The following is a 124,963-nucleotide window of genomic DNA, read 5'->3' as shown; positions in this document are numbered from 1 at the left end:
TTTTGTTACTTTTAGATGCATGAGTTTTACTTTCATTTGTTGACAAGTAAGTAACGGAGTAACTTATAGATGAGTATACTTATATAAAGAATAGATCTAGCTTCATCAGGCTATTTTTGTAATCTTTCTAAATGTCTCTGCTTGTTTTGCATCTCCCTTATCTGTTCCCTTCCACAACGCCACAGATCCGAGTGGCGAAAGTGTTCCGTAGCTCCCTTTATGACGGCGTCGAGAAGCCAGGATCCAGGAACTCCATCCATGAATTCATGGCGCCTCCAGAATTCCTCATCAATGACTTGGTCCACAGCATTCCCTTGATCGACGAGACGGACATCGACGACGACTCGGCGAGATCCGACCACAACAACCACGTTGACAACCCTGCATCCGTTTGTCAAAGCCCTCCCGCCTCCCCGCGGCCCGACCCTCCACCCCGCCCTCGTCGCAATTCTCGACCCAACCGCCGCCAGCAGAGCCTCCCGGTGGCGGCCACCCTCAACTGCAACAACAACGCGGTTGACAGCGGAGTTCACCTCCTGTTTTCAAAAGACACATCTCCTACGCGCAGTTCCAGCCCATTGCACAGCTTCGAGACATGTTTATAATAACTACATGTACATTTTAGAGGAAGCAGGCAATATGCACCGATGGCTTTGTGGGAAATAATCTGTATAGGCTAATCCAATAGAAAAGGGACCAATATGACATCCATACTCACCGAGGAACAAAGTATTACCGTGAACAACTTTGCTGGGATGGGTCATTTAGAGATCGCTTTACTAGCTAATCCCCCCCCCCCCCTGCTTTTAACCTATGATGTCTGCTTGAGAATACATTCATTCCCTCTCAAAAAGTTTCCCCGGAAAAACATTATAACCCCACAAGACAGTTTTAAATGTATATCTAGGCATGCAATATAGTAGATTGCTGAGTGTGGTGGCTGAGTGACGAACAAAGCCTAATTTATACTTCGTCGTACGATGGATTTGTGTGCCAAAAAGAGACTGTCAAGCTCATAAACGCATTGTGTTTGTGAGACGTTGGGGAGCTTGTAGAGCTGCTGTTTTCAGCACGCAACTCCATTGTATGATGGAGTATAAATTAAGCACAAGCTGTAATAAATTATTGCCACTGGAGTCGAAACACTTTCGTGTGGAACTGTTATGGGGTTCAATCATTTTGCTTTTTAACAATATATTGTTCCAATTATTACTGTTATTACTACATTTACTACCACAAATATTATATTCCGGTTAATGATGCTTCATTAATTAGCTTTATCTATTCATGTATGTATGATTGTATGTATGTATGTACGTATGTATTTATGTATGTTTGTATGTATACCGTCTGTCCGTCCGTTCACCAAGATGCTGTGTCTCTTTGTCTGTTTTTATATACTTCCTCTGGTCATGTCCCCAATTTTCCATTTCCGTGTTTACATGTGTTGTGTCTTTAAAAGTAAAAAAAAAAGAAAAAGAAAAAAAAGAAGAATTAACTCTACAAAGGAGATTATAAACACATATGGAAACGTCAAAGACAAAATATTAACAAAATAGTACATATGAAAAGTGACTAAAATGCTCAAGCTTTGAATCGTCATGTAGATAGGTCCTTGAATTCAGTGATTCCTTTTGGTGGGGGAATCAACCCAGCTGAATATTCAAAATATTAAGTTGTGTGTAAAGATTAAAGAATTTATTTAAATACGTTTTTTAATCGCTGTGTATTCTCTTCTTTTTTAGTTGAATTCTTAATATATACTGTAGTTCAGGTAGGGTAGTCCTGAATAATAAATAAACAGACCTATCTGTAAACCATTTCAAACGGAACGTGTGAAGGCTCGTTCATGAGGTGGGATTCTGTTAAATTGATTATAGAATCTTGACACACAGTAAAAATCACCCACTTCCACTTAATGCATTTCAGCAGGTACTTTCAGCATTACTAGTTATTTTTCACGTGAAGATTTGACAATGAATATACCGGTACGTAACATGTATGGAAGTAACCGTTGTAATGATTCACTCAACCTATTCAATCCGGTTTATGATACTGGGTTCATGATACGATTTTCTTATATATTTATGTATTTTTAAATGAGATTCCATACAAATTAATTTAATTATTCCTCAGACAAAAATGAGAAAACACTTTTATTTATATCAAAGTAATGAATGGTTTACTGTAGTTAAATGCAGTTAATGCATACTATCCTAGTAGTAGATCTACAACCTCAGTTGTGAGTTTGTAGATCTGTTATTTCCAGACTTGGTCAGGTCATGCATGATGTAACATCCATTTTTGTAGTCTTTTTGGAGAAACCAGTCCCGACTCCCCCCCCCCCCCACACACACACACACACACACGGCTCCGTCTTATGAGCTAATTTAAAACATCCGGTTGCCTTCAGAATAAAATAAGGATATTTAATTCGTTAATTAAATAATTATTACATTACATTATTAGTATTATTATTACAATACAGTTATTGTAAAGACACACATTATGTTTCTGTGTAAAAATAAGTAATTAAATAACTTTAAAAAGTTATCTAAATGGATAAATGCTATTCACTGGAGTGCATGGACTTTATAAAGTGGACACTGGACAAAAGACGGCTCCGCGAGGCAACTATATCTGGACATACCCACGCGTTCGGGGAGATGTCTTCTACCACCCCACAGTCTCCGCTAAGCGGGAGAGGTGTAAAATTCACAGCAGCAGAGCTTCTACTGGGGTCAATGCAAAAAAATGTACCGTTTCCGGACCCAGAATGGACACTGGACAAAAGACGGCTCCGCGAGGCAACTATCTGGACATACCCACGCGTTCGGGGAGATGTCCTCTACCACCCCACAGTCTCCGCTAAGCGGGAGAGGTGTAAAATTCACAGCAGCAGCCCTTCTACTTTTTTTCAATACTCTAGAGGGTACTCTTATTTTGAAGAGATCGTCCACTGGAAGTCTTAAATTAGCTCACTAGATTAGCTCACTAGACAGTGCCCACACAGGCTACACACACCTGTGGCAAACAAGCAGAGACTAGAGACAAGCTGTAGCCTAGGGTTAGGGTTGACACTGACACAAGGCAAACTGTTATATTTGTAAGTAAAGTAGCAGCAAATAAACTTGTAATGCAATTATGCCACATTCTATCACATGGGAGTTGAGTATAGAGTTGCCGCCTGACAAGCAGCTGAAAGAGAACTTAATTTATCTTCATGACTGGCTGTCTTGGTCATTCCAATTAACTGATTGGATTCTCCCGGTGATTTTGTTACATACAAGGATATGCCTATTTATTAGCTGCTTTACTAGTAGTCCAACAGAGCATACAGTTAATTAGCCTATATGTAGCCTAATTTCACTTTTTATAGCCTATCCTATTTTACATAGCCTAATATAAAAACAAAAAGGAGGAAAATGAGCATGGGGTCACTTCTACACCGGGAGGAATTAAGTGCATAGGAACCTATGGAGACGTCGCTGGAGCCTGGAGGAATCGTGATGATCGAGTTCCAAAGTTTGACACTATCACGGTAGAAGACTGCTCAAGGTAAAATAAATAAATAACCCTATGATAGTCTGGTTTGCCAATGCAGTGACGGTTTTTGATTATGGAATTGAATGCTGATGAGTGATGATGTGAATCTATACAGTCTTATGTTGTGTTGTTTCTGCTGTTGTGTTGCTGAGGCAGAGAGAGCTTTGGCATAATAGCCACCATTGAAGACTGATGTTATTCCACAATAATATGTGTGTTGTGTTTTGTCAGCTGGTTGTGAGTTGTGTGGCTGTATTGGTTTATTTCATGAGGCTTGGTAGCAAAACCAATTTATATGTAGGCCTCTGTCTCTGTCTCTGTCTCTGTCTCTGTCTCTGTCTCTGTCTCTGTCTCTGTCTCTGTCTCTCTCTCTCTCTCTCACTCTCTCTCACTCTCTCTCTCTCTCATGGCTATTGTATTGTTGTTGATGATGAAGGTAGAGTTGCATGTGACAGGGTACAATTATTAATTGGCTCTTGATCATTTCAATTAGCCAGGAGCCTAGTGTGAGTTTGTTATTTCCTTTCTCCTGTCACATAGCCAGCAAAACAAGGAAGTGTGGCTCGCTCTGGTGGGCGCAAAGCATAGCTACTTTTGTGAATTTACTAGTTTTATTAGGTTAATATTGCTATATGTTTGTAACTGTTTTAGAAAAGCAATAAGCCACGCAAGGTCCCAGCTTACCGTGGATTTTATAATGGCTGAGAGGCGTAGGTAGATGGAAACCCCCCCCAGACCTCATCAAACCCTGTACACTCATCCATGCAGTACAGAATTAATTTCATATGTTGATCTGACCCCCATGCCAAAGCACCAGCGCTCGCCCAGCAGTCTACCGCCACCCAATGCGTGCACATGACCTCGCCCTTTGGTGACAGAGATATGGGTCCATAGTTTGTGCATAGAAGGTTTTGTGTAAGTATATTGCTAAAAAATGTCAGGTGTTTGGATTTAACCGTTTTTCATAAAATTCAAAATAGCAGAAAATCTAAGGGTCAGAGAGGTTATATTACAGTAGGTCACAGTGGCAACGTTATTCCTCAGGAGATGCATATGTGTAATGAGGTTTCATGGCTGTAGGAGTGTAGGTCAAACAGGACAGGAGTTATTGGAGCAGACTGAGTCTGCTCTACTGCCTGCCTTCTACCTCATACCAGTGATGCTCCTGAAATGCAACGGACCGGCGCGGTGGTAGTGGAACCCCCTTGTGCAGGACATATGCGTTATACCTGTTCAAAGTTGGTATTTTCAATTTCCAATTGTTGTGAGTTTCGTAGTTTTGTCAAAAGTGACTGACAACTAACAAATACATTAGGGTGCTTGGCCCATATGTACATAAGACCAAGTGAGATGGCTTTCAGTTCCTTATCAGACATCAACAGAGCCATAAACAGAGTAGTAGTACTGTCCCCCGTGTCTAACATAATGAATGATAGTTCTGTGTGGAATAGTGATTGACTTATTGTCAAAGTAGTTGATGTATCATCATGCATGCATTACTTTAATACTTTAAGTATATTTTGCTGCTAATACTTATGCACATTTCTTTAAGTAAGATATTTTTCATGCAGGACCTTTAATTGTAATTGAGGTTTTATTTCTATATAGCTATCTTGGTACTTTTACTTAAGTAAAGGATGAGCCTAATTCATTCTTCCACCTCTGCAGTGCACATATAGGCCTTGCAATAGGACAGGGTAGCATCAAACCAGTTTATTTTTGCCACATGTTGAGATTTATTGTTAGGAAATGCAAATGGCTGTCATCTTGTATTCCAATCACACAAAGTCCTTTAAAGCCCCCGATAAACAACTTCAAAATTCCATTGATTTCAAAATGTTGATTTTATTACAGCATTTATTTATTTTATTTTTTACAAGTTCTCAAGCTTTACACATAACTTTAGCTCCTGTCCCAATCACAATACTGTAAGCAATGCTCATATAATATACACAGGAAAAGAAAATACAAAGCAAACCGAAATAAAAAAATAACACATCAACTCCATATGTACACTCTTCAGTACAATACATAGAGTATCTGACAATCCTTAACATCATTTGGAGAGATTGCAAATGTACAATTAGCTATAGAACTATAATACACTCCCCCCTCATAATATGCATTTATTTTTTGTGAAATTAGAAAAATAAGACCATGAAATAGCATTATTGTGATTTTGTCTTCATGAAATGCAAGAGTAGCATTCAACTATATTTCCAGGACATACTACAGTGAAAGGCTTAATGTGGGAAAATCTTAATGAGGCAAAAAAAAAAAACACTGGTGAAAAATAGATCATCTGAAATGTTTCTTGTGAGTAGTTATGAGTATATTAACTGTGACAGAGAGGAAATAATATGAAAACGTTGTCAATTATTAAACTAATGGAAGATGGCACCAGAGAAGAAATATCATGCAAAAGTATTTTAAAAATAAATAATTAAATAAAGCAGTTGCTTAAGGGCCATTACAATTGGTTGTACGCCGGTGTTGCACGCTGAAAATAGAAGTACTTAAAACTCATCGCCTACAAGCTCGTTGTGCTCGTCGGCTATAGGTTGGGTGCACGACACCGCCGTGCAACTAATAAATCACCCTTTAGTGTAGTTTAAATTACGAAAAATATAACATGGTCGCCTAATATAAACGGAAACAAATTCAGAACCCAGCATTGTCCCATATGCTCCTATATAATAGCTTCAGCAAATCAAGTAAAGTTGTGTGTCCTCAGCAAGACTTTTCAGCTGCCTTATAAGCTTAATTACTGTCACACAGACAGTGTCACTCGGCGTCTGACGATGGAGTCAGCCTTTAGCTAGTGAGTGGCTTAACGTGTAGCTATAGTTCAAGAGAGATGATCGTCAATGGCATGACTTGCCTCATGTCATCATCAGTGCTATTTCTACTGTAAGTGTACATGCCTTGACTGTACCTCACCAGACGGATGGTGAGTTATACCTAAAGGGTGATTTGAGAAATGCATCATGCTGCAATCACACCACCATTCTTAATATAAAAGGGGAGGGATATGACTATATGGCGCCGACACACGTCACCTGACGCTACCTCATGTCACATGATCAAAGCCCATCAAGCAAGTCAAACGAAAGGGACAACACATGTTAAAATAATTGTTCTTCTTCTTAAAGTTAACAATGAGACGTATTAGATGCTGATTATTTTCATATCATTTAGTTTCCATGCGAAAGTGATCTAGGACTCAATATAGAGGCCTCTGTTTTGAACTACTGGATTAAGCTAGTATCCTGAAAGCGCATTCACCATTATATGTTCAGTGTCAATTTGATCTATTTGTGGCTGGTAGTTGATGAGGATTCATGGAACTATATACTGTACGCTTACACAAATGTATAATATAAGGATTTACTATAATATTTACTAAATATAAATTTATTCTCTGGCAAGTTTTCAGTAAAGAAAATACTTATGGATCATCTTGTGCACTGCTCTCATGAAAAAGATGAAAAGAGGACGGAAAGCGAAGAAATATCTTTCACTGAAAATAGTCTGGCATAATATTCTATTTTCAGAGAAGCAGGGAGACATTTTGGAACCTTATCATCAGACACCCTCAACTGCCTCTGAATATCATACTATATGCTACCGGTCTTTATAAAACCGTGAAGTAAAGCAGATATAGTCCTCTTGATACAAATTATATTCCGGTAGGATATCAACGTAACGCAACGTCATGACAAACTGGCAATTTACATACAGTATAGGCTATAGTGGAACTGAATGATTTCATGCATTTCTCTGTAACTTATCCTGAAGAGGGCACTAAAACATCAGAAAAAGAGCCACAGATGGAGACTTTTTCCACTGTATGCAATTCTGGTAAGCCACCCTCTATAGCTCAGAAGTCAGAATACCAGAAGCCTAATATCCCAGTTTGGGTGGCTACACGTTTTGGGGGCTCATCCAGGGGTCAATTGTCCTGGTGGGAGAAGGTCAAAGGGGAGGTGAATGGGGCACACACACCAAGATGAGTCCACCACCATATTAGATCTCCTAGGCACACTTTAACTGCATGGGAGGATGAAGGTGAGCACTGAGCAGATGCCAGATGATGTTTCAGGTAATCACATTTCACCAAGGGATCTCATGAAGTACACATGCAAACGGCCTCACAGCTCATTATGCTTGGTGTAGCCTCTTTAAAATGAGCTCAGAAGCTAAACTCAGTGCCTTTATGTTATGCATTTACTGTAAGCACGTCAGCACATCTTTGGCTTTGATGGAAACAAATTTGACTCTTTTTAAACAACAGTGCAGTGTCACTGGAGCACATGCTCTCTCATACTCTCTCTCTCTCTGTCACACACACACACACACACACACACACACACACACACACACACACACACACACACACACACACCATATGACAAGATGTGAGCTCTATTATGTCTCATACAGTATATGTTCTGCATAGACCTAAATGTACTGTATAGGGAAATTAATTGTATCTGCATTTAGCCAGCAGATGGCTTGTCAAATTTCAATAGGGAACCAGTCCGTCACGACATTGATCATTCATATTTTTTATATGAAATCCAAAGGAAAAGTGCATGTACTGTATAACCTCCACCTATGATACGTACAACTACAGTTTGGAAAGATTTACTGTATACATAGTGCTGAGAGAGGCAACAGCAACACAACACTGTGTCCATTTGTATAACATAACTGCAGAGCTAGTGCTTCACTTTGATTAAACTGCATGAGCGATCACAAAACCCTGTCTTGTGGAATAACACACAGGGAAGGAAAAATAAGCACTCAGGTTAACATCGCTTGTATTGGAGGAGACAAGAGGAAGGTGGTTCATAGGCCTGTGTGTGGATAAGTGCTTTGCAGACTCCATTAGCCCCTACTTAGGTTATGGTTATGCTCATATTCTCTATCGTACGACCGTGTCGTGTGTCGAAAATAGCTCATGTACAAGCTCACAACGTGTCTCATTGTGATGGGTTGTGAGCTTGGATATCAGCTTTTCTTTTTAGCACGGAAGATGACTAAGTAATTAATAAATCAGAGTTTACTGGCAACTATTGAGGACACAAGTTATAGTGCACCATTTGCGAAACCCTTGAAGATTAAATTGAGAAAGGGGCAATTTGGGGGATTCTCGGATGTCAAATGGATTCTTTGTGAATTGCAATTTGGGGTTGATTAATGAGACAGAAAAATACTGCTTTATGCCATAGGTTGTGCAGAGCCCAACTGAAACATTTTTATGTGCTAAAACAATTGGCAAAGAAATCGAAAAACCAGCCATCACTCAATGCGCGCACTTAAAGGGAGACTGAGCTCACCAAGTTAAAGAGGAAATGCTGTTCCGTATTCCAGTATTACTTTGCAATGTTTTATTCATTTGCGTGATACAGTATAATTAACACAATTTAAACCGGTATCTCCAAAGCTTTTTGTTGTTGTCTTCATTGTCTACAGACTGCCGTCCATGCTGTACTGTACATGTATCTTACAGCTTTGGTTTGCCCAGGAACTGCTCAAGGATTACAATAGTTTATTTATAAAGTGCATGAGTGATTTAGACAATGGACAGAAAAGCTTATCAGTATTTTCCTCTATATTCCTCTATACTTCTTTTTCTTTTTTCTTTGAATGTCGGAGTAGGGTGTTCAAACGAATGGGATTTTTTAATGCATTTTCTAAACCATACACTTATCAAGGTCTTTAGAAGACCTGGAAACACTAAAATGTTCAGTTGGTTGATTTCTACACAATAAAACCCTCCGTTATTTCATCCGTTCATTACTATGAGAGTTAATGAACACGCAAGATTTTACTGTGTGTATTCTGCCAACTGTCCCAACTCTGTTTCATTAAAATGGCTTATATGTTTCCTATGTGCCTTGGTGGGTCTCAATCATAAGCAGCTGAATCGCAGATGGTCCCCCGCTGGGATCTGTAGTCTTCTAGGTTCTGTAGTCCTTTTTACTATAGGGCTTGTTCCCCAGAATGCTGTCTACCTCGTGCGTAATGGAGGAAGATAACTTTGGAATAACCTGTGAAAGAAATGGCGCATAGAAAACAAAATATTGAATTATTAGTTACTTATGCATATTCCATAATAGCGCAGTGATAGAAAGATACCACCTGGGCCAAAGCTAATGGAGTGGTTCTCAAAGTGGGCATTTTTTAAACATTTTTACCATGGCAGAAATTATTTGGTCTGTGACCACTGAACTAATGGACCCAACATTTTCATTTCATTGTAGAATTGTGCAGAATTTGCATGCATTTGAGAGAGTTACATTTTTATGTTCTTTTAAAAAGAAAAATCCTCTCACTCCCACTTATGCCTTCACTGTGCCAATGTTGGCACCCGTGCCTAAGGTTGCCTACCCCTGCTCTAGGGTACAGTATACTTACAGCTCAGCTGAAATAGATCTCAAATGACACCGGTGCCTTTGAACCGCTGGGTTTCAGTCAGATCATGTGGGCTCAAAGTCCCTTTCAGAGTCTGTTTTATCTTAAACCTAAATTCTCTTCAGGTACAGTACCTGTTACTTTATTTTATTCATAAGACTCAAGAGTGTACATAGATTTGTTCAGTCAGAGCAAAATCTAGTGACAGAATCTTTATATTGAGAATGGCGGTGTGATTGCAGCATGATCATTATTTTGTTTTTATTTCATGTGTTTCATTCATAGTCAAAATGGCAACAAAAAAGACCTACAAAATGTGTGCAAACATACAATAGACAAAGCTAATGTATACTGTACTGTATACCTCTCATTCCTATAATAATCACACACACATTATGTAAACAACAAAATGGATGGGAGGAGGACATGATGCTGAACAAATGAGCTCTGTGCCCGAGCGAGGAGATTTCCCCATCTGGCTATAAATAGCTTTAGGGTCCAACAATGTTGGGAGAAAAAAAGCACACTGAGTGAATCTCCCAGAAATCAAATTAGACCCAAGACAGTTGTTGCTGCTGACAGCCATGACACTTGATGCTAAATCGGTATAATCTTTTCCCTTTGACCATATAGATTCAGCATGACCTTATTAGCTTCTCAAGTGAAAGCGATAGCATCAGCTTGCTTTTGCTAAAGGAAAGAATGTCGGGTGGAAACCTTGTGGCCTAAATCGGGAAAACAACATGTGTTCAAAATGTAATTATTATTCAGTCACAATACTTTGGTTGAATATTTATAAAACCCACAGTCCACACACATACTTAACCCCTTTTACTCAAAATGTATTTCCTATTTTTAGCTTAAATTGATGATCTGCGTCGCATGAATAGTTTTATTTTTTAGTTTAGTTTTGCTGCATTTTGGCCAAAGTCATTAAAACGTTACGGAACTCGTCTGAAGATGAGAGGAAAGATAAGATTGATCCCTCTGAGGAAATTCAGACACGAAAGACTTTTAATGTTGGCTAAACTGCATGGTTAAGGAGTCATGGATGTCAGTTTGACTTTTGTTTGTAAAACAGCCTTTTCTCCAGTAACTATTTTAGATGAGAACATCCAAGTAATTTTTGTTGTTGGATTAGCTATCTCAACATATTTCAGTAAATTAACTGGAAATCAATGGAAATGATTGGTTTCCTCAAACAAACGGTATGATTTGGAACATGGTCAGCATTAATAATCATGCAGTCATAGTCAATGGGATAAACTTATTGCGCTCCTCTCTCGGGTGCATAGCTAATTTCTTCAACATCTCCTCCTCCTCCTCCTATCCGTTTTGTGTGTACATAATGTGTGTGTGATTATTATGGTACTGTATGTGGTGCTTTAATGACGAGGGTGATTATTAGGTCCTTTAATGAAGAAACATTGCATTATCTAACTAACAGAGTGGTTCTCAACCCTTTCTGGAGCACACTTGAAAATCTCAAACGCGTTCATGGCCCACCCATCTGATCACTTAACACTATACCGTACATCGGCTATTTGAACGTGAATTTGTCATTTTGTAGGATTTTTTATTTATTTTTAAGATATGTTTTGGACGTTTTTTGCCTTCATTGATAGGGTACAGTAAATAGACAGGTAAGGGGGGGGGGGGGGGGGTCTGCGGGAGTGTCTGCGGCCAAATGCATATACATTTGGGGGCCGCAATGCTCTATAAGGTTCATTCATTGCAGTGACAGATTGCCCTCTCCCGTGCCGGCTTCCCACCAGTGAACACAGCCATTTGTTCATAAGGTCAAGCCGGATGCACCATGGAGCAATGGAACCCCAGTGAGCCTCACCACAGATGGTGGGCAGATAGGCTTACCTTTACCCCTGGGCCCCTGCATGGGGCGGCCTCTAATGAATGGTGACTTCAAATGCATGAATCCATGACTGTCATAATGGTCCCTAACTCTGTGTGTGCGTGTGTCTGTGTGTGTGTGTGTGCGTGTGTGCGTGCGTGCTGCCTCACCTGTATCGCTCCGATATTTTCCATCAGTTGGTCGGTGGTGGAGGCTCCCAGTAGAACAGAGCTTACGCCCTCATTTCGTAGGCACCAAGCTACAATCACAACAAAGAACAGCATTATGAAAGAAACTCCTGGTTGAAGGTGCACATGTGCACGTGTCTGGTTGTTCTGTGTGTATATTTGTTGTTGTTGTTGTTGTGGGAAGCGATATAGAGGGGGAGACGCTAGATCAGTTTTCACCAGAGATGAGAAGTGAAGCCATCTGTTCAGAGCACCACAGGGATGTGTGTGTGTGTGTGTGTGTGTGTGTGTGTGTGTGTGTGTGTGTGTGCGCATAGTGATGTACTAGTGTGTATAAAAGCAACGTTTTTATCTAGCCTGTGACAAAGCAATAGACTTTAAACGACTGACAGGGACAGCCTGTTAACACGCATTGAATTCCATCACCAAAGACACAATAAAATCGTACTATAGACGAATAACAGTTTAAGTCCAATTTTTATTCTGACCCCTCCACAAAAAGGCCTAGTTGTCCTGACGGATAATGAGTGTGGACTTAAACTGTTATTCGTCTATAGTACTAATGAAAAACAAGACAAGAACACAAAAAAAAAGGAGTATACACTTTCAAACGACTGGACGGAATAAAGGGGGCGGCTGTACTGTACATACGTACAGTACGCACAGGATCGGGACGGACAGACAGAGAGAAAAAGAGAGAGCGGCAGGGTGTTTTTGGTTACCGATAGCGAGCTGGGGCAGAGTGCAGCCCAGCCGCTCGGCGATGGCCTGCAGCTCTTTCAGCTTCGCCTGCTGACGGCGCCCCTCCTCACTCAGGATCTTGTCCTTCATCCACTGGTAGCCCTGTTGTTGCAGACGGCACAGCACACAGAGCTCAGGACAGAGACACAGTTCCTCTGACAGTCCCCCCCCCCCCCCCCCCCCCCGTTCACACACAGGTTCTGGATTTGCTTCCGTATGCTACGGCTCTATCCTTCAAATAAGGTTCTTACAACCGTAAATGTTTTTGCTTTCAGATGACACTTTACAGAATTATTTTAAATGGTGAAAATCTACTAGCTCACAACATATGAAGTCAAACCCCACACACATGCACAACACGGTGAATCAACCAGGAGGCTGCACAGTGAATGGTAAATGGAACCTGTAAAACGGTGTCATTAAATGGACCCATAAGGGTCCATTGGGACCCATAAAGGTCCATTTTAGGTCCATTTACACTGTGTGGCCTGACTCTGTTATCTACATGGGTTTGAACGTTACCTTTAGCGAGGCCCGTGAGTATGGCGGTACCCCGCTGTCATACTTCCCTGAGATGATGCCACACGCCAGCGGGGACCATGTCATGGCTCCGACACCTGGCACACACAAACGGGGCACATTGACGCAAACCCTTGTTTAATTTTTCATACTGTGACAGCTAACCTAACAACACGTTTGATGATGTGGACATTCCGTCCACGTCCGACCTCTGCAGCAGATAGATACGCTCACCTATCTTGTGGAAGAGCTCTGGGAGCTGAACCTCGACCTTCTCCCTCTGGAACATGTGGTACTCTGCCTGCTCGCAGATGGGTGGAATCAGGTTGAATTGACGAGCCACGGAATACGCCTCCTGAATGACAAATTGGCATAATGTTGATGAGTTGTGCACGTGTGCGGTGTGTGTGTGTGTGCGTGTGTGCGTGCGTGCGTGCGTGCGTCTCATCCAATGACAATAATTTGGTCCACAGTACTCTTATTTGTCACTTTATATTTGCATACTGTATCTCAGGAAATGAAGAAAACCTCATTTTGAAAACGATGCAATACTGCCTCATCAAAGTTGGTGTTGTGACTTTATATTATTGTCAATGACTTAAATGGTCTTAAGAGTGACGATATGTGGGTATTGTGTCTGACAGTATCTCTGTGAGAGAAACTGTTAATGTGGGAGGAATAGAACCCCAACTTCAATGCCTTCAACAAACGCCTCTTGAGGGCTCAACAGTGGTGGAAAAAATACTCATATTCTTTACTTTAAAAAAAAAGTAGCAATACTGCATTATAGAAATACTCTGTTACAAGTAAAAGTCCGGAATTCAAAATTTACTTGAGTAAATGTACAAAAGTATTGGTATCAAAATGTACTTAATGTACCAAAAGTAGAAAGTACTCATTGTGCAGAACTACATTTTCAAATAAATGTAGTGGAGTAAAAGTACAATATTTGCCTCTGAGATGTAGTGGAATAGAAGTAAAAGTATTGGAATTTGGAAATGCTCAAGTAAACTACAAATTCCTCAAAACTGTACTTAATTATAGTACTTAAGTAGATGTACTTAGTTACTTTCCACCACTGAGCAGATTACAATGTTTCCAAAGCGACATAGCTGTGGGAAGATGGTTTGACTAGCAAGTCCAGAGACCACAGAGTCATGGACCTTCAGCACCATGGACAGCTACACTGTCACAAAAACATGCAATCTAAGTTTTAAAGCCTGATGAATTACTAGGCTGTTGTTTTATTCTAATACAATTCTGGCTTTTTAATAAGACAGGCAATAAGGATATAATATTCTTTCCCATGCCGTAGGCAGTGAAAAACAAGACTCTTCCATTAAAAACCTTTAATAGACTGATACACAAAATAGACTATATAATTAACTATCATGCTTAGCACATTACAGAGGATTTTAACCCATTTTGGGCGGGAACCCCTTTTGGTGTTTGCTATTGAAAAATAGCAGATCTACAAGCTCGAGCTTGTAGGTCTGCTATCTTTGAAAAATCGAAGAACGATTGACATAGAAATATAGCTTTTTCAGAAAACTGTCAGGATGTAGAAGACATTTTTAGAATCTGATCGCAGGTCAAAATGGGTTAATGACACTTTAATGACACACTATTTAGACTTAAATGTCAGGATGTGGATATTATGAGAATGGGGTCTTCATGCATCGTTGTACATGCGTTACAAAATTGCATAAACACAACAGTATTGGTGCACGGCAGCCCATCAGAACATAAACACAGGACACAGTCACAGATGGACAATTATAGCAAAAAAAAGTTGTAGGTTAAAAATATTTAATATCTATTATTTCCTCTACCTCAGTTTCATTATTATTAGAATGTTGTGACAGATTTCTTTTGCATCAATATGAAGTTAATTCTCAAACTCCTGGGGGTGGGGCTGCGAGGGGTACGCCACCCGGTGGTGGGGGTCAGGCCGCACCCTCAGCACTCCGAGTTCCCGCAGTTAAGCCATGCAGAGATATCACATCCACCTTCAAGTCTTGCTTCATAAGCATTCTGCTGCAAAGGCAATCATGTAGTCCTTTCTAACCAAACGTGCTGCAATATCATCTGACTGCTGGTGCACACCATTTGACAGCTAGCCTTCAGGTGTAAACATTTAGTTCTTATATTTGGCTGACTCGTGTGCACAATTTAGTTGTGAACTTGTGAGGGGCGTTCATATTCAGATGGCTGGGCTCTTGGCCCTCGGGCCAACCAGTTAGCAAAACATTATTCCGTATCAGCCATCAGTGGTAGCCGACCAATAAGGAGGAAGCATTGTTTTTGAGGGGCGCAATAGCTCCTTCTATGCCCAGCTTTTGAGTGTTTGTGTAAACACAAACACTGAGGAGGTGGACCTAAATGCAGGGACCTAGCACGGGTCACAGACGAGGTCAGAGAGGTCGATTCAGGAGTCCCGAGGCGGCGTGAGCTACTGCACTGCATCACATCATCATCATCATTTATATGGACATAAATAAATTATTCAAACGTGAACTCACCATGATCTCCATGGAGCTCCACCTCGACGTGCCCCAGTACATGGCCATGCCTTGGTTGATCACATGGGTCATTGCTCTAACCGTCTCTATGAAGCAAAACAACCCAAAACAATGAGGTTATATAGGTGACATTTATTTACAATAGATAGATAGATAGCAAGCAGAAATATCTCAGTAAATAAGGAGTACAAAGTTGTCAGCTTCTTGCAGTTCTGTTACTGTTGTGATGTTTTATTTTCACACCAATCTATGACAAATTATTTTGTTTCCAGTAGAAAAAGCGTTCTAAGGCAAGTGTGTCGCCCCTCATTCTCACCAATAAATCCCTCACTGGTCTCACAATGGTGTTACGATAATGAATTCACCTTACCTTCAAAAGGTAAATGGATAATCAGAATGGGTTGACTAGACGTACAGTACATAATTAGTTAGTCATGACAGGGATCACTCTTGCAAAACCAGAACCCAGCTGTCAATATGCTTTGTAACCCTCATTTACCAGTCTCTCAAGATAGCCCATCTCTTCCACAATCATCAATTGCTTCATAGACAGTGTAACTCCACCCAGTAAATGTAAAAGAGAAGAGGAATCTGACATCTGCTCTTCAGACTGGAACGATATTGGACCAACCACGACAGTTTTCACAAATGTATTTTAAAATACATTTTCGAATATTTTAGAACTTTCATTTCTGGTAAGCAGCAAGCTAGCTAGGCTTTGTCAAAATTGGTTTTCCGGTAGTAGTTATTTATGTGACTGCACGGGCGATACTGAAGTGGAGAAATTACATGACATCCTATTTATGTTCTATTAATTTTCATAGCTTCCAAAGTACGGATGGGCATGAGGCAACATTTGAAAATTGTGGCAGACAACGTGTCTGTCTTGAGAGACTACTCATTTGCTGAGGTGTTTGTGTTATTGCGTTTACCTGTAGCTACTGCACACAAACAGAAATAACAGTTAGACTAGACAGAAACAGAGGGAGAACTGGAGGGAGAAAGAGGGATGGAGGCGGTACGTGTTCAAACCGGGCATAGCAAAAATAAAATAACTTAAATGGTGAGGTATATCTATCGGATCTCAAAACTTTCACTCAGCCGACTACTCAGCCGAGGACGGAAGCAAACACAAGGGGCAACAAAGAACTCTATGGGCCCTGCGCTATAGTACACCATTATGGTAGCACATGCAGACAAACTGGTTTGTCTCTAAAGGTGAGAGTGACCCTTAGGAATAAAAGGCTTGATGAAGATTGGCCTTACGCAATATTAAAAAGAACTTCAGTTAAACACAGAGAAAGGGGGTCAATACATTAGCTTTGCAGTCAGACATGCTCTGCATGAAAGGACATGCAATTGTGTTTGTTAGCAAGTGAGTGAGTGTACTGTATGGGCATTTTTTGTATTGGCAAAGAAAGGGGTCATTTTGCAAAAAAACTATAGTAGCGTGAAAGGCCTCTGTACGTCCTGACAATGACCTTTGGACTACTACACAGAAACATCTTCAGTATTTACTGTGTGTAGATTGTCAGTCAGGCCTTCCTTACCTTAGCCCCACCCACAGCTCGCCTTTTGAGGTTTTGAGCCCACACCCGCACACACACATACTTTGGAAGACATCAGTCTATGCCCATGTATGTACATTTCAGTTTCATATCATCTAAATGATCTATAGTGTGTCTGTATAATGAATCATAATGTAAATCTACAGTATGGATGTGTATATAGAAGGAGGTAGCTTTGTCAAATCTTAGATTTGAGATGCCCAGTTGATAAAGGAAATCTAAATAGTGTGATTGTGACTAGCCAGCTGGTTCTCAACAATTTTTTCCCCTTCCAAATCTCATGAATCACATGAATTGCTTTAAATTCGAGGATTATATTTTAGCTTGGTCAGTGTTTAGTATTAGTATTATAATGTATCAATGCCATGAGGACTACTATTCACCACCCAGTATTTTATACCACATCAAGAATGATATATATTTAATGATAACTATCACTACAGTATGTTGATTTAATTAAACCGCATCCTAACACAACGATGATGATGACAGCAATATGGTTTTGATCACTGTTAGAGTGAATTGAGTGAATGATAGAAACACCAATGACAGCCAATGAAAATCTGTCCCAATTGACAGGGTGTCACGTTCAACACGTCACTCACATTCCCTCACATTCCACATGTTTACAGAGTGTCGTCGCAATAGCTCACACCATTGTCATTATACTGTAGTTATGTGTGGGTGTTATGTGTGGATGGCCCATTGCTGAATCCAATGCAGTGACATTATATCTATCAGATCAAACTGGAGGCAAGAGCATTAGCATGGTGGCCAATCAAAACACAAAGGGAACATGACCCCTCAGATATGTTAACGTTTTTAAATCCCTCAGATGTCAAGGCCATTTCATCTATTGTTGCTAGTAGCTATATGTGAAAGTCCCTGTCAACAAGGGCTCAACGCAAATTGAAAACAATGTTAACTGGCAATAAAGGATGGCTAATGATATGGATATTTCTGTAAGCTCGCAACTATAACTTTACGTTTTCAGAAAGGTTAGAACGTTAAGGGCATACATACAGTCTATAGAAGTTAATACTTTTCAATTTCTATGGTTCAAGGGAACTGTGCTATTGTTTACACCCTGAAACTCTTATCATTAATGTTTCATTTGTATAATTTACATTAGCCATGGTGATAATCTTTAAATTTCCATCAGCTCCTTCCAGCATTCTAATAATTCTCTTTCTTATCTCATTCTATTATCTATGGCCTACATTAATGTGCATTATATTAAAAAAATATCTTTGCTCTGCTTATCTTCCCCCTCAAAGGGAGATGATCTACAAACCCACAACACGTATCAATGTGACATGTTTGAAGCTTGTAGATCTGCTTATTTTCAGCACGACACACACAACTAATGGTGCGTTCACACGGGCAGACACAAAGATACATTCATTGTCAATGGAAGCCAGCGATGTGGCGATGCAAAGATAGTCTACCATTCATTGTCAATGGAAGCCAGCGATGTGGCGATGCAATGATGCATGCATAGCTGCTCCACACTTGTGATCTTTGCATCTGGAGAAGGAGAAGTAGTCCGCACACTGTTTCGTAGCTCCCACAGGAAATGTATTTATTTAACCCATACAGTATACTGCATCCTGCTGGACACGGAGCCAACTGCAGACTGCCGAGCCTATTTCAATGCAGCACACGCTGGACTGACATCCTGTCTGGAGCTTCCATCTAAAATGAAGCCATCCTTGCTCTAGAAAGCGCCAATGTTTCCATCTAAACCACCAGATAATCATCAAAGACCTCCGAACATTTTATCCAAACAATGGAGAGCTCCGTAGATTTTGAGTTATTCAGTCAGCCTGTATAAAGGGAGGTGGACGACAGTGCAGTTGCGCAATCCGGTCTAGGATTGCGCAAACAAGGAAAGTCCAAGCCAAAAAAAAGGGGGGAAAAAAAAATCAGCGATCCGGTTTGATATCAATAACAAAGCTTATCAGACGGAACATTACGCCAGAAGCAGTTGCTGGTTGGATTCCTTATGACGGAACGTTCCGCCAGGAGCAGTAAATCTGTTAAGGACGTTTCGGCCCCTTATGAGTCTTCGTCAGGTATGATACCTGATACCTGACGAAGACCCATAAGGGGTTGAAACGTTGTCATCCTTAAATAAATCCATTTCCCGTGGGAGCTATGGAACGGTGTGCAGACTACATCTCCTTCTCTGTATACGTATCTTTTTGTTCAGCACCTGAAAGTTCTTTCGAGGTGTGAGTACTTTCCTTTGGATTCCGGACCTTTGCGTCTGCCCATGTGAACGCAGCATTAGAATAAATCCCATGTGAACGCAGCATTAGAATAAATCCCATGTGAACGCAGCATTAGAATAAATCCCATGTGAACGCAGCATTAGAATAAACCGGGCATAATCCTGAGTTCAACACATTTCTTACATCAAAGGTTGTAGCATTCTCAATATCTTAGGCACTACTGCCAACCCAGACATTTATTTGAAATACAACTGCTGTATGAGTAACGATAACAAATTCCTAAAGATAAGAAATGAGGTTCTACTGTGACCTCTGTCCAATAACACTGGCTTATTATAATAACTATTAACAGTGTGGTGGGCTTTTTCCATGAGTTATGTTGACATTGACCTTCAACAGGTGCAACACACACACACACACACACACACACACACACACACACACACACACACAGGGTGTAACGATATAATAACTGCATCGAAAAATCTATTTTAATTTCAAGAATCGAAGTATATCGAAATGTAAACGGCAACATATTGAATCGTTGTTAAAATGTATCGTTACACCCCTAATACATGCATACAGTACACTCGAGCTACCTCATGCAACATATCAATGTATATCAAAGTATGTAGACCTTAATATAATAATAAGTAATAAAACATAGGATATCTGTACAAATCAAGCACAACCAGAGAATATGGAGGGGGAGAATGACAGTTTTGAAATAAAAAATGAGAACACGGGGGGGGGGAAGAAAAAAAAGTAAATGAACAGAAATAAATGGTCATGAGAGACCCCTTTCAGTGGATGAACTCCAAAATGTGCTGCTGCTGTTGTTGTTTGTAAAGATCCATTATTAAAATATATCAATCTCTACCATTCTACTGCATTCCACCTACTGCTAATACTAGTCGGGGGGGGAAAGGTCCAGCATTTTATGGATTTGAGGAGGGTTTTGAAAAAGGAAAAGCGGCACATGGCTGCAGTAATTATAGGAAATCACTGCCATAAAATGCTGTTGTTTTTTTGGAGAGAACACTATTCACTGAGGGTACCATGTACCTTCTATGATGAATGTTCTGGACTTTGTGGAGTGAAATGGGTCTCCTGGTGACAAAAACAAAACAAGATTGTGAAGAAATCTCTGAATGAGAAGACAAAAAAAAACCCTCGGATGTTTCCCCACCATGCATGGCAACGCACATAATGTTATTTCAGTGGATTATGGGAATTAAAGGCAGGCAGCGACCAATTTTAAACCCCTAATCAACATATGCACATTTCTGGCGCCTGCTTAGCAACTACTGTACCATCACGGTCTAATAATAATACGAATAAGGGCAAAGTCAATATTTCTCATAAAGCTTTTAATGCATGCAAACATGAAGCCATGCATGCATGATGAAGTACATCACATGGCATACTGCACAACAAACTAATTAAACAAAGTGAATACAGTAGCTGATGTCCTATTGTTTCCGTGTGATATACCCACAGTATCTAACTGGAGGTACAGGGCTACACGGCCCGCCCCCGCCTGCCTCTGATTGGCCCCCCTACTCTACTACTAGTAGAAAGTAGTAGGGACAGGCATTCTCGCATTCTCTAATGAATCTTGAATCAAATTTATTGTCACATCACATTACAAGTAACAACTTCTTGTTTGTGCAGGCTCATCATTGCAGTTAAAAGAAAAACATAAAATGCATAGTACATGACTAATCTACAAGGTACAATAAAATTTCAACCGGACCGCAATTTTGAACCACGCCAGCTTAGTGGAACTTCTTGTAGCCCTGTACTTTAAAGTTGTTCAAGTTAGACACTCTTGTCCAGTCTAGATCCCTTGCAAGTACTTCAGCCGTTACTTTAGCTTTCCTTCTGCGTGCATGGATTTTCATCTACAGCCAAACGAGCCATGTTCTGTAGCTATAGCTTCAGCCGTGGTTACCCTGTCACTCACATACTGCACTTATGCCCACAGCTAATAATCTGTCTGGAGTGAAAGCAAACATGACATTCGCAAGACATGACTGCGGCATCTTGTCTCCTCGCGTGTCCCTGAGCACTTCAAAGTGGCTGCCAAGAAATGCAGAGCTTTGCCTGAATGCTGAGTCATTGCAGAGGTGAGATACAGGACACGGTGGCCTGTGGTGGTAATTATCTCTATAGAGTAGACAACATCAGGGTGACAATATAGTCTACAGCTGTCCACAAGGTCACTTTAACGACGCCCATCTGCTCTGTGTTTGGTTACCCATAATAAATAGAACTCTGTGCACCACAGAATATCAAGTATATATATATATATATTATTTTTTTTAAATATAGGCTACTAATGATTTTTCTTTTTGCAGCCTGAAATGCACAGACTATTAAACAACTACTATAGTATCTTATAGCTAGATGTACACTTTGTCGCAAAGCGGTGTTACAAGCTCACACTGTCGCATGATCAATGTCACAAATAACACACAGCATGCAAACACTACATGATATCCTCTACATACTGTTCGGCACTACTCCTTTTGAAAACTAGTAGGAGTAGGGCATATGGACCCATTTGTACACTCTCTGAGATACAACTACTCTACGGGGTTAAACATTTTATAGAAAGGAATGGTCTAATATTCTGTGTGTGTGTGTGTGTGTGTGTGTTTGTTTGAGTAAAGGCCTTTTCACACGAGAAGCGTTCAAGCGACTAATGTGCCTTGCTAATAAATGTTCAATGAGAGGCAGGCGATTTTGGACACGCGGAGAGGTTGATGGGCGTTCCTGGCAGGTGAGTCAGTAGGCTACGACAGCAGTGACCACACAGAGGTGTGTGTGTGGGGAGGAATTATTTGGCATAACGACTAAATTGGGGGAGAAAAGGCGGGTAAAGAATATGCAGATATACAGTATAAGCTTGCGTGTGTCGTGCCGTGCTGCCGCAGTGTGAGAACTACTGATACTGTAGTATAGAAGGCATTTGTAGAATTGACCTTAGGTCTTAGAATGTATTCTGTTTCATCCGCAAGGCCATGCTTTTGAGCATCAGATAATGACCTCATCATGATGGCTGTGCCTTGTACCGTGGACAAAATACAACCCCTATCTGGACCGGCAACTGAAGATTTAAGATTTAGATCTTTCTATGTTAACATGATGGGTGTGCCTAGTACCTTCCATGGGTGTGTTGTTAACATGATGGGTGTGCATACCTTCCATGGGTGTGTTGTTAACATGATGGGTGTGCATACCTTCCATGGGTGTGTTGGGGTCTGGGCGATTTGCAAACACCACATCCACGTATTCCAGCTGAAGTCTCTCCAGCGACGCTCTAAGACCTGTTACCATGACAACAACACTGTTTTTAACGGGTTTTTTGTTCATTTGAAGGACGCCCAGTTTGATATGCATCAAACCACTGACACCCTTTTATCTCTTGGACCCACATATGGTGTGTGTGTGTGTGTGTGTGTGTGTGTGTGTGTGTGTGTGTGTGTGTGTGTGTGTGTGTGTGTGCGCACGCACGACATGTGTACATGCAGTCATTTATTGTAAAATACATAGAATAGTATCTATAAATGCATGTCTCTGTACGTCTGTTTGTACATAAGTGTGTATGGCTGTAATCCACGTAACTCGAGAACCGTTCGCCCCACCGACTTCAAATTTGACATACGTGTTCCACACCCCCGCAGGGAGTGCAGTGCCCGGGCTCTGTACAGGGCTCGTGTCCAGAACTTCATATACTGTATAGGAATATACAGGCATACAAGGGACACAGAGAGATGGGTGGAACGAGTACTCTGACACGGGTACAACGGGTATTGCATAGCCGGGTGGGGCGTGGATCTCCAACTTCCATCGTTACCGACTCGGTGCTCTACGGCCGGGCACCGGTCTAGTCTAGTGTAATAAATTGCTGGTAACTACTGGCGATTATATCTCACCTTCAATGATATGTTTTCTGGACAATCCTCTTTCTGTTTCTGCTCTGGAAAGCAAACAAGTAAGAAACCAAGTCAGCATGATTATATTGATTGGAATTTTACTTTATTAACGTCTTGTGTGTGAGAGAGAGCGAGAGAGAGAGAGAGAGGGAGCGAGAGAGGGAGAGAGAGAGAGAGAGAGAGATAGAGATAGAGATAGAGAGATAGAGATAGAGAGGGAGAGAGAGAGGCTACTTACTTTCCTCCCCAGAAGATCTTTGTGGTGATGACCAAACTGGAACGCCTGTATGACATAACGCATCAAATAGCTTAAACTCATTCATTCAACGACCAAGTACAGTCCACATACATACTGTACAGTGTACACTATTATGTTATACATACAGTACGTACATACTACTACTACTATACTATAATCTTACAGTCAGTATCCATAGTAATTAGCCCGTTCAGATGGACTAGGTCATACCACCATTCATACAGATCCCATACAGCAGATCAGGTTCTCTCTATAGTGGTCTACGAAGCATCACAAGTCCTCCCTCCTGGACTGGTTAATACTACTTAGGCTACTGTATGTACCCAGAAAATGCATCATTGTTAATCTATCCATTTGTAACTCAAGAATCCCAGAGGATTTGACTGCATGTGTACTATAGTGCGGCGGGTTGTGCTGTAATGTGTGTCAAACACACTTATATATAGCAATACTAAGAATATATTGCTTTATAGCAATAGATTATTAACACAGTGCATATGAAGTATTAATATTAAGTGGCCTATTCTGGTAATAGTGTACAAGCTAAAAATAAAAGCAAACATAGTATTTTTATATATTTTACACTAATATCTACAGTAGTAGACTAGCATTTCTGCAATACTGCTGCTGCTATTACAGTATAAGCAATGTCTACTAATATCGCTACTAGAGTTTAAAATTGTTAGGTAGTTTTTTAACAAATACATAATACACTACAGAATGCTGAATCACATAAGAGACTGTCCATCGTTCCTAAATGTTATCCCCAGTGAGTGAAGGTCTTGAGGCTTATGTTAATGTGAAATAACTATTCTGTGTTCAGCATCTACATGTAACTAGACTAGCAGTATTTATAAGACTCCTTTAATACTGACACCTATTCAGATAAAGTAAAGCTAATCCTTGAGTCAGTGGAATAAAGTCATAACATTTATCCACTTCCCAGTATTGACTGCCCTTTATTTAATTCCTTTGAATATTTCACTAATTAACATCCATAATGTATTGGATTTGGATCCCCATAAGCCAGAGCAGAGTCTAATGTCTTCAGACAGGTCTTGACTATATCGATGATCGATGGTCCGGAGACTGACTGACCTTTCAGAGATTTAATGTGGACGGCAAATCAGTGTGATCTTCAAAAATCACCTGAACAAATTCATCGTTCACTGCTATATTTTTTTATTATTATTGTCTTGTTAATATAATTACAAGATGATGAGGCTTCACTCACAAATACACGCACGCACACACGCACACACGCACGCACGCACGCACGCACACACGCACACAAACAAGTAAACGAGTACTCTACCTCCATCCCTTCTTCTTAATAATATTTCCTAATACAGTCTCGGCCCTGCGAGAGAGAGAGAGAGAGAGAGACACCAGACATAAATCACCATGAGACTATCGTATAACAATTAGCATGAGAGATGCAGCCATCAGGATGAGGACAATAAGCAAAACAATGCAACAAATCATAATATACAACACAAGGACTCATGTCGTTGCCGTCAGGGTGGACACAGTGTATGTTCAGAACCTTTTGTATTATGTTATTTGGTGTAATAGAAATATTGTATCTACAAGCAGGGGCGTCTGGGAGAAATGCGAGGCCCTGTGCGAGATGTCGGGGGAAAGCACGCGCAAATGTTTTGAATTAATTAATTAATTAATACTTACTTTTGCCTTCACTTTCCTACAGATATTATATGCCAGGTTCTCATCTCCAATGAGTAAGAAATTGACATGCACTGCCTAATTTAGCAGCTTAACAGTGTGAATGCAGAGATTGTGGTCCTCCACATTATGTTATTTTATTTGTTGTAAGGAAGCTATAGTTAACAATTAACATGACATGAGTCATGTCAAGCAAGCTGTCACGGGAGGGGTCTCTGGGGCTGACACTGTCTGATGATCTATATGAGCAATTTAACTTGTCTATGTATTACTCTACTCTACAACGAATACCAATGGAACACAAACCTGTTGCCCTGATCATAAACTGATATAAAACCACCACCCAACCAGTCTGCCCTGCAATGCAGCTCAACTTACTGGTTATACAAGTAAAATGAACAGCTGCTTGCTTGTGTTGCTGTTATTTGTTATAAATATTAAGTATCACATTTGCTTGATTGCCTGCAGACAGTTTGTGATCGATCAAAATTCAATTTGAAAATTGTGAAATCATGACACTGACTGACTGGACTGACAGAGAGAGACTGAAAGAGAGAGTGAGAGAGAGAGAGAGAGAGAGAGAGAGAGAGAGAGAGAGGGGTCGTCGGTCCATGCGTGACAAATTATTTGAAATAAAACTTTTTTTTGTCCACACACAGTCCTACATGACATGACAGCATACCTTTTCACTTCACTCGAGTGACGAGTCGTTTTGATTGTGAGCGGAGCCGTTGTACACTCAATTAGCCTACATGTGTTCAGTTGTTTTTGTTTCGATTCCATTGTGTGTATAATTCGACTGCATGCGTTGCGCGGTGGTGCGGCCGATCTACAAGCTCACAACGCGTCGCGCTTCAACGCATTGTGAGCTTGTAGATCTGCTCTAATTCTGCAGCGCAAGCCGGCACGGCGCAGCGCAGAGGGGGACAACAGGGGGGCCCACGACCGGACAGCCGGGTGTCGCTTAACGGTAGGATGAAGAAGTGACGGCGGTTGAATGGAGGAGGCGACGCGAAGCCGTCGGAGGCCCCCCAACCGACCGCAGATTAAATAGGTGAAAAATCAACTGCGACGGAACGGGCTGCGAACTGCGATGCAGGGAGAACTCTCGGGGCCTCTAGCCGCCGTGCGTAGCTGCCTTTATTTTAGCTCTGACTCTGAGATGGAAAGTGTTTCTAAAAAAAAAAGAAAAAAACGCTGCCTAGCGCGAGGCCTCGCATGCGCGAGGCCTAGTGCGGCGGCACCATTCGATCTACCCTAAAAGCGGCCCTGTCTACAAGCTCATAGCACGTCTCACCTCTTGCATGACGAATAAGTAGGGCATTTATTTACAAACAAGAAATGATCACATAGTGATATTTGTCAGGTGAAAGAAGCGATGGTTTCTTTATTTAGTAAGGAACGCTCCTCTCAACCGGCCGGTCTCAATCATAACATTACGTTACATAACATTGGGTGTCTCTAAAGATTTCTGTCACCTGCTTCCTGATACCTGTTTCCTGGTCATGTGACCTGAGTAACCAATACATGACAGCAGCGTGTGTGGCAGCCAATCAGGACTAGGTCATCAGTATGACTAGGTCTTCTACATATCCTGAGCTTTCACTAGTCTGGTTTCACCTGACAAAACCTGTGAACTGAGCGGTGCAACTATACATTTATTGTTATAGTTACTGTACTGTACTGTGCTCTTAACTGTATTGTAGTGTACTGTGCTCTGTACTGTACTTTAATTATTTTTGGAAAAGATCTTCGAGAAATGTCTGAGGGGATCCCAGGGTCCCCGGAACATCCAGACCACCAGGAACGCGCCTAGGGGGCCAGCCCAATTCCGGCGAGCCTTCCCGTGTCCGTGCTCGGAGACAGGGACAGACACGTATACGGGGACACACATAGCTGCGTATAATGGAGCGGGTGCACAGCATAAAAAGGTGTCATATGGAGAAACAAGATTTCTGCCCTGACAGCGACTAATCTTTTAACCTTTGTTTACTATCATGTCAGAAAATGTCAGAGGGCTGTGGAAAGAGGTGGGGGGGGGGGCTGAAACAGATGTTTCATGTCTGCCTAAAGGCCCAATGTGTTCTTCATGAATGGCTCACACACACGCCTACAGTATACTACATACACAGCACATCTGATTGCCGCTGACAGCTCCTGCTCTGCCTCTGTGTGCGTGCGTGGGTGTGTGTGTGACAAAGCGAGAGAGAAAGATACACACAGAAAGAGAGCGAGAGAGAGATCATGTTGAGATGTCAGGTACACTGACTGTGTACAGATGCATGTACGCGCTGTACACTGTACAGCGTGAGTATTTTGCTTCTTCGTATAAATTATGGCTAAGGCAGTTCTCAACTCACGATGAGCACACAAGGGTTAATAAACACATGGCATTATTCACTGATCAGTCTATTTGGCTGTTTTCCGGAGAATGGCAACTCCAGGTCCTTATGGAGCTGGAGAATGGCAACTCCAGGTCCTTATGGAGATGGAGAATGGCCGCCCCAGGTCATACTATAGGAATTGTTGCTCTTAAGTGATCAACCTGGTTAAATAAAGGTTAAATAAAGGTTACCCGTGACAAGCTGTCCATGCAGTGCCCGCTGGGTAAACAGGGTGCACACGCATCTCCCCATAGCAGAGGAGAACAAGCCAGTGCAAAGATTTTACTTTACTTTATTTGTAAGGGACCATGCACAACATTAAACATGTTGATTCAGATAATTTCTTTCATCTACGATAAAATAATAGAGTAGTAGTAAAATTATACAGTATTTAGTGCGTCAATAATCCTCATCCAAGCAGCTGATCTTCAAGCTAATCAGTGCCTCTTAGATGTTCAATCTAGTCCTGTTTCATAAAAATAAATTTGATGTGGTGTTAATCAAGCATACTTTTTTTTTTACTACTAGCATAATCATTTATAATAATATGTAAAACAGGAACATCATACATTTACAAACACCATACCAACAAACGATACAGTACACTCTCTTGCGCTCTCTCTCACACGCACGCACGCACGTGCGCGTGCATACACGTACACAATTAGCACCACCTTAATATATTATTCACAACAAATATTCCCAGCTGGATTTCACTGGGGATTAATCTAATGTGGAGTGGCAGCAGCCAATTCAAATCTAATGGCCTGCTCTGTCATTTCCCCACTATGTCAATTTCACAGCTGTCCTGATCGAAGAGGATGAATAAATCATCACCATCCTTTGAGCGCCCTCGAGATCTGAGACTCAACGCTGCTCCCGCTAGTTTACGTTGCTCATTGTCACACCAACTTCTTTCAAAAGTCTCTAGTCAGAACATCTGGAAATGTCACGCATGATTTTTGCTCGGCGTCATGCACAGAAAAATATGATAAAGCAGATCTAGAAGCTAACAACTGTTGGCTTTCAAGGCGTTGTGAGTTTCTTGACATCTATTGTCAGTGTGCAACACCCTCGTGCAACTAAGTACAACCAGGTGCAGAACTACAGGTAGGCAAATTGAGAGATTTCCCCCGCAATACATTATGTATGAGATCCATAAAAACGTTGGATTCCATGGTAGCATCGCGTTCTTGCGTGAAACGGCAGTTGCACCTGAGCTGCTTCAGAAACACGACAGCTGCACCTGACTGCTTCAGAAACACAGCAGCTGCACATGACTGCTTCAGAAACACAGCAGCTGCACATGACTGCTTCAGAAACGTCCCATAGCCCCAGAAGCGGCAAACGTGCGCTGCGCTAGAAAATATGCTCCTGTTGCTGTATGCTCCATTATGATTATGAAAACTCAGGCGCTGACAGATTCTGTTCCAGGCCCAGTCAGACTCATTAGACACGTTCTGTATCCACCACTGTGCATAACTCAGGCTTGAGTGGCATGCTTCCTCCTGACTTCCCTCGCCAATAAAAATGTACAGCAAGGCAGACTCTTCTTTGTGCCACTACATTGTATTTGGTGTACATGACCAACAATATACAATGTTTGAGGTCAAACCACACTGCTGTGACATGTAAAAGCAGATGTCAGAGGATGTTACAAAGTGTTCTATACTATAGGCCGGTGTCCTGACAGACATGGCAGGCTTTAGAGGAAAGAATAAAGTCACCGTGACCTCAAAGACTCATGGGACTTTGGACTCCCCTTCTGAACATCAGAAGGGGAGGGGAGAGTGGAAGTGTGCACATGCACGAGTGTGTGTGTGTGTGTGTGTGTGTGTGTGTGTGTGTGTGTGTGTGTGAGAGAGAGAGAGAGAGAGAGAGCGCGTGCATGCATGCGTGCGTGCACATCATACTCACTTCCCAGCAGCATAGACCTCGGCCGTGTCAAAGAGATTGATTCCATTCTCGTAGGCTAATGTCATCACTTCTTCTGCCACCTACAACATAGAGAGATGGAATATAAAGAGACAGCGAGAGGGGAACGGGTCAAATGATAGGATGCACGTTGTAATTATTATGAATTAATTAATAATTATCACAGTGACATTGCTTGAATAATTTCATACATGGAATACTTAAAGGACGACTTCGCCCATTTTCAATGGTTGCATATAATGGGTCCTCAGTAATGCTCATTATAAGATGACACCATTTTTGTCTACCCCTTCTGTGTCTCAGAGGAGGTCTGCAGAAACCCCCCCTACCAGTGACATCATCGTTGGGCAATCCAAGCTAATAAAAAACCGAAGGCTTTCTATTCCTGGAAAGTTAGCATGCTATAATTGAAGCCATTGTTCTCACATTCATAATAATAATAAAAAAGCAATTATATTAAGATAGGTTAAAAATGGGGAAAGTTGTCCTTTAAGTATATTACATTCCGAAGGAATGTTTCATTACTGTTCATATCAGTATTGTACGGTTAGTTTTTCTGGAAAGTTCCATAACAAGTTCCATAACAATTCATAAACATGTAGCTATCCAATAGTTCACTGTGGGGATGGGGTTGCATGCGTGTGGACATAGCTCACCTGTCCACTGTACTACTCAGCACCATGGACAGAGCTCACCTGTCCACTGTACTGCTCAGCACCATGGACAGAGCTCACCTGTCCACTGTACTGCTCAGCACCATGGACAGAGCTCACCTGTCCACTGTACTGCTCAGCACCATGGACAGAGCTCACCTGTCCACTGTACTGCTCAGCACCATGGACAGAGCTCACCTGTCCACGGTACTGCTCAGCACCATGGACAGAGCTCACCTGTCCACTGTACTGCTCGGCACCATGGACAGAGCTCACCTGTCCACTGTACTGCTCAGCACCATGGACAGCTCACAGTTCATGTGGTTTATATATTACAGTGGTTCCCAAACGTTTTTTTTTCAGGGGACCCATTTATATTGATGATAATAGTTGATAAATAACCCAATGCAGATTGAAGATTGCATGTAGCCTTCATTCGATGTCTTTGTTTTGTCTTTACTTGTATATCCTAATTCACACTTTTACTTTATGTGGTTGTAAAAATGTAAAAAGAACCACCACTCATCTGCTGAAAAGAGAGGCGCTGGAGAGGTGCTGGAGCCACAAAGGCAACATGATAAAAATAAAGGGAAGCTCCGCACACTCAGATCTGTGCACAATCAATGTATTTATTTAGAAAGCTTTCGGTCTACTGACCTGAGGAAGGTCAGTGGACCGAAAGCTTGCTAAATAAATACATTGATTGTGCACAGATCTGAGTGTGCGGAGCTTCCCTTCACTGTATGTGGTTGTAAAAAAGAAAACTATTAGGTAGCAAAATGCTTGCTTTAGCTGAGGATATTCAGATGATATAGGTCTTTACTGGTAGACTTCAACACCCAATTGAAACCTCCCCAGTCTTTGGGAAACGACTGGTGAAGCTCACCTGTCCACTGTACTACTCAGCACCATGGACAGCTCCACACTGCCCAAACCTATAGCATTGTGACCCACAGCTTACTGTACGGTACTGTTTGTGCGCGAGCGTGCGTGCGTGTGTGTTGGCTGTTTCTTTTTATTTTGTGAATAGTTTGTTAGTAAAAGTTACTTATAAATGGCCATTGATTTATTGTTCACACTATTGGCTGTTAGATATTAAAAGTGAAATGTAGTGTACAAGAGGTTGCTGCAGGCAGCTCTTCTGTGTCTGTCACGGTCACACAAACTCAAGTGGCCACAACATGCCCTGATTTGGATTCAGATGTACTGTATGCACAACACCAAACAGTTCAATGGAATTAATTTACAGATTAATTAATTGCATGGAAAGGACCTTCAAAGTTCAGTTATGAGCAAAACATTATGTCAGACCCTGAAAACATTATCACAACCGAATGCACTGTATTTAACTTTCCCAAAACTGAACAGACTTTGATTGATCGATTGATCACTTTATTGAAAATACATTCAAAAAGATGCAAGAAAGCTGTTTCTGTTGTGGTCCTCTTACTTCAGCAGTTCATGTATTGTCTGATACACGGCAACAGCATCCGTTTTTTATTCATCCATTTGTAACACAAATGTTACCAAATGGACCCAGAGATAGACTATTTGGGTCCATGTATACACACTCTTGAATGAGCACAGAGTACTTTACTGTGTGTATGAACCTGTGATGCTCCTTCTGTGACCTCAGGTTCAGACTAAGCTGCCATTTCAGAGTAACATTAAGTGAAGGCATCGTTGTTGATTTATTCTCACTTACCTCATCTGTTATCTGGCCCCCGAAGGTAACCCATGTTCCTATGTGGAGAACAATGAGAGGACAATTATAATGAAGGTAACAATTATAATGAAGGTAACCCATGTTCCTATGTGGAGAACAATGAGAGGACAATTATAATGAAGGTAACAATTATAATGAAGGTAACCCATGTTCCTATGTGGAGAACAATGAGAGGACAATTATAATGAAGGTAACCCATGTTCCTATGTGGAGAACAATGAGAGGACAATTATAATGAAGGTAACCCATGTTCCTATGTGGAGAACAATGAGAGGACAATTATAATGAAGGTAACCCATGTTCCTATGTGGAGAACAATGAGAGGACAATTATAATGAAGGTAACAATTATAATGAAGGTAACCCATGTTCCTATGTGGAGAACAATGAGAGGACAATTATAATGAAGGTAACCCATGTTCCTATGTGGAGAACAATGAGAGGACAATTATAATGAAGGTAACCCATGTTCCTATTTGGAGAACAATGAGAGGACAATTATAATGAGTCCTTTCTACATACACATAACACCAGACTGGTGTCACCAGTGTTTTCTGTCGACTAAAACTAAGATGAAAAATGTTCGTCGACTACCTTTTTCCAAACTAAATATACTGACTTAACATTTCGTCAACAAATAAAAACTAGACTAAAATGTTGCGTGCTGAAAATAGCAGATCTACAAGCTCACAATGTGTCGCGTTGCAATTTTCAGCAAATGATAAAAACAGTCATTACGGCGGCATCGAGGCGCGCCAAAACACATTTTGTTTGACTAAATCAACTGTAGATTTAGTCTACTAAAATCTTATGATATTTAGTCGACTAAAACTAAAACATTCCAGATGACTAAAATGTGACTAAAACTAAATGAAAACTAAGAGACTATGGGGACATTTACACCAGAAAGCTTTAGTGCGATTAAAACGAATCCTGCTGCGCTTCGTTTGGCAGATGTGAAGGCTCATTCGAATCCTAATGCGCATCAACGAACCGCATTCTACTTCGACCAAAAACAGGGGTTTCACTTCGCACTTGATTTCGATTCGGTGCAGGTGGAAATGCAATCCGCAGCAAATAAAGGAAATTAAGCAAACGATGTGGCGGTTGAGGAGAAGGCATATTTTAAGCAAGGGAAAGATGTCCCGTAACCGTTACCGTGGATAGACGTGGTCGAATGAGGAGACTGAAGCCCTGATCCAAATTAGGACGAGTACATTAATCAATTGCTTAAGGAAACGCATAAAAACACGGCAGTGTATAGCCTACAGAATATTCTGTCTGTCTGTCTGTGTGTGCTGTAAACGTGGTGTGCTGTCACTGTGTGGCGACTGGGGAGTAGGGACTTTCATCTCGATAAACTTGTAAACATTTTTGCGCTGCTGTCTGTTATATCAGTGTGCTCAGAGTCAGCGCTGTGTCTCCATGCCCAAAAGAACAGTGCGTGGCTGCGTGCGGAGAGAGAGCGGCTGCGTGCGTATAGTGAGAGAGAGAGAATATAACCAAAGTATTAGGTGGGAATGTCACCTATGACTAAAACTAGAATAAATAAATTCTGCCAAAAACAACACTGCATAACACTGTACTGTATATTATATAAGTGCAGCACAGAGGTTTTGTGCATACTGTATATTCATCCCATATCTCCTTAACCTAAACTGAATATATGCTAGGAGATATTTGTCTATATAACCCTAATTGTTATTTTTAAATAAATATATATGCATACACACACACGGATGCATGCACGGAAAGCACATCACTTGTACTCACCTAATCCGAGACAGGACACCCTCAATCCAGATTTCCCAAGATTCCTGTTGACAAAATGAAAGGTTGTCCAGTGAGGAGAAGTTGACAGCTCATGTTTTATAAAACACTGGCAGTGCAGTGAGAAGAAACCCATAATAGTATCTGAGCTCTAACTGGACAGAGAGATCGATAAAGCCCTGGCCTGGACACATGTGACCCAGAGTCCCAGACAAAACAATATCTGTATTGATGATACCCGGAAGGCAGTAGCCATATCCTAACACACTTTGATGTCTGAAGGGAAAGAAAAGAAAGAAATAAAGAACCTGTATTATCCATTATTAGTCAATTCAAGTCACCTTTATTTATATAGCAAGCTGAAAGAACAATAGGAGTTGATCCAAAGTGGGTCCACACAGAACATAAAAACATGACATTCGACATGAATGACATTACAGGACATACATTACAGGACATATACAGGATATATAAATTAAATTAAATAATTTGAACACCTGCAAGCCAATCCTGGTGGGAACATTCTGCAAAAATAGCCGATGTACAAGTGTACAAACACGTTGCAACATGTTGTGAGCTTGTAGATCAGCTATTTTTGGCAAAGAGTTGTGGTGTAGACAGAAAAAAGCAGTCTTAAGTACAGTTGTATCTCACGTCCGTTTCACTAACACTAGAGGGTTTAAGTGGGTAGTAGTCTAGTAATGTGGCGATACATGTAAATCTATTGCAATACTGAACACAAAACTAAACATATCCTGGATCAGAAGTCATTATACATCTTGTACCGTTCACTCATAAATTTCAGTCAGTCAGATATACCCGAGGGGTTTCATGCTGTGCTCAAGGGCGCATTCATATGCTCGAGGGGTTAATATGCTGATGTGGCAGTCAGCTGACCAATTGGGCGGGGTATTTAAGCTCACTAGACTGCATGCATTCTTCCTGCCTTCCTTCTGCTTATGGTTCCTGGTTGTTGTTATGTGATGTTTTCTCCCACCCCAGCACCACCGGTGGGCTCTGTTATTTCTGAAGTCTGGGGAAACACCTATACAACTAGCACAAACTGTATCGCTCTACTGCAAAAAAAGCCATAAGGATTGTAAATGGAGTTGAATATAATCACCCTACCAATCTACTATTTGTAAACCGTCGTGCCTTGAAATTTAGCGATTTAGTTGACTTAAAAACATTAGAGATACTGTTTAGAGCTAAATGTAAATCACTTCCAGACTGCATTCAAGGGCTCTTCCCAATGGGAGAGAGCCATTATCTACTTAGAGGAAGTTTAAAGTTTAAACAAAAAAAAGGAAAGGATCAATGTGAGAAGTAGATGTGTAACGATTAAGGGTGTCAAGTTGTGGAACAAATGTGATAATGAATTAAAAGAATGTACAGATATGGGTGAACTTAAGAAAGTTATAAAAAAAAACAAAGTAATACACATAGCTATACAGAGTAATAAGGACGATCAAGTTTTATTGGGATTCCGGTCATTATTTTAAAATTCAATTAAAATGATTATTACTGTTGCTATTATTGCATTATAATAATAATAATAATAATAATGTGACCAAATTTGACTGGGAGACTGCCATTGGATTTTTTTGAATTTTTGTTTTTTCATATCAAAGCAGGGAATCATAGCTTCAAATTGACATATTGGTTGTTCAGTTTGACCCACCAGTTTTGGAGATATGGCTTATAGAGTGATGTCTTGCAGAAAACAGCGAGTTGAGAAAACAGGCTTGAAAGGTTCACTTCTGTGGTCTCTAACATTACAATAGCTACATGTTTAAGCATTTTTTATGTCAATTTCAGCTTTGACACTTATTTCAGACATGCTCTAGTATGTGAAGAGTCTGCCTGTGCTATTAACTCATTAAAAAAAAACAAAAAAAACAATCTCCTCTGGTGAAAAGGTGGAATGTGCGTGATGGCAGTCTCTCAGTCAAATCTGGTCACTATTGTTTATATAAAAAGCATACAAACACTTTTATTTATTTTATTTGAACATTACATTGTTGATTAGAAATAAGATGCATGAACTGATGTGTTGGAATACTTGAAAAAGATGTGTATATATATTTCTTTAATTTATTTTGATTTGTTTAAGTTAAATAACAAAAGGGTAGACGTAATAAGCTTAGGCTTCAGTCTATACCTTTTTTTCCCAGACAGAAGTGATGAAATGTGATGATTTATGAATGTTTTTGTATGGAAAAACAAACAAACTAATAAACTAAACTAAACATGTGTATTTAGTGCTGTACTAAGAATGAGTATATATATAGAGAGGCAAAGCTGGACTAAAAGCAGTTCAGTCAGACAACTCAAGGAGGATGTAATATATATATTTATTGAATATAAAATAATCAATGCAATATATTTATTATGGTTTGGCGATGTATTGGATCTGCTTTTTAGGTACTCAGGTCAAGCGCATCAGTCCCGACCATAGGGACTCCGACTCCCCCCGTACCTAAAACAGTAGATCCAAAACGACAGGTGGTAGCTGGGGTGGAGGTGGGTGAGCACTTTGTATACAGCAGCGCACAGTATACAATAAGCTGCAGCAAGCAAGCAAGCAGAATTGAGCGCAGGTTGTATGACAGCAGCACGCTGATACAGCAGCAGTGGGCAAGCAAGAAGGCAGAGGAATGCAAACCTCTGGTTCAAGTAGCCGGTATGAGAGATGGGGTGAGCTGTGATTGGCTGAGTGAATCATGTGGATGATGCTGCGGTGGCCCAATTAACGGCCCGCGCGCTGACTGAGGTTCCCTGACTGAACTTGCTCTGCGCATGTCTACGACAGGCGCAAATGCTCATTAGTATAGTGTGAAGTACTAGTACTGTACTAAAGTACATTTTGGAGGTATTCTTTTTTACATTATTGGAGTATTTCCAGTATTCAATATTTTTACTTCTACTCCACTATACATCCCAGAGGCAAATGTTGTACATTTACTCCACTGCAATGATTTGAAAACGTTTGTTATTAGTTACTTTGAGGATTTTGATTATTATATTAGAAAACATATACATTTTAACCAAGCAAGCTGGACTGACGTCCCTCTGAGCCTCGGCTAATCACAAGAAAGGAGGCAGGGACCTTCTCCTTCCACTGAAGCCAAACGTGTTCTCCACTCACTGCATGATTAGTTCCATTCCTCAGGGCTGAAGGACACGTTTCCAGAACTCTTTTCATGACAGCCGCAATGTGCAAGACCTCTCCCCTCTCTCCCCATCCTTATGCTTTAGTGATGCTTTCCTCGCTCTCTTTCATTCGCATTGAACGTTCAACCCTGAATCTGCACAGCTTGAACGACCCAGTGCATCTGCGAGATGCTGCCCCCGCCGCACACGTACAAAAGAAAGAACACCACTTAAGTGAAGCCATGAAAACAACAATTGTGTCGGCTGCCTTGGAAAGTGAATGATGCTCGCTCGGTAGCAAGGTTTATATTGTTATTTATTTGAAAGCAAAGAGAAAGTAACATTGCTTGCCCACGCTGGATGGTTGGCGGTGCTGTAAACAAGGTGAAAAGTATGAGGGTGCGCCTATATCTCTGTAGGTATTGATTTGATTTCAAAAGGCCGACCTTGTGCTCAAAACAAAACCTCTACGCATGTGCACAGGCACGCCAAACAAGCACGTGCACCTGACACGCTAATCATGCTCGCTTTAAACTTTGTTGACAAGTTTATGTTTAACCTGGCATTTCAACCTGGCAGCCCTATTTTGAGGTACAGTATGTCGTTATGGCTTGTAGATTGACTCTTTCCTCTATCCGTCTTACTGTATAGAGCTTAAGTGGTTAACCAATTGAACCTTAGCATTACTATTCTGGGGGGGGGGGGGCATTTGCCAAAAATAGCAGATCTACGCAGCTTACAAGGCATCGCAGCGCAATGTGGGGGACGGGATGTTAACTATTAGGCTTTAGCCAATTCAACGAAAATGAAGGTCACGGCTGTCACTGTATACAGTGTGTTGTGGGACAGGCTTTTTATTAGGTGCTAACAGCGTGGCTCCCCGTGGAGTTTCATACTGTTCAGCACAGCAGCTGACACGACACTGTCTCCCTGGAAAATAGGGCACCGCAATATTGATTTATTTAATAGTAATAAGGGAATTAATAATAATAATAATTTAAAATAATAATAATTACCTTTCACAAGCTTTTCACACACATGTGTCCTTATATTTGTTGGTCATGTTTATGAAAATTGTTCACATTTTGTTATATCGGGCTTAAAGGGTTAGTTCAGATTTTCTTTTTAATATAGTGGTTGCAAAGGCATTCATTGATTGCCTGAGTCCCATGGTGGGAGTTCTGCCCTTGTTTTGGTGAATATTAACCCGTACAGCGCTAGCATTTATTGAAAAAAAATTGATCTAATTCACGCCAGCATTTGTTTCATTTGAGCTCTCATTTTGAAAAGCCACATTTCCAGACTTCCGGTAGGGAGCTTATCCTTGGAAGTTTAACAGGTCCCGTTCAACTGTTGTTTACAATATGGGTCCATGCCAGTGCACTTGGGGGCTCCTCATCGCCGGCTCTGTGCCGTCAAAGAAACACTGTTTAATCAAAATGCCATCTGGGACAAGGAGGAGATGCAGGCGATTGAAAGAAACGGATAGAATGGATTATTATGGCGACGACAATCTAAGATGGACGATCCAGTGTACTGCTAGCAACATAGCTAGCTAACCGGCTAACATAAGTAGCATTATGGCTCGATCGATCGAATGCACTATAAAAGCGCAATTGTCAGTATCAAAATTAGGCTTCAATTCACTTTAATCAACGGCAATGGTGCTGAAATTATTAAGTAGTTCCGGGTCATTTGGTGGGGGTCTGGGGGCCACTCTTTAAAATAAGTTAATCCACAATCTAGCGTCATTTGTATTGTTGACCTATTTCTACCATAATATGGTAGTCAAAGTCGAACGGAAGTTGCGCTATATTATACGTACTGTAGCGTCACACGGAACAATTTTTTGTGCTTCTGATGGCGTAGTGATACTCGACACAAAAAGATTGTTCCGTGTACTTACTTACCCAATATATTACATTAAAGACACCTTGACCTTGATACTGAGTTCACATCCTACAGAACCATGCCATAAAGAAAATGCCAATTCAAATCTCTAGCCATGCATTTCAGAAGATTGGGTTTTGAAAGGGCTAGTGTGATAAGAGTGAAGGACGAACACGTGAATGATGTTACATCTTACGAGATGAACATGAATTGTACACAATCAATAAATGTAACAAAATGCTGCACACGTGTGTGCACGCATGCATGCATGCATGCATGCATGCATGCAACACAGATCACATAACTCGCCAGAGTCACCTACTGTCCAATGACCCGGTCATCACATTATTGGCTCAGGAATGCGAAAAAAAAAAATCTCCACAAATTCAAGGCCTCACGGGGTGTGTAATTGATAGAAAATAAGTAATTATTTGGTGTGAACAACTCCTTTAACCACACTGGTATGATGATATCAGGAGGTCAGGACATCATTCATTTGCAATGACAATCTAGGCATTCATTGCAGGCACACTCATCCAGATGGATTTACACAGTGCTAGACTGGAGTAAGTGGCATGCATCCAATCATTGAAGGACATGATGGACCTTGTGTGTGTTGGACAAAGTCCACTCAGGGCCAAGAACGTTTGGTGATCCCTTTTAGCCCTGAGATGGTCCCCCCAGCGTACGCAGAGCCTATTAGCCCTGAGATGGTCCCCCCAGCGTACGCAGAGCCTATTAGCAGCGCAGTGACTGTGAAGTGATAGGAGAGACCATGATCTTCGGGTCACTTTGGCCTGCCGGCCACGCAGTAATGCGGTTAATTAAGACGTTTCACCCCAACGTTTCGCCCCTTAGTGCATTTACCCGGCACACGACTTCTGTCATGCAGAAACCTTGTATCTCTTACATTTCGACTTTTTATGTTCATACTTCATCATCGTACAAGGAGAGCGTCGCACCAATACATGCCGTTCTACCAGCTCACAACACGTCGCATTCAATATTTCTTAAATAATAATAAATAATCACACCCGTGTGAACTGTGAAGTGAGGGGCGCTCTTGTCATCGTACAAAGTTACGTCATATTTGTAAGGAAATATATAAGGAAAGACCATGAGCGAGAGAACTAGGCGTGAGTGTTGTTTTACAGAATGTTCTGGTGGATGCATGGAGTGGAACAGAGCAATATGAGTCATGTGAGAGAGGAGATACAATAGAATAGATGCAGACATAGCAGTGTTGTTTTCGTCGACTAAAACTAAGACGAATTTTTTTTGTCGACTACCTTTTTTCACTGACGAAAAAACTAAGCTATATATGATGACTAAAACTAAGACTAATGTATTGACAATTTCGTCAACAGCTAAAAAACTAGACTAAAATGCTAGGAAGGGGACAAAGAGATCCAGTATGAGTCATTTTACACTTGGTTACATGCTGAAAATAGCAGATCTACAAGAGCAAGTGATTACAACAACATCAAGGCCCACCAAAATACATACCAGAATGCGTTTCAGAAGTTGCGAGTGACGTCATGTTGTAGTTGTACCGGAGCTTTCAGACGAAAAGTTCGATGGTCGGAGACAGTATGGACTGCCCTTAAGTCTGCCCGCTCCTTAGAGGCTTTTAAGTCTTTACTTAAAACACATCTCTTCTCCCTGGCTTTCAATGTTTGACCTAATTAACCTGTCAAAATACTTGTGTTGCTTCGATGTTGTTTTTACTATGCTATTTGTGTTGATATGCTTGTTTTATGATCGTGTACAGCACTTTGGTTGACCTTCTGGTCTTTGTAAAGTGAACAATAAGACAGAGGATAGAAGGAGTGAGAGAGTGAACAATAAGACAGCAGAGGAGAGAAGGAGTGAGAGAGTGAACAATAAGACAGCAGAGGAGAGAAGGAGTGAGAGAGTGAAGGGAGATACATAACAGACCCTGACTGACAAAGATAAAAATATCCTCTTTGTCAGGGTCCGTTTTGTTCTGTCGCTGTTGGGAGGAGGTTTTTGATTATTTCTTCAACTATTGAACACCCTTTACGTCTGTGTGTTGGTTAAACAAATATTGAACCAATGAAAAGTATTAAAAAGCGCCTCGGACAAAACCTCTTAACTCAAAGAATGACTTGGCCATACTTACTAATATCACACTCCGCCAAGGGCTTTTTATTTTCTTTTTTTGTTACCGGCATATTCGTGTCTGGCCACTGCGAGGCTACCTCAAACTGTCTGATAAAGCAGCTAACTCCACCATCTCTCCTCCCTCATGCAAGTAATTGACAATATATAAAGTCACAACACCAACTTTGATGAGGCAGTATTGCATTGTTTCAAACATATTAGGCTTTCTTCATTTCCTGAAAAATGAACAATTTGGAGTTTCTCCCCGGCGACAGCAGAGATATGAATGATGTGATGTGAAGGACTGATGAATTCTCATATGATTTCTTATTTTCGAGATGAAAGATAGAAGATGCCAGGTACAAAAGGTAGCGGATATTGGCTTTGTGTTTGCGTGAGTGACACACACACACACACACGCACGCGCGCGCGCGCACATACACATACACATACACATACACATACACATACACATACACACGCATGCACATACACGCACGCACACACGCATGCATGCGCACACACAGATTCCATCTGTGTTTTCTGGGGAAGCTTTTAAAAGAGTCAACAAGTTGGAACATTTTAAAATAAAAATACTACATTCAAGCTGTTTATGTTGGGATATGGGCCAACATTTCAATGACTGTGTATCCCTGTAGTTTTGGAATAGAAAGGCATTGCTTTTTCAGAATACCGGTAGACCAAATTATTATCCTTTTTTATTATACAGAATGAAATAATTTCGATATCGGTTTACTTTATATCAGTTAGCGGTCATAACAGCAATAAATTATATCGGATATCGATATCGGACATAAATTTCACATGACCCATCATCCCTAGTGAGAACTAGCCTGCTGATTCAGAAGGCATTTGTACAATCAGCCTCTTAATGAATGGGTCAAATGGCTCAGATTCACCATGTAAATGTCGTGATGGAGAATCCATCGGTATGAGGTGACCGTCGAAGCACACAATGATGCAAAGCACAACTTTTAGCAGCTGGGAGTAATAAGAGACATGAGAAAAGGTTAGACAGGACGTGACATTTAAAGACCCTTCAGGGGCTGGGCCGAGAAGCACATTTAATACTGAAACAAAGGCTGTGAAGGAACTGGTGTCCCAGAAGGCATATGAGGGATTTTGTTTCTGCCATCATGCTGTTACGCATTAATTTGTTTAGTTTAAGCAAGAGGCAGAGTAACAAAAATCCAATATATATAATTATATATATTATATATATATACATTAAACACGCACACACCCACACACGCATATATACATAGGCCTACAAACTTATTATAGTCTACAGAAGATGCTGAAAGTAATCTCTCTCTGTCGCTTTTCTGTACTGAAGCCTCACCGTCCTACAGTATATGAAAACATCGGTTACTGGGGAAAAACGCTCCATTTCCATAAAGGAATGTTTAATCAATCTACAGCCATAAACTGACCGTTCACAGTGACAACATTGCATAGTAATGCAATGTGGTCACGACCACTACTACACTGTCTGAGTCTCGCTAAGCTTCTGCTATGAATACTGGAGAACATTATGAGAGAGAGAGAGAGAGAGAGAGAGAGAGAGAGAGCAAAATGACCAAATAGCCTTGTGTAATTGTGTAATCACTCTTGTCACAGGGCAGCAGAGGGAGAGTGTCTGCCTTTCTCTTCAGTCTTTTGTTCCAGCTCGTACCTACGTGCATTCCCTGGACCTTGACAGAGCTGTCATGACTGAATTTCTTCTCTATTGAACAGTCCAGGGGAAAAGGACTATGGCAGAGAGAGAGAGAAAGAGAGAGAGAGACAGACCTCTAACTTACGGAAAGAGAGGGAGAGGACGAAAGTAGGTGGTGTGTGACACAGAAGTCTGGTTGAGCGAGCCACCGGGTCAACACAAAATGTCGTAGATTATTGGTTCTTGTTTACGCCTTCCTTTCACCCACCCTGGCCCTGCCATAGATCACCGTCTTTTCTTGTCGCAGTATCTCAAGGTGCTTTCACGCTTGGTTCCTTTCTGCCTCTGAAGTGGACTCAGACCGTGCCGTGACTCGGCAAAATAAAAATGTACACATAATGTGAACACTCCAACAGAACTCGGGGTGTTTTCACACACTTGGTTCCATTCAGTCCTTGAAATGGACTCTGACCATGACTCAGCAATTTTTGGCGCATTGGGTGAAAACGAATTGTACTCACACTCAGGTGGTCTGAGTTCATTTCAAGTCTGCATTGCAGTTTGCTTAACCTGTGTATTGTGGACACAATGCACTCGAGCCATTTGTATTTTAACCATCTAGTCTTGCTGTAAACAGATCACACGCTATTGCACTGGGACAATGCATAGTTTGGTCTAAGGAAGAAACTACTGCATGTCTGCATTTCTCTTCTCCAAAGAGTACACATACACCAAACAGCATGTCTACACGTTGCTTTATACAAAGCAATTTGCTTGTGAGGTAACGCAATGATTTGAATGACCACTATACACTTGTACTTTACACTGTGTCCAATGTGTAGGCGGCAATCTTGGGACATCATTCGTCCGAGCCTCTGGGTTTACTTTAACACTAACAGAATGAACTTATGGAAGACAATGAGTCGCCATGAGACATGGCAATTTCATTCATTAAATATGTGAGACTCAATTACTTGGATCATTTGTGAATTAAGCCCCGCGGCATATAGAGTATGAGACAAAAAGCCTTTGTTATTCTTAATTGTCGTATGGGTTAAAATAACACAGCATTTTGCTGCATATTATATTGTGCTGTGCAGCCTTGTATACAGTATGTGTGTTTACTAACTATGCTGGAGATTTTCTTCTCGTGCCCTCCTAGTGCGACAATGTTAATCTGAGCAACTGGTTTCTCTCTCTCGCCCCATTCTCTCACTGCATGGGCACCATTTGAGAGGAATCCACTTTGACATGAAGACATTATTAACACCCTCCACTCAGTCAACCAGCCATATAGGCTCTGGCCAACTTGCCTTGATGAACGCAGACTGTACCTATTATAGCACAACGCCTCAAACTGCATCACGCATTCACTGGAACAGGCATCACTACAGTATGTATATAACTTATGCAGCGCTATTCCCACATGTGCCAATCTGCATCTTGATCCAGGAAAAAGTGTTAAGCACGCGGATCTTATACATGAAAGCGTCTCACTTGCAAGCCCACACATAAAAGTGAAAGGAGACATTGAAAATGATCCTAACCATGTAGGCTACAGTACGTCTAGATATAGTTTACTGAAGGAGTCGAAAGAAACTGGGTGCGTTGTTTTTTTTGTGTCAAAATAACTCTCGATTGTACCTTTTATTCAATACAACAACATTACAACAACAACGTTATCCTTGCTTGTTAGTGAGGATTTGTCTCGCTAATTGTGCATTTATTCACTCGAGGGAAGATCTATTAAAAGTTGGTATGTTATTATATCTCAAGTATTTTGTGTATGCTTGGGGCTGCGAGAGGGATCACAGCAGCACAGCCAATCAGGGACCGCTGGGGAGGGGGGGGGGGGCAGCAATGTGGCATCTTTGAATAATTTACGAGTGGATGCTTAATCAAAGATGTTTGTAAAGTGGCCATGATTGGGGAGGCACTGCATGCCCAATCATGCCCCATATGAATTATACATAGAAAAGATAGACCCACAGTCAAGTGTTCATTTAATTTTAAATTGAACATTTCTGCACTCTCAAATACTGAGGATTTTACAGTAATTCATATCTAATCGTGCTATCTTGCAGAACATGAGATACAGTATCAATGCTATTAACATATATGTTCATACGTGTTTGCAGCAGTTACAGAGAATTAACTATAATAAGGCTCAGAGTGGATATACTACAGTCTGGCCTGATAGAGGCTATATATTCTGGCCCGGTGGAGTCGACAGTCTAACCTGGAAGCTACATTCTGGCAGTTGGGAGACAACAGTCTGGCCCAGTAGAGGCTACATTCTGGTTACTGGTCAGGGTGACTGGTCAGGTGGACAGGAGGAGGTGGAGGCTATAGTCTGGCCCAGTAGAGGCTACAGTCTGGTGACTGGTCAGGTGGACAGGAGGAGGTGGAGGCTATAGTCTGGCCCAGTAGAGGCTACAGTCTGGTGACTGGTCAGGTGGACAGGAGGAGGTGGAGGCTATAGTCTGGCCCAGTAGAGGCTCCAGTCTGGTGACTGGTCAGGTGGACAGGAGGAGGTGGAGGCTATAGTCTGGCCCAGTAGAGGCTACAGTCTGGTGACTGGTCAGGTGGACTGGAGGAGGTGGAGGCTAGTCTGGCCCAGTGGGAGTCTCTACTTGGAGAGGGAAAGGTGGAATGCTTTTGGATAAGGCTGTATCAGTTCAGTTGCTGCGTGAGTGAGGTCTAGCCAACACCAACTCGGGATTCCTGGATTGCTGCCCTCCACAATTTCCTATCCAACATCAGGTTCTTGAGCTCTGCAGTGTTGTTAGCCAAGCTGTCGCGCCGCAGCACGTCTACATAGGTGGCATGCTTCAATCTCCTCCTGGCTTTGCCCTGGGCCGGCTCCCATAGGGTCAATTTACTGGCTGTATAGTGGCTGTATAGTGGTTACACAATACAGATAGCCTTTGAAGTGTAATTACAGACATGGCATGTTGAAGAGAATGAGCATAATATATGGCTTAGGAGAAAGAACAAGTGATATTCTTTTTTTTGGACGGCAGGGAGTGGTGCCAGAAATCATCAAGAGTTTGGATTAAATGTAAAATCACGAAAGAAGGTATTATTTTAACAGGTCTAACAGTCTCTGCCTTCAGAAATACTTTTTGAATGGCACTCTATTTCCACTTCAAAGTAATACATGGGATTTATTCATTCCATTTGATAACATGTGCAGCACTCTTTGCATGTTAATGTCATCACAATGTGCAGAAGATGGTAGTGGAAGTACTGGATTATTAAAAACGGTAGCCCTTTTGCATAAAGCTACAAGCTTGAACCTTGGACAAAATAGTTTTGCTTTAAACCTTTGTGGGCAGTTATTGTAGTTAATTTGTGAAATGACTGAAAACAAAATCCCAGCTGAGTACATAAATAGCTGCTGCTTCACCAAAAATGTTCCCACAGTGATCCTGTACACTACAGTATGCAAATAGTTGTCTGACAAGAAAACAACGTTTTACTGTTGATCCATTCAACCTTGAACTTTTGTGGCAAAAAACAAACATCCTGTAAGCACAAGTCTCATTTTACCAACGTTATACAAAAATAGAATCACTGGCCATTGTGGCCAAATACGCTGCTTTCCATCAGTTGCAAAACGGCACAATCTTACAAGAATCTTGTCTCGCTGACTGATTCTTACTCTCGTTTTAAGTGTTCACTAATAACAAAAGACAATCAAAATAGAACAATGCAAATAAATATTGGATATAAATAGGAATCAAATAAAGGTGTAAGCAGAGCTGTTACCTTTGGGTGATACTATCTTGTGAAACTATAAAATCAAAGGTTCTCTCCCTCTCTCCCTCTCTCTCTCTCTCTCTCTCCTACCTGTACTTCATGCCCGTCCGTATGCTCTGGTCGCTGGACGACGGCAGGTTCTGCACCGAGAGGTGGCCCAGGCTGCGCGCCACCATGGCCACGGCGCGGAACTTGGTCTTGGTGCTGGGGCTGTTGTTGGCATTGTGCCGGTTGAGCCGGTCCTCGGTGCTGCGGCCGCCTCGGTGCTGGTCGCTGCAGACGAAGGACACCTGCATGGTGTGGGTGCAGGTGAGGCACAGGGGTCCCGCTGACGAGGACGAGGTGCAGGTGGTGGTGGGGCCCTGCTGACGAGGTGCAGGTGGTGGTGGGGTCCCGCTGACGAGGACGAGGTGTGTCCGCTGAAGACTTGGAGATGAGTCAGCAGCACCTGGGATGCCTCCCAACAACCGCGCTCCCTCAGTCCTCAATGGAATGACGAGTGTAGAGGGAGGGAGGGAGGACCGGGGGGGTGAAAGAGTCTGTGGGCTGTTTGGGCTCAGTGCATCTGCTGCTGCTGCTCGCTGAGCGCACGGAGACTGAATGCTCTCCGTGCAGCACACACACACACACCCGGTGCCTCAATGCTTTCCGCTGACGGATGCGACTTGACCAATCAAATCGACACGCAGCAATCACGCTGTGACACTCGAGGGGAAGCCTCTCTCTCTCTCTCTCTCTTTTTCAACCCCTGTAAAAACCCCACCCCTGCCCTTGCCCCCCCCCCCCCGCCCCTCCATGCAAAAAGTCTTTGTCCGTCATCAGAGATATGTAATGCACAGTAATGTTGTCATCCTGTTAGCACATGGGAGAATAATAAGAGAGGAGCGGCAGAGAGGGAGGGGAAACGTGCCAGGGAGTTGAGTTGAGGTGTGTGTGTGTGTGTGTGTCTGTGTCTGTGTGTCTGTTCGTGCGTGCGACTGCGTGCGTGCGTGCGTGAAAATGAACAGGGGGGGAAGCAACAGCAGGGTTGCGTAGTGTAGTATTGGTGTGAGAAATCTATACGCTCAAAACGTGAGCTTGAAGATCGGCTATTTTCAATGTATTTGACTTAAAAGAGAAGGTGAGAGAGAGAGAGAGACTCATTCCAACGCATGGCCATTCCGACTCGCCTCATTACTAACCCTGTCCCTAAACGCACATGGAAGCTACATAGTCGGAATGGCGGTGCGTCAGAATGTCACTCTGTTCCAGAGAGAGAGAGAGAGAGAGAGAGAGAGATGGGGGGGGGGGGAGATAGAGAGAGTGCGAGAGAGAAATGGAAGCGCCACTGCATAGCTTCTCACCTGAGATAATTTATTCATTGCAGCAGGAGCATGAAGCCTAATCTACAGTTTGTTGCACGGCCGGGTCGCTTGATGAAAACCGCTTATTTTTAGAAACCACTTCCTCGAGTGCCACTGCCATGCGAGGAAGTATAAATCTGGGTCAAGAGTCCACTAGGCACAGAGAGAGAGAGGTTGGCACATGATTGAGTAGCAGGTAGAGACACATCTAAATGGTTTAATTTACCTTTGATTCCAATTGGCCTTGTGAATTATTTCAGTCAATTAGAGTATGTATTAGAGTACGTGTTGATGTTTGACAATTAGATAACGGTATATTTTTCATCTTTCGCGCAGACGAAATGAAAGCCTGGGACAGGAAAAAGAAAGGAGCTGAGGTGGTGGTGTTTTTTTAAATCCACACTTACTGTAAATATTTTATTAATGAATCGTCTATTCCAGATCGCCGATCTGGTGAAATATATATACTGTATGGGCTGGGCATACAGTATGGGCTGGGCTGTACAAACGTTACACTTGTATTCACCCTCCAAATGCTCTTCCAAGTGCTATAAAAAGATTGGACAAACACAGCATTTTCTGTGATCACATTGATTCAGAATCATTTCAACATTTTCTATTTGCTATTGCAGCCCTCAAGCAACTTTTACGGAGGCATGCAACAGCCTGAATTTCACTCAGTTAATTACAGAGCCGCCCTACACAACCAAACTTTAAAAAACATGCCACTTCCATTGACGTGATATTGACAAATAGACCAACATAAATTATACGCTTTGATTTTGGAAAATTGTCTCTCGAATCTCGATGATGGTCTTTGATCATCACTGCACTCTATCCAGTGCTGCTGTAATGGTCCCATTACTGGGACAGCTGGTTATTATACTCCACACTCTCAACCTGTTCTGGATCACGTCCCACATGAACATCTCAAAGCTTGGCTGCCATGTTAAGTGGTCAGATGGGTGGACTGCGTGTATTTTCAGAGAATGTTAATTTGTGTTCTGGCTTGGATCAGTGGAACTAACATTAATTAAGTTCCTATTTATTGGTATCACAAGTGGTAAAGAAAACCAGATGGAATTATTACATTTACTACATATTGGCCTACTTAGAATTATTAGCACTGAGCACCAAAGCATCTTCTTTTGTTGCATTACTTTTTTTTTAATCCCACAATTTTGTCTAATGTACCCTCTGCCAACCTGGGGAGTGCAACAGACTGACCTCATTCAATGCATGAGGAGTTTATCCGGCTGGACGTAGCGTGTGGAAGGAACACGTTATTCCAACCAGTTCCTTTCCCCTCCATCAGGCGCCCCGGCTGGCCAGGGGGAGGCAGTATAGAGACCAGGATTACTGCATGCTTTTTGTGAGGTTACCTACCCTATCAACTTTCCTTGCATTACTGCATGGTAACAAGGAATATTTCACAGCAGCAGACAACATTCAAAGTCAAAGTCAAAGTCCCACGATTAGTCCCACAAGTTACCACAGTGAAATGTGTTCTCCGCATTTGACCCATCTCTTGGAGCGGTGAGCCACAGCGTGAGCCACGCTCGGGAATCATTAGTTGATTTGACCCCCAATCCAACCCATTAATGCTGAGTGCCAAGCAGGGAGGCATTGGGTGCCATTTTTACAGTCTTTGGTATGACCCGGCCAGGGATAGAACCCCTGACCTCCCGGTTTCAGGGCGGACACTCTAACCACAAGGCCACTGGCACCGTCTGCTCAGTTGTTCTATGTCCACACTCATGAGATAATGTGGTACTGGAGTCTCAACTAGAGAGAAATGTTTTTAAGTAATGTTTTTAATATGATGTATTCTATGTAGATGGTGTGTATATATAAGTTTTTTTTGTATACTACAATTCTGGCTCCTCAGGAGTAATGGGACTCACCTGTGTTTTGTGGGGGTGGCACATAACGGGGGGAGGGACTCAATCTGAGGTAACTGGATACCTGACGAAGATCTGACAAGATTGAAACGTTGTCGATTCAATAAAGTAATTATTTACCAAAAGAATGGTGTGCAGGCCCTATACCTCCCTCCATAATTGCCTTATTGGCCCTGCACCCACTGTCGAGGTGCGTGTAAATAAGTATGCTCTGAAACTGTCTGGTCGATGCACATGCAGCAGACAAAATCAATAACAATATTTGTCCTATCCATGTACTGTATGATTTCCTGACAGAGTGCTGTGCTGTACGGTACCGTAACACAGTTACAGTACATGCAGTATATTACCTATCCACATACAGAGCTTGTGTCAAATGGTTCAAATGGATTACTGTGTTAGTTGGACACAGTGGATATCCATACAGCTGTGTGTACGGCCTGTGTGTACTTTACTCTAGATAGCAATTATTCTCTCTCTGTCTCTCTCTCTCTCTCTCTTGCACACGTACGCACGCACTCACGTCACACACACGCACGCACCGACACACACACACACACACACACACACACACACACACACACACACACACACACACGCACACACATACACACACACACACACACACACACACACACACACACACACACACACACACAGTATAGCCTACATGGCTATATATACTGTAATGGCATGTCCAAAACAGGGACACCTGGTCGACAGTGGTTATTCACCCACTTTCAATATACAGTAATCTTCAAAATTGTATTCGTAATTGGTCCTCACTAACGCTCATTATGGGATGGCGCCATTTCTGTTCCTCTGCGTCTCGTTGTTCAGGAAGCTGCCTACCAGATGCAAATAGATACTACAGCATTTCTGTTCCTCTGCGTCTCGTTCAGGAAGCTGCCTACCAGATGCAAATAGATACTACAGTATTTCTGTTCCTCTGCGTCTCGTTGTTCAGGAAGCTGCCTACCAGATGCAAATAGAAACTACAGTATTTCTGTTCCTCTGCGTCTCGTTGTTCAGGAAGCTGCCTACCAGATGCAAATAGAAACTACAGTATTTCTGTTCCTGGAAAGTTAGCATGCTGAAATAGGAACCCGTTATTCATGCATTCATTCAAATAAAAACTCCTCTGAGACACAGCGAGATTAGACAGGAATGATAATGGTACCATCTTACAATGAGCATAAATGAGGACCAATTATATGAAGATGTGTGATTTACAGTAAACAGCATAGTGTGTGTGTGTGTGTGTGTGTGTGTGTGTGTGTGTGTGTGTGTGTGTGTGTGTGTGTGTGGCCGACCAGCCGCACATACAGTACAGCAAACTGTCCACTTAGAGGCCCATTTAGCCAGCCATAATTGCGCCGCCAATCAAGCGCTTGCGGAAACTTGACCCTGCTCACATGCACACGTGCACTCTCTCAGGCACACACATACAGACAGCACAGAGCTTCTGTTTGACATTGAGGTGTGTGGAATGGGAGCAGGTGCCAAGGGGTGTGTGTGTGTGTGTGTGTGTGTGTGTGTGTGTGTGTGTGGGGGGGGGGGTGTGTGTGTGTGTGTGTGTGTGTGTGTGTGGACTGTGGAACAGCTGCCAGGTTCAGAGAAGAGATGGATGCAGCTCTGGACCAACGTTTCTCTACCAGTGGGTTGGGACATAAAGGTGGGCCTTGAGCCCTCGACATGTTGTGACACAGACCACCTTACAGTAGATATAAAGGAATGTGGCAATATTATCTTTGTCATTTAATAAGTTGTATGTTTGCTCCTGACTTTGGGGTCAATGCAAGCTTTTTGGCAGAAGCCAGGCAGTATCAAATTGTCATTTATGCGAACCATGTCATATATTTGGGTCTCAAGACAAAATATGGATACATTCATTCTGTCATTACTTGTGTAGGAGCTAGCATGCACTGGCTTCTTAAAGGCTGCTTGAACTTCTATAGCCTACATTCCACAATACTAGACAGAAGCTGTAGCATAAAGACATGGAGAATATTAGAGAGAACAATATTATGTATTATCATTGGACCACTGTGCGCGCGCGCTCGCTCTCTCTCTCTCTCTCTCTCTCTCTCTCTCTCTCTCTCTCTCTCTCTCTCTCTCTCTCTCTCTCTCTCTCTCTCTCTCTCTCTCTCTCTCTCTCTCTCTCTCTCTCTCTCTCTCTCTCTCTCTCTCTCTCTCTCTCTCTCTCTCTCTCTCCCAGCTGATATTAGCATACAGACACCAGTATGAAACAACTTCTGATAAGGACTGAGCAGTAGGCCAATTCTGCACTCGAAAGATTTCTCACTGACAGTTTGGAGAAGCTTTTGGATGTCTGTGAATCACTGAATCCCAGATGAGTGTCTCCTTTTCGCCTCACGTCACTTCAAAACACTGGTGTGAGATTTCATCTGATAAGCCCATGGCTCACCACATTGATATTCAACCCACCCATGAAAGAACTTCAACCACTGTCCGGTAAGCCAGGAGCCTCATCCCCACATCCCTCTCAGATGTAGGGTTGCAACATTCTGGTACATTTCCAGAAATCTTCCACGGAAGTAAATTTAGAAAATGATGTTCAATTTCTATGAAATAATGTAATAGTCGAATGAAAACTTCATGTCCAAAACTTGTAACTTTTTAGGATTGAAATGAAAAAGTAGCAAAATGAGCTTGTGGATTGGCTACAATTTAGGCATTTGGCAGACACTCTTAATCCAGAGTGATTTGTGTATGAAGTAAGCAAGAACAACACAAGGCATCAAGAATCATAAGCAAGCTAAGAACCTAATATCGGTCTAACAGTAGATTATCTGTACAGTGAAGCCAGTATATACAGTATATAGACTATATAAAGTGCTACATCTACATAAAATGCTAAATTATAAATCTAATAAAATGCTAAATTATAAATCTAATAAAATGCTAAATTATAAATGTAAATTACATAAGTTTAGCCTTTGCATACGCCTGTAAGGTTGTCAAGGCGAGTGCTACGGCAAGGGCCAAGATGGAGTCTGAAGAGGTGAGTTTTCAGACTACGGGGGAAGATTAGGACTGGAGTGAGTCTGCAGTTCTGATTGCAATGGGAAGTTCATTCAATAGTTTTGGAGCCAGAAGGGACTAGGGAGAATAGTCTCAGACATGTGGAGCGTTGTGGAAGTGACAAACCTTTGGTTGCTTTGAAGGCCATGCAGTATCGGGAGCCAATGGAGGGAGCGGATAAGGGGGCTATTTTGCTACTTTTGTGTTGCACTGTAGTATGAAGAAGCAGTTCATCAACATGTTGAAATATGGAGATGAGATGTTTCTGCCCGATAGCATTAATAATGCTACATTAAGGATGAATTCTACTGATTTTGGTGACCCCAAAGGTTTTCCTTCGTGAGTTTATCTGTGGAACAGGCTGAAATTTTCCTTCCTTGGGATACATGTTAAAGAGAGAGCTGATAGCCTAGTAGTTAGACCTACATACGGAAAAGCCCTTTATTATATAAATGAAGGCCATGGAGAAAAGATGATATGAGACTTGCCCAGGCCCGATGTTTCCAAGGCCAGCCCGCCGGCCTCTCTCTACCCTAATGTTAAAACGCCAGAGTAGCATAGCGTGCACGTGATTTGTCAGCAGGCTCACTGCCAAATGCTACCAGTTACTGAAGCGTTTCTCCACCCTGTTAAATTAATGATGATCATTGTGAATGCAGAGCTCTTGGAAAGGCACTAGAGATCATGCACCAGTGGAGAAGTTGCGAACCAGTATGCCCCAACATCTTTCTATAGTATATCTCTGTCTGTCTGACCAAGTCATTCTTAAGAAACTGCTATCATTTAAATACCTTGATTAATTATAGACACACCACAGTCTCTCTCTCTCTCTCTCTCTCTCTCTCTCACACGCACGCACACACACACACACACACACACACACACACACACACACACACACACACACACACACACACACACACACACACACACACACACACCTGTATAAACATTTCATACACAATTCTGTCATATTATGAAAAGCCAGCATTTGCAGTATTGCCTTCAACAAGACAAGACTATAGCAATGACCATGCTAATATTGTGTTGCATAACCCTGTCTTCTGTGTGCTGTATTTCAGAATGAGTTGTAATCGGGTGTACGGAATGCATTCTTGATGACCTGAAACAATGCATATTAATTTAGGCTATTATATGAAGTCATCATTTCATGATGTATCTCAACCCCCTTTTCCTCTAACATCTGAACTTGTTTTAGATAGGTACTTACAGTGTAGGCTATATTACAGTATGCTGTGGCATATTGTCACTTGGTGTACCCTATTCAGGATCAATGGCTACTGCACAAAACCATCTCAGAGAATGTTTTGTTCTCAAGACAGTATCAGTTGCTCATCTAAGGTGTGGCGTCTGTCTGTCAATGTCATAGCGCTAGCTTATGATGCACAACTCGTAATGTTTGCAACTTTTTTAACTCCGAGAGTGTACAAATGTACCCTTCAAATTGACCCCCACGTGGACCATTCCGGGTCACAGCGCTACAATGCAGAACTCGTACAAGTATGAGTATGTGTTAATTTGTCCATGTGGTTACATTTGTACACTCTTAGAGTTAAATTAAAGAGGATTTTTACAGAGCAGTGTGGATGGCACAGTCAATATTGGACCTGGCTCTTGTGTAAATGTTAAACTCTCTGTCAATATGCCAAAGCTATAAGGGCATCATCCACAGAGACTCGTGTTGTTTAGACATAAATCAGTCCAATTTCTGCACATGTTCCCATTTTAACAGGCACATTCTCTCTCTCTCTCACACACATGCATGCACGCACACACGCATGCATGCACAAATGTGGGAGGGGTTAATAATATGGTACTCTCACAGACTCTGGGCCAGAAATAGCTCTTCCCCTAAAGGGGCCGTGGACATCGGCGACAAACAATGCCACCCATGCCTCATGCCCCTCCTCTTCATTGGATTTACGGGGAGGAAGAACAGCTCCATTTATCCAAGCAAGTCCGCAGGGGGAATTCTTACCCCGCACACAAACACAGAGTGTTTCTTCCCCCATTTTATTGATTAGCCCTGGGCAGCATCAGAGTAGCATAAAGGACTTGCATGGTTGCATGGGTTCCTTTTAGTCCATGTCTCCTTGAAGCCCGGTTTATACTTCATCGTATGACAATAGCTGAACTACAAGCCCACAACCTGTCGCTACAGGACGTGTTGTGGACTGATAGATCGGCTATTTTCGATGCCCGGTGCAGTCATACGACAAATGAAGCATAAGCCGTTAGTAAAGCACACCTCGAGGGGCCCATCTGTGTCATTGAGGATAGCTGTGTGTTGGAGTCCCCCGAGGACATTGAAAAGTAGTTTTCCCAGAATGTTTATCTTGGTTTACTCTTCCACTGTCTGCAGTCAAATGCTACAGGGCAGATAGAAAATATCCAACAGTGCAGTACAATAACAGGACCAGGAACTGCATCAGATTACCTCTACTAGCGACCTACAGTATAGTGGAAACCTTTTCATCATTGGCTGCCTCTAAGCCAACGGGAGACTTACCTAAAAGCCATGAGCTGAGGCATGAGACAAACTGATTATAGACATAAACTAGAGCTTGCTGCAGCGGGTGATTATGACTGAGTCATAACAAATTATTTAAAAATAATCTTTAATTTATATTTTTTACAGTAGGCAATTATTTTTGAGACTTTTTTCCCTTCCAATTTAACCTGCTCAGCACACATAACTCTGTCACCACAGTTGTACCCTACCCCGTACCTGCCAGTGACATCATTTCTCAGCCTACTGTAGTGCCTCTCTCCTACCCCTCCCGTTCAACATGTACGACAATACCAACACCCAGCAATGACAGCAACAACATGCTAGTGCAACCTTCTCCACGTTCACAAACACTCCCGGTCCAGAAAGCCGGTTTCCCCTCATATACTGTACATGCAATCACTTTCTTTAACATTAATTAAATGACAGTTGGGAATAAGAACCCTTAAAGAAAGATCCAAGCTTTATTTCCTGGCTATTTCAGGCATGAGGGAAATAATGTGAAAATGCTTTTGATTTTCTTAGTTTTCTTGATTGGTTATGTAAGAGTGATGTCTAAAAGAAGATCCCTTTCAATGTGGAATATTTTCAAAGGGACAAAGGGAGCCACTTGATTAAAGAGGAAGTAGAGCATAAAATACCACGAAGAGAAAAGAGAAAACGGGATATAATATAATAGTACACATTCAAGTCTTGTAAGAGCTATTCTCAGAGTTAAATGAACACACAGTATGTTTTAGAAAAACATACTGTATGGGAGCCCCAAAAACACAAAATAAATTGAAAAAGTCGAATTTTATGTTATAGGTCCTTTAAAGTGTAGTAATTCTATCGCATGATGAAACACTGGGTTAAGTTAAATAAACTAAAACTGACGCTTCTACAAATTTGTGGCAATTGTACCTTGAAAGTCTACTTAGTAACACATTTTTTATGATTTTTAAGTAACACATTTTCCCAGATAATTAACAGCAATTCAAAAACACTATTAAAACATTACAGTAGTAATAGCACGTTTGTTGATTAAATGGCTCAATGGAGAGCACCAGTTTTGCTATATTTGCTGCAGTTATCTGAAAGGTTTTGAAGATGACCATTTACATCCAGATAGTGCCATCTGCTGGACCAGAGGAACACTGCAGAGAGCTACTGTACAAGATAATACAAATCTATCTATTACCGATACTGCACCAAATAAGCGTTAGATAATCATAATCATCATTGATGTAGGTTGTTTAGGCTAACTGGCTGTAGGTCCTCTCTCTGCCTGTATTAAAAGACCAAATTGTTGGCTGTTCACATTATGTGGGTCTCAGTTCTACACGTATAGCATGTGTGTTGCAGCTGAACAGCACCATAACATCTGGAGAGTGAATTAGCACAACCGTCCAGACTTTACTGTGAGGTACTGTAGAGTATCTTGAGGACTTAGTTTCACACCTTTCCATGTGTTTTAATGAGATCCCTTGTTCCTTATCCCTATTTCATTATGTCATGTCCTTCTGCAGAGAGAGGGCACATTACATTATTAAATCATTTAGCGAGGTGCTGAGTGACCGTAAAATTATACCCAAAAAAGAAAATGTCACACACAACTGTGTCTGTAAGCAATAATGTTTCAGCACAAGAGGCCCTCACCAGTGTGTCTGAACGCTGAGTGGAGTTGTGTTGGTGACAGGTACTGTATAGCCCAGACGTTTTATTTCAGGTACTGTATAACCAGTGGTGTAAAGCAGTGGTTCCCAAAGTGGGGTCTGGGGAGAGAGATATAAATTATATTGAATGGGGGTCTGTAGACTAATGCATATCAAACTGGGGGTCCTTGAAATTAAACTGGTTGAGAATCACTGCTAGAGCCGTAAAGACCTTCGCTAATGGGGGTCCCTGGCATGTCTTTTCAAGTGGGGGTCCGCAGGCTAATTAGTGTCAATTTAGGGGTCCTTGACATGAAAAAGTTTGGGAACCACTGGTGTAAAGTAACTAAGTGCATTTACTTAAGTACTGTACTTAAGTACAATTTAGAGGCATTTGTATTCACTTGAGTATTTCCAATTTTTAATACTTACTTACTTCTACTCCACTACATCTCAGAGGCAAATATTGTACTTTTACTCCACTATATGGATTTGAAAACTTTAGTTACTATATACTTTGTAGATTTTGATTATTATTACTAACTACTTTCGGCCATTTGAAATTATGCAAAGCCGAGGTCGCTCCCTCAGGGCGTCTTACTGGTATATTAAAAGTGTGTGTGTGTGTGTGTGTGTGTGTGTGTGTCTGTGCCTGAGATCTTGAACATTCATTATCGTGCTCACTTTATGTGAGGGTAGGGTGTAACTGTAAGGGTAAAGAAGGGTGTATTAGGTAAGTCTCTGTCTTTATCATCTGTGCTTTATGAGGTTCTAAAAAATAAAATAACTATAGAGGCGGAGATAAATATATAATTACCTAATGAGAGAGAGAGAGAGAGAGAGAGAGAGAGAACTGTTAGAGAGATTATATTACCTGTATGGTCTGACTCCAACACTTTCTCACACACGTGCACACACACGTACACTCCCTCTCTTATTATTATTATCCCATGTGCTAAGAGGATGACAGCATTACTCTGCATTACTTATCTCTGTGAAGCCTCTGAATGTCTTGATGACACACACGCACATGCACACACACACGCACACGAGCACACGCAGACGCGTACGCGCGCGCACAGGCACGCACACACACACACACACACACAGCAACACACAGCTCGCCCCAGCTAGGGTCCGCAGCCCTATAGCTGGCCCCTGTAATGGGTCTGTTTTTTTATGTCACAGAATTCCACAGATGATCAGGCCTTTGTCAAAATGCCAAGTGTAAACCCCTGAATGTTGACCAGGACATAAATATTGACAAAGTGGTTGGCAGGTTTGTCGGTGCATGTATTTGTCAGCCATTGGTCCTTCGTCAACATAAAGGAGAGGAGGATGGCATTTTGAAACGACATTCATCTGTGCATACTGTAGCTCATTCACATTTTGTTTGCTTTATTATTTTACTGTTTAAGCAGAGTTCTATATGGAGGATAATGGAACACATTAAAAATACAGATTTAGATGTTTATTTTGATAGTTTATTTTAGCTAATGACAGCTCGTTTTTCTGGGTGAAAATCCACCATCTCTATTTTCATGATTGGTTGTTGGTACAAAGAAAGTGACCATATTTGGATCAGACAACAGTCAGCTCGAGGTCCAGACCTTTCCAATGATATATGCATTATATGTTGTTGCCAAGGTTTGGATGAGATATTTTGTCTCAAAATAGTGGCTTCAAATAAAACGTTTTGGAATTTTACAATACAAATCTTTAAAGGCCGTTTTCTCAAAATGAGTTTTCCTCACACCTGGGACAAAGAATCTCCACTTCAGTTGAACTCACATACACCAAACGTTCCAGTCTTATGCATAACTAAATTCCGCAGACATTTACAGATGGATTTGTTGATATATCATTCACAGCCTGGTTTACATCACATTTTATACCTAAAAACATGCCGAAAATTGGGTTTTTTATGCCTGTTGACACTATTTGTGGAGTGATAATTAGAGATCTCAAAAATCCCATCTGTAATTTTCTTTGTCTCTAATGTGTCAACAAAATGAAATGATAATTTTGAACCTGGCTTTATCCGATCGTCCCGAAATGTATGCAAATTAGCACATATAATGCCTAATTTGTATATTTAAACATAATTTCAGAAAACTTGTAATACAAAAAATCTTAGTTTTAATATAAGTAATCAACTTGAGAAGTTTCATTGTGATAGCTATTAACTTTTTTTCCCTATTCACCTGGGGTGTCTCGCCTTAATTTTTTTAATTTCAAATAGCCGATCCACAAGCACACAATGTATGTAGATCAGCTAGTTGAACAATTTCAAAATAGTACAAAACAACTCTGTCGAGTGCATACTTGCTTGTTGCACACTAGTAGGCCATAAATGGCCTACTACTAGCCATAAATGGCCTACTAGTGCGCAAGCAGAGCGCGCAAGTACTTTCGACCGCTACAAACTGTCAAATCTCAGTTTCTTTGTGAAGGAACGTTTGAAATGTTGAATTATTAGGTTTAACTATTTGCTACTATATGTATATGTAATTTGTAAGTTGATTAGCGGTATACTATGGTTACTTTGCGCCACTTTTGATGCGTACTGTATGCACCGTACCAGCAAATCACGTAACTACTACTACTACCTGATACGGCAGAGGTGCCAGATTACATACATGTATACATAGGAGCATTACCTTTAATCCTCCCAACACTAAAACATATCGTCATTACGTCACCATCGAAAACCAATTACACTCTGGCATTGGGTCCTTTAATCCACATATTTCTTACGTCATCATTGAGAGCTAGTTATACATATACTATATATATGTGTAATTTGTAAGTTGATTAGCGGTATACTGTGGTTACTTTGCGCCAAAAACCGTCCCAGCCAACCCGCCACTTTTGATGCGTATGAAAATAAAACAGCAAATTGTGCCTGATTTGCTGGGACCAGATTACATACATGTAAACACAGGAGCATTATCTTTAATCCTCCCAACACTAAAACATATCGTCATTACGTCACCATCGAAAACCAATTACACTCTGGCATTGGATCCTTTAATCCACATATTTCTTACGTCATCATTGAGAGCTAGTTATACATACTGTATACTATATATATATATATATGTCATTTGTAAGTTGTGGTTACTTTGCGCCAAAAACCGTACCAGCCAACCCGCCACTTTTGATGCGTATGCACCGTCCCAGCAAATTGTGCCTGATACGGCAGTGGTGCCAGATTACATACATGTAAACACAGGAGCATTACCTTTAATCCTCCCAACACTAAAACATATCGTCATTACGTCACAATCGAAGACCAATTACACTCTGGCATTGGGTCCTTTAATCCACATATTTCTTACGTCATCATTGAGAGCTAGTTATACATATACAAACCATGTAATCTGGTCCCAGCAAATCAGGCACAATTTGCTGTTTTATTTGCATACGCATCAAAAGTGGCGGGTTGGCTGGGACGGTGCATACGAGCCGGGCGAAACTATTACTTGCGCGCTCTGCTTGCGCAAGTAATGACAACGAAGTTTAGAGATAAGGCGTAAGGCAAGTCTGTCGCTGTCCATCAGTGTTGGTGCTGATTCACCGATCGATGCATGTACTGTACACTGACATGCTGTCATTGCTTTGTCCAGTGTATCACAACTGCGGCTAAACTGCTTGCTGGGCTCAGTTAGTGTCAGTATTTGCTTATATATCAGCTATCACCTATTTACAGTCGTGAATTTGAAGATCAGATGGACCCCTCGAGAGCGCTTGTGTGTGCAAAAGTACACCAGCGCCTTCATTTTCTCTTTAGGCTCAGACCTTTTGGTGTAAGTATAAACTTCTATAGAGCTAGTATAGAGCCGGTTGGTTTGGAAACCTAACTGTCAAATACAAATCTGAGATCCATAGGCCCTCATTTATCAACCGTGCGTACGCCAAATATTTTACACTCAATTGATAAATGAGGGCCTCCAAAATGGCAGGGAAGATCATGGGTATGTCTACACCTTCGATCATCTTTGAGCAGACCACCATTGGACAGGTTAAGAAAATTGTGTCTGACCCCTCCCGTGTACTATACCCCGAGTATCGGCTAATGCCATCAATGCCACAAAAAACCTTGAACCTATATGTGAATTGTGAATACAATAAAACACAAATTGGTCCGTGACCCACTGTTTGGGAAACACCAACTCCTTCATAACACTTGAAATAGCTCCAGATGAATGGGGCCAGCTGTAGCATGTCTTGTTGTCGATTACCATATCACTATGCAGCTGATGACAGGGTTGTGGCATATGAATGACACTCACTGTTGATGAGAGAAAGTAATTATAGCCTGGGAGCGGGGAGACATTTTCACTGGACAGCCAACAGGCCACTTAAAGGCCGACTAAGTCAGCTGTGTCTTCAAACAATAGTGTTTTAGTAATTCAATAGCTTGCATGATCCGCTGCATGTGCGCGGGCGATCCCTCACGGTAGAAAGGGCCATGATCAGACGGCGGGTCACAAAAGATAAAGTACAGATGGATATTCTACACTGCGTTGTGGTCAAAACAGCAGCTGGCCTTGACCAATGGTGCATGGATGACTTATTATGGTGACCTTGGGCAGCGGTGTGCTGCATGCGCAGTGCACCAGTAGCCTTCTTTAGTTTTTCATGGGTAATGTGCGATAACTGTCATGGATAATGTGCTTTCATAATGATTTTAACATTGAAACACTTAATGTCCACTGACAGTCATTTCCGTTAATAGATAGATAGACCTTTGTTGACACCGAAGGGGACATTTAGTTTAGCCTTACTAGCCGTTTATAGGTGTTTGTCTGGTGTTTGATTGAATGCATTTTTACACATGAGTCCAGTGACCACTTTTCCATTGCATCTTTTGAGCGGTGGGGTTCATGTGGTGCCGGCCTGCGCGCACATACAGTATACTGGATATTATCCGTGTGACATTGTCAGGGATCTATGTAGCAGAGTGGCTCAGAGCCTCTGCCTGATGGCCTCAAAAGTCTAATATCTCCCCCGGTCCATAGGGATATCCCTTTGGTCTTATGGTTAAGATGCTGGACTTTCACGCAGGAGACCCGAGTTTGAATCCCGGGCGTTACATTGGTACTGTGACCATCGGGTTTCCCCGTGGGAGGAGGTCAAAAGGGGGGTGAGTGAAGCAGAGTAGCTCAGAGCCTCTGCCTGGTGGTGGCCTCAAAAGTCTAATATCTCCCCAAGTCCATAGGGATACAGTTTCATGAGTCATGTGACAATGACCATCAAACCAAGGAAGCTATGAGAAGGAATGGAAATGGTCACGTGACTGGGCTGCACCATGACACTTTCATGGGAGCCAACCGGAGCCAACTCACACCGGAAGTTCAATGAATACATGGCAGTGAATGGAGCCGGCTGGACCAGCTCATAACAAACATTATTTATGAACAATTGAGACCGTATAAAAGAAGACATATCACAGGTTGTTTTCTAATCACTTGCTTTTCGATGTGCACAGAGTGCACAGTATATAATATTATTTGAGGATATAGCAGCAGGTATCGTTTCTGGCTCGGAGGTATCGCGAGATTTGACTGACAGACAGGAAACGGTAGGAAGTCTCGCAATACTTGGTACGTTCAGAAAGGTGCTTTGTACTCTTTAGATACCATACCTCTATAAAATTACACAATGTACAGATCGAAAAGTAACACATGCAGACAATAATGTGTTACATATCTTATGTTCTTTTCCGGAAGCAATTACTTTACAAAAGGTCTCAGTTCTTCAGAAATAGTATTTGTTCATGAGTTGGTCACTGAGCTATCATTGACTCCAGTGCATTCTGCCGAACTTCCGGGTGTAGTTTGGCTCCTATGAAAGCATCCATGAAAGTGTCATGGCACAGCCCAGTCATGTGACCATGTCCTTTCCTTCTCAAAGCTTCCTTGCATCAAACAGGGACAGGGACAAAATGTGTGATTTAATTTTTTTTACCAAAAAGCCATGATCATGAATGCAACATCCAATCATCCCCAAAATAGAGGGTACGCGAGTGACATCATCATCATACCCGGAAGTTATGCGGGAACGCCTACTGAGTGGCACATCTTTTTTACAGCCCCTACATCCAAACAGAAAAGTGAAAGTCCTATCTGATTGGATTAAACAACGTTAAACTCACTTTGCCACATAGGCCTCTATAGAATGCACCTCCAAAATCACTTCTGCCCATGGGGGCTGACACAAATGCCAAAAGTTGTACAAACTCTATTTCCCCCCACAGCTTCCTCAAGTCCTGAAGGCTGCACCCACTGACACAGCCCTGGGTAGGCAACCCAACCTGGGGACGATATGCACTCTGGGGAGCTCCGTTTTCTTGCTCATGGTGTGGAAGCGCAGTAGAGTTGACTTTGTGCTGAATAAAAATGATGATGTCACCTTGTATAGATTCTACGCCCCCCAGCGTACAAGGACCTTTAGAGTGGTAGGACATAGTGGTAATAATAATTATTATTCATTCATTCATCATTCATAACTGACCACTTAAAAGCTGAATGTAGCCTACAGTATATTATTCTTTGATCTGACTCCCTGCTGGAAAACAAGGATGTGTGCACGGCACGCATGCCAAAATAAAGATGGTGGGACAGATGGAGTGACTGGGCAGACTAATGAGGCCAAACACATGATGATGCAGGGCAAAAGAGGACAAACACTCTTCATGTGTATTCTCGTCAAAGAACTGCATATGTTAGCAACCAGACAATGGAGAATAGCAGACATTTACAGTACATATATGTACTGTAAATGTCTGCTATATTCTGCTATTCTGCTATTCATTCATTCATTCATCCATTCGTAAAGAGCATTTACACTATAGTATAGTGTAAATTATCATGAATGAATGAATGAATGATGTGTTCGGAAACAATAATCTCTCTCTTAACTTAAGATATTAATATGGTCTCCTCCGAACAATAATGTCACAATATGCCAATAATTTGGTGTAGTGCACAGCTCATGTATAAGGCCGGGCTTACATCAATCAAGTCTGTGGAACTTTCAACGCAGGCATAAATAGGATTTATTGTATGAGTTGGTGTCATAGACGCCACGTGGAATAAAATACTTTTTGAGCCTACAGTCACGATGTTGGGCACGCACGCACCCTCTGTTGTGCGGACAGGTATTGCATTTGATCCCCGAGGTATACTTGGGAGTTACATGATACTAAGGTTACTGCTCCTCAGGCTAAACACTTGCCATCTTTGATGTTGAGAGGTCAATCCTTCCTATATCCGACTGTACATGTCAGCCGAGTTATTCTTAGATGACATGTACTGTATATAAGACTATGCAGTCGCATGACTCAGCGTCGCCAGGAATCTCTGCCATGGAGCTCTTTAATGTACCACAGGGAGATCGTGTTTTAGAAGTGGGCCATCAGTTCTCACAAAGCCACTCCCCCTCCCCCGACTCAAGCCATTTGCTGCTGGGGCCACCGTCACCGTGAACCTCCAGCGCTGGGCCCGTGATGTCCTCAGTGCGGGTCACATCACAACGTCTTACCTGTACCGCATGCCAGTGGCGTAGGACACGCACTCCCTCAGCGACACGTGGTTCATCTTGAGGAAGTCCTCCAGGTTCTTGAGCTGCGCCGCAGAGCGCACTTCCCGCAGCCTCTGGAACTCGGCCAGCTGGTTACTGCGCCGCCGCTTCTCCTCCTGCTCCAGGGCCTGCTCCGACAGGAAGCAGCTCAGGCCGCTGCGCACGCTCTCGCTCATGGAAGACAGGGACAGCATCTTTCCCCCGGAGCCGCCGCCGCCGGTGCCGCCGCCGCCACCGCTGCTGACGCTGCTGCTTCGCCGCATGGGCCCACCGTCTCGGGCCCCGGGCGGGCCCCCTCCGCCACCCCCGCCTCCGGGCTTGGGCATCTGGTGGTTGTCAACAGGATGGGATGCACTCATTTGGCGGCTGAGGCGGCGTCCCGCATGGCCCATTCGCACCTCGGACACGCTGTTTTGGTGTGTCGCAAACATGCCTCGGGGGGTTCGTGTCAAGTGCAGCCGGGGCCCACGGGTCAAGCAGGTGCCACAGGGTGTGTGGAGGTGGAGGTGGTGTGGGTCAAACAAGGGGTCGTCAAAGACGCACAAATAAGACGCACAGAAAAACTGACTGAACGGGAGCTGGTGCCGCACCACTGGTATTATACAGCCTGAGGGGAGTGGGACAGAGCCACAGGGCTTTAAATAGCACCTGTTCCATGTGGGAGGGGGGTCGGGTTGGTTGGCCAACAGGACAATCCTGCCCCCCCATCATCAGCCCCATGCATCGCGGCCTGTAGTGTAATCAGAGCCACCGCCGACCATCCCCCACAACCACTGCTTCGTCCACATCTATTATTTGAACACAAGCACAATGGCTCCTTGAAAAAAAGAAAACTTTATGGGTGAATTTTCAAGTCGGTGAAGGTGTCAAGGTGTCCCCTGCTGTGAGATTGCTGTGCACACACACACAGTACCTTGGCAGTGTTTGTGATATTGTGGCATGCAGGAGGCATGATAAAATGTGGGCAGAGATAACTCTCTGTACCACCTTGGATTGCTGTTGAGATGAGTGATTATTTCTCCAGAACTGGCTGTCTCCCAATCTGCTAAAGCTGGCCTGCTATGTTGGGGTCTTTAAGTAGTATCATGTATAATAAATACACTAATAATTTAGTTTGCTGGACTGTATTGTCTATGTCTGTCTATTTGCTGTGACGTATTTCATACAGCGTGATCGTTGATCAATTTAACACATTGCATGTTTATATTTTATTCATAAAAATCTACAGTTGTAATAAGTATGAATTTCGAAACAAGCTAACCAGAGCTCACATTCAAGTCATATCACAAACTAGTGTCCACACTTTCTTCAGTATTGTAACCAAACACATTTCACCTGTTCTGATGTAGTATACAGCTACCTAAAGGTTACGTGCACCAAAGTATTAACGTCAGACATAATGATGCTTCAATTTCCACGGCCAAAGTCCACAGCCTTTGCCAAGCATTATAATCTATCTTATATTAGCTTTGCTAGACCAGCACCCTTCGGGCGACCCCAACATAGTTTGTTATTTTGAATGGGCAAGTGATACTGTATCTTTCTCAGCGTTGAATATAGGGCTGCCGCTTGTTACTATAATGTGTCCCATGCATATTCGGTATATGCAATATAAATGGACTTCCATGCTCTGTGACAAACAGGACATTCGCGTGTTACCTCCTTATTCACTTGCATTGCACCTACAACACAATTTCTACACTCCAAAAGACCCATCCAATACCAAGCAATGAATAAAACTGAGCTGGCATACAAAAATGGCATGCACATTTTGACATGTGACGTGCTGTTTTTTATGCTGTTTTCTAGTAATCGGTGGTGTTTTACTTTTCGGTTGTATTCCTGTGATTTTGAAGTATTGTGTTCCTGGTTTCCTTGTTGCAGTTTGAGTTTTACTTTACACTTGTGTACTTTTATTTTGTAGTCTTCAGTGTCCTGCAGGTTTCCCCTGTAGCTACTGTTGCCTGTCTTGTCTTACCTGTGATTAATTAGTTTGCTCCACCTGTGTCCTGTTAGTCTTGTACAGTAGTAGCCTATCCCTGTGTTGATTGTCTGTTAGTTTCACTTGTATAGAGCACCGAAGTTTGACATCAATATCGGTAGAGGGCGCAAATCCACGGGTTCATGTACTTTTTATTTGCATTGTAATCCCCATAGGGGGATTTTAGACACATGTCATCTCGGCCGTTACACTCATATGGATATGAAGAATCAACTGACTGAGAGAAAACGCTGTTGTTACTGCTCCTGAATTAGTTACACTAGACCTGTACGTGCCCGTCGCAGTTGGCCACCGGCCTACTTGGTAACGATGCAACTTGGGAACCTAATGATATACGTTGTCATAGCCCGTTTTAACTGTCAGTCGGTGTCCCACATAGAGATCTGTGTATGTGCCTGTGTCTGAAGACTGCAAACTGAAAAGTGTACTTGGCAATCAATTCGGCCCACTGGCAGAGCCTGGAAATTGCACAGGTGAAAAGAGTTGGCCTCATTAGGCCCTCTGGCAGAGCCTGACCAGAGCCTTTTGCGGTAGTTCTGGAGAACCTTGGTCCGACCAACTCGATACCTGGCACTGCACTCCCTGTGGGGGTGTGGAACGCGTGTGTTCGCATGTGAAGTCGGTGGGTCAAACGGTTCTGGGGTTACGTGCATTACAACAGTACACACACGCACATACGCAGAGACGTGGCGCATTTATAGTAGGATTTTCGCTATCATATATGAGTGACTGACTGTCACAAACAATACAGAGACACCTCCCCGACAATAACGCAGAGACAGCTTGTTTATTTTTGGACCACAATGCTTCTATGAAACAATTTTACGGTGACCCCATGTTATTCTCCATAGAGAAATTACTTCCGTGAACCAGGGGAATCGAGGGTATGAGCGAGTGACATCAGGACTTCGGCGCTCTATACCGTTTTTCTAGAGGTCCTACCCTCTTGATTCACACGTGACACGTTTATTTCACTCAGGTCAAAAGACTTTCTGGATCTAATCTAATATTGAGTACAAAACTTCAGACTTGAAACATGGTATATGTAAGTTTGTAGCTTGTTCAGTGCAAGTGAATGGGGAAATAAAATGCAAACTCCTGTTCGTCACAGAGGCTTCATTTTGTTGAGTTAATTTCTATACAGTATGTATACAGTATTGGTAATTGGATATCACTGGTGGAAGAAGTACATCAATAACAACGTATACGTTATAAGTAAAAGTCCTGTATTAAACTTTTTACTTGAGTAAAAGTACAAAATGATTGTCCTCAAAATATACGTAATGTACCAAATGATGATGATGATGATGATGGAGGTACCAATTACCTAAGTAACCTTTTAGAATGATGTCAAACTTGTTCAAAAGTAACTATTGTCAAACAAAATAGGGCTTAAAGGGTAAGACCACTTTTTGAGAGGTTTGGGTTGTTTTCTTACCTTATTATGGGCAAACTATTCCATTCCATGAGTTATTTCGCTCCGTTGAGTTGTTTATTAGCAATTTAAGAAATAAAAATAGTCGCTCATTGACTTCCATTGTAACGGGGAAACAGCTCTCAAAGTCACTCTTTTAGCACATAAACCAACGCAACAAAAGCTGATTCTGACAGGAAAACTCATGCGGTTTTATTTTCGTCTTTTAAGATAGATTTATAAAGTTACTATTTTAGTCGGAGATAGACTGCAGCAGTACTACGGCGTAAGGTTTCGTTTGTAAACAGAAGTCTTCACGCTGTTTGAGACGTACCCTTGCATATAAGCAATCCCAGACACAGACACTTTACACACTTCTTCTAAAGTGTCTTATAAAGTGTCTCCCTCAAACACGTCCATTGTGTATGTTTTTAGTGACAAGCGGACGAGATCAAATCCATTTGTTTACATCCCCGTCGTTTCCAATAAGGAAGTGGTGTACAGTTTTGGTCCAATCAGATGAGACGCGAACAGCAGTGATTCGGTCGGCGTAGGCATACCTACTGGATCTTCTTTCTACACAAATTAGTCAAAACAAGACAAAGTTGACATTTTTATATGTTTCCCTGATGTCATAAACTGTCAGAATCAGCTTTTGTTGCGTTCGTTTATGTGCTACAAGAGTGACTCTGAGAGCTGTTTCCCCGCTACAATGGAAGTCAATGGACCCTATTTTTTATTTATTAAATTGCTAATAAACAACACAACGGAGCGAAATAACTCAAGGAATGTAATAGTTTGCCCATAATAAGGTAAGAAAACAACCCAAACCTCTAAAAAAGTGGTCTTACCCTTTAAGTTGTCGATGCATGTACTGTATGTGATAATAATCTACAAACTAGTAACTAAGGTTTTCAAATAATTGTAGTGGTAAGTATTGAAAAATGGAAGTATCTCAAAATTGTACTCAAGCAAGTATTTAGTACTTGAATGAATGTACTTAGTTACTTTCCACCACTGTAGATATCAAGACCTATGTCCTATATTCAACGCCACAGCAGCAACCACCGGGAGATGCCACACTACTCAATATTTCAACAGCCTCTTTCCACATCCTGACGCCTAACATGGAACACATCGTCTGTCGTGTTTCCACTGCGGCCAAAACAGTATCTTGAAAATCAGACAAAGAAGGGTGGAGAAGAGAACCACATCCCTGACATCTTGACCATACAAGCACCCCCCCCCCACACACACACAGACACACACACACACACACAACTTGGTGACATGGCACACACGAAGCCCATCTACGCCGCAAAGCCCAGCAAATAATCCCTCAAGTTTAAATTATTTAGCTGCATGTTGCCACTAAAAGCTTTGGATTGTCTGAAGCAGCAAATAGAATGCTAAAAGCCCGCCACAGTGCTCGTTACTTGGTCAGCGTGTGTGTGTGTGTGTGTGTGTGTGTGTGTGTGTGTGTGTGTGTGTGTGTAATACACAGACTCACTTGCTGTGTGTGTGTTGTGCTGTACAAAGGGCTGTCTATGTCCCACTGACACAAAAATGTGCTCTGTCACATTACTTCCCTTCCATTGAGGTACACATACAGAACCATGAAACAAACATCATAAACATAATTATTTTAGGATATTTAAATTGATGTACTCTGCACTTTCCCAGTGATCTCAGTATGTGTTGTTTTTTTTTACCTAAATTAGTGCCTGTTTATCATGTTACAGTTCTGATAACACTTTTTGCCATGATAACCACATAAATAGTAACCTTTATTTAGTCTGTGCTGTTCTTTTTGGTGCTTTGAGACACTTTGTGGTGACAATATGCTTCAAACGTTTCTTCGTAGTTCTGCCTGCATGGCATGGAATATGCTTTGTTAGTTATGCACTCACTGGCTGTTATGAAAGCCAGATTTACATCTTGTTGATGAGACCATATCGACCACTTGGTATTCACAGGCAGTGGATCAGACTAATAGGCTAATATGAATATAGGTTTAGGCTACGGTAAGGTGGTGGTTCGAATAGACCAAGTAATATGGAACTGAACTTTTAATCGCACCTGTCCGAACTGAGCGGTGCTGTGTGTGTGTGTGTGTGTGTGTGTGTGTGTGTGTGTGTGTGTGTGTGTGTGTGTGTGTGTGTGTGTGTGTGTGTGTGTGTGTGTGTGTGTGTGTGTGAAGGTTAAGGCCCTTTTATTTGCAGCCCAATAGTAATGTTTAAATATTACATCCTTCTGTAAGTGAGTTTTGGAAATGCGAGGGGTTTTATCCACCCATATAAATAAAGTAACAATCAAATCTATAGTTATTTAAAAAAAAGAAAATGCAAAAAAAACAAAAAAAAAACAGGGATATTTTGGAACAGGTAGAAAAACCTTGGCAGTGAGACCATCTTTATGGCATTGATGCGACCAATCATCGATAAAGGCAATAACTTCCCGTTTCTAATATTGCTTTTTAGCTTGTCTATCATGTCCAAAAGTAAAATCAGTCCAAAAGTACTGTAGCATGTGCTTAAATTCACAAAAAATGTTTGAGATGATAGAATGGTGATGGATGTTGATGATCATGGAAGGGGAACCTTCTGAAAGATAATCAACTTCAAAATCTTTAAAAAACGGTCAAAATGACCTCTCAGACATGCTAGTGTTAAAAGGCAGTTTAGGATTCCTTGGGATCTTAAAGACCCAGATAATGTGAAATGAGTTGTAACTAATTTAAATGGAAGAGATTCCAAAAATGTCTGGCTCAAATTATCACTTATTATGGGAACAAATTCACTTTTATCCCAATTGCTACAGTAGGTATGAGTAAACGTACTTTCCACCACTGCTCGTCCTCTCTCATGCGGGGGATGTGCATGAGTAGCAGCACATGATGGAAGGTCGCTCCATAGCCACCGCTTCAGGGAGCACGTCCATCGACACTAAACATGGCGTCCCAGAGGGTGCTCCGCTCAGCCGTGCACTGACCAACTGTTAGCTACGTCCGTCTGCTCTGTGGTGAGCTGGTGTCATGTCAGGTAACTGTGCAAGGTTTCACGGCTGTTGCTGCATGGACTTCTCATTGGCGAACATCCCCCCCCCCCCCCCCCAGCAGTGTGGGCATGTTGCCCGCATCTGGTTTCTTACTGCACGCTACCGTGTCTAGAATGATGGAGATGACCACTCCTGATCCAGTCCTTCTATAGGCGACCATCACTTTCTATTTTCATTCATACTTTCATTTTTCAACACAATCAGTGCCGGGATTTATTTCAAATTAGCAGCTCAGGGTGCAGATATGGCGCAGATATGGCATATCTGCCATATCCCCCCTTCCGTTCCGTACAGAAACCGGGAGAAATAATGTTGCTTGCTTGCCTCGCTATGATTACGATAAAGTCGCTCGATAATCCCTCGCGTTCATATTTTAAATGAGAGGCATGAAGACGGTAAGAGTTTAGTATATCCATCTGGTCAAAACCACGGAGAGCTCCCTAAATTAGGAGATACGAGCCTTTCTTTCTGAGCCGTAAACAGGGAAGTGAACGGCAGCGAGCATGCGCGTCCTACGGTCTAAGTGGGTTAAGTAAGTAATTGAAAAATGACAATATAAGTCACCAGAACCAGAGACGTGTATTTTTCAAAATAGTTAACAGTTTGAAGTTTAATGGGCTTATAAAGGAGGGGTGTGTGTCTGATAAAATGCATATAAATGAAAAGGGTTGCACTCATCAGTAATACAAATTTCAGTGCATTGGGAGTTGGGACACACTGATACAGGCTGGATAGCCGAAACGTCTGTGTTCTTGTGAAGCATATGGAAGAATAAAGGTCAACTCTGGTAAACCGGACAACCCTCCCATTAATCTAACCAGATAGCAACTGGCCTCTAGGCCCCTTTTAGAGCAGAATGGCATTTTAGCACAAGCGATTCCATTCCACACTCCCCAAATCTCCCTCTGACAAATTAACATTCACCATCTTGCAACAGTACTTAATCTATAATTTAGGGCAGACCCTTTTGAAAGTACTGCCACTCCTTGAAATCTCTTCACTTACTCACTGATACGATTTGAATGGGTCCTGCAACTGTCTAATGTGTCACATTATGGCACAATGAGGCATAGCAGCGAAGAGCTGAAGTATCCAGTGAAAGCAAGAGGTGTGTGTGTGTGTGTGTGTGTGTGTGTGTGTGTGTGTGTGTGTGTTGGCTCACCTATAGAATTGCACTTGTCTTTTGGGGCTGCCATACCGTGCACTGGGGATGAGAGAGAGAGAGAAGAGAGAGAGAGAGAGAGATTTAAATGACATGACACCACATGAGAACATCTGCTGTCCATAGCTCTCTCTAGTGGCTGCTAGTTGTACTACACTGGTTCTGTGTTTCAATGATTTACAATTTAGCAGACACTCTTAATCCAGAGCGATTTACAGTACGCAGGAACAAAAGACATGGTAATACAATACATCAAATACATAAAAATAGCCATCATACGTATGCTGAGAACAGTGGAATATCTATAATGAACTATGCCTATATCCAGTGCTATGTCTACATAAAATGCTATCTAATGATGAGTGTCAGGGAATCAAATATACAGCTCCATTCACATGTCATTCAACTTGATCATGTCATCCCTATGTCCTGTCATTCTCCATGCTACGGTCCAATAATGCAGATAATTCCTTAAAATAGTCTTCCACAGAGTCTCAAAGGAAGTCTCCCCATATAGCTGGGGAGATAAATCTTCCATATCCCTTGCTGGTGAGATAAATCTTTCATATCACTTGCTCTCACAGACTTCTCAAGTGTCCTCTTCATTGTGTTTGTGTATTGTAATAGTGATACTGGGTTTCAAGTTCTAGATTTTCTATTCTGCTGCATATTGAAGTCCATTTACCTCCAATGTGATGGAAAAAAATCAATATAGGTGTTTGCACACTGGTGCGTTTTTTCAGCCAAATATCGGAGCGAATTTTGGAGGACCTAAAAGAAAATATCGACCTCACTTTATGTCAATCACGTTTGCACACTGCCGCCAAATATTTAGCTGACCGATAGCCTATACTTTCGGATCCGCAACACGCAGCGGAAAAAATCGCACCAGTGTGTAAAATAAGCCGATTAAAACAACCTAATAAATAAATATGAAGACCTTTTCATTATTAACCAGCAATATACAATTTTACTCTCTTTATACTTATGCAGAATGGGGTTATTTCATATTGTTGTCCTGTTTGTTTCTTCTCTATTATGACTAGGCTATATTGCAAATCTTCAAATATTTATTGCTGTGTCCCTTCTTAACACAAAGTTTGCACTTTTTGGGTCTTTGGCGCTTTGGGATAAATAGCGCCCAAACGCCATTGACAGTGACCACGCACCGGCCTCAGGGTCTCAGTATCTCCCAAATTTACTGATAATGTTTGGAACATATTCATGTTCGCTCACCATCCCCACAGTGCCAGTTTGGCTTTGAATGCAACTATTTAATCTGCCAAATCAAATGCTGTTCCCATTCTCCCCTGAAGTGACAGGCTGAGTTTGCTGAATATGTCATACAGGTAAGCAGGTTTTGGGATCCATTCCTCATCATCGTCATTGAAATGTGCTGCCAGCTGCAGGGACCGTTTTTTTCCCCTCTAAGAAATCTCTGCAGGAGTTCACATAACTCAAACACGTAACTCAAATACTGGCCACTGATCTCCTACTGGATAACCATCTGAGAAAGTGCAGCGTCCATTTCCTCACAAAGCTGATAAAAAAGACATATTATGCGATTTAGGCTGATTCTAAAAACACCTTCTAAATGCTGACAAAGTATTCTGAAAAACCTTTATTATTATTAACAAAAATGAATAAATAATAATAATAATGTTGCTATACTGTATGCAATAGGGGCAGATGAAGTCTGGCTGTGCCAGGCTAACTTTATATAACAACAACTAAAATTAGTAAATATGACACGGATGCGTTCTGGTAGAGTTGACTGTACTGTATATAAAGTGTACGTATGTCTTGCTTTGTGAAGATTCTGTAGTGTGTAACCAACTCATGCTCACCTGTAGATCATGCCTGGAGAGGCATGTTGTCTGTGCGAGAGACGGCCTGGAGAGTCATTGGTGGGTTCAGGATACATGAGGCCTGGGAAGAAGTAGGCGAAAGCCAATGGAAGGGGCGGGGGTGTTTTACTCTCTCACACCTCTGTGGACAAAAACAGAGAATGGAACAGAGTTGGTCATGTATAGTGAAATAAGGAGGGGGCCAAGTACAGACCCCTGAAAAAACACAACTTTTCGGCCTCTGTGGCCTTCGTCAAGTATCTGTGGCCTACCTGACGAAGGCCACAGAGCCCGAAACGTTGTGTTTTTTACCCCGCATTGGTAAATAACGTTTTTGGGGAGCTTTCAAAATGGTGTGCAGACTTATTCTTTCTTTTGCAGTCTGTTCTTTTTGTTCGAGCACCCAAACTGGGGTCCCACAGGGATCTGTACTTCGTCCCCTCCTTTTCTCACTGTACACTAAATAACTTGGCACTATCATCTCTACTCATATCCTATCACTGCTATGCCGATGACACACAACTGTTTCTATCCTCCCCCCCCCTCTGCCACTCAGGTGGAAGAGCGCATCACTGCATGCCTGGATGACATCTCACAGTGGATGTCCTCCAACCACCTCAAGTAGAACCCAGACAAGACTGAGCGGGAGCTAACTATTTCCGTAGACAACGCCCTGGTAACGTCTGTCCCAACAGCCAGGAACCTTGGTGTTGTCCTGGACAGTCAGCTCTCGTTCAAAACTCACATCACAGCTGTCACTCGATCCTGTAGGTTCACACTCCTTACCATACGACGAATTGGACCGTTCCTCACGCAGGAATCAGCCCAGCTCCTAATCCAGACAACAGTCTTGTCAAAACTCGACTATTGTAACTCCCTCCTTACTGGCCTACCGGCATGTGCACTTAAGCCTCTCCAACTGATAAAAAATGCCTCAGCTCGCTTGGTCGTCAACCAGCCAAAATTCTCACATGTCTCCCCCCTGCTCCGCTCCCTCCACTGGCTCCCGGTCGCTGCCTGCACAGAATACAAAACAAAACTAGCAGATCTACAAGTCAAGCTCAGCATTTCGAGCTTGTGGATGTGCTATTTTTGCTACAGTAATATGCAATGTGGCCTTCTGGAGTGAGTGTGGAACTATAGTGGTCCTCTGGAGTGAGTGTGGAACTATAGTGGTCCTCTGGAGTGAGTGTGGAACTATAGTGGCCCTCTGGAGTGAGTGTGATACTATAGTGGCCCTCTGGAGTGAGTGTGGAACTATAGTGTCCCTCTGAAGTGAGTGTGGAACTATAGTGGCCCTCTCCATCATCAAAGTTGCCCACCCCTGAGCTATAGTATCACTGTGCTCGTTCACAGAACTACCATACACTGACATCAGTGTTATTGTACTTCTCCCCATCAGTATCTATCACCATCTGGAATTGTCTCTATCTCCTCTTGCCTCATCAATATTACTGATTGATCCAGAATCAAATTGACTTCATTCATCGTACTCAAGTGCAGTGTTGGGACGTAACGTAACGTAAATAACGCGTTACAGTAACGCCGTTACGTTCGGCAGTAACGGTTGCTGTAACGCGTTATTTTTTTAAATTCAGTAACTTGTTACCGTTACTACATGGTGCGTTATTCCGTTACTCTTCCGTTATTTTTCATGTAGTCTCGATCGGGGGAGAATGAGAAGAACTGTCATGCTTGCCTTGCGGGAGAGAAGGGGGAGGAGGAGGAGTGTGTGTGCGTTTGTGTGTGTGTGTGGGTGTGTGTGTGTGTGTGTGTGTACTACACGTGGTGATGCGCAAGTTTGTTTACTCTGACTAGTGTCATGGCGGCGCCCACATCGCAAATGGCTATATTCCTCCTTATTTCCTTCAGCTGCTCCAATCCAGCACAAAGTACAGTCAAAGTAAGTTCCCGGAAAATTATGACGATCCCATTCCCACCGGCTATACCACCGTGTGTTTGTTTATGTCGGTCGCGTGTGAGTGTGTGTGTGTGTCGTGTGCGCCGTGTATGCACATCATGTGAGCGAGCGAAAGAGAGAGAGAGAGAGAGAGAGACAGACAGACAGACAGACAGACACTGAAAGAGGCTGCGCGCGTGTGTGTGTGTGTGTGTGTGTGTGTGTGTGTGTGTGTGTGTGTGTGTGTGAGACAGTGTGCGTAGCCTAGCTACTTTTGAGCGAGAGAGACGGACAGATACTGAAAGAGACTTTGCGCGTGTGTGTTTGATTATCAAATATTAATTCTGGTTTTGGTCTTACTTTGTTTATAAATCCAGACTCAAATTAGTATTGCCACTACCACCAATAAGAGCAGCTATGAGCTATCTCAGCCTATCTGCACAGTATACAACATTCACTGGAGCAGTGGAACTGGAACCCTCATGTTGTGTTGGTTTATAGCCTACTTGTATTTAGTTGTTTGCTATAAATATCTATTGATAGGCCTACATAGCATCATCAACATCACCACCAGTCCCCCCTGCTATTGGTATTATTATCACTGTACTGAACTAAAGGCATGAATGAATGGCCTGGAAGTGGGAGCCCGTTTTTCTTTTTGAGTGGTGCAACCACTCCTATTATAGACAACTATGTGTGTCCCTGGCTGGCTGGCTGGCTGTGTCCCCGTGTCCCTGGGTCTGAGCACTGCTCAAATGCGAATGCAAAGTATCACTATACTCATACCGGGTGCTCCACAAGTGCCGTCAGCACTAGCCGCACATACATTCTCCTTTAGATACTGTACATTAGGGTTGAAGTTGGATTGAAGGCAGAGAATGTAGATAAACTGTGTGCCGCTACTACCCGCTAGTGAACGGTAAAGCTTTGTTTATACCCAGAGAGAGAGAGAGAGAGAGAGAGAGAGATAGCTGGGGAGCCACAGGCTCAACGGTTAAGCCACCAAACATTTGAGTGTAAAATGTGATGTCATGAGTCATGACATACTTTTAATTTGTGTTTTTTCTATTCACTCGGTCATTCTATTCACTCAGATCACTCAGATCTCAGTCATTAAGATCCACAGAATGATAGTTCTGCTCTGCCGGAAATATTGTGAAAAAAAGTTATGGCCATTTTTGTAGGTATTTTTTTATACCAGGCAAAGACAACCATTATAAGGCAAAATTTCATCATACTTTAAGTAGAATGTGACATGTCAAACTAGGGGGTTTTCTTGATTCTAAATCCATTCCAACCATTAGTTTTGCACGAAAAACACTCCTTGTCTGTGGTGTGGTACAGTATACAAAAACACATACAAAAATGGCCACAAAGATTTGCGATATTTCTGGCAGAGCAGACCTCTCATTCTGTGGATGTGAATAGAAAAAACACAAATTAAAAGTATGTCATGACTCATGACATCACATTTTACACTCAAATGTTTGGTGCTGGCCCCCCGGCTAAGAGAGAGTGTGCTGTGTGACAGCCCACAGCACAGCAAGGCAACCACACACACAGGCTGTTAAGTCCCAAAAATAGGATATTTTAGCATCCCCAAATGCCTAGTCTTAGCGCCGCGGTATATTAATTTTTATGTGAGAACAATCATGGCGGTATGTGAAAACGACTCTCTGAAATGTATGTTAATTTATTTCCAAACAGTTGTGATTGTTGTGAATGTGACAACGTTGTGAATGAGCAATGGGCATCACAACCGATGTTATGTTCTAACATACAGTATTATATATTCAGTATATATTACTGTATATAATAGGATTTATTTGCTAATTTATGTGCAACTGAAATCAGGACAGTCATTAGGGCACACCAGTCTCCAGCACCACGGGCAACTTCATTAGACGTGTAGTGACACAGATGCTATCTCTAACAACCATTTCCAAATCCATCTCCTAGGCGGGCCTAGGCCATGCTCTGTTTGCTATACATAGCCTACTCAATATGTCAAAATACAAAATGTCAAGTTAGTTATTTACAAAACAAACATTTCTTCCTCGCTTTACTGTAAACAAAACGGGGGCGGGGGGATGGGTTATTAGACTCTTCTCATTCACTGGAGGACGTTCTTCACAATTCAAAAGTAAAGAGCTTGTTTATGAAACATTGTGAGGGTATGTAATACCTGTACTTCACACTCTCTAAATTCTTTTTTTAACATATTTTTTATCCCACGATTTTGTAACCCATTTTTCACCCCTGTGTCAATCATCTAATGCAGGGGTAACCAACCGGGGGTTCGCGAGCTACCGGTAGCTCGCGGGAACGTTTCCAGTCGATCGCGTCAGACCCATTGGAATAATGTCAGTGCCGCTCGTCACATGCAAATTAATTTTGAGCAGAGCGCTGTGGCTCTGAGTTTGAGAATAGACCCCATCGTCCAAGGGTGTGTGTGCGTGTGTGGTGGGGAGGTGGTATCTTAGCAACACTGAATGATCTGTCCCATTGGTCGTGTGCTCGTATCATGAGCCAATGGCTGCAGCTCTGAGCTTCCCAGACCCAGGTTCACATCTCATGCCGTAAAGAGAACTGACAGGTCAGCCACAGGGCTGCTACCATATTAGCAGCTGTGAGCGATCTTCTCTTCTCGTGAAGAAAGCAGGACAGAGTTGTCAAATAAATCCCGCCGTCATTCATACTGTATTTATTCTCCGACCCGACATTAAAATACGGAACAACGTGCGTCCCGCGTATCAGTTCATTACGGGGCTCGTGACAGGCTGCAGACATTAGATTCTAATGTGATCCTGGGCTCTACACACCCTCCTCCAACCTAGTCCCCATATATGGGGGACAAGGGAAGAGCAACGGACTTGAACTCATGCTTCCTTCATGCCTGAGTGTCCAAGTTGCTCCTTTACACCTGACAGGGGGGAGTTTCCCTGGTTGGACGTAGCTCGTGGAAGGAACACGTTATTCCAACCTGTTCCTTTCCCCTCCATCAGGCGCCCTGGCTGGCCAGGGGGAGGCAGTTTAGTGACCAGGATTACTGCATGTTTTTTGTGAGGGTAAATTAAAAGTTCATACAGGTTTTGATAATGAACCTGCCTTAAAACCTACAGTAAAACCTACACAGGAAACACAGAAAACATGAACCTCACGACTCTCAGTGCACTTCTCTGAGTGTACTTACAAAACATAGCCAACAGATGGACCCAGTCTGCAAGGGTAGCACTTCAAGTATCTTCAACCTATTTTAATCCAGTGTTGTTGTGCAGTGCACTCAAGTCTATTTTCCGTGCTTGACTTGATTAAACTGTGTAAATAATCTTTAATCTGAATCCATAACCATTCTCGAGATTGCCTTCTGGTCCCTATACAGTAACCATGGGGTTAGGTGGAGGTAAAATGCAAACCTGAGTAAGCAACCTTTCATGCACATTTTTCATTTAAACTGAATGTTTCTACTGAAGTTGTCCATACCGTACATCAGCTACAGTACCATGCCCTTACAACACAGTGGCCAATCAATTGGGCAGACCACAAATCAATCAGCACAGTAGGCCTACATACTAATAATTCACACATAAACCACTATGGCAATTCCGTTCCAGTGCCACAGAGCAGCCTCTTACACACATGTTCTCTAATATGTTCAGCAGTAGGCTACACATTCATATTGAAATGCATATTATGCTTGCAACTTGTCACACAGAAGCTTAGTGCACATTCTGTTATTATGACTGGAATCAGCGGCCTGTTGAAGCTAGGCTGCCTAGCTGTGTGTGGGTGCCTGTTAGCTTATTGATTAGATTCTTATCAATCAGCTAACAGGGCTAACAGGCGAACATGGGTAGCAGCATCTTGGGTGGATTGCTATTATTCTGTGGTTGGTTTATTAGAAATAAGGGAAACCGGCTCAGTTGGCTGCCATAGGGAGAGGTTCTCCATGTAAGTTGTTTTTCTATAACCTATTTATTATCTAGTATTGTGTTTATTTGTCATTTTTGCTGTCCTGGCCTGGATCCTTTGTTTAAAAAAAGTAAATGTTATTTATTTATACACACAGCGGTACAGGTGTTGGAGACCTAATCAACTAAGTATTAGTTTACTAATTACAGAGGCTTTAAGGGGTTAAAGGGAGAGAAGGTGGAGAATGTGAGAGAATGTGTCCATTGTATGACTCATTAACTCTGCACAATACAAGGGTTTGCAGCAGACTATGAACATGAGAGTAATAAACTATAGTCAGATGACAAGGTGACCCGACACTGAATCTAATGCCAAGGCATTGAGGCAAGACAGAAAGGATATGGATATTAACGTGAAGTTGTGCCAGAAGAACCCCTACTTCACATTACGAGGAGTAGGATGGGGTGTCATACAGTATACAGTAAAGCAAAGATTTACCGTCCATGCATGCGTGTTGGAAGGATTTATGCTGATCAGAAGTGCATTGCATGCTTTTGTTTTGATGGAGTTGTTGGAGCTGTGGCTTGCAGGGATGGAGAGGTTTATTTGAGATATTTTTAACAGTTTTCAAAGATTTTAATAAAACATGAGTAAATAAGCCTCCATTATATTTTACACAGGGAGTTGAATTGAATATTTTATTAGACAACATAAGCAAACAGCACAATGTACAGTCAGGCATTTTGTCCAAAAAGGATTTCACAGAAGAAAGACCTTGCAGTCTTGTTTCCATGCTTGTCCCATACCCTCACACATGACATGAATAATAATTTAACACAGTAACAACAATTGATATAACAATAATAACTTGTAAACAACAACATATGAATTTCCTCTAAACAAGTTACGTCACATTGATTGACACTTATCAATGCCAGCATGGATGACCTCTTGTAATTATGAATTAGGTTTGGTTTTACTCAGATGCTAAAGTTAAACAATTTAATAAAACGGAAACGGATCTATCCCTAGTATCAATATTATACGGGACATTCCTAATCACAATCAAAAAATCGCATCCATAAAGTTGACTACTCATTATGAAGCACAGAGCAACGTTTTATTCGAGAATAGAGATGCGAGCAAATGAAAATTAGGTTTTTATTGAATTTCTGGCATCCAGTGAGCTGTTGTGTTGACTCAGCGGTTTCTTGTTCTAGGGCTGGATGCAGTTCCCAGGTTGACAGTCTGCTCTCCATCTTTTTCTGCTGTGTTTATTCTCTCTGAACTGCCTTTCTCCCCAAATAGCACACACACACACCCAGCAGCGCCAATCAACTACGCTCATTTCCCAATTTTCCCCCCATCCCGTGACTGTAACTTGCTGTAAGTGTCCTTGGTATGATGTTAAACTGCTCCGTTGTAACTACCACTGTTAATGTAGTTAGGGAGGAAACCACGTAACTCCATTTTTTAGTGTGTTTTTTTTGTTGTTGCATAAATCAGTGCTATTAAACACTTGTGTGTTGGTTAAAACAATATTGAACTAGAACTGCACTCTGCCGAGTGCATACTTGCTTGTTGCACACTAGTAGGCCATAAATGGCCTACTAGTGCGCAAGCAGAGCGCGCAAGTACTTTCGACCGCTACAAACCGCTACAAACTGTCAAATCTCAGTTTCTGCCTCTATGTATATGTCATTTGTAAGTTGATTAGCGGTATACTGTGGTTACTTTGCGCCCTATGCACCGTCCCAGCCTTTTCGATGCGTATGCACCGTCCCAGCAATGACTAATGACTAGACATACTGTACGTATACATATACATATACTATATAGAGTATGTAGTTGTAATTTGATTAGCAGTATACTGTGGTTACTTTGTGCCAAAAAGTGACAGCCGTCAACAATTTTTTTGGGTATGCAAGAAAAGAAGCAAATCTGTGCCTGGTTTGCTGGGACCAGATTACACAGATGACCATTTTTCTTACGTCATCATTGAGAGCTAGTCATACATATATACACCACGTACTCTGGTCCCAGCAGTTCAGGCACAATTTGCTATTGTATTTGCAAATTGTGATGACGTAAGACATACGTATACATATACTATATAGAGTATGTAGTTGTAATTTGATTAGCAGTATACTGTGGTTACTTTGTGCCAAAAAGTGACAGCCGTCAACCATTTTTTTGGGTATGCAAGAAAATCAGCAAATCTGTGCCTGGTTTGCTGGGACCAGATTACACAGATGACCATTTTTCTTACGTCATCATTGAGAGCTAGTCATACATATACACACCACGTACCCTGGTATACAGACGTATACATATACATATACTATATAGAGTATGTAGTTGTAATTTGATTAGCAGTATACTGTGGTTACTTGGTGCCAAAAAGTGACAGCTGTCAACCATTTTTTTGGGTATGCAAATCTGTGCCTGGTTTGCTGGGACCAGATTACACATTTTTCTTACGTCATCATTGAGAGCTGGGACCAGAGTACATGGTGTGTGTATATGTATGACTAGCTCTCAATGATGACGTAAGAGAAATGGTCATCTGTGTAATCTGGTCCCAGCAAACCAGGCACAGATTTGCTTACCCAGAAAAGTGGTTGACGGCTGTCACGTTGAAGAGACCGGGCGAAATTATTACTTGCGCACTCTGCTTGCGCAAGTAACTAATAGAAAGTATTAAAAAGCGTTTCGGACAAAACCTCTTAACTCCATTGGACCCTCAAACTATCTGCTAAAACAGCTAAATCCACCACCTCTCCCCGTCTCATGCAAGTAATTGACAATATATAAACACCAACTTTGATGAGGCATTATTGCTTTGTTTTCAAAATATAAGGTTTTCTTCATTTCCTGAAAAAATGAGTATAAGAAAGGATCAACATATAGAATGTCAGAACAGGTCATCTCCATATATGGAGATCTAAGGGTTTGAGGTTTGAGGTCAGATGTAGAGTTGCTGGCCATTAAATATTGATGACATCAGGGATCTCCATATATGGGCTTAATATTGATGACATCATCAGGGATCTCTATCCCTGATGATGTCACGTGATGTCACATGCTGCATCCCTGATTATGTCACGTGATGTCACATGCTCCATCCCTGATCATGTCACGTGATGTCACGTGCTCTCTTACCTGGGGTGTGACTAACTCACACATTGACGGCAAATGCGCGATTCCATATTTTACTGCGACCTTCGGTCACAATATAGTAATAATATAACATTTTGAAGTGTTGTAGTTGTTTCTTTCCGATAGCAGAGATTTGCAACCTCTGTGGACTGTGTGCTTCATAGCTTGCATACAAGAAGTACGAGTATACAGAGGTTTCACACCAATAGGTCTAGACTAGCACACACGGACAGACAGGTCTCTGGCCTTCGGCCATCCGGCCTAGTTGCTGTTGACCTGTGAAGTGCTTCTGAGTGACAAAAGAGTTCAATTTGAGATTATAGATTTAGTATCGTTGATGTTGTGTATACGTGTGATATAATAGAGGTTTTTGGAATGGAATTGTATTACTATTATTATTTTCTTCTATTTTATCATAACTTGTACTGGTAACATTTAACGTAGCCACCGGAAATTCAATTGATTGGAGAAGAGGCCTACACAGACTGCTTTTGTCTGGTTAAAATAAGTTGCTGTCTATGGTGCTGAAACACTGTGAGGTGATGTGTGTCGGGGCCTCGGGGGGTATTAGGCCTGGTCGTAGCCACGGGGCCAACCCTACAAAGTCTTAACATTAATTCATCATGTAAATGAATGTGCTCTTGTGCCGCAAGTTTGCGCACCGGGGGGGGGGGGGGGGGAATTCATAATGTAAAGCACCTGCATGATGTAATACCATGTTAGGCCTACTTGACAATGTACGATGATGTATCACAGTATTACGTTTTTGTCCCACCCACACTTTACCAGATGTTCGTGCACATTACAGTACCATGATATTAAGGCTTTAGGACAAGGTAACAAATTGCATTAGAGATTGCATTTGCTTTAGCTACAATAGCTAGCAATTAACTTAGTAATTCTGAAACACTCTAAGAAGGTTGGGGACCACCTGATGACCTCTCTTACAGGCCAAGGCTTTATCCATTATAATCGCATCTTTGATGTATTTACAAACAAAATGAGCATTTTAAGTTTTAACCAAAGCTAAAAAGGGGCTCAGAAGTATTAATACAAAATTGTAGACAAACTGCCTAGGCACTGGGGCAAAATAAATAAAAGGGTAGGGCCTAGATGCAAAACGTCAATCCAATATAAAGCCAGACTGATAACTCTGACTTTTAGGGGAGCTATTCCTTTGTGTGAGGCCAGTTATATGTCCTTGAATCAGATGACTAATTCAGAGAGAAATGGTGAGATTGGTAATACATACTTCTTGTGTTCCAAGAATAGAATGCCACAGAAATATGCAGAGGATATAACCTTGAGGATCAATTCCCCTAAGAAAGCTGCAAACCTGTTACTGCCCAAGGTTTACTAGTATGCAAATACTACGGAATGTACTTCCCATTGCAATCAGAACTGCAGATTTGCTCCCAATCTTCCGCCGCAGTCTGAAAACACCTCTTCAGACTCCATCTTAGGCCATAGCACTTGCCGTAGTGTTGTAAAACACCAAAAGGGGTTCCCGCACAGAATGGGTTAAGCAGCTGTAATGCAAACTAGACTGTTAAATTCTGTCCATCTATATCTGCACTCAGTTCTCAGTCTGCCTCTTAGAAGTAGAAAATATGATTTTGAATACTGAATATTAGACAAGACTTACAACTACGATTATTTATTTATTTTTGATTGTACACTTTATTAGTCAGAAATGCAAACAAGCATGTGGTACAGTCAGATAAGGCTAAAAGGATAACGCAAAAAAGTCACGGGGGCTTGTTTCCATTGTAGTCCTGACACCAAGACACTTCACTAGTCTACATGCCCTCACTTCCACCCCATAGCCCCATTCAATTCAATGCAATTCATTGAGGGCTTATGGTAGGGGAAATAGCCAATAAGGAGTTTTTGCGCAGAAAAACACCTGGACCTCTTTGGTGGGGACGTAATTTTATACTTAGTTGCATGACCGTGTCACTTCTGAAAATAGCTGATCTACAAGTTTACAACACAACAGTGTTGAGCTTGTAGATGACATGCACACACGGACAGACAGACAGACACTCCTGAAACATTGACATTTGGATTTCCTTCCTACTGGGTGTTACTGCATGACTGCCATGAAAACTATGGCACACATTAGCAGCAGCACAGAGGAACCAATGAAGTTAAAATAAAGCAGTAACCTGGTTTCTGATCTAATAATATTCAATTCTCCAATGGCAATTTGCGCCTACTTGTGTGCACACGCATGTGTGTGTCCGTGCGTGTGTGCAAGTGTGACAGAGAGAAGAGAGAGAGAGACGACACAGGAAGTCATGAACCTGGCTCTGGCCAAGGGAAGCGGTGAAAGGCAGCCAAGTAGAATTTTCCTGGCAGAGAATGAAAAGCTTCAGACACTCAACTACAGAGAACATATGGACAGAATGGAGAGAACTAGAGAAGGACAGGACAGAAGAAAAGAGAAGAGAAGGGAGGAGAAAGGCTGCAAACCTGCTACAGTGTTGCGGTTCATTTCAATCAGTTAAAAAACAATGCGTAATGGTGTCTAGCTTGGACACAATAATCAAAGCTCTCCCTTTGAGCAAAACCCACAGACAGATGCATTATTTAACTACTGGCTTATTTTATAGGCTAAATAATTTGTGTTGTACTGTGGAGATGGACTTTGGCCTGTTACCAAGAGTTGGGAATCTACAGTACCTGAATTAGATGCATAGCAGATATGGACAGATATATGTAAGAATATTGATACTGCTTTCCAGATGAGAGTAGATTCTGCACCATATCTGCAGGAGTGCTGGACCAAATAGTTGATGCTGCGGCCCAGCCAGCCCATGCTATTCTAACTTATACTCGTTTATTCTATTGTATTATCACATTCTGCACTCTGAACACTTTGTTGTGCAAGAGTTACACAAGTTTAGGCACAAGGCAAGCTATAGCTTCTCTAACATGCTTTCTTTCGTGGGAGGACTTCACAACCATGCAACATTAGGTAAAACAAATCCTCTTGGAATATCTCTGGAAGAACAGAGAGATAAGAGGTTGAGAGGACAGAGAGATAAGAGGTTGAGAGGACGAAATTACTTATTTACCGTATGCCTGGCTTGTCGCACGACGGATCTACAAGCTCACAATGCGTAGCGTCCGTGATGCGTTGTGATCTTGTAGATCGGCTATTGGCACCATCGTACGACAAAGTTTAATTATAGGCATGGAGAGGTTATAAGACCACTCACTTCCCAGAAGGGTAGCCAAGCATAGCGGGGCTATGCAGCACACTCTGCACCAATGACAGTGCGTCTGGGACAGTCAGCAGATACTGTACTGACTGCGCCCGGCCGTATCGCTCGCTCAGTAGTTTCGCGAGGAGAGGACGCGTTGATGTACAACCCTCAGCTCGCATTTCTGCTGCCTCATGCCATCATCATCGGCTTTCAGAGGGAGAGAGAGAGGGAAAGAGAGAGAGACAGAGGCTGTGAAAGACAGAAAAAGAGAGGGAGCGATGGGGCAAATGTGAAGAAGATGAAGTTACTATGCAGCGCAAAGTGAGACTTAAGCACTTAAGGCCTATATACTTCATTATACGACGAATAGCACAAACAATAGATTGATAGATATAGATGTTTTACATTTCAGCAAATGTGTGAAAATTCTTGAACGCTTTCACCTAATGGCATGCCCAAGACAGGGATGTCAGGGGTTGACAGAGGTTAAAGGAGAATTCCATGCTAGAAGGCTTTTTTACCTTTCTTACCTTTCTTTGTAGTCGTTACGTCCCCACCAAAGAGTTCCAGGTGTTTTTTTGTGCAAAAACTCCTTATTGGCTATTTCCCCTACTATAAGCCCTCAATGAATTGCATTGAATTGAATGGGGCTATGGGGTGTTGTGCTAATTTGCTTATTTCCATCGAAATAAGTAGTAAAGTGTGCCGCTTGGGATATTATTTACATTATGAAGAGAGGATATATACAAAAAAAGCAATGGAAATAAGTGAATTATCACAACACCCCATAGCCCCATTTAATTCCCAATCAATTCAATGCAATTCATTTAGGGCTTATGGTAGGGGAAATAGCCAATAAGGAGCTTTTACACAAAATAACACCTGGACCTCTTTGGTGGGGACGTAACAAGTACAAAGAAAGGTAAGAAAGCCTTTTAGTATGGAATTCTCCTTTAATGGAGAGAGACAGAAAGAACCAGAGACAGACACATATAGGTGATCACCCGTAGGCACAATTTTCTCTCATCACGGTGCAGAGAGTAAAAGAGTGAGTAAGCAAAATAGAGACTTCTCAGCAGCTTTGTGTGAGCGCTCACATTGCAACTACTTCCAGTCCAGAGATGCCACCAAAGTGGAACTCAACAAAAAGGTCAACAAAATCATGTCCAACTTTCTACAATAAATGTCCTCTGTGTTACATTTCAACATATCCAATATAGGCCAATATTTTTTAATGGTATGATGCTGTATTTGCCAGAATAATAATAATGAATAAACAATAATTAATGATAATAGTTTATCCTCAATCCTTTGACCTCATCGTGTGATGTAGTAGAACCTGAAGTGACCAACCTGTACTTCCTCCTTCCTTACAACAGTATTTTCTTTTGGCGTTTCCTATCCTGTTTCTCCATTGGCTTCCATAGTAAATAAAATAGAAACTGATCGTGAAAGTGAACCACCAAATGACTACTTCATATTCACCAAAACCAGACCAGAACTCCCACCACAGGACCCAGGCAATCAAGTAATACCTTTGCAACCACTATATTAATGGCAAGTATTTCCTACAGCTTTAAGTCCAAAAATCCTAACTAATAACTAATCCTTTAACCACTTATATTTTGGCTATTCAAAAATAAATATTATATCTATACAGGCTCACAACAAGTTGCATCATGAGCTTGTAGATTGGCTATTTTTTTCCTTTGTTTACTGTACATTTTGGAACATTAATCAATATGAATATTTTGTTATCAGGGTCCCTTCCCTGATCGTGGACTACAGGAGGCAGAGGAGCACACCCTATTGTCATCGACGTTGTTGCAGTGGAAAGGGTTATGCAGTGACTTCAAGCTCCTCTGCATACACATATGAGGACAGTTTCCACCTCACTGCCATTAGACTGTCGAACAGTGCCCTGAGCATCTTTCGATTATTCATTTGAATAATCGAATAATCGATTATTCATTTAAAAACAAGAGTAATTTTTCTGTTTTACCTCTTTTGTATTATTGTACTCTAATGTCTAATGTAAGCCTTTCAAATGAAATGTGCCATACAAATAATGAAATAAACTTGCCTTGCCTAGTTGCCTTACCTTCTATCTGTTACTTGTCTACTGTATACATCTGCTGCTTTGTTTTTACCTCGTGTATCTGTTATCTGCTGCCACCCACCCATGCACCCACTCAACACTTCACCTCCAAACGGACATCAAAACATGGATGCAGCATTTTATTTGGGTGGTGGTGGAGTGAAGTACCTGCCCACTGAGACTGCATGGATTCCTCTGCGCCGGTGCCTCCAGCTTGGCCGGGCATTCCAACAAACACTATTTACTGTGTTATATTATATTGCAAGTGGGAAGCCAGCAGTGTTCTCTGTCGCTATCGATCCGATTATTCAAAATTACTGCAGATCTCCCAGACGAAGCACCGAACAGGGCATTCTCAAGGCTCATTCATAGTCTGGATTTTCGGTGGTGAGGTGACCACCGGAGCTGAAATAGCGGTGGTGAGTAAAAATAGAGAGAAGGGCTAGGGTGGTGGTTTGCTCTTCACCGCGGCTTGTGACGTCATGTTGTAGTTCGGTGGTCACCTCACCACCGAAGATCCAGACTATGAATAACGCTTCAGTCACCGCCCCCTCTTTGTGGAGCACACAAAACAACATCATAGATGCCCCCACCGTGCCATCACTCAAAAAGCCATGTTTGATTGTCTTTTGACAGCCCGTGTTTGATTGTCTTTTGACAGCCCGTGTTTGATTGTCTTTTGACAGCCCACGTTTGATTGTTTTTGGTCTTTTCTCAATTTCTTTTGTCTGCAGCAGGGCTCTAAGGATGGCTTCGTCAGTTGATTTGCCAGTCGCATATCTCAAAAACTACTGGTTAGACTTCCATTTACAGAAGCCTGCATCCAGCCACTCTATAGGCTGCAGCCATATGGTCTCAGCATAAATGTGGAGAGAGGCAACAGAAGAAAGATGCATTGGCTGCTGGTAGGAAAAACACAACTTTAGAAGAGCCGATGTTTCTGTCAGTGAAGATAGGGCTCTGTGGAACAACATAAACCTTAATCCCCATCTCGCATCTTCGGTATTCGTCATGCGCTGGTGTGGGAGGAGAGATACTGTACAGTATGGGGTGTGTCACACTGCTATTTTGGAGTCAATGATTGAGGACCACGATTTATGCCATCCTCCTACACTTGTATCATGTCTACCAGCATACAGTGAGTCGCAAGCTCATTCATTGCTATTTTCAGTACACTTTAGCTGGTTCACCCAGATGTATGTCTACAAAATCACACAAACCTGCTTTATATTATGCTATGCTTGTCTGTTTCATATCAGCAGTAGTTATTACAGTGGTTTGCATAATTGTGGGATATAGTATGCCTACAGTTTACATTAGTTATGGTACCCTTGGCCATCTATAAATTCCACAACTGACTGTCTGTCTGTCTGTCTGTCTGTGTTTCCTATATCTCCAGAAATGTAGTTGTGTTCAACGTAGGTTCAGGAGTAGAGATCACTCTCTGCTTATCACGGCCACTCCCCGTTCTCAATCGCTTCCCTATACCACACTTGCCCTCACTCATGAGCCACTCCCCATTCAAATCACCTGTATCCACTACACCTGCCTCCACTCACCACAGCCAATCCTTGCTGCAATCACCACAGTATAAATACACTTGTGATCTCACGGCCGGCTTGTTTGTTCTGCTGACATGGGTCGTGACTCGTGTGTAGGGATGTCCCAATTTCTGTTTTGGCTGATACCGAATACCGATACCAGAGAATGATATTTATAATAATAAACAAGAATTGAATCAATTAAATACCAGCTGCTGCCTTATATCCCATGGCTGAGAGGTCGGCTAGAGGTAAAAAGTGTGTGGTTGCCTAGAGACAACGTAGCCAATCAGGACGATAGATTGTCAGTACAGCCAATGAGAAACATAGGTCTCAGCTACAGCAAGTGGGCGTGAAAGCACCGCAGAGAGAACATTGACCAGCTGTGCTTACACAGCAGCTGGTAAAAAAAAGAAAATTACTTATTTTATCTTGTGTTGTTTATAGCAGACTCCTCACTCAAATGTGCACTTGCAGTTTGGGCAACTCTAAAGCAAACTCCACATGCCCCAACATTTTATTTACTTGCCATAGTGTCAACCCCTTTAATACCCCTGTGTCGGATCAGTGGTTAGACTGGCATATTTGCCGATACCGATACAGGATCGGGATATCTCTAGTCGTGAGTACTGCTCTTGTAGATCGTCTGTTTCTGCCATTCACTGCTTTCAAATCCATCGTCCTCCACCCCAACCACCTCCTTCGTCCTCCATTATTGTCTCTTACTTCTCTAGCTCTAGGAATCCAAGGGGGGCAGTGACTGAGCAGAGACGACCTCTTTGAGCTCAAGTAGAGCAATGATGGCCGTCAGCTCCCGAGACTTCACCCCACCCACTCACCCAGATTCTCGTCCTAACCTTGGGTTCCTCATCCCATTCCACATTCATCTCATTTTGTTTCAATAAACTGTCAAACATAACTTCCCACTTGGCTGAGGAGCCAAGAGAGAGCAATGTGTGAAGTACTAAGGGTAGAATAAAAGCTTATTATCAATAACCTAACCAAAGTCAAACTGATCAGCAAAAGTTCCTAAAAAAATCCTAAAAAAATGATTTATATATTAACTATAGTTATTGCAAAATAAAAAGGACCCCCAAAATATTTCACGGCTTCATGGGGTGTGTAATTTATAGACAATTTGTCATTCCAACTACTGGAATTATGTGGCACTGGCCATACAGGAAATAAGACATCTGTGAATGTTTCATGTCTGGAGGGAGGTTAAGGTGGGTGAAGTTTATCTAAACGCCAGACTTCTCTTCTCCCTACACCTGTGTGTGTGTGTGTGTGTGTGTGTGTGTGTGTGTGTGTGTGTGTGTGCTCCGAGGCGCACCGAGGCACAGCAGAGATGGGAGCGCAAAATGATCTGTACTCCCATAGATTATCATGACATCATATAAAATGCTCATATGCCATGTTAGCTACAGTATGTTTATAGATCATGCTGAGTATTTATATTTAAACAAGATTAAGAAAGTCTCCACTCAGATCCCCACACACAGTGACATGTTTACGCACAGACAGACATCTGTACACTAGGTGTCCACGTCTATCCATGGTAACGAGACATCTTTGCACTTATACTGTATATGATTTCTCCGTCTCCAACTGTTTTTACTCCTCATTCATCTGCCACATTGATTTCTTAATTTCCTTGATGCGATTGCATTCACACCTAACCTGACTTCGCCAGATTGCGGCAGTATTGAGTTCACCAGTTCCCTCATCCAGTCTGCATCTGGGATCTCTCAAGCAGAAACGATGAACCCGGAAGCAGCGGGACAAACATTTGATATCTCCATAATAATTTCGAGTTGTAGTCTTGTGTTTACATTTGCACTGTGGCAGCGCTTCAATATGTCATACAATGTACTGTAAGTCTAGCGTTGATCCCGCCTCTAGCGGCCTCATACAGCCGCATATCGCTCCGGCCAGAATTGGACCGGAGTGTATCATCTCTGGCTGAGAGTTCCCAGACTCTCCCTGCTGGCAGAATGCAAATGTTGTCCAGCAGGGAGAGTGGTTTCCCCAGGCTAATTCACACCTGCAGTGAATCGAAGTCAGGTGCGCTTGGAAGCGAAGTGAAACCCACGTTTTTAGTAGGAATTGAAAGTAGAATGTGGTTGCACATCAGGATTCGAATGAGCCTTTACACCTGCCAAACGAAGCACACTTTCCGACATTCTGGTGTGAATGCGACCTTTGTTGGCTGAGAGCAAAACTAAATGGCCTACAGGAGAGATGTCGACAAGCTGACACAGTGCAAGGAGATTAGTCCATGATGGGCCAGGAGAGATCTCGGTACCACTAAAAACGGACAAGACATTTGCTTTCAGCTAGTGCTACAATGAATGACACAAACAAAAGCCACTCAGCAGATTTGATGGTTGGGCGGACCCAGACCTGATTTACAGTGTGTGACTGCTGCAGCAGAGGCATAAAATAGCCAAGAAATATAATTTTGTGCAGAGTCAGCCCAAATACACTAAGAGCCAATTCCATACTCCTATTTTACCGCTGTTTCGGCGCTGTAGTGCCGAAATGATTTCGGCTCGTCAGAAATTTTCAGTAGCACCGAAGAGACGACTTCAGGACGGTACCCTCCCCCCCGAACCTCAAATGACGTCACATTGTAGGCTCTACAGAGCCGAACCGACTTTTATTCGACTCTAAAATAGCAGTATGAATCGGCCCTAACACTGACATCTCCCTATTCATGTGCATTCTGTATGTTACGTGTGTACTGTACTGTACAGTATGTAGTGATTATTTTGTGTGAGCCAGTCCCAAGAGGAAGTTTATTGTGTGGCACTGGGCAGACCACCAGCACAATGTTTCATTAACGATTCTGGATGATTCTGTGTTGTTTTTGCCCTCACTCTGTGGGATGCAAAGTCCATTGGGAGTAGGCTACTCCTGTGAGAAGATGCAACCAGCTACAGTATTACACAGTGCCGGATAATCCCTCGTGGTGCCCGGTGCTATACGACCTGTTTCGGTCGTATAGGGACCCTGGGACTGTGTGTGTGTGTGTGTGTGTGTGTGTGTGTGTGTGTGTGTGTGTGTGTGTGTGTGTGTGGCCGCTTCACCGTTTTAGCGCTCCTTCAGCAGCCTTTGCTACCACCCGCTTCGAATGTTTTTTTTTTGTGATCAAGTTTTTTATCCCGCTTCGAATGTTATAGTAATCACCAGTATGTTCTTATCTGGAACATGGACCATTTCCACATACTGCCTACCGCGAGTAGGCCATTAGGAAATGCGGAAGTGAAAACATTGTGAAACTGACTTACATGGCCGGTTAAGACTGATATGAGGTTAGGGGACTTACGTGGCTGGTTTAGACTGAGGTTAGGGGTTAAGGTTATATTCAGGTTTATGGTTAGTAAATAGTCGGACAACACAACCAAGACAATGGTTGACAACAACGTCAGTATGTGGAAATGTCCATACTGGCTGCATTGCATGCTGCTGATAACGGCTGATGACAGAGATTAAATCATGTGATATCATCCGCTACTACATTCTGGCACTTTTGCGGCGATAGTTGAGTCTTGTTTCACTTTCTCCCTGCCGTTTTATTGAGGTTTTTTGAAGGGGCTAGCCCCTCCTATATTCAGCTGTTAGTGTAGATTTTCATCTTACACAAACAATAAATTCCCATTGACAATGAATGGAGAATTTACGTCATATGTGTCTGAGCAAATCGGCTTAGTGTCTATTCTTGTCCTACACAAACACAAAGTGGAGATTTTTTTAATAATCTGGGGACCCCCCAAAATAATTTGGCGACCCCCCCACCCCCCCGAGGGGTCGCAGCCCTCAGGTTGAGAACCCCTGCCCTAAAGCCCTTGTGTAAGCCGGCCCTTACACAAGCATCACATAATAATGGAGTACATTTAGCCACTGTCATTGTACACGATACACGCTGCCATGAGTGGGCAACAAAAGGCTTTAGAAATATGAAAGTACTGTAGGTATACATCAACTCGACTGTCATGAACAGTTATGATTATTATGATGAGTGATGACCTCTGTGAATATATAGATTCCTTATATGGCTCTCCAATTGTGCTTATAGGAACAAATAATCTGGTATATTGAATAATGGTAAATAAAACTAATAAGGGTACACCCCAAGTTATAAGTATACAGTAGGCTATATCAGTAAGAAAAACTCAATATAAATGTGCTTAGAACTTTAAGCTTGGTAGGATACAGTATGTAAGGCCCAAACCGCAACAATGCAACAGGCAACTCCTTGCAACAAAACAGTTTTAAGGACATGTCACACCAATGCAACTCCTTTCAACTGCCATTGGGATAATGGTTTCATGCAACTACTCGCAAGCAATTCTGGTTGCAAGGAGTTGGATGGCGAATCATTGGAGCGGTTTGGGCCTAATATTTGTTGTCTTGATTCCAGTACTATTTTTCAATACTGAGTAAAATAGTATTTTCCGAAAATGTAATAAAACTGAATCATAATCCAGTCAATTTGGTGAGGCCAGAGATTTACACCTGTATGTTTATGTTAGTCACGTGGCCTGCAGTCCAGTCAGTAAATAATGCACAGAATTCATCAATCATGCCATCGAGATTTTATATCATAATGACATTTCTCAGATTTCTTGCTTTGAAAGAGAGCTAATTTGCCTAATACTAACGAGTTATGGAACAAGCCAGGGTCATTAGTTGTTGTAAATATAATTTCTAATTTCATCATTCACTTCACTCTAGTCTGGTCCCAATGTTCTGCCAAATGAATAAACTCTTGTTTTTGGAATACATATAGCCAGTGATTGTGTTTCACATTGGTCAATATTTCATGTTGAGATGGAAACAAGAAGTCATGTGACACCATAAGAAACATATTGCTGATGACGGCATGGAGTGCAGAGTCACTGAAGGGGGGCATTCATCACTGCTTTCATTTCACCTATGGCTGCAATTTCACAGCTGCAACAAAACAATACTGCAGCTGCACCTGTATAGTTGACTGCGGCATTGCTGTGTCAAAGATTTCCCCATGCGATTCAACACAAAATGTAATGTTACAAATGGGTAAATTAAACATTTTTTGTGTGTAGCTGAGCTGACACAACTCACACAACTAGAGCCTATATGAAAAGAAAGGCCCCATCATATAGTCATTACCAGATTAGGCGGAGCATGCCTCTCTGCTGATCAAATGCAAATGTGTCAGGATTACTTATAACTGATGTTAAACAGACTCTAACTGTGCACTGTTAGAACTAAGTTATAATCTCTGAAGGTTGTTTGGCTTGGCTATCAGTGAGCCAAAGTAGTATTCACCATGTTGCTCTCAGGCTAAACAACCACTTGAATGAGAAAAGGGAATCATGCTTTAGCTTAAAATCCATATTCCCGGAAAGAATAACTTAATACAAGTTCTTCTGTCCACAACCGTATAGTCCAGCAGGCTAAACAGATGCTCCTTTCAAAAGCACAAAGACATCATGTAAGATTTGTCATAGGCCAGTGGCTCTGCAGAGCCCCAGGTGCTGAGGATTCTTAATGTACACCATCTGGAGACAAGTTAAGATCATGACCCTCATTACTGGCATCATACAAGGGAACATAGAAAGAGTAGTGCTGCTCTCTCTTCTGTGTGTGTGTGTGTGTGTGTGTGTGTGTGTGTGTGTGTGTGTGTGTGTGTGTGTGTGTGCGCGTGTGCGTGTGTGTGTGTGTGTGTGCATGTGTGCGTGCGTGGCACTGGCATCAATAGGTCTGATGGGTGGATATTTGTAGCTGCACCAAATATAGCTTATGTCCCAGGTGTGAACATGAGCACAGTGATGTTCACTGGACAGAATTCGTTTTTTTTTATTATTTTTTTAGAAAAATTCTAAAGAAAATATGTTTTTTCCAGAGTTTCCTATAGATTCTTATTGTCGGGCTATCCTTATTGCATTCATTGCCAATGGCATTTGCCATTATAAGATCATACCAGCTAACTTGTAGGCTGCCTGCCAATATAACTCAAGAGCTTATTACTGCACCAAAGCACAGCTGGAGCCTGGAGGGACCTGGATTTCAACTCTTGCGCACAATAAATGCGTTGTTAGTTAGACTGCGTAAAATAGCCCATGGCTACTTTAGCTCTTTGACACTGCACAACTTTTTAAAACGATGTAGCGTATAGCCCCGTAGCCTAATTCTAATTTTCCTAAAATAGCCTAGCCCAATACGACAGAAAGTAGCCTACCAACATGACATATAACCTTTACAAACTATAGATTATTTGAACATTGAAAGATTGAAAAACTGTATGCTTCACTGCGTGGCGTGCGGTATCACATAGATGTCGCCTGATAGGACAACCCCGTTTTCTGTCAAACACTGCTGCAATACCGCTATTAAAGGATCCGTGACTCTGCTGCAGCAGCAGCCACTTGCAGCCCAATGCTCCCTGCCTGTCCTCCGGCATGTGCAACCACCACCACTCGCCTGTCGGGTGGTGGAGGATGCCGCTATGGCGCTACATAACGATACATGATGAGACATGACATGATGAAGATGAACGGGTGTCATTGAGTTGAGTGTGTTTTATTAGAACCCACCTCTGTCCTCTGCTGAAGCCCGGTGCAGTGCCCGCTGCTCCAGCCTGGTCGACACGGTGGAGAAGATGGATCGAGGTGAATGAAGATATAAAGACCGCACTAGATCTTCCCCCTGGAGAAGAGATGGGGGCAAAATTAAGGCGAAAGGGGGAAATGTGTGAGAGGGAGAGATGCTCGCTGCTCGCCGACCGAGTATTTATCCTTTAACGCTATGGAGTTAGGAGTCTGCCTTTGCGGATAGGCACATCTCAGAGTGTTTGTGTGCGTTGTGGGTGCGTGGGAGAGAGAGAGAGAGAGAGAGAGAGAGAGAGACTACGTCCGTACGTCGAGGTAATGAGAGCATGTGAAGGAGGAGGGATGTTGCGCGTACGCCGCGTAGCTCGGAGAAAGTGAATCAATGAGGACAAACGTTACCTCTCTGGACTCTGGCTCTCAGGCTCTCTTCACTCCATCCAAGTCGATGGAGTTTGTTTTTGGATGAGCTGTATGCCTGTATTTTTGTTGTGTTGTGTTAATTAGTTAAAGTAGCCCGCATACCAAATGTAGGCAGTAGGCCTAGTGTTGGGAAAGTTGGTGGGTTAATTGCTAAGGTGTCATGAAAACATTTTTTTAAATATAACTCCAATACCAAATGCAGAGGATAAAATAAAGCATAGCTTATAATTTCTCCATTGATGTTGTGGTAGCCTATATCCTCCTACTTCCCTCAATCAGTAAAGGAAACGTCACCCTTTTTGCAAAAATATATATGTTAATGACATTTAGAAGACTTACTGTAGAACACTTTCCTGGGGGTCTTTATGGAGTTGGAACAACTAAGGTTCGGGAGGTTTTGGCCAAGCAGAAGACAACCCACCTGCCTGCCATCTCCACCCTTGCCAACCAAACTCCACCCTTGCCAACCATGCAAACCACTCACCCACCTCCAACTAACCTGGCCACTCCTACCTCGCCCATAACTGTGGGTACTTAAACTCAAGTGTCAAAAATGCCTTGTGCCAGTTTCTTGTAACCCACCCTCCCTCCCTTTCTCCTTAATCTGCAGGTTCCAGAGGGGGTTCTACTATACCACTCAGGCTCACGCCTCGACCCCTAAGCCAAAGTATCTGGGTCCGCCCCCTCGAACCTCTGGTCCCACCATGTATTCTAAGCCCTGGCCGTTTATGATGCGCACTCCATGCTGCGCATGCGGCGCATCCATAGACGACCATGCTGCTTCACCATGTATTCCATGCCCTGGCCGTCTACCCCACGCGTCCCATGCCTCGCATGCGACGCGTTCTAGGCGACCACGCAGGCTTCACAATGTATTCTAAGCCTTGGCCGTTTATGATGCGCACTCCATGCTGCGCATGCGGCGCATCCATAGACGACCATGCTGCTTCACCATGTATTCCATGCCCTGGCCGTCCATGCCTCGCGTCCCGTGCTTCGCATGCGACGCGTCCATGGGCGACCACGCTGGCTCCACCATGTATTTAAGCCTTGGCCGTTTATGATGCGCTTCCATGCTGCGCATGCGGCGCATCTATAGACGACCATGCTGCTTCACCATGTATTCCATGCCTGGCCATCCCTCGCGTCCCGTGCTTCGCATGCGACGCGTCCATGGGAGACCATGCAGGCTCCACCATGTATTTTAAGCCTTGGCCGTTTATGATGCGCTTCCATGCTGCGCATGCGGCGCATCTATAGACGACCATGCTGCTTCACCATGTATTCCATGACATGGCCGTTTATGCTGCGCACTCCATGCTGCGCATGCGGCGCACCATAGACGACCATACCCCGCATGCATACTTCAAGCCTCTGCATTCGTGACCACAAGTACCCTACTCCTTCATTCAATAAACCATCTTAAAGGGTTCCTATGTCTGATGCTTGGTCTTTCCTAGTGAAATGTGTGTAATATGTGGTTTTAGATATTTTAGATTTTAGCAGTGAGCCCAGTGTCTCTGATGCCATGGACACACTGGGCTCACTGGACTTGGATGTTGTCTCAGTAAGACAGCCCTCCCCCTATCAACAAGGAGGAGCAGTGCACCAAAGCATTATGGGAATTGTAGTCCAGGGAGGAAGTGAGCCCCACTGTCCATGACATCAGAGACACTGGGCTAACTGCTCAAACCTAAAATATCTAAAACCACATATTACACACACAAAGACCCCCAGGAAAGTGTTCTAAATCTTCTAAACGTCATTAACATATATTTTTCTGCATAAAGGGTGAAGTGTCCCTTTAATGGAGACACAGAGCAGGCACGGCTGCACGCTATACGGGTCAGCTCAAATGCTTGCTGTCCTGTGTCATGCCATGCAGGTGATAAGCACTATATGTGACTGTTTTTAATTCAACTACCTGATGCTTCACTACTGTTTGTCTCACAGCCCTTCTCCGCCCCCTTTCCACGCCCCCTTTCCAGACCTAGTGGTGTTGACGTGACGTCAAGAGACCTACATTCAGAAGCCATAAACAACGCTTTTTCTGAAGGTAAACTTTATTCTATTTGGTCTAGCGGTCTTAACATCTTGTTTTCTTCATAATAATATTGGTATTTTACCATTTGGAAACAGCCTTAAATGGTGCAGAGAAAGCAGGTAGGGATGTAGTTCTGGTCCATGAGTAAGGCTATGGAGCAGGCAGAGGCCTTTTGTGTCGGTTCTGGACAACCGTGGGCCGACCGACTTGACACCGGGCACTGCAGTCCATGTGGGGGTGTGGAACGCATGTGTCGATTACAGCCATACACACGTACATACATACAGACAGACAGAGACGGAGAGGCGACTCACCGCTCACCACAACACATCTCTATTTTTACTGACCACCTAAAACTGAAATGAATAGGCCTTAAAGACTAAGTAGTAAGTTGTACACCTGTTGAGTTCTAGAGGCCTGAATCTCAGCCTACACTGGATTAAGAGCCACTGTCTCGCCACCTTGATGACGGTGCCAATGTGCTGCGATCCAGCCCAGATCCGTGCTGAATGTGAGCCCCAAGGAACTTGAAGCTGCTCTTCTCTCCACTGCAGTCCCATTGACGTGAATGCGGGCATGTCCTTCCTGTAGCTGACGCTGGGATGCTGACTTTGCTGATTTAAATTGTAATCCTGACACCACGATGTCAGGGCTCTCACTTCCTCTCCGTGCAGGCCATCTCATCAGTGTCTGTAATGAAGCCAATGATGGTGGTGTCAGTACAATTTATGATGGAATTTAAGCTGTGTGTGGCCACACAGTCGTGGGGGAACAAGGAATACAGGAGAGGAGCACACAGCCCTATGGGGTGCCCCAGCGCTAAGAGACACTGATGCTGGTGCCAATCAGCACCACTGGTCTGTCTGTCAGGAAGTCCAGGTTCCAGCTGGCGAGCTTGGAGGGTTCATCAGTAGGCAAGTAACGATATATCGTACATCGATATATATCGATATTAATCTCGACGATATGAATCGATATACTAAAATAAAAAAATCGATAAAAAAAAGTGTGAAGTGATGTTGATGCTCATTAATACATCAATGAAGGCACTGTCAAATAGATCTACATCTATCCTAAGATGCCATCAAAGAAGGCTTTTTTTTTTTTTTACAGCTATGGGTTCTAAACAAGAAAGCATGTTTACAAGAAAGATGCTGGCCGACAGCAAAACACGGCTCACGTCTGGAAACGCTGTCTGTATTTCCACCTCGGCCTCATTCCATTCCACAGACCTTGTCACACACCTGTTTCCACTCCCTCAGCTGGCCAACAGTGCCATGCCCATTTCTCACCTGAGGACACTTCTCCAATCATGCCACCACTATAAAACTGGACTCATTGCACTCACACTTTGTCAGTTCATAGATTCAGGTTTTGTTGTGCTACCATGGAGCTGTTGCCTTGTTTTTGTTCCTCTGGACCCTGCCTTGAAGCTTATGGTAATTTGCTTGTAGTCTACCTTGTTTTTTCTTTTTGGACTGCTTTACTTCTGCTTTTCTTTTAGTAGTTGTAAGCTTGCCTTTTTCTGCATTATTTAATAAATGCTTTGATTGCACTCCGCTTTGCTGGTCGTGACTCTGCATTTGGGTTCAGTAATTTTTTGCCACCGTGACAGACCTCAAATCCAGGTTAGAGGATATCTTAAGGAGAGCATATGTGATCTGCCGAGGCAGTAACATCTTCTGTATTAATTTATCCATGTAGGCTACTCTCAGATAAATTAACTCTGATTTTTACAGTGTACAGTACCTTGCAGACATTGTTCTGATCTGACACTGACTAAACTGTAAGCACGCCTTTCCCAATGGCGTCGGGCGCTTCTTTGAATCCGACCTGTCATCTCGCAGAGAGGGTCACAAAAAGGGAGAGGGGCACTTTTTGCAGCAAGGCTCCAGTTTCTGTCGTGGAGGTGTATAGAGTGACACTGCATTGTTGGGTTTATTCCACCCGTTCAGCAGTTTGATGAAACTCTGCTCCAAAGGAAGGTCGTCTGTGTCAAAAGCAGAGACAGCTGCCACACGCTAGAAATACAGCACTGCAGATTAGGTCATAGTATATAGCACTAATAGGGAATCCATATGATGATCTTGCCTGTCTACTGTATGTGAACAAAATATGGATATGCCCGATTGTAATGAAACTGGTGGAAATGCTTAATATGCTTCCCTGAAGAAACTATCCAAAGGTTTGGTCTTAAAGAGCAAAGGTCAAGGTCACAATCAATGTAGTGGTCAAGAACGAGTGGCTTCCTGGAAGACATTAGTCATTCATTTTGGGTCATAACTGTCAAGATCAGAATCCAGGTCAAGGTCAAAATTATCATATATCATTCATTCAGTCATATCTCAGGAACAGAGACATGTAGAACAAGTGTGTGTGGTAAAATGGTACATTTATATAGCGCCTTTATCCAAGGCGCTTTTACATTGTGCATTACATTCACCCAATCACACACCAATGGCGGCGGAAACCATGCAAGGCACTAACCAGCACATCAGGAGCAATTGGGGGTTCAGAGTCTTGTTAAAGGACACTTCGACACTAACTCTGGGGGAGCCCGGGTTCGAACTGGCAACCTTGCGGTTACCATCCGGGCCACTTTACCCCTGAGCCACGTGTGTGTGTTGCGGTTACCATCCGGGCCACTTTACCCCTGAGCCGTGTGTGTGTGTGTGTGTGTGTGTGTGTGTGTGTGTGTGTGTGTGTGTGTGTGTGTGTGTGTGTGTGTGTGTGTGTGTGTGTGTGTGTGTGTGTGTGTGTGTGTGTGTGTGTGTGTGTGTGTGTGTGTGTGTGTGTGTGTGTGTGTGTGTGTGTGTGTGTGTGTGTGTGTGTGTGTGTGTGCGTCCGTGCGTGTGAGCGTGCGTGCGAGCAGCTGACATGCTGCAGTAGCAGATCAAATCTGGATAATGGACAGAGTTTGATAAAGCCTTGTCTTAGTGTTTGTAAACTGTGCAGTTTGCAGATGTGAGATATTGGAATGGGACGTCACTGCAGTGCAGAGGGATACAGTAGGATGAGGTTGTACAGTAGGCTGTATCAGGAGCATCTGGTGAAAGGTTGTGCATGCCATTACTGTATAGTGTACAGTAATTGGTACTGTACTGTTCTTTACTTAGCCACACCAAAGATAGCCGATCTGTTTTTTTGGTGCGTGACACTGAAGAATAGGCCTGTTTCCCTCTTAGCTGGAAAACGGATCTGTATGCTGTGTGAAATCACCGCAACGGCAAGAGTATTTGTAATTTTCCTTAGCAGGGTATTATTCATGGTGGCCCGTTAGCCATTGGCAGGGGTGGGGCCGTCCCACCCCCAATACAAATGGACCTCTACAATAACTTTGATAATAGAGAAAATACATCATAAATAAATACTGAAACCAGTAAGGAACGTTTATGCATGTACTTGTACTATGTATGTAAACTCTTAATTTCCATTTTCCAGCCATTCAGTCGGACCCTCCAAAATAATTTGGCGACCCCCGGGTTGGGAACCCCTGGATTAGGAAACTATAGTTTAATTTAGTTTTTGTTTTCTTTAGTTCATTCTGTGGACCCATTCATTAGGACGGAGGTGTGACGGCCTCTGCAACGTGTTATTCAAATGACAACACAAAACAGAGAGCAACTAAGTTAATGGCTGATATTAGCACTGCAGTCAACAAACACGGCATACAGTTTCACCTTGAGCTGGGGTTAAAAAAACGAATCCAGCAGCCAGGTCTTATAAGGTAAAACAGATCGTCCTACACCTTTCTGACAGGTGCTGCCCACAACACTCAAGTATCCATTTCTTGTGTGGGATTTTCCTATCCAAGGTGAAACGTACGAAAGGTTGGTCACCGCTTGATACTATATGATTGATGATGACAATGCCACGTTGGTCAAAATAGGCCTGGTATGGGAGCTCCAATGCAATGATCACCTACTGTAGCTTAGACCCTCACCTCAGACATGCAGATTCCCATGCAGGCACTTATTTTTATTGATAATGATAATGAATTTATTTATATAGCACATTCCAAGACATAGTCACAAAGGGCTTTACATAACACGGTAAAAAACAACCACAACGTAGTCACAGTTACAACAAGATATCATTGAATGACAGCAAGCACAACATGAAAACATACACACAGAAATAGAATAAGGTATGCAAAAGGAAATTAAGAGAAAGCCTTAACTTAAAAGCGGGTTTTTAGAAGGGATTTAAAACATGACGCACATTTTGCAAGTCTTCCATAGTTTGGGAGCCCGGATTGTAAATGCCCTGCCACCTTTTGTGATAAGCTGGGCTGTGGGGGTCTCAAGGAGGGCTTTGTCTGAGGACCTGAGTGTGCGTGTAGGCTTATAGGTGAGATAGGGTGCTTATAGATAGGCCTATACATATTCTTGAATTATATCTGTTGAACAACAGGAGGCAAGAGAGTTGTGCTAGATCAGCATGTATGTTGAAAATTATGTTTGTTTGTTTGTTTGCTTGTTTTATGAGTTTATGAGAACAGGTCATAAGCACCAGCGGCCAGACTACATGGCATTGCAACAAAAAATTGACCAACTGACAACTGACTGACTTTATCTCTTAAGATTATTATTAGTGTGGCAACCAGACTATAGTTATTGTCACACTGTATTATTATTCTTCTGGAGTAACCTACCTAACTTCCGCTGTGACTGGCAGAGCTTTGCATAACGTTTGTAGTAGCTATGGCTGTTGTTGGTTACGTAGCCAATGTATGTTTTACAATCGTTTATAAAGACATAAGTTCGACATTTTATTGGATGATGTACACTCATAGCCACGATGCTGGAAGTTTATTAACAGAAACCAACTTCAACCTGTAAGGTCTTCTTCAGGGAATGACCACAAGAGCACATGCAGTAAGTCACACACTGGCAGCCTAGAGCCATGTGCTGTCATCTCCACTTCCTACTTTTTGAGGGGCGCTAACCCCTCCTATATACAGGTTTATAATTTGTTTTTAGTTCAATGTTTGTTTTCAAAACGCCATTGACAATGAAGGGAAAATGTACGTCATCTTGTCCCTAACACAAACATGAAATGCCATTAACAATAAAGATAATTTAATGTTTGTTTTGTCACCGTTTGTTTTACATCACCATTGCATCACCTAATCAACATGAGTTCGATTTTAGCGCCCCTCACTTCACATGGGTGTAATTTTTCAAATCAGTAATTTAGTCTCCAAACCACTTGATGGTGCCAAAGTGCTTCCAGTCCTACCTTGGCATGTGCCAAGACTGACTGATGTAATGGTGATGTAAAACAAACGTGACAAAACAAACATTCAATTCTCTTTATTGTGGCGTTTAATGTTTGTGTTGGGGACAAGATGACGTAAATTTTCCCTTCATTGTCAATGGCGTTTTTTAAACAAACATTGAACTAAAAACAAACATGGGGCCATCATTCATGGTAGTGGCCCAAATATGATTCTGTAGGCCTATAAGGCAGAATCATAAACCAGGTTCTATCATGATAAAAGGATATCCCTTCTGTAGTGGGGCCACTTTCTGCAAGAGTAAGTGTGCATTTGATTGATTGATTGATTGATACTATAGGTTGGGTTAACATGTTACTATTACTGATACTTTAAAGTACAGCCATGTATCAGTCAGTTTCCAATTAAATTGGTATCCCCATGAATCATGATATTGTTCATTATTGATTGATGGATCATTGATGATGTGCTTTTATTTTGTAGTGTGTGACAGGGAAAAAAGGAAATGCTGCACAGCAGTCATCACTTACAGCCAACATGTCTGAATGGAAATACAACACTTTGGTGACTGACCTTCACTGACCTTCATCAGGTAGGTGCCGCTACATTTAGTATTTTCATTTATCATTCAGTTTTGAACTATATTGGTTCATTATACTGACATGTTTTGAAATGGATTAATATGTGTGTGTTGATTATTATTAGGCCACACAAATAGCCCATTGTATGGCCTAATTGCCACATACTTCACAAGGTTCATGTTCGATCCTACTTGTAGTCTGTCCATCTTTGTCCATGTTGGATTCCCTGGTCCACCTTGGTCATCTTTCATTTATGTGTATTGTTTATGTATCTTGTTATTTTCTCTTAGTACTTGGGTGTCATTATCATGTACCACCACCAGAGGATAGCGTTGGACTACTTTTAGAAGCGAGAGAGTGAGTTTGTGTGTGTGTGTGTGTGTGTGTGTGTGTGTGTGTGTGTGTGTGTGTGTGTGTGTGTGTGTGTGTGTGTGTGTGTGTGTGTGTGTGTGTGTGTGTGTGTGTGTGTGTGTGTGTGTGTGTGTGTGTGTGTGTGTGTGTGTGTGTGTGTGATATAATTGAGTATTTTGTATTATTGTATGCTACTGTAGGAGACAATTTGTATTCGTCATTTTAGTGTCAAATCTTTTTGTTTTTTAGAGATACCCTATACAGCCCACGGAGGAAAATGATTATGTTCAATAATACAATGAGATGATTATGTTATTTAGGTCATAAAGAATACTTTTGCATAAATTAATGAGTAAAAATCAAATAAGTAGGCTATACAGTTAAAAGAAGGGGGGGGGGAAGAAAGCTGGTCAGTTGGTCAATTTAGGATTACGTAAACTGGAATAAACGACTATGGTACGATAATGCACATCAGTGGTTGTCAAACATGTTCGGCTCAGTAAATAACTTTTTCCATCCACCGCTGAATTACATTGTTACTTTATAGCAGCTTTATCATATTTATAAACTGTAAAACTTTCCCCCAAAGATGCAGTATAGTATGTCAGAGGAAAACTGGAGAGAATATTTGTTTCCATTAGGACAGACAGAAAATAACTTTTATACTTGCCGTTTAACCACTTTAAAGTCTTCTGGAGGTAACAGACTGGCCTTTTTACGTTTTCGGTGTGCTAGCCAATTAGGGCCCAGTTTCATTTTTTGACCTGTTGAGAACTCAAGTTTTCGCCGGCTGCTGGACACAGCTGCACTAATAACTTTGGGGCGGGCCCATCTAGAGTTTGAATGGACAGGTATCAGTCAAAAGGCAGACATCGAAGAGGAAAGACGGGGGGGGGGGGGGAGGATCAACATATGGAATGTCAGAACAGGTCAGCCACTATTTCCAGCAATAACACTTCAGCTGAAAGTCACACTCACTCTTTGTTTCTGCTAATGATGTTGATGATGGACCTCAACATTTATTTTCCTCCTGCACCCACCCATGTTATGGCAAGATGTGTGTAGCCAGTGAAAGAATTGTAAAATAAAAAAATGTTCCTTATTTTACTGGGGACGTACCCCTGGAGCCACCTCAAGGACCGCTGGTGGTCCACGGGCCCGGACCCCACTTTAAGCACCACTGGTGTAACGTCTTGAATGGAACAAAGGAAAAGGGATTACTTCTGAATATCCTTGTCTGCCCTTTTTGCTTGTTCCCAAAAGGAGGACATTGTCTTTGTTACTGGCTGGAGCAATTATCTGCTTGTCTGACCTTGTTCACCAATAATGCACCATTTTGATGATCTTGCAAACACACTTTCCATCCTCACTCCAACTCCACGGCTCTGTGACACCCAGCAGGCTGAGTCCATTCTTAGCCTGGGGCAAAGTGTCACTTTAGCCCATAAGAAAATGGGTAAAAAAAAAAAGAAGCTGTGCTTAAATGGCTATTGTGGACGGGGTAATGCCTAACTGTAGAATTGGCATTGAACAGCCTATAGGCTCGTTATTGTATACTAGCATCTGGGTCAATCTGTGTGAACATGGCCTGAACCAGTCCGCTTAGGCCACTATCCTAGATTAGGTGATGTACAGTATGAGTTAGCTACAGACAGACTGACAGTAGAGTGACCCTAGCTTACTGTAGGTGATGTACAGTATGGGCTATAGCTACAGACAGACTGACAGTAGAGTGACCCTAGATTACTGTAGGTGATGTACAGTATGAGTTAGCTACAGACAGACTGACAGTGGAGTGACCCTAGCTTACTGTAGGTGATGTACAGTATGGGCTATAGCTACAGACAGACTGACAGTAGAGTGATCCTAGATTACTGTAGGGTACAGTATGGGCTATAGCTACAGACAGACTGACAGTAGAGTGATCCTAGATTACTGTAGGTGATGTACAGTATGAGCTAGCTACAGACAGACTGACAGTAGAGTGATCCTAGATTACTGTAGGTGATGTACAGTATGGGCTATAGCTACAGACAGACTGACAGTAGAGTGATCCTAGATTACTGTAGGTGATGTACAGTATGAGCTAGCTACAGACAGACTGACAGTAGAGTGATCCTAGATTACTGTAGGGTACAGTATGGGCTATAGCTACAGACAGACTGACAGTAGAGTGATCCTAGATTACTGTAGGTGATGTACAGTATGGGCTATAGCTACAGACAGACTGACAGTAGAGTGATCCTAGATTACTGTAGGTGATGTACAGTATGAGCTAGCTACAGACAGACTGACAGTAGAGTGATCCTAGATTGCTGTAGGGTACAGTATGGGCTATAGCTACAGACAGACTGACAGTAGAGTGATCCTAGATTTATGTAGGGTACAGTATGGGCTATAGCTACAGACAGACTGACTGCCATGCATGATTATTGATTAAGTCAAAAGCACCAGAGCCACTACTACACTGTATTATATCAACACTAGAATTAGGATTGTAACGATATGCTTTAGAAAGGAGGGGCCATCACTGATAGCCATTTCTTGCAGGTATTGATCAGTGCAAAGTAGTAACATACATTGTTATTTTAACACGATCACACAAAGCACCTCTCTCTCTCTCTCTCTCTCTCTCTCTCTCTCTCTCTCTCTCTCTCTCTCTCTCTTAATGCTCTCATGCTGCATTCACATGGAATCAGGCAAGCGGTAGACGGCAACTGGCAAAACCTGCTGGACGGCACGGCACGGTAAAAATATGACATATTTTAACATTACCGTTGCCGGTTCTGGCTGCCGTGCCGTCCTGTTCCGTTTACCGTCCTGCTCCCGTCCACTAAAATGATGTCTGGTTGCCGTCTACCACTTGCCTGATTCCATGTGAATGCAGCATCACTCATGAGCATTAATGGTGGGGTGGGTGTCAGGCAGGGGTGTAGTGGAGGGGAAGCCGCAGGGTGGTGACACTCCTCCACTACTATCATGGTTTTCAATCAAACGCCAGCATCCATATTCTGGATGAGTAGCTTGAGAGTGAAGAAAGCTATACAGTACGTTCACAAAGGGCACAGACATTTCTGCTACCAAAGTGATTGCTGTCTTTAATGCACTAACGAGCACAGAACGTGTTTGACAACCCCGTTGACGTTCAAAGAGATCAATAAAGAGCTCATGGGAAGTGCAAGAATGAACTAAAGACCAGCTGACAAATTACCCAGTGAGGCTTTAATACAACAAAGAGCTTTAACCTGCACTTATACCAGAGCATCTGTATGGAGATTTCTGGGGGAAACGTTAGCGAATATATTTAATGTAGAGTGAAAACAGAAAAGTGACTATAATAGAGACCTATAGGGACTCTGGACAAACAAGTATAGGGTTGAGGTGGTTAAGGGCACATGAGCCGTGGACTCATCGGCTCCGTGCTGCGCTGGCGCTGCTGTCATCTATGTCGGACAACACCGACATCTGTGAACATGTGGAGCCCATCAATTTGTCTTCCTCTCTTGCTCTCTCTCTCTCTCTCTCTCTCTTTCCTCTCCATCTCTCTCGCTCCCTTTTGAGATTTACACACGGCACAGACAGAATTTCTTTCAAACTCCTTTCTATTTTCCAATCTCCCCAATCTGTTTGTGCTTTGGCTGACGGTCACGGAGTCTGGGTCACGGTGTCTGTGTAGGCCTATACTCTGTGTACGTGTGTGTGTGTGTGTGTGTGTGTGTGTGTGTGTGTGTGTGTGTGTGTGTGTGTGTGTGTGTGTGTGTGACTGTGTGTGTGTGTGTGTGTGTGTGTGTGTGTGTGTGTGTGTGTGTGTGTGTGTGTGTGTGTGTGTGTGTGTGTGTGTGTGTGTGTGTGTGTGTGTGTGTGTGTGTGTGCGCGCGTGTGCGTGCGTGTGTTTACATGAGAAGTACCCACATCAGTATGTGATGGATTGTGTTTGGGTGGGGTCCTTATATCTGTTAAAAGTTGGCTACGTTTACATGTTCGTTCACACTTTGTTACAGCGAGACAAGGCCATGTCTTATACTGTTGTCTACATGTTGGCATGATGCCAAACGGTATACCGCTGCAGTTGTTGAGAGACTGTCAAAGAGCTGAGAGCAAATTAGTGACAAAGACCACACTTTACAGACATCACATGCAAATGGGTCTGAACGTGGGTGTGTACTGTATAAGTATGTGTCCCAGACATAAGAATCTAGTAGGGGTCCATGGTCTGATGCATGTCAAACTGGGCGTCCTCGAAATGAAAATGTTTGATACTTACTGCTTTAAGCAGGAGTGGAAGTAGGCCTGCAGTAGCCATACTTTACCAGAATAGTAGTAAAAAGAATCCATTCACAGTTCATTTCAGTGATTGAAAGTGTACATGTACAGTATATTCAAGTAAATAGGATGGTGTAGTTCCTCACTAATTAAAGTAAAAGTTAAATGTTGTAATGTCGATGCAAGTGAAAATTCTCAACTTTAATAATAGCTTGCTATGTGTGTGTGAATGTCCTCCTGTACAGCATCACTGAAAACAACAGTACTTCAAAGCTCAAGTCAGGTCAAACGTTTTTTTTTATTGTATTTTATTCGTCTCAGCGAATAGCATACAGTAGTCCTATGTCCCTAAAATAAGACATCAATAAAAGAGCATAGCCTGGATGAATCCCGTAATGCCAAAGTAGCTATACAGAAAAAAGCAGTTAAGACTTCATAAAACAAACCTGGGGCTCTGCAACGTAGCATTCTTCTTAACATAAGTTTGCAGTTCCTTTTACTTTGGGGTTTATTTCATGACACTTTACTTCACTGATTACCTGAGGTCGGATCTGCTGGATTTGTAATGTATCCCTAATACATTCAGCCTGCCAGCCACTTTGCCTGCCCCCTTATTAAAGAGGCAATTGTCTACATAACAGCTTTTATTGCCAATTCATTCTGTCATTTTTTATATTCCTGGCAATGTCATTACAATAGCCAAGTATTCCCTCAGTAGAGACTTTACTGTCTGGTTTTACTTGTGCACTTCTAGGACAATCAAATAGGATAAAATGAATGAAAAAAGCTCAGTGATTCAGTGACTCACTTGCTTATAGAAATACGTTCTGCTTCTTTAATGGTGTAATTTGTACAGATATGAATTTCAAAGCTTTAGCAAGATGAAGTGCACAGAAGTTTGTGTTTATTATGGAAGCTGATAAGACTGTATGTGTTGTATGATGTGATCCTGGTTGAAATAAAGCCCATAAAATATAATCGTGAAGTAGACAAAAAAACATTTTTGTGTGTGCATTCGTGCATGGAGAGGGAGGGAGGATAAAGTACTTTTCCTGTTGAAAATGTCCTGTATGTACTGTAAGAAAAAGTATTGGCTTAAAAATGTACGTAAAGTACTGTTTATTTTACAATTTTTCACCTTTTACAAAATAGCTGCTGATCTTCAAGCTTGTGAACATTGTGAGCTTGTAGTAATCTACATATAATAATAGTATTAGTAGTTGAGGAGCTTAAGTGTGTAATGTATGTTTTGTAGTAATAATGTTAATCAGCAAAGTAACTAAAGCTGTAAAGGTAGTAGTGGAGTAAAAACAATTTGCCTCTGAGATGTAGTGGAGTAGAAGTTTGAAGTATTGAACCTTGTAAACACTGAAGTAAAGTCAATTAAATTACTGCAACATTACTCTCACAGTACAGTAGCCTACTTCAGTAAATCTATTTACTTTTTACGTACTGAGAGGTTTTGATATATAATATTTGAGTTACATCAGAGATTTCAGCAACTTTGGAAGATCCAACCATTGCCAGATCCCTTTCTGGAAATAAATGATTTACATGCTGCACTGGGCAGATTGCTGAAATTATTATTATTGGCTCTGGTTCATAACACAGCCCGTTTCAGCGGTTCTAGGAGTGTCGCACACATCCCGCCACCAGATAGCCATGCATGAAAGCCAAAGTCATCGGGCAAAACAATAAGAGGGTGAGAAGTGAAATTCAGTGGAGGTCTGGAGGTGAACTCGTAAAACAAGAAGGGGGTGGCGTTTTTTCCCATCTACATAGATTTTTCCGTGCAATCTATCATTCACGGCCTGTCTCTGTCTTTCTGTACTTTCCTCTCTGTCCATCTTCTCATGAGCTCTCTGTGGTGATAGAGAACACTCCTTAGAACTGTCTGTGAACCTCCCAGCTTTTGTGTCTTAAGTGTCTGCCTCAAAGGCACATTGTGAAGTGTCTTTCTTTGCACTTCATTCTCTTTCCATTTCTAATTAAGTCTGCTATAGTCAAAGTACTGGCAGTCACTGAAGCAGCAGTGTTTGTCCATATCACCAATGGAAGAACAGTCAACCACACATTAACTTTGTACTCTCCCAATCACTTTCAAAGTCATATCTGGGCTCTGCATTACCCATCTTCTTAGTAGCCTATGCATAGCATTCACATACACGAAACGTACTGCTCCCGCATGCGCAGAGGCTGGTTCTGCCATTATATCTCTTCTATAAATTATAATAGCCTAAAAGAAAGGGGATATCATAATTTCAAAATAAGGCTAAAGGTGTGTGCAGACCAACTAGAAAGGGTGAAGAAACTGCCTTTGGTTAAGGCAGCGCAGGGTGCTCAGCTTTGAAAATAACTTGCCTCATAAACCAACTAAGTGGAAAAGGCGGCACTCCAAAATAAAAGATGCAAGACAGCTAGGCTCAGATGCAATTTCTCATGTTTATTTGAGAATGCTGACGCGTTTCGGCAAACAGCCTTCTTCAGAGCAGACTAAAAAGTGAGGTGCTCTGTGGAACTCTCTGTGTCTACCCAGGGCTGTGTTAGTCATGGGTTGCAGCTTCCATCGTTTTATCATAACAACTGAGAATATTGCCAAATTCTATTATTCTTAATTAGGCACGAAAGTGCTGGGAAGAAGGGACAAAACGTTATGTTTGCTTAAATCTTTTATGTATATTGGATCTTGTAAGAGGGGTGGAAATTGATGTTTCAGCCAATTAAAGCGAGTGACATGAACTGTGAGTGTGCTGGAAAGCTTCCCAACATGGAGGTCAACGCACTGTCCCTCATTTCCTTGACCGAGACATTGGCCAGCTGCTCTGTGTGTGTGTGTGTGTGTGTGTGTGTGTGTGTGTGTGTGTGTGTGTGTGTGTGTGTGTGCGTGCACGTGCGTGCATGCGTGCATGCTTGCATGCGTGCACTATATGGAGGAATTGAGGAAACATCTGAAGCATGCATCCAGCATGTAGACATCCACATTACCAACATGCCACTATGCACACACAGCTGTTCATGTCATTAGTCTTCATGAGGCTTTTAAAACATACACTGTAAAATCCTTAATGTTCCATGTGTACACTCTTCGGAGTTAAATTAATATCTCCCATACAATTTCACTGTACAGGGACTCGACTGCTGTCAAGTTATTCCTAAACATTATTGCTATGTATGTCAATTGCTTTTAAATGACTATTTATGCATGTTTCCCCAATGGACTAGTCTACATTTTTAGACACATTTCTGCTGATCATTTCGATCCTGTGAGGTCATAATTGTTTCCGATGGAGGCGGAAACCATGCAAGGCACCAACCATCACATCAGGGTAGGCCTATCTCTATAGCAGTGGCTCCCAAATGGTGTGTTCAGGCACACTATTGGGCTGTGAGATTATCGTCCATGTGTGTATGTTATGTTTCTGATAACCACACGTAAATATATGTACAACACGTTTACATTGCAGTAGCCCATACTTTGTGTTTCCTAATACCCTTTTTTGGCTACATATTTTTTCTATGAATTCAGACTTTTGACATTTTGAAACATTTCGGTCAATCTTAAATTGTGACAGCAGAATTGCTTTGTTCAGTTGTTGACATCGATGCCATAAACGTCATTTTCAGTTAAATTGTCTAAATGAAAGGAACAAGCTTGTGTTCAAATGAATCTAGTGTACAGGATATATTCACTCACTGCAATACTTACATAATAAAAGGTTTGTCATTGACAACAGTAAAAGAAAAGAGTGCTTTTACATCTCCCTGCAGTACATAATATGTTCAATGGAGGGCAGCCTTATCAATAGGAATAGGAAAGCCTATACTGTACCACACAGCCTCAGCATCTCAAGTATTGCCAAATTACCAATACAGCTCGTCTTTGTCACAGAATATGCCGGTTCCCGGGGGAAGGAGGGGGCATCATGAATCATTGTCGGAGTATGCAGTCAGTAAATCAACCTTCAATCAATATTGCACAAAAGTCTAAAGCTCTCATTTATGTCACAGGAAAATATTTAAATGCTGAGTTGAACCGCGAGGCTCTGACTTCTTGCCCGGCTGCAATCTAGTGTTGAATCTGGTGTCAGTGTTCTCGCCTTACACCTTGTACCCTTAGGGCTTAAGTACTACACAACCTTACACTGGTAAGGTGTGGAGGTTTCACAGTGGCGGAAAATGTTTTTCTTAAGTAAAAGTATCATTACTGCAATGTTACAAGTAAATTCAATTCAAAATGTACCTCCTTATGTCTTTCACAAGTTTTCAAATGCATAAACATCTTTTGAAAATAGCAGATATACAAGCTCACCATGCATCAAGGTGGCCAACTGCGACGGGCACACACGTCTAATGTATTGAAAATTGGGAAAACCTCCAGTAAAGTAAAAAGTCCTGAAAATTGTACTTGTGAGGAAATGTAAATAATAAATAATGTAGTTATTTTCCACCACTGAGGTTATCGAGGGGTTGTACTGTATTGTACACCTTCTGTCCATTTGTAACTGAGGATTTTACTGTGTATCCAGTGGTGGAAAGCACATTCAATACTGTACTTTATAGTAAAATGATACAGTGCTTTTAGCCTACTTTAATTCAATATTCCCATGTCTTAATACTTTGTACTATAGTGTACAATAGTACATGTATATGTACTATTACTTTGCATGTACTACAAAACCTGCCGTAACTGATAATGCATGATGAATTATTATAGAAAGCATTTCCAAAAAACAAAACAAAGAAAAAGCATTTCCAATCAGCCCCATCCTTAGGCTGCAATATAAAGTGATGAACACAACACATGGCTACTTTCTCCATTGTATTGCTTGCTACTTTTATATTTATATTAATACCACTTACCTTATATTATATACTACTATATATACCTCCATGGGCTCTATCCCAGAAGAGAAGCCCATTTAACTTTTAGATCTGCTATTTTAAACAAAACGATAGCCCCAGAATTGCCAGGGTTCATGTGAGTATTCTTTCACCGCTGTTCACCTGTATCTACTGTAGCTCCCACTGGGACTCATCAGGACACAGACTCATGGTGAAACAGTGAAAACTGTACGTTCCACTCGCGGTCTGACGTGAGTGGATCCAATATCCTCACCCAACATTCACTGGACGCTGTTGTAACATGTCTCTCTCTCTCTGTGTGTGTGTGTGTGTGTGTGTGTGTGTGTGTGTGTGTGTGTGCACGCGCATGTGCGCGTTCGTGCGTGCGTGTGTTGAGTTCGACACCATGAGCACAGACTCTCTCTTCTATTCTAATAATGTTAAAGTCAGAGGTAATCACAGACACTTCCCAGAAAAACCCTGCAGTGCCTTCAACTATACTTAAAAGAAGAAGAGGAAAAATCTGATAGCTAGTTAGCGAGAGAGGACGTGGCTTTTTAAGAGGAGCTCTTTGAACTGAGTACCGTCAACAGGCTTATGTGTCCATCTTTATTAACCAAATCCAAATTTTTTAAAATGCTATCACAAACTCAAATAAGCCAATGCACATGTGTACACACAGAGTCAAAAGGAACACATCTTGTCATTAAAATAAGGGCAGATTCACACTATGGTCCCGGGTGCGCACTCATGTACCACATACACTGTTGTGGTACATGTTGTGGTAGTATGAATGCTGCGTACCGTTCCCCGGAAGGTATCACCCAACCGTTCCCGGGACCGCGTGGAGCATCAGAGTTTTGTATTCTGTGCTGCAATGTGAAAGCATTGAATACAGTTGAATGAAGTGTATTCGGGTGCGGAAGAAACAAGGCCAATGTGAATCATGGCCAGCGGGGAGCAGGCAATCATATTCAGGAACAGTTTGAGGGCAGATTCACACTGAGTCTTCAATCAGGTTGCTTCCCTGCTTGAGAATGATGTATGATGACGTAGGATGATAACAGCGCCCCTCACTTCAGGGATTTTCTTTATTGTATTTGTATCCCAAATTAATCTTTTTGAATAAAAATAAAAAGTCATTGAACCCCCCGCCTCACGCATCTAGAAAAACCTCCTTGCATTCATCTTCAGTAGACTTCACTCTGTATACGGTGTCTTTACAGGTCTGAGGTCTCCCTGAGACTAATTCAGATTTCAGAATGCTGCTGCTCGAATCCTTATTTTGAATTGCAGCCACCCGTAGGTGCTCTTTGAGAGCGGTTTTGAAAGAGAGTAGGGATTCACATTCCTTTATGACTGTTGGTGGGGCGTTCCACATTTTTGTGGCATAGGAGCAAAATTAATTTATCCCCTTGTTTGAGCCAAATCTGGGTTTAACGTGATTAGTGGAGCTCCCTCTGGTGTTGTGATTGTGGACGGCGTTGTTTGACAGGTACATGGCTGTCTTTGTGGTGTCGTGTATCTTGTAGACCAGGCCAATTGCAAGTTGCTGTACTCTGTCGTCTACCCTAAGCCCAACCCAACCTATAAAAATATCACTCCAGTTCTGGCTCAATCTAATTGATTGATTGACTGTTGGTCTATAAATCTTTGAATGGTTTTAGTGCGAAAATAAATGTCATCTTGTGCGATATCATGAACCATCAGATATCTGAGGTCATCTGGGAAAGGTCTGCTTTTTGTCCCTAAAACCAGATACCTGATAAAGGTCGTAATAGACAGAAAGGTTGTAGCCTGATAAACTACATAAGTAGTTTACTTATGCACATAAGTGCATGCATGCACTTCCACCTTTTTGTCCCTAAAACCAAACAATTATGTGGGGAAGCAGCATTTAGTTTTTATGCACCACATATCTGGAACAAACTCCCAGAAAACTGCAGGTCTGTTACCACTCTTTCTTTTAAAAACACAAATAACGATATACTGTAATGTGTTTTCTTTGCTTGATGTTCTGTGTAAAGCATATTGAATTGCCTTGTTGAAATATGGATACAATTAAAATAGCTTTGCCTTGCCAAAATGCCAAAATGTGCCAAAAATATGATTGTACAGGCCAGTATAGGCCTACAACTATGTATTAGACGGCGGTTGTACTGGTCAGCTCCCAGTACAAGCGTATTAGACTGCGGTTGTACTGGTCAGCTCCCAGTACAAGCGTATTAGACTGCGGTGGTACTGGTCATCTCCCAGTACAAGCGTATTAGACTGCAGTGGTACTGGTCAGCTCCCAGTACAAGCGTATTAGACTGCGGTGGTACTGGTCAGCTCCCAGTACAAGCGTATTAGACTGCGGTGGTACTGGTCAGCTCCCAGTACAAGCGTATTAGACTGCGGTGGTACTGGTCAGCTCCCAGTACAACCGTATTAACGCGCCTAGTAATTCATTTTCAATGAGACCTGCGTTTTTTTCTGTATACGTGCTGAGAAGTCGAGGGGCGGAAATGCTCATTTCGTGCACACGCCCGCGACTGACCAGACCTGGATTCTGTTTAGCTTTTATTTATGCTTGCATTGTCGCAGCCCCTTTTGAGCAGACCTGTTGTTGATCCAGGCGACAACGTGCAGCATTCGTGCTCCTTCCAAAGACACATTCAAGAAGTTGAGCCATACACAGAACCATATCCATCACAGCTCAACCACAGGGTGATTGAAACGAGAGAGTGATACAGATGTGACCCGGAGAGAGAGAGAGAGAGAGAGAGAGAGAGAGAGATCACAGCTGCTGCTGTCTAGTGATGGGAAGAAAAACATTACCCCAAACAGACTGCCCCCACCCCTACACACACGCGCACGCACGCACGCACGCACACACACACACACACACACACACACACACACACACACACACACACACACACACACACACACACACACACACACACACACACACACACACACACACACACACACACAAACACACTCTCTCTCTTTACACAACTTTCCCTCTTTGGCACAACATCACAAGCCGGCCCCCTGCCCCCACCCCATACACACATCCATCTGTGTGGGACCAGTGAGCTATCGCTGGGCAAAGGGACAGCTAAGTGAAGAGAGAGAGAGAGAGAGAGAGAGAGAGAGAGAGAGAGAGAGAGAGAGAGGAGAGAGAGAGAGAGAGAGAGAGAGAGAGGGAGAGAGGGAGAGAGAGAGGGAGAGAGAGAGAGAGAGAGAGAGAGAGAGAGAGAGAGAGAGAGAGAGAGAGAGAGAGTGAGAGAGAGATGGGTGGGGTGGGGTGGGGTGGTGGGTGCAGGAATCTCAGCTGTTCCACTTGTCAAGACCCTGGGAAAGGGAAAGTGCTGTCTCTCCGTCTTGGCTGTGGCCTTGATACCCCCGCTGCATGCACCCCCTCCCAAAGCCCTGCTCCCTCCCTCTTCCATGCAGCAGGCCATACCCATGTCTGGGTGAAACCCGAAGCCCCCCGATTCTGATCATTTTTGGAGGGTGACTGTGTGTACTGGGACAGAGGCATGGGACCAGAGGGGCTTAAGGAGCCATTTGGACGCAGGCATGAAGGCTTTTATTTCCCAGTGATTCATGGGAAGTTTGCGAAAGCGATGCGCCGCAGCCCCCTCATCCTCGGCTGAGGTTAGCCAGGTTCCTCCAGAGTCTCACTATGCCAGGCCGGTGTGTCGGTTTGTTGTGGCGTCGCTTTCCGGCCAGGTGCACGCAGGCCCATGTGTGCACGTGTGGTGTTGTTTTGCCTCATCTATTTGTTGAATATTCAAGAATTTGACTTTCTTAATCTTGAGCTCGAGTCTGGCGACGCCGCTGACACAAAACCCTCCTATTAAATGTATTGCTTATAAAACAATTTAATTTATCCTTTGGTACTACCCTAGATGAAGAGTGCATATACAGTATGTGGTCAAGGTTATCCGCTATATTGATGAAAATAATTAGCATACCCCCACTGTTTTGGCCTATCTTTTCATGTAGCACACAGTCCCTCAATTGATCTGTTCCCTCTTTTTCCCTTAAATTGAGTTGCCAAACCCTTGTAATCCTGTGTCGCCTCAAACGTCTAGCAGGACAGCGTCGGATGGGACTGATTATCAGCCAGGCCTCTGATCCTTCAAATTAAATTTACCTCCCAGGTCTGGAGTTTCCTCATCCCAGCTGGAGATGGCATACACCGTCGGATGGAACTGCAGCGGAGGGTGGGGTCGCCCCGTCTCTGATAGAGGAGGCTTTTGTAATCCCGAGCTATGCTGTACACCAAATCCCACTGTAATTGCCTTCCTTCCCAAAGGCAGGTCGGTTAGAGCTAAGATACTCCCTGTTCTCAATACGGCTCACAAGGACAATAGAGGGGGGGATTTAGTTCCCTCTGCAGATCTTCACAGAGGCTGAATATATTCAGTCCAGGTGCTTTGCAAAGCGAGTGAACGAGACTGTCGCTGCTGCTCACTTCCTATTCAGACAATAGCTAGTGAGACCAGCCATACGTGAGAATTAAAAGTTTAGGGGGGAGGGAAGTGTTTGCTAACTGAAAAGCTTTGGAATACAAATAAGCTGAAACTGCAGTTGCTTTGTGTTGAAACAACACAATCCTGAAGGTTTCAGTTGTGCTGCACTGTAGCGGAAAGTGATCGTCGCACAGCATGGCGTTCGGATTAAGACCCAAACTTCAACTACAAGCTACTTGTCAGATTTGCAAGACCCCATTGACTGCAAGACGAACCTCTGACAATCAAATTGACAATGGATGATGAGGAAAATCAAAGAATGGGCAGTCGACCTCCAGTATCTTTGTATTTATTGGATTGTGAGGCCTTACGTGCAGGCTATGTACAGTAGTATCTCCTAGCTTTTTGATTAGTGCCTTCTGGGTTTTGGGACACTGGAAGTCTATATACCTTAATACCTTAATAAATGGTTTCTTATTTGCATATTACTGGCGGCTCCCGTGTTCCGTTTTTATTGAGACAGTAGAAAAGAAACAGTAGAAAAAACAAATCAGCAGCTGGCAACACAGCTGGGGGATTAATCACATTCAACCTGCCATCACTATTATGGGCATGTCATTATAGTCAAACTTCTTCAAATTTGTTTTATTTTAAAAAATAAAATATTTGTCATATGATGAATAAGGCTTAAATGGTTAAATCAAATGTCTCAAAACTGTTGTTTGGTGTGCTTCTGATCAGTTACTATATGTATAGTAGTATATGTATAGTTTTAGCTAATCGGTTAGAAGTAAGAATTGTACATCAAATGGTGTGTGGAGGGGTGGGTGAGAGAGATGGGGAGACAGAGTTAAAAGGCTGGTCTTTAGAAGTGCCACGGTGACTGTTACATGCTCACATTGTCCTCAGTGAGAGGGCCCTTGCCTTTGGGCGTCTGCCTGCTTCAATGGATACTTTGCCAGAGTTGCAAATCAGTGATCCTCTTCCTGCAGGTCCCTCTTTGTACGGGCTTAATCAGGAGCATCCGCAATCCCTGTCTCTCATGGCTGAAGTGCAGATCGACTTTGGCTGCTTTATACACAAGCCTTAGACAGCCAGGGCTCCCCTGATCTGCCCGGGAAGGCGATAGGAGTCTAAACCCCTGGTGCATTACTGCCGGAGTGCAAAGGGACTTAAGGACACAGAGTGTGGGGAATGTGGAAGAGCAGAAGGCGGGCATACATTTGTGCGTGCGTGCGTGCGTGCGTGCGTGCGTGCGTGCGTGCGTGCGTGCGTGCGTGCGTGTGTGCGTGCGTGCGTGCGTGTGCATGCAAATATGGGGTGTGCGCAAACGTGAATGCAAATGTGCGAATATGTGTGCATGCACGTGTGGATGTTGTGTGTGTGTGTGTGTGTGTGTGCGTGTGCGTGTGCGTGTGCATGTGTGCTGTCTTTATGAAGCTGGGCATGTCTGTGTCACTCCCACCCGAGGGAAGGACTGAAGAACAAGACTCATCATAAGAAAATAAGAAGTCTTTGTCGAGAGAATCGACAATGAGCCGTGCTTTGTGGCAGGACTATTAATATTCCCAGTCTCCCCTCGATAAACACGCTCATCGTCTCACACACTCTAAATCAGACTTGTAGGAACAAAACAATCAAGAAAAAAAAAAGTACAACTGATCCGCAGTCAAGAGAGAACACGATCAGGAATAAAGGAAACGCAACAATAAATTGAATTAGGGGAGATAGTGGGATCTGTGGTCTCTGTTCTTCTTTTCGTGGCTTACCAGACACTGGGGAATGTTGGGAGATAGTCATTGTGCATGTGTGTATCGCAACTTGATTCCCCAAACCCCTCTAACCCGCAACAAAAGAGAGAGTCTTAGAAAATGAGAGAGGGGGGAAAAAAACTTACACTGCAGCAAAGACTCACTCTGACTCTGTGGAGTTTTGTTTTTAACTTGTTTGTGTAGAGCCCCGGGGCGAAAGAAAGGAGATTGAAGACTGGCATTTTGGATGAAAACATGTTGTCGGAGACGCTGATTAAAAACACGGAGGCGATTTAGCGATAAACTCTCGCTAAAAAGTGTGTGTTGGGCCAAGAGTTAAGGGCATCCCAAATTCACCAGTTTAGTTCATTGATGTGAAACATTAAAGAAAGCTTTAAAGAAAGCTGAATTAGTGGAAGAGCCGAAAAGATAACCATTTAGCTACCAGGTTTTCAAGGGTTTTCTTTGTCACATGCACTTAATACAGTAGTAATATAGTGTAATGGACAAAAAAATCTAAGCAACAGTCATAAGCAAAATAGCAATGCAAATAGTGGTACATTGCAAATAAAACGAATTAAAAGTCTCATATTTGTGAGACTGCAGGCGTTCCCAGAAGGTAGATCGTAGGGGTGTAACGATACATTTTAACAGTGATACGATACGTATCACGATACATGGTTGACGATAAGATACATGGACGATATTGGTCCATTAAGGCGATACAATACGATTCAATGATTTCAAATCGATACAGCAACTATTTAACAAATGAATTAAATCTGTGTGAAATGTGGATAGTGCAGGGGGTTTTGTTTTACAGGGAAAATGTATGAATATGGATATAAATAGGTAACAGTGATTCTCTGGCAAATACTACATTTGAACACATTATAGACAAACCCGTACCTTGACACGACCACAGAGAATACACACATTTATCCTTAGACCAAGTGTATAGATATTGAATGGAAAAGTAATTAAGCCCCGCTTTTTATGTTTTTCTTCTTTTATGTTTTACAACGCACAAGTACCTAGTATTAATACAATCGATTATTTGCAGTGCAAAATGATTCAATACTGATTATTTGCATTGTAAAACGATACGATACAAGGTCAATGTTGCTGTTTACATTTCGATATACTAACTATACAATTAGTAGCCTACAAATAGTGTGGTCACCACTGCTGTATAGAGCATGACATTAAATCAAAATGTTAATTAAATTCTGAATATGGATGTCTACATGTACTGTAGTCTAATATGTTCATGTTGGCATTGAGTCACCGGTCATTTTGACACATCAGAGGAGACAGGTGCTAAGTTCTATACTAACAGTGTAAGTAGAAACATTAACAGTTGGTATGCAACTATGATAAAACGCCTGTGGTTTAATTCTGAGGCTACTATATGAATATGTTGCTGCTACGTTCTAATGTTGCTGAGTTAAGAGTTATCTTATCAATTATATATCTTTATTCCTCCCTCCAGTGCTTCTGTTTCCATTGCTGCCTCTGCCTCTGACGAGACCCCAACCCCTCCCATTTGATTTGTCGAAGTTCAATTTACAGCTAATATCAGGGTCGTGACAGACAGTGCAAAGGGCTTGGTAGGACATTAAGGTGACAGAATTGTAAATATTGGTTTTGGATGGGGAGGAGGGGGGCCAACAGAGAATGAGAAAGCAGGGTTGGGGGGGGGGGCAGATTTTCATGGAGCCTGCTGAGGCGCAGTCAGGAGCGACGCCTCGGAATAGATTTTCCATTCGAGTGTGTCACATTAGATTTTCGGAGGTGGCCGGGTGTCAGGTACATATCATTAGTAACACTTTAGCGTTGTAATGAAGCTTTTTATTTATCCACAAGCGGCACACAGCTCATGAATGCATAAAGAGGCGGTCTCCAGCTGTGCCCGCTAACCCGTGATGCAGGAAGCGGTGAATTGGAAAGAGGAGAGCGAAGACGTGCTGCAGTAAAGCAGCAGGGTCCAGCAACCTCAGAGATTTGGCTCACCGACTGCATACGTTTGTCTTTTGACAGAGTTACCAGGCAAGATGAACAGAAACTAGTGATGTTTGTTTTATTGATGATTCACCTTGTTTCAATAGTGGAGATTTGGTGCCTTTCATTAAGTTTTCTTTCCCTTTTTTAAGGCATGCCCAATATCCGACATAATAGTTTCTCTGTAATAATTATTATTTGTGATTAAATTATAAATAAAATTAGTTGACTGCCATCAGTCAGTTTCAATTTCAGTTTTACCCTGATGCAGTGCCGGAAGAATAGCCATGCTTTTGCACGTGCTAATGGGGATCCATAATAAAGTAAAGTATAGTCATCCCACCTGCAACCAAGGGAGACAGGCATGTTCTGAGTTTGTGTTTTGTTAGCTTTGTACATGGTTTTGAATGCATAACATGGTGACCATGATATTGACCATCATACTAACATGATACTGACATGATAATGATACTGGCATGATACTGATACTTATTACTGATTATTATGATGTGTATATATATATATATATATATATATATATATATATATATATATATATATATATATATATATATATCCTTGCCAATATGTTGACATCATTTTTTATCTGAGACCACACAAAGTACTTTACTTTGAATTACAGAGAGTGTTGTGTCAACTTAGCACATTATTACCATTTGCTTAGTTACAATAATACATTTTATGGAAATCGTTCAGAAACAAATAGAAAAGTTCTTTAGAAATGTCATCCATGGAAATAAGGGATGAATGAAATTATTAATTATGATTGAAGTTCCCATAGCCTACAGTCTTGCATACCAAAAACATTAATCACTTGAGGCTCAAGTGATTATTATTAGCTTTTGCAAATGCAAAATAATGAAAAACATTTCATAATTTCCTTGCATAACCTTCTCTGTGTTCCCCATTACTCCGGTGAAAATAAAAAGTGTTGCAGAATCATGCCATTTGAGAACTATTCACGGTGTACAGTATCACCATGTCCTTACATCAATGGAATGTCTACAGAAACAGTATCTCACTTTAATTTATGCATGACATTCTACTGGCTCAGAAAAGTATTTCATTTTTCTTTGCAAGGTGTTCAATACATGGCAGATTTAGTTGGAAGTCGACTGTGAAAACTCTCCATACTGTAGCGTATGCATGCTCCAAATGTTGCTGTACTTCATTTTACAATCCTGGGTTAAATGTAAAGTTGAAAGTCCAAAGGGAAGCACGCACATCTCAAAAGATTGCTGAAAAAGTTATAGTGAAAAAGGAAGGCACACTGAACTTGAGCTCCCAGACACTTTATTTGCAGGGGAATATCAACATTTCGACCCTTATGGTTCATCTTCACAGATTTTCATAGCTATGCAGTTAGGGGTTTATATACCGTGTAATTGTGTGTGTGTGTGTGTGTGTGTGTGTGTGTGTGTGTGTGTGTGTGTGTGTGTTAAGGCTGTCCCCAAACATTCAAGGTTTGAATGTTCGCTCGTTAGGGTTGGCACTCGAATCTTAATTAATGCATTTGAACCATTCGTTTTTTTTTGTTTTTTTTTTCTTAACTCGAAAATATATCTCGGCGAGAATGTGATATATGTTAAAAAGTAAGTTTCTCGTGCATTCCTGTCAGAAGTTATGTCTATCTCCTTGTTGTGCTGTCCCAGGTGTCTCTCTCCAAAATCCCCTGTGCACATTCATTTGGTGATGGGCCTGCAGCCAATCAGCCAATCAGCAACAACACACACACACACACACACACACACACACACACACACACACACACACACACACACACACACCAGCATGGCACAATTTCAGAAAAAGGTTAGTTCTCTCTCTTTCTCTCTCTCTCTCTCTCTCTCGCTGCGCTGTTGCGTCTGTGTGTGTGTGTGTGTGTGTGTGTGTGTGTGTGTGTGTGTGTGTGCACGCGCGTGTGTGTGTGTGTGACACTGATTTATTGAATATTCTGACTTTCAATTCAAATGTACATACATTTAGTTTTGATTGTATTGTTGCTTTTTGCCTTGGCAATGTAAATGTAACCCAGCCAACATGGCAACCCGCAAATGGCAACCCATGTCAACTGTCAATCAAGGCAGTATAAAGGTGACATCAGTTCCTACACTTTCCACTCCCACTCCCACCTATGCAAGATGGCAGAAATGTTTGACAGCAGCATGGTCCTGTCCACTGTGACAACCTTTGGTTACTCTCCGGTGAGTCATATAGGCTTGGTGTCTTAACTTGGATCAACTGGTTAACTGTTTGTTTATTTTGAAAGCATTTGATTTATGATTTATGTTTGAACTTTTGGTTTAATAATTCATATTGATGTATTCTATTATAATTATTTATATTATAAAATATGGGTTGTGGGGGCTGACAAGGCTATACAGCCACATGTGTTTCTAATGTGATGTTGGCCTACATAACACTAATGACACCTATCTTTTCTCTTCATGTAATTCCAGAATATGAAGAGTCACTGCACCAGTGGTGTAGGAGGCAG

The 124,963-nt window shown here is 42.3% G+C and overlaps 2 protein-coding genes across 9 annotated transcripts in view; one reads left to right on the top strand and one right to left on the bottom strand.

Annotated features, from left to right (window-relative positions):
* LOC308314889 (plasma membrane calcium-transporting ATPase 3-like) overlaps nt 1-1,017 on the top strand; it is a 38,414-nt gene extending 37,397 nt beyond the window's left edge. For all 7 annotated transcript variants that reach the window (XM_080762671.1, XM_080762670.1, XM_080762669.1 and 4 more), the window contains one exon: nt 186-1,017. In XM_080762671.1, the coding sequence (XP_080618797.1) occupies nt 186-605 (420 nt within the window). In that variant the 3' untranslated portion in view covers nt 606-1,017. The remainder of the gene's footprint in view (nt 1-185) is intronic.
* Nucleotides 1,018-5,371: 4,354 nt separating this feature from the next.
* Nucleotides 5,372-65,204, bottom strand: LOC308315983 (voltage-gated potassium channel subunit beta-2-like). Of its 2 annotated transcripts, XM_080764274.1 has the most exons (15): nt 64,546-65,204; nt 33,941-33,984; nt 32,148-32,185; nt 29,772-29,851; nt 25,103-25,147; nt 23,767-23,811; nt 23,529-23,572; nt 22,833-22,919; nt 20,653-20,697; nt 15,786-15,871; nt 13,498-13,618; nt 13,267-13,361; nt 12,726-12,846; nt 11,986-12,074; nt 5,372-9,602 (listed from the first exon to the last, which is right to left on the bottom strand). In XM_080764274.1, the coding sequence occupies exons 1-15, from the start codon at nt 65,013-65,015 to the stop codon at nt 9,513-9,515; spliced, it is 1,500 nt and encodes a 499-aa protein (XP_080620400.1). In that variant the 5' UTR covers nt 65,016-65,204; the 3' UTR covers nt 5,372-9,512. The 2 variants fall into 2 exon arrangements, with proteins under 2 accessions (XP_080620400.1, XP_080620401.1); XM_080764275.1 differs by lacking the exon at nt 20,653-20,697.
* Between the last annotated feature and the right edge of the window lie 59,759 nt (nt 65,205-124,963).

Source organism: Protomyctophum bolini (assembly GCF_963924005.1).
Source record: "Protomyctophum bolini genome assembly, chromosome: 5".
NCBI classification, from domain to species: Eukaryota; Metazoa; Chordata; class Actinopteri; order Myctophiformes; family Myctophidae; genus Protomyctophum; species Protomyctophum bolini.
This window is presented reverse-complemented; position numbering and strand designations above follow the sequence as displayed.

Coding starts and splice junctions, on each gene's coding strand:
- LOC308315983 (XM_080764274.1), bottom strand. CDS start 65,015: ATGTTTGCGACACACCAAAACAGCGTGTCCGAGGTGCGAATGGGCCAT. Junction 32,186..33,940: donor GGTGTCCTGTCTCGGATTAG/GTGAGTACAAGT, acceptor TTCTCCACATAG/GAACATGGGTTACCTTCGGG. Junction 9,603..11,985: donor AAAATATCGGAGCGATACAG/GTGAGGCAGCAC, acceptor TTTCTTTCACAG/GTTATTCCAAAGTTATCTTC.